Below are 144,179 nucleotides of genomic sequence, written 5' to 3'. Positions count from 1 at the left end.
ATTATTCCAATTCCTTATTTTTGATGCTTTCGCTCCTTTCTTATCACCCCACTTCTTGGCTATTTGTTAAACTGAATTGTGGGTGTGGTGAGGGGTGTATTTATAGGCATTTTGAGTTTTGGCAAACTTTGCCCCTCCTGGTAGGAATGTATATCCCATACGTCACTAGCTCATGGACTCTTGCTAATATGAAAGAAATGAATTTATCAGGTAAGTTCTTACATAAATTATGTTTTTTTAAATATAATTTTACGATTGTTGGGTATTTGGCCCATTAAATGTGAATGACTTGATATACAGATATACAACTTCAGTTCTTACATAAGCAAAAAACAGATGATCAGACACAAATTAGAATGTTTGTTTGCGGTGGCGTGAATGCAAGGGTACTTTTTTGCTGGATTTAATATAGAACAGAAATCTTTAGTTTCCACTGGAGTCAATACTGATGTTAAATGTTGTTATAATGTCATTATATGAAACTTGCAGGGAAGAGCTTGTGAATAGCTTGTAAATTTACTCACTGTTTCTTCGGCGTCCTCGCCTAAATGACTCGTTACCTCTGTGGGAACTGTCAGTGTGTGGGATCCAATCAATATCGGGTAGTTGCAGTGCGCGCACTTTTTGAAATAAAAAATTGTTAGTGGTACTCCTACCACTTTAGTATGTGCTGTTTCAGCACGTAGAAAGAATGGGTTATGGGAGTATATCTTTGGTAATGTCCTCTGGTCTGGAGCTGTATAAATGAACGCCCGTTGATACTCCTACCGCTTCAGTTTGTGCTGTTTCAGCACGTAGAAAGAATGGGTTATGGGAGTATATCTTTGATAATGTCCTCTGGTCTGGAGCTGTATGAATGATAAAGGCTTAACATCTTCATTTTTCAACCATCTCCAGCAGAGCCAAAGTAAAGACTTAGGGAAGTGTGAGGTGGTAGGAGATTTATAGAACTGTTGGGGTTTGGGAATCTTTGCCTCCTCCTAGCGGTAAGGATGTGTAATTCCCAGGAGTAAAGGATTGTGGACACTCACCACCTGTATGAAAGAAACAAAATGTATGCTTACCTGATAAAGCAATTTTTTTCATGGTGATGAGAGTCCACAAGACCCTGCCCTCTTATTTTTCTCGTAATGGTTTGTTTATATTTTTGTCCCCTATTCCTATTATTTTGCTCTTATTTCTTTTCCTACATTTCTTTCTTGGCTATATATCAGACTGGTTACCAGTAAGGTGGGAGGGGTTTATAGAGCTCTTGGGATTTGGGAATCTTTGCCTCCTCCTAGTGGCCAGGAAGAGTAATTACCAGGAGTAATAGAGAGAGATTAATTTATCAGGTAAGCATACATTTTTGTTTTTTCTTTGTACTCTTGGTATATTTTGTTGAACAGCAGGGCTGTAAGCTCACAAGGGTGCATGTGTCTGGAGCACTATATTGCAGCAGTTTTGCAACAATGTAATCCATTTACAAGAGCATAGTTCCTGCCATGTAAAGATCCAGACACCTACCTAGGTATCTCTTCTTCAAAGAATATTATGCGAACAAAGCAAATGTAATAATTGAAGTAAAATGTAAACTTTTTTTATAATTGTATGCTCTGTCTTAATCACAAAAGAAAATGTTTGGATTTCATATCCCTTTAAGAGGCAAATCACGTCTTTCACATGAAGGGCATGCCCTGTAAGATGCAGGTGATCCCCAAAAAAAGGTCTGTAGCCTGCAGCACAGTTTTGGTGTTTACCCTGAGGGGGCTCTAGCAGAGTCCCTGTATTCCTCCCTCTGTTTGTACAAGAGAGTGAAATTCCGATTATCCGATTATCCTAATTTTGTGAAGGAATAATCTAGATTTTATTAAAGACACAGAGACGAATATTTTGCTATCTCTTTCCTTCACTGTTCAATGCAGCCTTTAAAAGTTCATAACATATAACATCAATAAATAGAGAAAATTTTAAATAGCAGATAAAAAGTTAAATTTTTTGTAATTTAAACATTATGACCAGTAGAGCAAAGGAGAGACTGGCCAATAAAGATGCAAGTAATAATCACCAACTGACAAATACAAAATAATTGTCCTTTTTCTTGCCGATGCTGGTGAATGAGAGGAAAAAGGAACAAATTTTACAAATGCCCAAAAAACAAAAACAATAGAACAAAATCCAGAAGAAAAGTCTCAAAAACAGGAAACCAACTCTTGATGGAAGGAATTCATCCAGACAAAGCCAAGAAGAAACTTTCCTCATCCAATATGAAAAGGTTTTGAAAGATGACTGATGAGTGGACGGAAGAAAACCTCCATTTCGTAAAACATCTTCATTGATTTGGAGCTATAAGAAAAAAAATAAAGGTAAGTAATAACATATGGGAGGGTATAACAATAAGGGAGGGAACATATTCGTCTCTGTGTCTTTAAATAAAATCTAGATTATTCCTTCACAAAATTAGGATAATCGGAATTTTATTACAAGCACAGAGACTTCATATTTTGTTAGTTTAACGCTTATTAAGAAAATAAATTTAATGAGGCATGTTGAATGGGTTTGAAATAGAACTGTTTAAAAATAGAGTCAGATGACCAATCAGCAGCGTTCAAAATTTGTTGAAGAGAGGCAGATTTTAGAAATGCTTTAGAAGCCGATGAGCCTCTGACTGAATGTGCTGAAAAAGACATGTCAATACCAGCTTCTTTCATTACCCATTTAACCCACCTAGCAATAGTGGTAGAAGTAACAGGAGAAAAAGGGGAAACAAAAGAAATTAATAATTGAAAGGAAGAAGGACATCTAAAGGAAGAAGTTTGAATTCATATTCTTTTAAACTTTTAACTACACATAAAGTAGGTTCAGAAGGAAGATAAGGATAGAAAATAGAGGAAGTAAGGGTTTTTGTTCTGCGAGAAAGAATAAAGGTGACACCTTCAGGGGAAAAGCGTTTAGAGTTAAAATCTAAAGCTTTAACATCGGAAACTCTATGAAAAGAAATAATACATAGAAGGGTAGCGAGTTTAGCAGATAATTGTTTTAAGGATAATAAGTCATTAGAAGGCCATTTCTTGAATAGAGAAAAAATTAAATCAACGTCCCAAAAGAAATTATATTTAGGGGTTGGAGGACGTTGAAGTCTTATTGCTTTTAATAATTTGCAGATTAAAGGATGTTGACCTATAGGAGAATTGTTAACCAAAGAATGGGATACAGAGATTGCTGAACGAGAAACATTGATAGAACGGTAGGCTAAACCAGAATCGAAAAGTGAAGAGAGAAAGTTAATCACTTGGTTGACATTAGCTGAAAAGGGATCCAGGTTTCTTTGAACACACCAGCTAGACCATTTAGACCATGCTGCGCGGTAGCATTTTTTGGTACCTGGTGCAATGGAATTTTGAATGAGGAGTTTAGCTCCTTCCGAAAGTCCGTCGAGGGAATAGGGTTCCCTGATATCGTCCAGGCTACAAGAGTTAGGGTTTGAGACATAATGAGATCGTGAAAATTCCCGTCGGGATCTGTAAGAAGATCTTGAGAGTGAGGTAGAAGGAGAGGGGGAAAGTAAGACATTTCTAGAAGGGAAGGATAGCAGGGTTGAGTTGGCCAAAGGGGGGTGATTATCAGCAATGATAATTGATCCCTCCGAGTGATTGAGATGGTTCTCGCAATCATTGAAAAGGGGGGAAAAGCATAAGCGCCTAGAGGGGGCCAATTTTGAAGGAAGGCATCTGTCGCTTTGGCCTCTGGATCTGGACGCCAACTGAAAAATGGGAGCAATTGTAAGTTCAAACGAGAGGCAAATAAATCTATAGAAAAAGGACCTCTCAAATTTTGAAGAGAAAGAAAAATATTTCGATTCAGTTTCCAATCGCTCGCATCCCTCAGAAAACGAGATCCCCAATCTGCCGAAGTGTTGAAAAGACCTGGAATATATTCCGCTCTGATTGATATGTTCTTGTCTAGACAGAGGTGAATAAATTCCTTTGTGATGTTTGAAAGATCTCTGGATTTGGTACCTCCCAGATGATTTAGATAACGAACTGCTGACACGTTGTCCATACGGAGGAGAATGGATATTGGGGCAGAAATATTTGAAAAACTCTTGACTGCAAAGGAACCTGCCAAGAGTTCCAGACAATTTATATGTAGTTTCTTTTCCCCAAAAGGCCATTTCCCTCCGGTGATACAAGGTCCGCAACGAGCACCCCACTAGGAACCGCTCGCATCTGATTCTATCACTAGATCTGGGGAACTTCCGAAAATGGCTCTTCCATTCCAGGCTTCTATGTTTGCTAGTCACCATTGAAGTTCTTCTTTTGCTTCTGACGATAGGGGAATATAATGATTGTAAGAGAGACCCTTCTGTAAGTGAGAAATTTTTAGACGTTGGAGTTCTCGATAATGTAGAGGAGCAGGAAAAATAGCCTGAATAGAGGATTGATAGTAAACACCCCCAAATTTCTGGCTATTGATCTGATGGAAACTAATTGGTTTTTAATAATTTTGTAATTTCTTTTTTGATATTTTTCAATTTTTGAATTGGAAGACTGAGGGTTGAATTTAAAGTATTTATTTGGAAACCCAGAAAGATAAGGGAATTTGAGGGAAGAAGAATTTATTTTTCTTTGTTGATTAAGAATCCTAAGTTCTCTAAGAGTGAAATGGTTAAAGGGACACTGTACCCAATTTTTTTCTTTTGTAATTCAGAAAGAGCATGCAATTTTAAGCAACTTTCTAATTTACTCCTATTATCAATTGTTCTTCGTTCTCTTGCTATCATTATTTGAAAAAGAAGGCATCTAAGCTTTTTGGTTTCAGTACTCTGGACAGCACTTTTTTATTGGTGGATGAATTTATCCACCAATCAGCAAGGACAACCCAGGTTGTTCACCAAAAATGGTCAGGCATCTAAACTTACATTCTTGCATTTCAAATAAAGATACCAAGAGAATGAAGAAAATGTAATAATAGGAGTAAATTAGAAAGTTGCTTAAAATTTCATGCTCAATCTGAATCACGAAAGAAAAATTTTGGGTACAGTGTCCCTTTAAATTTAAATTTAGGATTCTGGTTCATGATGAGAATGTCGTCCAAATAAATAATGATTTGGACACCTCTCATTCTTAACCAGGAAACTACAGGTTTTAGGAGTTTGGTGAATATCCAAGGTGCAGAGGAAAGGCCAAAAGGAAGGCAGGTAAAACTCCAAAATTGGTCTTTCCAAATGAAAGTTAGATATTTCCAATGGGATTGGTTTATCGGAACGGTAAGGTAAGCATCTGAATGGTCTAATCTTATTAACCAATCGTTGTCTATTAAACATTCCCTGAGAAGATGGATTCCTTCCTTCCATTTTGAAATGATGATAGACAACGAAAGAGTTTAGATTTTTTAGATTTATTACAGGACGAAATTGACCGTTTTTCTTTTTCACCAGAAACAAATTGCTTATGAAAAGATCTGGGGAAAAAGGAACTTGAATTATAGCTTTTTTGTTTGCTAGATTTGTTATTTCTTTTTGGATAAGATTTTTGTCTTGAATTGAAACATGTATTGGATTTGGATAAACAATTTGAATTGGAATAGAATTGAATTCTATCAGAACCCCCCGAACCGACTGAATCACCCATTGATCTTGAGTGATGAGTCCAATTTTGGGAGAACCGAAGAAGTCTTCCACCAATTATATGAGGGAAAGAAGGAGAAGTTTGGGGTTTTGTAAGATTTGAAAAAATTACTTTGTGGAAAGCGGGATCTTCCTCTGGAATGGAAATCTCTCTGATTCCAAGGACGTGATCTTGAGGGAAAGAACTGGTTGGGAGTGTCTTGGAAAGATCTTTGATTTCCATAGTATGGTTGGAATTGTTGTGATTGAGTATAGGGAGGTCATGAGAATGAACTACGGCCGGGAAAACGACCTCTGCTTCTCCCGGCCCTGTCAGAGAAATTATTATTATTATGAAAAATTTTCTTAACAGAAGATTTAACTTTGCTAAGTATAGTAAAAGTACTGGCATATTTGTTTAGGTCTTTCAAAAAAGAATCTCCGAAAAGGAGACCATCTTCGTTAGAATTTAATTCATTAGTGGCCGAATCTATCATTTTAATATCTATTTTTCTAAGGATGTTTTTGCGCCTTTCAATAGTCATTGAGACATTTGCATTGCCAACTAAACATAGAATCCTGTATACCCATTCCCTAACTGTAACAGGGTCAACAAGTTCATTATCGGTAACTGCGTTATCTGAAAGTTTTGATAATTTAGTGATGGGGCCAATAGAATCCAACAATTTATCCTGGCAAGATTTCCAAGACTTATCCATGCCTTTTTTAAGTTTGTATCCAGGGGTACCTATAAATCTAAGAATTTTGGGGTCAATTTCTGGGGTTAAATGACTTCTTTTTGGCAATAAAGGTCGAGGGCACTCTGCCCTCATTTTGTTTCTTGATTTGGGTTTTAAAGGAACTCGAATATGATGTTCCACAAATTTTACCATGTCTAAGTCTGGACCCCATTCAGCTGATCTGGGGTGGTGTAATGAGTCAAACCTAATATTACCAAGGGTGTCCTTGAAAATAGGTTCATCCTCTTCTAAATGTTTTAATTTTTGTAAACATTTCTTAGGTTTCTTATTTATAGGTGAGTCATCAGAAGAAATAGACTTATAATAGTCATCTGAGTCATTAGAAGACATATCAGAATAAGAGGATGAACAATCTTTAACCATAAGTTGTTTAGGCTTTGCAATTCCCAATTTTTCCCTTTTGGGATTAAGGGTCTTTTTGGCACATATTTTTCTTCCCCTGTCCGCGGGAAGGTTAGATTCCTGTAATCTTTGTTTAGATTTTGAAATTAATTTTTTACTAGCTTGTATAGCAGAGGAATGCTTTCTTTTTGTTGCTCTTCTAGAGCTGCTAGTTTTTTCAGTTAAAATATCAGTTATTTTAGACATCCATTTTGACATAGATGAATCAATCATGGATTGAACTTCATTTTCATCCAGATCTTTATTATCTGGTTTTTGAAACATGTTTTTTAAATATATATCTTTTGGTAGGATTAGGAATAAAATAAACAATTAAACCAGAATTCTTTCTGGTAGAAAGAATATAAATATGTATATATATATAAATTAAAATATTATTAGACTAATATATCAATGAAATATATATCTCTCTCTTCACTAATTATTTTGACATGTTACAAAATAATCTATTCTGTGAAAAGGTAGTAAAAATTAATATGGGCACTAGATGGCAGGCAATGACTAGAATATTAAATAAGGAACAAATAGAACCTGAAAAGGAAACATTTAAGTATAAAAAATACAATGTAATTGAAGACAGTTGTTTAAATGATGTTTCTGTCAGGATGGGAGCGGATTGAAGGTGGAAAAATAGAGGTGCGTGACGTCGCGAGACACTCCCCCAAGATGGCGGTGGTCACGTGATCGGGTAAGATAGAGAAATTGGAGGACGCAGGGAATCACCCAGAGCAGGACCGCAATTAGGTATAAAGCGCAGCGAAGGGGAAATAAACGCAAGCGTAAGTTTAAATGAAATAAAGTGTGATCTTATAAAAGAGAAGAGGGGAAAAAACGGCTCAGAGGCCAGGCAAATAAGTCAATCACAAGACACTATATTAATCTCGAGTAAAACAAAAATACTCTGAAAATGTAAATAAAAAGACTTTTAGAGGAGGCGGGGCCAAGCCGTGCAGGAACATGGCTGCACAATAGAAAAGCTCTGAATCTGCCTACACTCTTAGCTTAAATAAACGATCAGGATATAACTATAATTGATCATGATATACGTGGGAAGATGACTTTATAACAACCCATCTACGCTATAATTCTGACTAGCCTCAGAGATCCAGAAGAAACTACTTCAATATTGATACCTGCTGAGCACATTTGAAAACGGCACTACCGGAGATTTACTGAACCGCATCTCAAGCAAATATAGAGGCCCCTTAAACACTAATGACCCTCCTCAGTTCACCGGAGGACAGGTTAGCCGCACTAACCCACCAAATACCTCAATACTAGAGGATAAGAACAACCTCCGGATTTACCGCACATACCAGTTGGGCGCCGCCATCTTGGATCGGCTGTCCCGCGGGTGATACGCTTCCTCTGCGATACTGTAAGGGGCATCTAGCAAACAGCTTGACAGAAACAGAGGATCTGTTCGTGACCCATCGCAAATCACACGGATCACAGAGAGGTACTATCTTCCGTACCCGCCAATCTTTCTCACTCTCCCTATTAACACGCGCCACACACGTGGTTCAGATCCATACCTTGCGCGCCTGACATCAGAAGGGGATTTTTTCCTTCAGCGGGCTAAGATACAACAGGCAGTTCTTACCTTAACCTCTCTGCCTAGCCTGTGTGCACTAAGTAAGGGGCCAAAGTAAATAACAAACACAGACTCTCAATACACATTCTAGAGCTGAGCACCCATAACAGGACCTGAATTGAGACTCACTTCTGCTCTACAGGCTTTATTAAACACAAGACTCATTACCTGGTCCTTTGGCTCTCCAAACAAATTGCCCTCACATTATAGTACTGTTGCAACTTAGACAGCAGTATATTAACCAGAACATCACTGACTGCAGATAAAAGGACTAAAATGACCCCCAAAAAGGGGCAAAAGCCAGATAAAACTACAAAAAACCCACCCCAGACCCCATCAGTGTCCTCCTTCTTCCACACTGCGGATACAGCTACCATGGCGGCAGGGGGTGCACGTGACTCTTCAGACCTCACAAGTTCAGCAGAACTAGTAAATCCACACCAGGACTCTCTACAAGCTATCCAAGTGAAGCTAGCTTCCCTCCCCTCCAAATCTGACTTAGAATCACTAAAGTCGTTCATTAAAGAAGAGATGAGGGACCTTAAAAGGGATCTTAATGAGATGGGGTCGCGGATGGATTACTTAGAGGAGGGCCAGGAAACCCTGAACACATTGGTCAGTGCCAATACTCAGCAAATTTCCATCCAGGACTCCATGGTCCAGTCTCTCCAAGACAAAGTGGAGGACCTGGACAACCGGGGCCGCAGAAATAACTTGAGGCTCCGCGGCATACCAGAAGAAATACCCCAGGATCAACTTAAAGCATATATAATAGACCTCTGCCAATTCCTATCCCCTACTTCACCACCGCTATTGAGCGAGGACATTGACAGAGCACACAGGGCACTACGCCCTCTTCCTAGACCTCCATTACCACCACGTGACGTCATTGTCAGGTTTTTACGTTATACTACTAAAGAAACCATCTGGCAGGTGGCTAGGTTAAGACAATCTATATCATTTAAAGGTCACACACTTCAGATGTACCAGGACCTCAGTCCACTAACAATTCAAAGGCGGAAGGAAGTAAAGTTTATTACAAGCACCCTCCAGGAACGTGGCATTAGATACCATTGGGGGTTCCCTTTCAGCCTCATCATTAGCCACAATGGCTCCCAAATTATCTACAAAGATTTTGGCGACCTCGAAAATCTTTCCAGAACGCTGAACATTCCGTTCCGTTCTCCAAGCGAAGACAACGTCCTATCTCCACCTACATCTGCAGAGCCAGGTCCTTCACGTCCAACAGAACAAAGACCACAGTGGCAAAGAGCTTTGCCGAAAAGGAGGAGAACAGATAAAGCACCAACCAGGGAGGAAACCGCTCCCCTCTGACTCAACAACTCCCTCCAGATTTGAAACCTCTTGTCATCCTACTAGACCCCTGATTTGGAGCCCCTTTGGCTCCGTTACATCCTATGGTCGACCACTCAATAAACCAGGACGCTGTTACACCTCTTTTTGCCTATCCTGAAGCTGCAGGATTAGAAGAGTGAAGAATAGACCAGCTCTGGTAAAGTACAGACTCAAATAACAATAACTTCATTTTGGCATGCTCTTTTGCAGCACTTAATAAAACACCTAACAGACCACAAATTGTTACAATGAACCACACTATATCTTTTCTTAATTGTATTGTGATGATTTAGTTAGAAAGTTACACTGTTCACAGGTATTTGTATGTTCTTACACAATATGTTATGTTACGACACCTCTATGTTAGCTTAAAAAGGTCTCTGGTCTAGAATATTCTTGACTAAATCTTAGGGACTAGACAGAGATAAACAACTCCATATGAAGCCAGCTACCCTAGACCCCCACAGCAGGGGTAAAAAGGGACGATAGTAAGTCGGAATTAAAGTTAAACTGTACCTAGTCAAGTTATGGTTCTTTATATTTATTGTGTTTATAGAAGGTTTCCCATAATAACATGTGTCAGGACTTAAGTTTTATGCTGAATTTCTTTTATTTCATTTAAGAATTACTCAGAACAAACCCCGCTCATAACCATTAATAATTATAGATTTTCCCTATATTAAGAAACACTTTGATTAAATACAAAGCTTAAAGATACTCTTAGCTACACAAAACAAAATTTTGGTGTTCAAGCCGTCCGGAGACCAGATTAACGACCTTATTGATGGTGGTCGCCCTGGGTTAAATATTGCTAACTAAGCTTCACCCACCACCCCCAGATAGTATGATTCCCAATATTTTATATCCCTAGATAATTAAAACAACATACATCCTTGATCAATGAGATAAACTTTGTATATTAAATTACCCAATCCTGATATTATATGCTCTCCTAAATACCCTAAGAGTATGGTAGGCGATATTCCTCCTCCCTTGTAAGGTGTACCACAATATGGTTAGTACACTTAAAGCAACAGTTTTTGGTATTACTATGTTTTTTCATGTAATTTTGAATCTATTATGTTTTCAATCTGTGATTAATGTTTTTTTTTATTATTCCTTACCCCTTTGTCCAGTCTCGGGAACCCCATCTCTATATTGGGGGAAAAACTCTAATAAAATTCATATACTAGCTGCTATCCCTAGCTCCCAAACTAATGAATAGCCCAATTACTGAGATAAAGTTCTTATCACACAATGCTAAAGGCCTCAATAGTCCCCAAAAAAGATCACTAGCACTACGGGATTATAAGAGACACAGGGGAGACATTCTCTTTCTCCAAGAGACCCATTTCAAAAGAGGTCATGAACCCAAGTCTAGTTTCCAAAAATTTGGGCAGAGCTATTTCTCGTCACATACTACTAAGCATAATGGAGTGGGTATATTGATCAAGAGAGGGTTACCTTTTAAACTTACCTCCTCCCATAAAGATGGTGAAGGGAGATATTTGATCCTTGTAGGATATCTATATCATAGACCTGTGACATTAGTGAGCTTATATGCCCCAAATGTGAACCCAGCCCCTTTTTTTAATCAGCTTACCAATAAAATACTAGAAATATCCAGAGGTGGCTTAATCTTAGGGGGCGACTTTAATCTAGCATTCGACCCAACATTAGATTGCTCAACGGGCTCATCCTCCACCCCTAATAAAACAGTAAGGCAAATAAAACACTCCCTCTCACAACTTGCAATACACGACACATGGCGTCTACAACATCCGAATAACAGAGATTTTACGTTTTATTCTAACCCTCACAAACTATATACAAGGATTGACTATCTTTTTGCGGATATATCCAGCTTGTCTTCCATAACACAAACTAAAATAAACCCCATAACGTGGTCAGACCATGCTATTATTAGTTGCCAATTTCAGTGGCGCCCCTCTGATCCCTCCACTACACAATGGAGACTTGATGAATCTCTCATCAGAGACCCCCAGTCATACATACAGATACAAAAGACTCTAATTGACTATTTTCAAAGGAACGACACCCCTGATATAGATATACAACATATATGGAACGCTCATAAATGCGTTATTCGGGGGGAACTAATAGCGCTTAAAGCCGCAAAGAGGAAACAACAGAGCATTTATCTCGACTCTTTATTAGCAGACATTACCAAACTTCAAGACTTACATAAAATATACCCTACAAATACATCCCTGACAGACAGTATAACTCATAAAAGGGATCAACTTCAAGTACTTCTGGGCTCGGAGGCAAAGAATAAAGCCTTATACCTCAGGAAAATCTATTATGAAGGAGCAAATAAGCAGGGCAGAATGCTAGCCCGCCAGCTTAAGAAACGTACCAATAAACATTATATAATGGAAATTCGAGACACAAATGGAGCTAGGAAGTCCACTTCTAAAGACATTATTCAGACTTTTAGGGACTACTACGATTCCTTATATAATATTAGACGAGACGCAAGTGACCCCCACCCTACTGACATAGCGAACTACCTTAATGACATTATTCTCCCTAAACTATCTGTAGAACAACAGGATGAACTAGACACTCCATTCTCAGAAGAGGAGATATTGGTTGCAATCTCATCTCTCCCTTCTGGTAAATCCCCTGGCCCAGATGGATTCGGGAACTCTTACTTCACAAAATTTAAAGAAATTCTGTCCCCATATCTACTTCGGTACTACCAAAGCATAGATGATGTTGGAGCTTTCCCTCCATCATCACTCCAGGCACATATAACGGCGATCCCCAAACCGAACAAATCCCCAGACCTAGTTACTAATTACCGTCCCATCTCACTTATCAATACAGACCTTAAGATCTATGCGAAAATAATCGCGACTCGTATTAATCGAATTCTTCCCACCCTCATTAACAACGACCAGGTCGGTTTCGTCCCGGGACGAGAAGCGAGAGACAACACGGTACGCAACATACATCTAATTTGGCACGTAACAAACAAAAATATCCCCACCACGTTTATATCTACAGACGCCGAGAAGGCATTCGACCGTGTTAACTGGTCTTACCTAAGAGCTTCCCTCGAGGCCTTTGGTTTTAGCTCTATTACCTTAAAACGGATATTTGCCCTATATGCTGCACCTAGTGCCCGTATACTTGTAAATAGCATACTTTCATCTCCGATTGAAATTAAAAACGGCACTCGTCAGGGCTGCCCCCTTTCTCCTGTACTGTTTGCCCTATTTATTGAAACCCTAGCAGCAAAGATTCGACAAATGTCGGCAATTCGAGGCGTTGAGGTGGGGGGGGATGAATACAAGGTGTCGCTATTTGCCGATGACATCCTGTTCACATTGACTGACCCTGTGACATCTATTCCCCCATTATTACTCGAACTCTCCATGTTTAATAAAATGACAGATTTTCTAATTAACCAGAACAAGTCTGAAATTCTTGCTCTTGGTCTCCCTGAAAACTCCATAAACCTAATTAAAAATTACTGTCCCCTTAGATGGTGTCCAAAAGCACTTAAGTATCTGGGGGTTTACCTCCCTAAATCTACCGACACATTATTCCAAGCTAACTATCTACCAATCAAAACAGCAATAATGCGAGATCTCTCATCCTGGGGCACAAAAACACTCTCTTGGTGGGGCAGAATTAATACCGTAAAAATGAACATCTTTCCGAGACTCCTCTATATTATGGTGACAGTGCCGGTGCCCTTGCCTCCCGGTTACCTCCTCCAAGTACAAAAATTAATTAATACTTTTGTATGGCAAAAGAAACCCCCAAGAATAAACAAAACTACCATGACACTACCGCGTGAGCATGGCGGTCTAGGATTGCCTGATTTAGAGAGATATAGAATTTCCATATTTCTACAAAGAATTTTGGATTGGAGGACGGCCGGGAGGCAGAGGAGATGGGTCCATCTGGAAGAGCAGATAAATGCAGAACTCCCGCTAGCATCAATATGCTGGAATCCTGGCTTCACTGAGAGAATTAAAACGCTCTCCAATCCAATCACAAAAGAGACCTTTAACCAATGGGACATAGCCCTTCGCCATCATCCTTGCTTGTCCTCAAACCCCAGCCCCTTAACTTCTCTTAGACATAACACAGAATTCTCACTAGATTCACTAACGAAACCAAACCCCAACATCCCGACTACTGAGGACACACTACTATATAATATCATCGCAAATGACGCTATATGCACTCAGGCCCAACTGATAGACAAGGGATATGACTGGGCAAACAATTGGTTTACTTACAGGAGACTACATAACTACGTATACACACACAAAAATAAGAATAATATGACTCGCACCCCTACCAACATTGAGAAACTATTTCTCCTAAAGTCACCAATGAACCACTCTCTTTCTGCCATTTACAAAATTCTAACACAACCTATGCCAGGAAATCTCCCACATTCGATAGAGATGTGGGAAAGAGAACTAGGCATAATTATTCTCCCACAAATAGCAGCTAACATGTTTCTAAATATAAAGAAATCTTCTGTTTCCGCATCTGTCCTAGAAACTAACTATAAAATTTTACACTGCTGGTACTTGACCCCAAGGAAGATGCATCGGTTATACCCTAGCACCGATAATAAATGCTGGAGATGCGGGCATGTGGGAAGCGGCATGGGCCATATGTGGTGGTGGTGCTCCCTATTAAATCAATTCTGGTACAAGATTATAGATGAAGCTAGAAAAATACTCCACACGACTGTACCACCAGATCCTCTAATTTGGCTGTTAAACAAATCTGTCAAACTCCCACTCAGATCCCTACTTCCTCTATTCCGCATACTTGCAAATAGTGTAAAAATGCTGATAGCTAGAAATTGGAGGACAAAAGAAATTCCCACAATAGATATGTGGAGAGCTAAGGTATCCGAGCTCTTAGAATTAGAAGAGTATTCCGCTTACAAAAAAGGAAACATAGACAGTTTCATAGCGATAAAAGCAACTTGGGAAGAATACAAAAGAACACAGAGACCTATCTGAGATGAAAGCCGAAATTTTATAATCCCCATGGCATAAAAATATAATTTTTGCACTATCCCGAGACTGGACAAACCCCCACCCCTCCCCCCCCCCTCCTTTCCTAATAATTTTTCTTTTATGATTATAACCAGTTTTATCAATATATGAAAAAAAGGTTTGGATCTTTATTGCCTCTTAGTCATTGTTAATATACTCAATACGTATGATGTACGTGTATGATATAATTTATATGCTGATTCAACATTAATAAAAGAATTTGCAAAAAAAAAAAAGACTTTTAGAAAAGCAATATTAATAAGGTTAATGAAACAAATTAAGATATACAGAAAATAAAATACATAAATAAATAATCGTTTATTGAAAAAGAAAAGAAAATCCAAATAAAATGAGGAGCATTGAATTTTTTTTACTTATCTGTTCAACAGCAGCAAAAGAAAGAGGATGTTATATTTTGTATTTGTCAGTTGGTGATTATTACTTGCATCCTTATTGGCCAGTCTCTTCTTTGCTCTACTGGTCATAATGTTTAAATTTCAAAAATTTTAACTTTTTATCTGCTATTTAAAATTTTCTGTTATAATTGATGTTATATGTTATGAACTTTTAAAGGCTGCATTGAACAGTAAAAGAAAGAGATAGCAAAATATGACGTCTCTGTGCTTGTAATAAAATTATCAGTTTAAATGACAAAAGTCTTCACTTGTTCCTCTAGCACAGAGGAAGACTGATGCATACACTTGCAAAGCGCTCCTTTCCAACTGCACACTCACCAGAATTTCAGTGCATATCACCAGCATGTCCCCAACCGGTTTAAAGGGACATTATACACTCGTTTTTTCATTGCATAAATGTTTTGTAGATTATCCATTTATATAGCCCATAAAGTTGTTGTTTTTTTAAATGCATAGTTTTTCTTATTTTTAACTAACATTGCTCTGATTTTCAGACTCCTAACCAAGCCCCAAAGTTTTAGGAGAATACCGACATATACCTACTTCAGCTTGCTGTTTGTATAAAGAGTATTTTCATATGCAATGGAGGGGGGGGGGGGTCTGATATTTCCCACTTGTAGTGGGTGTTCCAGTAACCTTTTAAACAGAGCTAAACTGGGAGCCTCTAAGTAAGTTTTTAAATGGTTTTATACTGGATTTTTAGATCAGTATCTGTGCATATTATTCTTTATATTAGTGTCTATTACATGCAGTTATATGAAAATTGGTGTATACTGTCCCTTTAAGTGTGTGAAGTACCCAGGAAGTTATCACTGTGTCATCCCACAGTGAGGGCTCAGTGCACAGGTTGACAACTTGTTATCTTATGCACTTTAGTGATTAAAATGTTATACTTCTTTAAAAGATGTTCTACAAGGTTTATTTATAGGTCTGACAATGATGGGAGCAGTAATGCTCACCATTTATTTAATTTAATTGCTATTTGTTCAGTTTGGTTGAAAAGAGTTAATTTTTGACAAATTAACTTTTACAGTCTTTTTGTTTCTAGCTTTTCTACACTGCTGTATTGTTACTCATGGTCAGAGATATTTTACTCTTTTTTTTTTTTTAAACCCTTAAGGACAAGACCATTTTTCAATTGTCTTACGCTTAAGGACCAGGGCTATTTTTACATTTCTGCGGTGTTTGTGTTTAGCTGTAATTTTCCTCTTACTCATTTACTGTACCCACACATATTATATACTGTTTTTCTCGCAATTAAATGGACTTTCTAAAGATACCATTATTTTCATCATATCTTATCATTTACTATAAAAAAATTTTATAAAATATGATGAAAAAATTAAAAAAAACACTTTTTCTAACTTTGACTCCCATTTTGGAATATTTCATGCCACCATTTCACCGCCAAATGCGACCAAATAAAAAAAATTGTTCACTTTTTCACAAACTTTTCACAAACTTTAGGTTTCTCACTGAAATTATTTACAAACAACTTGTGCAATTATGGTACAAATGGTTGTAAATGCTTCTCTGTGATCCCCTTTGTTCAGAAATAGCAGACATGTATGGCTCTAGCGTTACTTTTTGGTAATTAGAAAGCCGCTAAATGCTGCTGCACACCACACGTGTATTATGCCCAGCAGTGAAGGGGTTAATTAGGGAGCTTGTAGGGTTTATTTTAGCTTTAGTGTAGTAGACAACCCAAAGTATTGATCTAGGCCCATTTTGGTATATTTCATGCCACCATTTCACCGCCAAATGCGATTAAATAAAAACAATGCTCACTTTTTCACAAACTTTAGGTTTCACGCTGACATTATTTACAAACAGCTTGTGCAATTATTGCACAAATGGTTGTAAATGCTTCTCTGGGATCCCCTTGTTTCAGAAATAGCAGACGTATATGGCTTTGGCATTGCTTTTTGGTAATTAGAAGGCTGCTAAATGCTGTTGCGCACCACACTTGTATTATGCCCAGAAGTGAAGGGGTTAATTAGGTAGCTTGTAGGGTTAATTTTAGCTTTAGTGTAGAGATCAGCCTCCCACCTGACACATCCCACCCCCTGATCCCTCTCTGACCCACCCCACAATTGTCCCCGCCATCTTAAGTACTGGCAGAAAGTCTGCCAGTACTAAATTAAAAGGCTTTTTTTCTGCATTGCTGTTTAAAAAAAGGTATTGCAGTGATGCCTCAATATCGAGGCATCACGGCAATACCTTGAAATCAGCTGGAAGCAATCAGGATTGCTTCCAGCCACTTTAAACCCCTAACTACGTACAGGGTACGTTGTTGGTCTTTAACGACCAGTTTGTGTTTGATGTACCCTGTACGACGTGTGTCGTTAAGGGGTTAATGATCTTAAAGGGACAAAAACAAACTTTCATTATTCAGATAGTGCATGTAATTTTAAACAATTTTCCAATTTACTTCTATCACCAATTTTGCTTTGTTCTCTTGGTATTCTTAGTTAAAAGCTAAATATAGGAGGTTCATATGCTAATTTCTAAACCTTTGAAGGCTGCCTCTTAGCTCAGGGCATTTTGACAGTTTTTCACCACTAGAGGGTGTTAGTTCATGTGTTTCATATAGATAACACTGTGCTCACGCACGTGGAATTTCTAGGAGCCAGTAATAATTTACTTAAATTGCAAGTCTGTCAAAAGAACTGAAATAAGGGGCAGTTTGAAGAGGCTTAGATAGAAAATAATCACAGAGGTAAAAAAAAAAGTGTATTAATATAACTGTGTTGGTTATGCAAAACTAGGGAATGGGTAATAAAGGGATTATCTATCTTTTAAAACAATAAATATTCTAGTGTAGACTGTCCCTTTAAGCACTAGACTGCTGATCATGACTTCAGAAGTGTTTGTGAAATCCTTTGTACAGGTAATATAAATATATGTCAATTTTACCTCCTTAGAGACAAGAATATTTTAGGGGATTTCACTTGAAGATGCAAGAAATGTATTTATTGCTCCTTGAACGAAATAGGGGGGAAGTGATTGTTCTATTTTAATACTTAATGTGGAAATAAAATAAATGGTTAATTCCTCTTTTAATATGGTGGTACTTCTGTATTTACTCATTTAGAATGCCATATTAACTGTAGATTCAAACATATTCAATATGTAGAACATTAGACCAATGTTGATTATGATCCCTACTTTATGACCAGTAAAGACCCAATTGAGTGTGTTAAAATGTTTCTTGTGTTGTCAGTGAGATGCTGCTGCAGGTCTAAGTGTTCATTCTGTATTTAGACTGAGATAAATGTGTGCATAGGTAGCGCATGCTTATTATTATGTCCAACAACGTAATTACTGAAATGAGGGCGGGGCAGCAGAAATCTGAACGTCTTGGGTAGCTCATACCTTGAATATAATGTTTTCACTTTTTTAGAAGATTGAGGATAATTCGTTTTCTACAGTTTAGAACAAGTTGCTAGTTCCAGATTATGATAAACATTATACCAGAGTCTCTAATAACCTTACAGAGCAGGAACAACTTTCTTTGCCTGAATGTATTTTATTTTTTGCGCGTTGTCATGCTGTACTGACCCTCTTCTATGTATTTCTGTGCTCCTATCTACTGTTTGGCTTTACTATACCTTTTGCACTTTTATTGCCTCTTTTACATATGACTGGGTGCCTATCTGCTCGGTGTTACTTTGCTTATTCTTTGGAAACCCCCCTCCCGCCTTCAGTGTGTGTCAATGCGCTTTCCCAAGTACACCTTGACACAGTTTCCACCTCCAATTTATGATTTTTCACTGGGCTTTCTGCCAATATTTTGTGTGCAAGACTGAGTATCTGTGTGTTTTAAATTTGAGATATGTGTTTTAATGTGTTGTATGTGAAACTGTGTGTATATCTATGTCTGTGTAAAAAATTGTCTATGCATATGTGTGTGTCCCCTCCAATGTTCGGGACTGTGTGCCTTCCCTCAGTTAAGCATGTCTTACTAGGTTTCCCCACACCTGCTGTTTGTCTAAGGCCTCACGAATTCTAAAGCCGCCTTTGAAGGGGAGAATACCACATATGCAGTTGTGTTTTCAAAAGGAATCATAGGAGTACATTTTTTTTTCAAAATAGAGCCATATTGAGATATACCTCCAGCTTGTATAAAAGTATAATTGCTAGGAAATAAAAAAAATTCACATGTGGATGTAAAACAACAGAAAAAAAACTTTTAAATTAAAGGGGCACTGAACCCAAAATTTTTATTTTGTGATTCAGATAGAGCATGACATTTTAAGCAACTTTCTAATATACTCCTATTATCAAATTTTCTTCATTCTCTTGGTATCTTTATTTGAAATGCAAGAATGTAAGTTTAGATGCCGGCCCATTTTTGGTGAACAACCTGGGTTGTTCTTGCTGATTGGTGGATACATTCATCCACCAATAAAAAAGTGCTGTCCAGAGTACTGAACCTTCTTTTTCAAATAAAGATAGCAAGAGAACGACGAAAAAATGATAATAGGAGTAAATTAGAAAGTTGCTTAAAATTGCATGCTCTATCCGAATCACAAAAGAAAAAAATTGGGTTCAGTGTCCCTTAAAGAAATTTAGTTGTCAAATTTAAAAAAAAAAAAAGTTTATGAGAGTGATGAATATTTTTAAAGGGATAACTATAGCGCATACATAATAGGTATTGTTCTAATACTAGTCAGTATCAGTCACTACATAAATAGTTATATTATAAATATAATTCTTACCAGCTAACTAATCTGTTCTAACCAAATGAATCGTAAGTCAGATGATGATCCTGCATTGTGTGGTGTGTATGTAAGAGAAGTGTTTGTGTGGGTGGAGGATGTTCTGCGCATTTACTACCTACTATGGACTATCATTCATAATATAGTCATTGTGCAAATTTCTATAACGTGTACCTGTAACAGTAAAAAGCCTAAATCCTCTATAACCTAGCGCAGTGATTTAAAACTATTACAAACAAACCAGTTATAGAACTGTTCACTCTATAATAACACAAATAAAATGTAAGGGAAAAGGAGATAACTTTGTCCGTGTTGAGATACACAACGTAAGATGTTAGCAAATTGTATTGCATTGGAATTTTTTTTTATCATCTTATAGAATACAGCTATGTTAGCAAAATGTATTACTTTAAAGGGAATCATGATCAATATATAACATTGGTTTCTGAAAAAGCTATAAGCTAGCAAAATTTATTGCTTCAAAATGAATTATAATATGTTAACAGTTTATGAAATAAATTATAATATAGGAAAGTGTGTCGCTTAAAGGGAATTACAATCAAAACAGTGTTATTGGGGGGGAAAAAATACACATAAATAAAATCCTTGTATCTAGTTATCTTAGATCATGAGTATATCGAAATAAAAAAAATCTCTAGAAAACTTGTAGAGTAATACAAATAAACGTGATTCAAGCAAAACTTAGATTAATTGCTGTAACTTATTTGTTATTTTTCACTTTAACCTTTTAGCGCCGTTATGATGTTCTATTCTGTCCTAACCGCTCCGTGCTTTAGCGTTGTTAGGACGAAATAGAAAGTCTTAACCGTTTGGCTGTCCTAAAGCCAATTGCACTTCCAGGATGTAATCGCGGTCTGGAGAGCGTGCCTAGCATCATAGGGACTCTGACCCGATCCCATCATTGAAATCTCGCGATCACATGCACGATCTCAGTATTTCAATTTCAACGTTGTTCCGATGTAGACAAATTAACCCTGTCATCAAAGGGTTAAAAACAAAGTGCAGAGAGTCTGATACAGATCCCAACTTTTATAGTAAAGAAAACAACCTGTTTAGGGTGTGTCCCCTTACAGACTCATTAACAAACTAACTTGCAAAGCAGAAAGAGTGTAAAATGAAACCAAACTCCAACATTTATTCTGAAAAATGCTCTTAAAAAGCACTCATGTACAAAAAGTAAGTAAAAAACTCTAAGTATATACAAGAACAAAAACGGCAGAAAAAGTTTTGCTGAAAGGAAAAGTAACATGGACAAGACTTGCTCAGGTAACTGCACATAAATATACATTAGACAAACGTTGCTAAATTGTCAGATAGAAATGTAAATGAACACTGATAGGATGAATAAATAAGTTTGGAAATAAAGCTAGTAACTCCTTAGAGCAGATATGGGCCAAGATATATATTTTTTTAAATAAATATAGATTTGTTGTTTTAAAAAAAAAAAAAAAACACACTAAAGTCTAGATCGATAAATTACTGAGGGAATAAAAGGGCCACAGTTTACAGGCCGAGCCAGTTATAGACTCTAAAGAGATAAATCTTTACCAAATATACAAACACTGAAATAATGCAAATATAACACAAACATAAGTTTCTCAAGCAGATCAGTTTTGCAAACTTTTCTTAGGCCCAAACCTAAAACATGGCTGCAAAATATTAAACTACGTCTGTAAAATAGTCTTAGTAACTGACATTCCTTTTTCTGCTGGGAATCAACAGGCTGTACGTCCTGTGCACAAACCAGAGGATCAAAGCACTCCATCTGCAGCACAGGGGAGCCCTCAGCCATTGCACACTGGCAGTAGATGCACATAGGCATGGAGGATTTACAGATTCTCTTTAGACTCATTTCTGCAGCCTAACTGTGTTTAACTTAAAGGGACATGAAACCCAAAAATTGTCTTTCATGATTCAAATAGAGGACACAATTTTAAACAACTTTCCAATTTACTTATATTATTTCATTTGTTTCCTTCTCTTGTTATCCTTTGCTGAAAGTTTTATATAGGCAAACTCAGTGGCAGCAGATAACCTAGGTTCTAGCTGTTGATTGGTGGCTGTATATATATATCTCAATTGTCATTGGCTCACCCATGTGTTCAGTTAGAAACCATTAGCGCATTGCTGCTCCTTCAACAAATGATACCAAGAGAATGAAACAAATTAGATAATAGAAGTAAATTAGAAAGTTTTTTAAAATTGTATTCTCTATCTGAATAATGAAAGAAATACTTGGGGTTTCATGTCCCTTTAACTGCAAAACAGAGTCCTCCTGACTTAAAAAAAAAGGACACATGCTTTTTTTTTTTAAAACACTCTGAATGCAGCAAGCTATATTCAGGGAATAGAAGCATCTAATGGATTTCTCTTGGTAGTTACCAGGAATGCCCCCAAACCAGACTCAATCCAATATGGTATACAGCATGGCTCAAAGCATCAGGAGAGCTCAACACCAGGGAAATAAGCTTAGCAAAACCCCCGCCGCCACCATAATTGTAGCAGACGCAAAGGGAACCCTACCTCTGTCTACCCTAGGATGGACAGAACTAAGAATGGAGATGGAGGTTTATTTCCCCCTTAGATTTAGGTAAAACGGGTGCGGTTTGTTTCTGTCCCCCCCAGGAAGGGAAGCTCTCACTTGGTAAGTGACAGCTAGGTAAGATAAGATACTTCAGACAATTGCTCAATGTTATCTATATGACACACATGAACTAATGCCCTCTAGTGGTGAAAAACTGTCAAAATGCATTCAGATTAGTGGCGGCCTTCAAGGTCGAAGAAATTAGCACATGAATCTAACTAGGTTTAGCTTCCAACTAAGAATACCAAGAGAACAAAGCAAAATTGGTGATAAAAGTAAATTGGAAAGTTGTTTAAAATGAAATGCCCTATTTGAATCATGAAAGTTTATTTTGTACTTGACTGTCCCTTTAAATTATTATTTTTTTCTGCATTGCTAGAGGTTCTCCGTTGCTGTGTCAAGTTTTGGGCATTGAACACAACTGTATATGAAAAACAAAAAAACTTGACAGCGTTGGACTACACCATTAAAACAACACAGAAAAATATCATAACAAAAATTTAACACAATATAGAATATAAAAACAGTACAAACAGCTATTGTGTGCCGTTTTTAATATTGTTTACTGTTTTTATATTTAATACTGCGATACATTTTTCTTGCACACATTTTTATGTTGTATCAAAAGTGTATAAAATATAGTATTTGTATCTTTATCTAATCTGATGTAACAGCTAATCTATGTAACGTAATAGTTACACTATCTAAAGAGCTGTAAGGATATCCTTGTTTTCTTTTTCTCCTAATTTAGACAGACAAAAATCTTATGTACTTTAATTATATGAAACAACAAGCAAGAAGAGGCACCCGGTCTCCAGACGTATCACAGGACTAACTCCAGACTCTCAGTGGTAAAAGCAGAAAAGCATTTTATTCATCATAATAGCTCCATATCAGCTTCAAAACAACAGTATCCATAAAGAAGTATGCACTTGACAGAAGTGGCCAAACATGTTTCATATGTAGAAAATACTGAAGTTTCTCAATGACCAATCACTTTAATTATATGTAGCTTATAGAACACTTCCAATAAAGTATTTAATACCCAAATAGGTGTAGATGATCAGTAATTAGTTAAATTATCTTGATAATCTCTATGGGTGCATAGGCTGCTCTTTCTTATTCCTTGGCAAACAAAATGTAATCTAGCTTTAAGGGACAGTACACTAAAATTGTTTATCCATTAATGTATATTCAATGACTTGTTATACCAGCTGCAGAGTATAATATGTATGAGAAATTGCATTTTCAGGTTTATTTGTTTATATGAATTAGCTGGTTGTGTGCTTTGAAACCACAGCCTATTACAGTGGGTTGAGCTTGCAGGTAATATCAGATCTCATTATCTTATTTTATGTTATTTATATGAAACACATGAGCTAATGCCCTCTAGCTGTGAAAAACAGTCAAATGCATTCAGATAAGAGGCGGCCTTCAAGGGCTTAGGAATTAGCAAATGAGCCTACCTAGGTTTAGCTTTCAACTAAGAATACCAAGAGAACACAGCAAATTTGATAATAAAAGTAAATTAAAAAGTTGTTTAAAATTACATGCCCAATGATGAAAGTTTAATTTGGACTTTACTATCCCTTTAAAAAAAAAATCTGAAATTCAATTTCTATCTTAAACACGAATGTGCTATGGGTTTAATATAAGGTTTTATAGTTGTGAGATACTTTTTTCTTTAATATAAAAAAACAAACTAATTCATATATGTTGCCCTTTTAAGACTATGGGTTGCCCACCACTTGTTTAGATAGATAAACCATATTTACTGAGAATTGTTTAGGTCTCTATGCAGAGTTCTGGATGTGAAGAAGAGACACCTACATTGCAAAATAATGCACAAAAAAGCTCTTGAAGATTTGGTGAGATTTCTCTCCATGCCGGCGAGTTTTTTTATCATCAGGTCCTTAGTGAGCATGATACACACTCCTGTGTTTCTTGTCTGTTTCTCCACTTCTTAAACTTTTCCTAAAAATACTTTGTGAATCCCATACATATGCCTCAGTTGGCAAACTGACCAAATATAGTAACTTATGATCAGTTAACCTAAGTGACACATGTTTGGATAATTTAGAGACAATTCTGTTGTCCTTGAGATTGATAAATTGGACACCTTTAACAAGAGTTGTTTTGTTTTTTTTATCATTTTTAATAAAACAATATGAGGTTTGTGCCCTAGATACTTTGAGTCAGCTTGAGAGAAAGTGCTATATCATTACTTTATAGCTATGTGTATGTAGACTTGTGGCACATAGTTTGATAATTATCTTCAACTTGACGTTTCTTTATATCAATTCATTTATTTGTTTTTAATTTACAATAGTTAAATGTATTGAAGTTTTAGTCTTACATTTGAATAACAGAATCTTTGAACATTTTTATAAAGTTGGCTTGATCCTGCAGTTGTTTAGGTAAGAGATTGATATAGTGTATTTTTGTGTATGAAACAGCCATGTATCTGATAAAATCTAATCATTAGAATTTTGAACAGTATTCGCTTCCTCTTATAAATATATACTTATTTTTATCATAAATAATGTAAAATTATATTGTCAAATCATTCTGCTTGTGAAATTAACTTTGTTTTCTTCCTTGTTTCCCTCTATGTGGTCACCATTTTGGTTTCACTTTCCATTTAAGTATCCTATCTATCATTGATAAAGCAAGTGGTAGCAACATTCACTTTCAATTTACGAAGCATAAAATCAGTTCTGACAGCTTTTTTCCCCCTATAGTTGGGGACTTTTCAAAAGATTAACTTAAGGGAACAAGTCACTAGCTAACAACTAACTCTAGTATTTTAATATGGGAAGCGTGAACTAATACCCTCAGCACCAAAATCAAAGTAAATGTTTTTTAGGTAAAACAGTTAGTTAAAATCATACTTTCATTTCTACAACTCTATTTAAAAAACACAGCACATACTATGGATATATCTGCAACAGAAAATAAGAATCTTCCTGCTACTGAGAATGAGGTAAGAGCTTTCATGGGTAAAAAATAATGTAAGTTTTGCTTATATGCTAAATTGAATACTTACATAGCATTAGAATTGTGTAACACATATAAATGAGTTTTAAAATGCTTGCTATAAAATTGTATTAAATATCATATGTGGTGGGATTGACCACATGTAACAGATATCTGGAACCAGGCATCTAGATTACTAAGTGATATTTGAAAATTATATTCTTTTAACCAACACAAGCTTTACTTTGTGAACCAATTAAAGGATTGCACTTGAAAGCCAATAAGCTAATAGCATTAATCAGTACAATAGGTTGGTAATAGCTCGAGATTGGAAAACCATGGTCCCCTCGTATCATAAAAAATAAAATAATTTATTATCATCAAATGAGCAGTGCATCTGCAGACCTTTTAGATACGAAAGACCTCTCTAGCAATATGGGAACCTTGGATTCTATATATAGAAAATAGAGTTAGAAATGAAATGTAATTTTGGTAAGACTACATGTCATATTGTCTTTTCACTTTGATAACAAAAGATGTGTCATTTATTCTAGACACCTATGATAAATAAATGTACCGGTATAGACCTGACATATTCTATTATTGTATTCTTATACCTTGACCACATTTTGTAATTCATTTCTGTATCATGCATTCTCTTATGTATGTTTATAATTTATCATTTTTTCTTATTGGAAAATTTAATACAAATTATTGTTTTTAAAAATTGTATTAAATTTATTTTTATTTTACTCTGAATTATTTGCCTTTTGCATACCCCTGGCTCCAATTTCAATATGTACAAAGTTGCTGCAATTCCATCCTGTTGCAGATTTATAAAATGTATAGTTGTAGAAGTCATAAACAAACTTAAAATAGCACCAAAAGCCATTATTGATAATGAATGACAGGAAACTGAGAACATTCCTATTAAACTGAAAAAATGCAAATGTAGGGAACTTATAAAACGTTTTCACAATATAATAGAACAGCACTATAATGAAAAATATTTTTAATTCAAATTTATATACACATTGCACACATATAAATAAAAAAATAAAAACACAACTGATGAAGAGGCCATTCAAGTGTTGATGTTTCATCATTTTAGTTTATATTGTTTAAGTTGTTTTTTATTACTATTAATTGTGATGAGCTTTTGCTACTTTGTCTGCAGACTGCAACAGTTACTTAGACTAGATATAACTAAATAAAATGACAACAGTAGGTTACGCTTCTTTATATTTTTTAATAGCTATATTTTTAACAATTTTATAGCCATTTTTTTTAGTTTCTTGCATAATGCATAAACTCTACATATAGTGTCATTAACTATGTGTCTTTACTATTATTTTTAATAAAATATTTATATGGTTTATTTTAGTTTCAGTGAAGAGCACAGATGGTTTTTTTTTTATTTCAGTTTCGGTTCACAGCATCTCATGTTGTTTTGCAGGGAATACTGGAGATGCATTGCACACAATATGTTTAAATCCATAAATTATGTTAACTATATAGCATGAATGTGCTTGCATTACATATAATAAGATTGCGTAGCAGAGCTCTCATTTTGAAATTTCTGATTGTGAAATTTATAAAAAATGATATCATAGTTTTTTAAGGAAACGTTCACTTTTTAGATTGGAATTACATTATTTGTCACACAAACAATTCTGACTACAAACAGACTGTGAGTGACCTGTTATTCTGTTACATTGTTACAAGCTTAAAGGGACATGAAACCCATTTTTTTTTTTCATGATTTAGCAAGAGCATGCAAGCTTAAACAACTTTCTAATGTATTTCTATTATCTAATTTGCTTCATTCTCTTGGTATCCTTTGTTGAAAAGCATATGTATATGCTGATTGGTGGCTGCACATAGATGTCTCGTGTGATTAGATCACCCATGTGCATTGCTATATTTTCAACAAAGGATATCTGAAGAATGAAGCAAATTAAATAATAGAAGTAAATTGGAAAGTTGTTTAAAATTGTATTATCTGTCTGAATCATGAAATAAAAAATTGGGGTTTCATGTCCCTTTAGGTTGGCTTCTTTCTCATTTTAGTCATATGACAGCTGTCCCTTCAGTCTAAAACTATTCAATTTTTTAAAAAACATATCTATAACAGTAGTGCAGTTTTCCATTCCATATATAGAAATTGTTAAATCAAATACTATACTATATTATTATATTACTAAATTATGCATGCAAATAGGTGTCAAATAGCATGCCCCCTTTCCCTATTTTGTCCATTGTAATTTTTAAATAAAGTTGCGCAGTGACGTCATCATGTCATTGTGCGTGACGTCACCGCATGTAACGGAAAGTCCTGGCGATGCCTGTCACTATACAGGCCCGGTGGCCGAGGTGGGAGTTGATGGGAGGGCCCAGATTGTTCTCAAGGTAGGTGAATGCTAGCGACGGCTCGGAGCCGTCGTTAGCACTCAAGGGTTAAACATTGAAGGAAATTTAAGGATGAATACATTGTTGATGACTTCATTAGTAACGCTATACTGCACAGCTAAACTGTCCTGCTTCTAATGGGAAAATACATTGTAGTCATGATTTGTGTGATGTAGTTTGTATTTCTTTCTTTTTTTTAAATTTTTTGTTAATAAACAAGATCCAGGAAAGGATTTTGTTTATTAACGTGAAATAAGCATGCCCAGAGCCATAAACATTGAAGAAGGAAAAAAAAGCAGTGTGAGCAGCTAAAATAACATATTGAGCCTGAATCCCTTAAGGAGTGATGGAGCTACAACCATAAATGTCACTGCTTTTTCTATTATAATTTGAGTGAGCATTTAAAGGGACATGAAACCCAAAAACATTTATTTCATGATTAAGGTAGAACTTACAATTTTAAACATATTTCCAGTTTACTTCTATTATCAAATGTGCTTCCTTCTCTTGGTATCATTTGTTGAAGGAGCAGCAATGCACTACTGGTTTCTACCTGAACACATGGGTGAGCCAATGACAATCTGTATATATATGCAGCCACCAATCAGCAGCTAGAACCTAGGTTCTTTGCTGCTCCTGAGCCTTCCTAGATAAACCTATCAGCAAAGGATAACAAGAGAAGGAAGCAAATTAAATAATAGAAGTAAGTTGTAACGTTGTTAAAAACTGTATGCTATGTCTAATTATTACTTTACTGTACCTTTAAACTCTGGCAATAGCATACATTTTTGGACGTTGGATTTATTTATATATTTTATATAGATAGATATAATATTTCTCATTATTTTAATTTTAATTCAATTATTTTCAATTGGTGTGCCCCTGGACTGCAAAACAAAGCTAATTTGACTAAAGAAAAAAAAGAGTTGCAAAAGTTTTTAAAACATTTTTTTTTTTATTCCAATCTTTTGCGTTTCAGTTTTTATTTGCTTTAATATCTTTAATTAAATAATAATACAACCTCAAATATTATTAGGCACTAAATATATATTGTACAGATTATCGGATTTTAAAGCGAATGATAGCATTTAACACCTGTTTACTTACATCATGGGTTAGTTTAAATTGGCTTCTCTTTTTGTTAAAAGAGTTAATGTTGTTATTACCTTACGGCTAGATTTGGAGTTTGGCGGCCAAGGGGGTGCGTTAGCTACGCAGGCTTTTTTCTGGCCGCACCATAAAAATAACTCTGGTATTGAGAGTCCAAAAAAATGCTGCGTTAGGCTCCAAAAAAGGAGCGTAGAGCATTTTTACCGCAAATGCAACTCTCGATACCAGAGTTGCTTACGGACGCGGCCAGCCTCAAAAACGTGCTCGTGCACGATATCCCCATAGAAAACAATGGGGCATTTTGAGCTGAAAAAAAACCTAACACCTGCAAAAAAGCCGCGTTCAGCTCCTAACGCAGCCCCATTGTTTCCTATGGGGAAACACTTCCTACGTCTGCACCTAACACTCTAACATGTACCCCGAGTCTAAACACCCCTACCCTTACACTTATTAACCCCTAATCTGCCGCTCCCGCTATCCCCTGCATTATATTATTAACCCCCTAATCTGCCGCTCCGTAAACCGCCGCTACTTACATTATCCCTATGTACCCCTAATCTGCTGCCCCTAACACCGCCGACCCCTATATTATATTTATTAACCCCTAATCTGCCCCCCTCAACGTCGCCTCCACCTGCCTACACTTATTAACCCCTAATCTGCCGAGCGGACCGCACCGCTACTATAATAAAGTTATTAACCCCTAATCCGCCTCACTAACCCTATCATAAATAGTATTAACCCCTAATCTGCCCTCCCTAACATCGCCGACACCTAACTTCAAACATTAACCCCTAATCTGCCGACCGGAGCTCACCGCTACTATAATAAATGGATTAACCCCTAAAGCTAAGTCTAACCCTAACACTAACACCCCCCTAAGTTAAATATAATTTAAATCTAACGAAATTAATTAACTCTTATTAAATAAATTATTCCTATTTAAAGATAAATACTTACCTGTAAAATAAATCCTAATATAGCTACAATATAAATTAATTAATACTATTTATTATAGGGTTAGTGAGGCGGATTAGGGGTTAATACATTTATTATAGTAGCGGTGCGGTCCGCTCGACAGATTAGGGGTTAATCAGTGTAGGCAGGTGGAGGCGACGTTGAGGGGGCAGATTAGGGGTTAATAAATATAATATAGGGGTCGGCGGTGTTAGGGGCAGCAGATTAGGGGTACATACCTATAATGTAGGTGGCGGCGCTTTGCGGTCGGCAGATTAGGGGTTAATTATTGTAAGTAGCTGGCGGCGACGTTGTGGGGGGCAGGTTAGGGGTTAATAAATATAATACAGGGGTCGGCGGTGTTAGGGGCAGCAGATTAGGGGTACATAGCTATAATGTAGGTGGCGGCGCTTTGCGGTCGGCAGATTAGGGGTTAAAAAAAAATTCGAGTGGCGGCGATGTGAGGGGACCTCAGTTTAGGGGTACATAGGTAGTTTATGGGTGTTAGTGTACTTTAGGGTACAGTAGTTAAGAGCCTTATGAACCGGCGTTAGCCCAGAAAGCTCTTAACTCCTGCTTTTTTCCTGCGGCTGGAGTTTTGTCGTTAGAGCTCTAACGCTCACTTCAGAAACGACTCTAAATACCGGAGTTATAAAGATCCCATTGAAAAGATAGGATACGCAATTGACGTAAGGGGATCTGCGGTATGGAAAAGTCGCGGCTGAAAAGTGAGCGTTAGACCCTATTTTCAGTGACTCCAAATACTGGCGGTAGCCTAAAACCAGCGTTAGGAGCCTCTAACGCTGGTTTTCACGGCTAACGCCAAACTCCAAATCTAGCCGTTAGTTTGCCATCTAGTGGCCTAAGAGTATAAATTGTTGTTAATGTAGTTGCATTATAGCATGAATAAGGGTGTTTACCCGAAACATTGCTGCTGCATTTGTTTGTGCTGTAACTCCTAATAAAAGAAGATTTGCTACCACTTTTTTCTGGTTTTGTGTATCACTGTTTGGGGGTGTGAGTGCTCCCCCATAGTGGCTTGCAAATTCCTTGGAGTGCCGGACTATCTCTTTGAACTTGAAGTCCATGAGTAACCATAAAGGGAGGGATTGGAAAAAAAAACTTTTTTCACTGAGAAATTAAGTCCACAACCGAAAAAAAGAAAATCTCTTATAATAAACTAAAAGAAGAGGCAAACTGAGACAAATGCCTGAAGGATCTTTCTACCAAAAACTGCTTCAGTGGAAGCAAAAATGGTAAACTTTAGTAAAGGTATGCAAAGAAGACCAAGTGGCTGCCTTGCAAATTTGATCAACTGAAGCCTTATTCTTGAAAATCCAAGACGTGGCAACTGACCTAGTAGAATGAGCCAACTGCTATGGCGGAGGCTGACCCGCCTCCAAATAAGCCTTGTGAATCAAAAGTTTCAATCAAGAGGCTAAAGATTTAGAGGCTTTCTGACCTTTCCTAGGGTGAGAAAAAAGGAACAAACAGACTAGAAGTTTTTCTTTAACCTTAGTAGCATTAACAATGCTCTAAGAACATCCAAAAAAATGCAAATATCTTTCAAAAGCATTTTTAGGATTAGGACACAAAGAGGGATTACCCTTTCCAGTCCTATTAATCTTAACTTTATTGTGCCAGCAGGTCTTATTTAATTTTCTGGTAAAAAAAAGAATATGCAGTAGTGGTTCCAGTGGTATGTGTATGTATATATACTGTATATCTATATTTATATATATATATATAACACATAGAAAACCCGGCACTCGCCAGCAGATTCACAGCATTGTTTAAAAGCAAAACTGGGGGAAGTCAGTTACATTTGGCGCCAAAGGATCAAGCCCAGGACCACGACAAGGTCTCCCCCTTCCTGGGACCCTAAACCAGCACCCACACAAACAAACCAACTGGGAACCTCCCAGGGTGACACAGGCTTTTGTAACCTCCCCTATGTAAATACAAAACGCAGGAATGGACCACACTCACAGACTGGACTGGGTACACATCCTAAGCCACAGCAAACTCCACAGCCCTGAACACTGACAAACAGCTGACAGGGGGACACAGGCTTTTGTAACCTCCCCTATGTAATTTATTTATTTATTTGTAACTGCAACTGACTTCCCCCAGTTTTGCTTTTAAACATTGCTGTGAATCTGCTGGAGAGTGCCGGGTTTTCTGTGTGTTGTATTGATAATGTTTGTGGCAACATTTATAGTACCTTATGTGACAATAGATCATATGCATACAATGGGTATTTTTTGTGTTCATGGTGATAAACGTGAATATGCTACAGCTGATGCAAATTTTTAAACACATTTTGGTTCTTTAAAACATCCCGTAGGTGTAGTAACCAAATTAGCTCATGAGGTGGTGATAGGAAGAGATTTTCCTAAGTTTTAGAATTATGGGCTTTAATAGTAAATTCAGCTAAGGAGTCCAAAGGTAATGAAACAATTGAAGATTTTGCGTTTCCTTTTTTCTGAAATTGATTTGGAAGAAAACAGTAAAAGTAAATTTTATTGTCCTATGCCTGTATTGATAGGAGATCATCCTATCCAGAATATTGAGCCAGGTGTTAGTACAGAAAGCAACAATGATTTAATAGATTTGGAGGTTAATTGTGGTAATTTTAAAAGTGCCCAATGGGAGGATCCCACTTTGGCAGAAGCAAGAAATTATATCCGGGTTGTAAATGGTGTTATTTCCCAGCCAGAAAATTCATTACCTTATTCTCACTTTGAAGTAAATAATAACCTGCTATACAGAGTAGACAAAAAGGGAAGATATTGTTAAACAGTTGTTGGTACCTCAAGTTTTTCATAATACGGTGTTAAATCTTGCACATAGTCACATACTAGGGGGGCACCTGGGAATGGATAAGACTAAAGAAAGGGTCCTTAGAAGGTTTTACTGGCTAGGTGTGTTTAAGGCTGTTAATAATTATTGCTCTCCATGTCCCAAGTGCCAGCTAACTGCTCCCACTAAGGATTTTCATAGTCCATTAGTGCCTTTACCAATCATTGATGTGCCATTCGAAAGAATTGCTATGGACTTGATAGGTCCACTGGTGAAGTCAGCCAGAGGACACCAGTATATACTGGTTGTCCTGGATTATGCTATCCTGAGGCAGTACCCCCTATGTAATAGTTCTGCAAAATGTATAGCAAAGGAACTTATGCTTATGTTTAGTAGAGTGGGTATACCCAAGGAAATTTTGACAAATCATGGGACTCCTTTTATGTCTAAGGTTACAAAAGAATTGTGTAAACTGCTCGATATTAAGCATCTGAAAACTTCAGTATATCACCCTCAAACTGATGGGCTGGTAGAGAGGTTCAATAAGACCCTAAAGAGTATGTTATGGAAGGCAATTGATGTGAATGGAAAATGTTTTAGACCTTTTATTGCCTTATTTAATGTTTTCTATCAGGGAAGTTCCTCAGGCCTCAACAGTCTTTTCACCTTTTGAACTTTTATATGGTCGACATCCACAGGGGTTACTTGATATTGTTAAAGGGACATGGGAACAGGAAACTACACCCTATAGAAGTGTTATTGAGCATATATTTCAAATACCTGATTGAATGGAGTCTGTCATGCCCATAGTTAGGGAACATATGGGAAAAGCCCAAGAAGCATAAAAACACAGTTATAATCGTAATTCTAGGGTTAGAGTGTTTCAGCCTGGTGACAGGGTACTAGTTTTAGTCCCTACAGTAGAAAATACTTTTCTTTCATGTAATTAGCAAGAGTCCATGAGCTAGTGACGTATGGGATATACATTCCTACCAGGAGGGGCAAAGTTTCCCAAACCTTAAAATGCCTATAAATACACCCCTCACCACACCCACAATTCAGTTTTTACAAACTTTGCCTCCGATGGAGGTGGTGAAGTAAGTTTGTGCTAGATTCTACGTTGATATGCGCTCCGCAGCAAGTTGGAGCCCGGTTTTCCTCTCAGCGTGCAGTGAATGTCAGAGGGATGTGAGGAGAGTATTGCCTATTTGAATGCAGTGATCTCCTTCTAAGGGGTCTATTTCATAGGTTCTCTGTTATCGGTCGTAGAGATTCATCTCTTACCTCCCTTTTCAGATCGACGATATACTCTTATATATATATACCATTACCTCTGCTGATTCTCGTTTCAGTACTGGTTTGGCTATCTGCTATATGTAGATGAGTGTCCTGGGGTAAGTAAGTCTTATTTTCTGTGACACTCCTAGCTATGGTTGGGCACTTTGTTTATAAAGTTCTAAATATATGTATTCAAACATTTATTTGCCTTGACTCAGAATGTTCAACTTTCCTTATTTTTCAGACAGTCAGTTTCATATTTGGGATAATGCATTTTAATTTAACATTTTTTACCTTAAAATTTGACTTTTTCCCTGTGGGCTGTTAGGCTCGCGGGGGCTGAAAATGCTTCATTTTATTGCGTCATTCTTGGCGCTGACTTTTTTGGCGCAAAAATTCTATTCTGACGGAAGTTGCGTCATTCTTTGACGTTATTTTGCGCCAAAAATGTCGGCGTTCCGGATGTGGCGTCATTTTTGGCGCCAAAAAGCATTTAGGCGCCTAATAATGTGGGCGTCTTATTTGGCGCGAAAAAATATGGGCGTCACTTTTGTCTCCACATTATTTAAGTCTCATTTTTTATTGCTTCTGGTTGCTAGAAGCTTGTTCTTTGGCATTTTTTCCCATTCCTGAAACTGTCATTTAAGGAATTTGATCAATTTTGCTTTATATGTTGTTTTTTTCTTTTACATATTGCAAGATGTTCCACGTTGCAACTGAGTCAGAAGATACTTCAGGAAAATCACTGCACAGTGCTGGAGCTACCAAGCTAAGTGTATCTGCTATAAACTTTTGGTATCTGTTTCTCCAGCTGTTATTTGTATTGCATGTCATGTCAAACTTATTAATGCAGATAAAATTTCCTTTAGTACTGTTACATTACCTGTTGCTGTTCCGTCAACATCTAATTTTCAGAGTGTTCCTGATAACATAAGAGATTTTATTTTTTAAATCCATTAAGAAGGCTATGTCTGTTATTTCTCCTTCTAGTATACATAAAAGTCTTTTAAAACTTCTCTTTTTTCAGATGAATTTTTAAATGAACATCATCATTCTGATACTGATAATGGTTCTTCTGGTTCAGAGGTTTCTGTCTCAGAGGTTGATGCTAATAAATCTTTGTATTTGTTCAAGATGGAATTTATTCGTTCTTTACTTAAAGAAGTGTTATTTGCATTAGAAATAGAGGATTCTGGTCCTCTTGATACTAAATGTAAACGTTTAAATAAGGTTTTTAAATCTCCTGTAGTTATTCCAGAAGTGTTTTATCTCCCTGATGCTATTTCTGAAGTAATTTCCAGGGAATGGAATAATTTGGGTAATTTATTTACTCCTTCTAGACGTTTAAGCAAATTATATCCTGTGCCATCTGACAGATTAGAGTTTTTTGGGACAAAAATCCCTAAGGTTATGGGGCTGTCTCTACTCCTGCTAATGTACTACTATTCCTACGGCAGATAGTACTTCATTTAAGGATCCTTTAGATAGGAAAATTGAATCCTTTCTAAGAAAAGCTTACTTATGTTCAGGTAATCTTCTTAGACCTGCTATATTTTTAGCGGATGTTGCTGCAGCTTCAACTTTTTGGTTAGAAGCTTTAGCGCAACAAGTAACAGATCATAATTTTATAGCATTATTATTATTCTATAACATGCTAATAATTTTATTGGTGATACCATCTTTTGATATCATTAGAGTTGATGTCAGGTATATGTCTCTAGCTATTTTAGCTAGAAAAGCTTTTTGGATTAAACTTGGAATGCTGACATGTCTTCTAAGTCAACTTTGCTTTCCCTTTCTTTCCAGGGTAAATAATCATTTTCGTTCCTTTCCTCACAAGGAACAAAAGCCTGATCCTTCATCCTCAGGAGCGGTATCAGTTTGGAAACTATTTCCAGTTTGGAATATATCCAAGCCTTATAGAAACCTATAGCCAGCTCCTAAGTACCTATGAAGGTGCGGCCCTTATTCCAGCTCAGCTGGTATGGGGCAGATTACGTTTTCTTCAAAGAAATTTGGATCAATTCCGTTCTTAATCTCTGGTTTCAGAAACATTGTTTCAGAAAGGTACAGTATTGGCTTCAGTTAAGGCCTCCTGCTAAGAGATTCTTTTCTTTCCCGTGTCCCAGTTAACACAGCAAAGGCTCAGCATTTCTGAAATGTGTTTCAGATCTAGAGTTGGCTGGAGTATTTATGCCAGTTCCAGTTCTGGAACAGGGGCTGGGGTTTTTATTTTTTCTCTTCATTGTACCAAAGAAGGTCAATTCCTTCAGACCAGTTCCGGATCTATCATTATTGAATCGTTATGTTAGGATACCAACATTCAAGATGGTTACTGTAGGACTATCCTGCCTTTTGTTTAGCAAGGGCATTATATGTCTACAATAGATTTACAGGATGTGTATCTGCATATTCCGATTCATCCAGATCACTTTTTAGTGTCTGAGATTCTCTTTTTAGACAAGCATTACCAGTTTTGTGGCTCTACCGTTTGGCCTAGCCTCAGTTCCAAGAATTTTTTTCAAAGGTTCTCGGTGCCCTTCTTTCTGTATTCAGAGAATAGGGTTTTGGTATTTCCTTATTTGGACGATATCTTGGTACTTGCTCAGTCTTCTCATTTTCGAAGAATCTCATACGAATCAACTTGTGTTGTTTCTTCAAGTTCATGGTTGGAGGATCAATTTACCAATCAGTTCATTGATTCCTCAGACAAGGGTAACCTTTTTAGGTTTCTAGATAAATTCAGTGTCTATGACTCTGTCCTTGTCAGACAAGAGAAGTTTAACATTGATATCAGCTTGTCAAAACCTTCAGTCACAATCATTCCCTTTGGTAGCCTTATGCATGGAAATGTTGGGTCTTAGGACTGCCGCATCAGATGCGATCTCCTTTGCTCGTTTTCACATGCGACCTCTTCAGCTCTGTATGCTGAACCAATGGTGCAGGGATTACTCAAAAATATCTCAATTAATATCTTTAAACCGATTTTACAACACTCTCTGACATGGTGGTCAGATCACCATCGTTTAGTTCAGGGGGCTTCTTTGTTCTTCCGACCTGGACTATAGTCTCAACAGATGCAAGTCTTACAGGTTGGGGAGCTGTGTGGGGGTATCTGACGGCACAAGGGGTTTGGGAATCTCAGGAGGTGAGATTTCCGATCAATATTTTGGAACTCCGTGCAATTTTCAGAGCTCTTCAGTCTTGGCCTCTTCTGAAGAGAGAGTTGTTCATTTGTTTTCAGATAGACAATGTCACAACTGTGGCATACATCAATCATCAAGGAGGGACTCACAGTCCTCTGGCTATGAAAGAAGTATCTCGAATTTTGGTTTGGGCGGAATCCAGCTCCTGTCTAATCTCTGCGGTTCATATCCCAGGTATGGACAATTGGAAAGCGGATTATCTCAGTCGCCAAACGTTGCATCCGGGCGAATGGTCTCTTCACCCAGAGGTATTTCTTCAGATTGTTCAAATGTGGGAACTTCCAGAAATAGATCTGATGGCTTCTCATCTAAACAAGAAACTTCCCAGGTATCTGTCCAGATCCCGGGATCCTCAGGCGGAGGCAGTGGATGCATTATCACTTCCTTGGAAGTATCATCCTGCCTATATCTTTCCGCCTCTAGTTCTTCTTCCAAGAGTAATCTCCAAAATTCAGAAGGAATGCTCGTTTGTTCTGCTGGTAGCTCCGGCATGGCCTCTCAGGTTTTGGTATGCGGATTCCGTTAAGACCAGACCTTTTGTCCCAAGGTCCTTTTTTTCCATCAGGATCTGAAATCCTTAAATTTAAAGGTATGGAGATTGAACGCTTGATTCTTGGTCAAAGAGGTTTCTCTGACTCTGTGATTAATACTATGTTACAGGCTCGTAAATCTGTATCCAGAGAGATATATTATAGAGTCTGGAAGGCTTATATTTCTTGGTGTCTTTCTCATCATTTTTCTTGGCATTCTTTTAGAATACCGAGAATATTACAGTTTCTTCAGGATGGTTTAGATAAGGGTTTGTCCGCAAGTTCCTTGAAAGGTCAAATCTCTGCTCTTTCTGTTCTTTTTCACAGAAAGATTGCTATTCTTCCTGATATTCATTGTTTTGTACAAGCTTTGGTTCGTATAAAGCCTGTCATTAAGTCAATTTCTCCTCCTTGGAGTTTGAATTTGGTTCTGGGGGCTCTTCAAGCTCCTCCATTTGAACCTATGCATTCATTGGATATTAAATTACTTTCTTGTAAAGTTTTGTTCCTTTTGGCCATCTCTTCTGCCAGAAGAGTTTCTGAATTATCTGCTCTTTCTTGTGAGTCTCCTTTTCTGATTTTTCATCAGGATAAGGCGGTGTTGCGAACTTCTTTTGAATTTTTTCCTAAGTTGTGAATTCCAACAACATTAGTAGAGACATTGTGGTTCCTTCATTATGTCTTAATCCTAAGAATTCTAAGGAGAAATCGTTGCATTCTTTGGATGTTATTAGAGCTTTGAAATATTATGTTGAAGCTACTAAGTCTTTCTGAAAGACTTCTAGTTTATTTGTTATCTTTTCCGGTTTTAGAAAGGCCAGAAAACTTCTGCCATTTCTTTGGCATCTTGGTTGAAATCTTTAATTCATCTTGCCTATGTTGAGTCGGGTAAGACTCCGCCTCATAGGATTACAGCTCATTCTACTAGGTCAGTTTCTACTTCCTGGGCGTTTAGGAATGAAGCTTCGGTTGATCAGATTTGCAAAGCGGCAACTTGGTCCTCTTTGCATACTTTTACCAAATTCTACCATTTTGTTGTATTTTCTTCTTCTGAAGCAGTTTTTGGTAGAAAAGTACTTCAGGCAGCGGTTTCAGTTTGAATCTTCTGCTTATGTTTTTCATTAAACTTTATTTTGGGTGTGGATTATTTTCAGCAGGAATTGGCTGTCTTTATTTTATCCCTCCCTCTCTAGTGACTCTTGTGTGGAAAGATCCACATCTTGGGTAGTCATTATCCCATACGTCACTAGCTCATGGACTCTTGCTAATTACATGAAAGAAAACATAATTTATGTAAGAACTTACCTGATAAATTCATTTCTTTCATATTAGCAAGAGTCCATGAGGCCCGCCCTTTTTTTGTGGTGGTTATGATTTTTTTGTATAAAGCACAATTATTCCAATTCCTTATTTTATATGCTTTCGCACTTTTTTCTTATCACCCCACTTCTTGGCTATTCGTTAAACTGAATTGTGGGTGTGGTGAGGGGTGTATTTATAGGCATTTTAAGGTTTGGGAAACTTTGCCCCTCCTGGTAGGAATGTATATCCCATACGTCACTAGCTCATGGACTCTTGCTAATATGAAAGAAATGAATTTATCAGGTAAGTTCTTACATAAATTATGTTTTTTTTCATGTAATTGGTAAGAGTCCATGAGCTAGTGACGTATGGGATATACAATCCTACCAGGAGGGGCAAAGTTTCCCAAACCTCAAAATGCCTATAAATACAACCCTCACCACACCCACAATTCAGTTTTACAAACTTTGCCTCCTATGGAGGTGGTGAAGTAAGTTTGTGCTAAGATTTCTACGTTGATATGCGCTTCTCAGCATTGTTGAAGCCCGATTCCTCTCAGAGTACAGTGAATGTCAGAGGGACGTGAAGGGAGTATCACTTATTGAATACAATGATTTCCCTAACGGGGATTTATTTCATAGTTTCTCTCTTATCGGTCGTAGAGATTCATCTACTACCTCCCTTTTCAGATTGAGAATATACTCTCAATTTACCATTACCTCTACTGATAACTGTTTCAGTACTGGTTTGGCTATCTGCTATATGTGGATGGGTGTCTTTTGGTAAGTATGTTTTTTATTACTTAAGGCACCCCAGCTATGGTTTGGCACTTTATGCATTTATATAAAGTTCTAAATATATGCATTGTACATGAGTCAGGTTCATGTATTTCCTTCTGCAGACTGTCAGTTTCATATTTGGGGAAACATTTTTAAGAATTTTTTTTCTAACCTGGGGTTTAGTCTTTTTTTCAATTGACTACTTTCTTTCAAAATGCGGGCGGTATTAGGCCCGCGGGTCTCTAGAAAGATTTATTATAGAGTTTGGAAGACTTACATTTCATGGTGTTCTCATAAATTCTCTTGGCATTCTTTTAGAATTCCTAGAATTTTACAGTTTCTTCAGGATGGTTTGGATAAGGGTTTGTCTGCAAGTTCCTTGAAGGGACAAATCTCTGCTCTTTCTGTTTTATTTCACAGAAAGGTTGCTATACTTCCTGATATTCACTGTTTTGTACAGGCTTTAGTTCGTATTAAGCCTGTCATTAAATCAATTTCTCCTCCTTGGAGTCTGAATTTGGTTTTGAAGGCTTTACAGACTCCTCCATTTGAGCCTATGCATTCTTTGGACATTAAACTACTTTCTTGGAAAGTGTTGTTCCTTTTGGCTATCTCTTCTGCTAGAAGAGTTTCTGAGCTATCTGCTCTTTCTTGTGAGTCTCCTTTTCTGATTTTTCATCAGGATAAGGCAGTTTTGCAGACTTCTTTTCAATTTTTACCTAAGGTTGTGAATTCTAACAACATTAGTAGAAAAATTGTTGTCCCTTCCTTGTGTCCTAATCCTAAGAATTCTTTGGAAAGATCCTTACATTCTTTGGATGTGGTAAGAGCTTTGAAATATTATGTGGAAGCTACTAAAGATTTCAGGAAGACTTTCAGTCTATTTGTTTTATTTTCTGGTCCTAGGAAAGGTCAGAAGGCTTCTGCTATTTCCTTGGCTTCTTGGTTAAAACTTTTGATTCATCACGCTTATTTGCAGTCGGGTCAGGCCCCGCCTCAGAGAATTACAGCTCATTCTACTAGATCAGTCTCCACTTCGTGGGCCTTTAAGAATGAAGCTTCAGTTGATCAGATTTGCAAAGCGGCAACTTGGTCCTCTTTGCATACATTTACTAAATTCTACCGTTTTGATGTATTTGCTTCTTCTGAAGCAGTTTTTGGCAGAAAAGTTCTTCAGGCAGCTGTTTGTTGGATTCTTCTGCTTTTGATTTAAGTTTTTTTCTTTCATTTATGAGAATAAACTTATTTGTTTGGGTTGTGGATTAATTTTTTCAGCGGAAAATGGCTGTTTTTATTTTTATCCCTCCCTCTCTAGTGACTCTTGCGTGGAGTTCCACATCTTGGGTATTGCTATCCCATACATCACTAGCTCAGGGACTCTTGCCAATTACATGAAAGAAAACATAATTTATGTAAGAACTTACCTGATAAATTAATTTCTTTCATATTGGCAAGAGTCCATGAGGCCCACCCTTTTTATGGTGGTTATGATTTTTTGTATAAAGCACAATTATTTCCAAAAATTTTTTGTTGATGCTTTCTACTCCTTTCTTTATCACCCCACTGCTTGGCTATTCGTTAAACTGAATTGTGGGTGTGGTGAGGGGTGTATTTATAGGCATTTTGAGGTTTGGGAAACTTTGCCCCTCCTGGTAGGAATGTATATCCCATACGTCACTAGCTCATGGACTCTTGCCAATATGAAAGAAATGAATTTATCAGGTAAGTTCTTACATAAATTATGTTTTTGGCTACTTGGCACAGCCCAAATGAGATAATTGAAAAGGTGGGTGATGTAAACTATAAGGTGAGTCAGCCAGGGAGAAGAAAACCTGAGCAGATATATCACATTGATTTACTGAAGCCCTGGAAGGATAGGGAGGTTTTGTGTGCGGTAAATACAACAGAGATACCTGTTACTGAGCCAGAGGTAAATATTTCTGAAACCCTATCTCTGCATCAAAAGCAAAAAGTCAAGGAATTTATTAGAAGGAACAGAGATTTTTTTCCCATGATGCCTGGGAGAACTAACGTAATTAAACATGACCAGGAAAAAAAGTTTCCCTTAAACCCTATAGAGTTCCTGAAGCCCGTAGAGAGAGAGAGAGAGATAAAAGAAGGCACTCTCTGGTCTTTTAACAAGTGAAATTTAATATATTAAGCGTGACGTTGCGGGGAGACACTCCTCTTCCTCATACACATATATATCCCATAACCTTTAGAGCCAGTAGCAAGTGGGTTTGCTTGTTGAGGCTCTGTGTGCTAGCCTCACCTGGTTGCTGCTCCTTATCATCCCCGGCTGCTGTCTGCATTACTGAGCTGTCTATGCCCCCAACAGTGTTTTACCTTATTTCTTGAGGACAGTTACCACTCGATGGCCCGCGTGTCCTGCACCTCGGCTCTCTCCTTGTCACGGTGGTGTATGGGAGGGGCTTGTGGTGTGTGATCACGGCTAAGCTCTTGGAGAGAGTCTCTCCCTCCCGGGACACCGGCTACTTTTCTCTGGGCTTAATGCAGTCCTGCATAATGGAGGAACGGCGTTTGAGGCTGGTGGTGGGTGTGTAGAATCAGACTCCATTTGTCAGGTGGTGGGAAACTGAGGGAGGGAGGTGGAGCATAGTGGGTGCAGGGACTCCATAAGTACACGTGAGTGAGAGCTGGAGAGTGGAGTCAGTCAGACTCTTACAGAGACTGCAAAAAGTGCCACCCACTCCCAGGCTATCCGGAAGCATCCCTGTATGGGCTGTAGAGCTCTCGTGGGTGTGTACACACCTTCCATTCAGGATGCCAGATATCCCCAGTGGTAAAGTCATGTCGGAAAATATCCGACATTGGACTGTAAGCGGTAAAACCCATTGTCGGATATATTCCAACATAGGACCAGAAAGGGTTAACAATCTCCCTACTAATATTGTGTGAGGAAACAACTTAAGCAGAAAATTAAATGTAGTCCGCAAAACAATTTTATTCTAGAAGAGTATCAGGTAAGAAAACTGACAATACAAAAACTCTATTAGCAGAAGAGAAGGATAAGAGAGACTTTCCAAGAAAGCAGTCTAATGTCTAATACATGTATAGGCTCAAAAGGAAGAGCCTGCAAAATCCTTTAACTCCTAGGATAGGCTTGATAACAGGTTTAATTTGGACCAGGGCATGAACAAAACAAGAAATATCAGGAAGACTAACAATCTTTCGAGAAATAAAAAGAAAGAGCAAGAATATCTGTTCTGTCAGGTGGCAGATAAATCCTAATCTTAACCATCCTATAAAAACCGAATAATCTGAGGGGTTCTAAAAGAATGTCAGAAAAATTATGATCTAAACATCATTGTAAGTTTTCCAAACTTTGGGATAAATATTCCTAAAGACAATTTTCCTGAGAAACCTTTATATCTCAGAACTAAGCTTTCAATTTCCATGCCATGAAGCATCCATTTTGAATTTTTTTTTAAAAAAGACCCTAGAGACAAAACGTCTGACCGCAGAGGAAGAGGTCAACATGGATAACTGGACATCTGAACCAGATCTGTAACAACACACTGGGCAATCAGGATTACAAATTACTTTTCTAGTCCTATCTGAAATATCACTCTAAAAAATGAACCATAGGATAAAACTGATAAGCTGGTTGAAATGACTAAGAAACTACTAGAGCATCCACTGCCTCTGATTAAGAATCCCTGGACTTTGCAAAGTACCTGGGAAGTTTGATGTTCAAACGAGAGGCCTTCAGATACACAATCAGATAGAACACATTATAATGAAGAAAACACTCACCTGGAATTAAGAGACTAATGATTGAGAAAGTATGATTCCTATTGTTCACTCTTGAGATGTGAATCATAAGATTTAAACAAGGATGGGGAACTGTGAGTTCCCCATGATGGATGACAGAAGTTAGTATTATGGAGATGGAGATAAGACTTGCTTAATAACAGATTCCAAGCTTGAATGGTCCTGAAAATTGAATATAGTTACTCTGAGGATCCCAAACCCTTTGCTGTTAGAGAATCCCAAACAAAACTCAAACCTAAAAATTGGTATATGTAGTAAATATAGATCAGGTAGGACGAGTAAGAAGCATCCTGAATAATAAATTAAGGATTCAGCCACCAAGTCCGAGACTGGTTTGTATTGGAATCTAAAATATTTTATAGATAGCTGGTTATAAACCTTGCATCATTGACACAGCATATGCAGCTGAAGAGGTCTCATGAAATTTAATCTGAAACTGTAAGTATGAGACCTAGTACTTCTATTCACAGAGCCACTGAAGGGAGTGAAAGAGACTGAAGGTTCAGATAGGTAAATACCAGTGTTATCCGTCTCTACTCTGTAAGAGAAAAATTCATGGACACTGAATAAGTTTGAAGAAACAAAAACAGTGGATTTGTGTGGAATTCTGTTAAAGGAAAGTATTTAACTAGTACCAAGATATCATATAGGTAATGAATTTTTTTGGTGAAAGAACTGCAATACTCTGAGATCTGATATAGTCAAAAGGTTACCCAGAACCTTGATATTATTCTTTTTCAGGTAATGACCAGAGCTTTACTAAATTTTACCATTTTGGGGCGCGATCCGATATCGATCGCAGTTTGCGGCGCAAGCGAGGGAACCGGCGTCGCTCGCAGTTTCAGCTCGCAACTCGAGCCATCCCATATAGGTCGCCGTCAGATGCTAACGTGCCGTAAGTCTCACAAACCAGCGATGTCCAGAAATCTGCGTAAGTACAAATTTCTGGCGTCGCCAGTGACTTGCGGCACGTTAGAAACTGCCGGCGCCTATAAAACCTGACTAAAGTTTAAAACACCCGCACTGTCTAACACGCCTCCCTAACATAGCCCGCACTGTCTAACACGCCTCCCTAACATAGCCCGCACTGTCTAACACGCCTCCCTAACATAGCCCGCACTGTCTAACACGCCTCCCTAACATAGCCCGCACTGTCTAACCCTCTATCCGCTATCCCCCCTCACTAGCCTAACAATAAAAAAGCTATTAACCCCTAAACCGCCGCTCCTTTACCCCGCCGCAACCTAATAAAGTTATTAACCCCTAAACCGCCGCTCCCGTACCCCGCCGCCAGCTATATTATATCTATAACCCCCTAAAGTGAGCCCCTAACACCGCCGCCATCTATATTAAAATTATTAACCCCTAATGTAAGCCCCTTACACCCCCGCCATCTCTATTAAAATGATTAACCCCTAATTTAATCTACCTACCCCGCCGCCAGCTATATTATCTATATTAACCCTAAGTATATTATAGTTAATATAGGTATTACATTATATATATTAACTATATTAACCCTAATTATATTAGGGTTAATATAGTTAATATAGTTACTATAGTATTTATATTAACTATATTAACTCTATCTAACCCTAACTAAATTTATATTAAATTAATCTAATTCATTTATAAACTAAAATATTCCTATTTAAATCTAAACACTTACCTATAAAATAAACCCTAAGATAGCTACAATATAATTAATAATTACATTGTAGCTATGTTAGGGTTAATATTTATTTTACAGGTAAATTGTTAATTATTTTAACTAGGTATAATAGATATTAAATAGTTATTAACTATTTAATATCTACCTAGTTAAAATAATTACCCAATTACCTGTAAAATAAATCCTAACCTAAGTTACAAATACACCTACACTATCAATAAATTTAATAAACTACAAACATCTATCTAAAAATACAATTAAATTAACTAAACTAAATTACAAAAACAAACACTAAATTACAAAAAATAAAAAAAAGATTACAAGATATTTAAGCTAATTACACCTATTCTAAGCCCCCTAATAAAATAATAAACCCCCAAAATAAAAAAAATTCCCTGCCCTATTCTAAATTCAACAAATTTCAAAGCTCTTTACCTTACCAGCCCTTAAAAGGGCCTTTTGTGGGGCATGCCCCAAAGAATTCAGCTCTTTTGCATACAACAAATACAATACCCCCCCCATTACAACCCACCACCCACATACCCCTATTCTAAACCCACCCAAACCCCCCTTAAAAAAGCCTAACACTACCCCCCTGAAGATCTCCCTACCTTGTCTTCACCACACCGGGCCGAACTCCTGATCCGATCCGGGCGATGTCTTCCTCCAAGCGGCAAAGAAGAATTCTTCCTCCGGCGATGTCATCCTCCAAGCGGCAAAGAAGAATTCTTCCTCCGGCGACGTCTTCCTCCAAGCGGCAGCAAAGTCTTCATTCTTCCGGCGGTATCTTCAATCTTCTTTCTTCGCTCCGCCGCCGCGGAGCATCCATCCCGGCCGACTGCTGAACTTGGAATGAGGTACCTTTAAATGACGTCATCCAAGATGGCGTCCGCCGAATTCCGATTGGCTGATAATTTATGTAAGAACTTACCTGATATATTAATTTATTTAATAGTGGCAAGAGTCCACGAGGCCCACCCAATATTTTTGGGGTTATGATTTTTTTGTATAAAGCACATCTTTTTTTCCTGCTCCTCTTTTTTAATGTTTTTACTTCTTATACACTTCACCAACTATATGCTATATGTTAAACGGAGGTATGAGTGAGATGTGAGGGGTATTTATAGGCATTTGAGGTTTGGGAAACTTTGCCTCCTCCTGGTAGTAATGTGTATCCCATCAGTAACAAGCTCGTGGACTCTCACCACCATGAAATAAATTAATTTATCAGGTAAATTCTTACAAAAGTTATATTTTTGTTTTTAAGATTAAGGGGTATTAAACAGTATGAGATTGTAATATAAAACGTTTAATTATAAACATAGTAGATGAGGTTGAAAGAAGACAGAAGTTCATCGAGTTAAACCTAAACAGATCCTAGTTGATTTACAATAAAAAAAAGTCTAATTGAGCTTAAATTAAATCCATATATTAAATCCTCATAGATTAAATACTCCATTCCACTTATTAGTGTTGTTTTCTGACCTTTTTCTAACTCAGCAATGTCTTTTTTTGAGATTGGTCCTCAGAACTCCCCTCCATACTCCAGACGAGGTCTTACCAGGGATTTATATAGTGACATAATTATGCTTTTTTGCCTTGCATCAATGCCTCTTTTAATAGATAGTATTTTATTAGCTTTAGAAGCCGCTGCCCTGCATTGTGCGTCCATCTTTAGCTTGTTATCTATTATTACTCCCAAATCCCTTTCCTCCTCTGTTTTGCTTAGTGTAATCCCATTTAAATAATATATTTCCTGCTTATTTTTTATTTCCAAAATGTAAAACCTTATAATTTTTTAGTATTAAATCTCAATTTCCATTTACCAGCCCAATCTTCCGATTTTTGTAAATCCTCTTGCAAAGCAATTATCCGGCACTGCCATAAAATTGTGTACTTAAAGGGACAGTCTAGGCCAAAATAAACTTTCATGATTCAGATAGAGCATGTCATTTTAAACAATTTTCCAATTTACTTTTATCACCAATTTTGCTTTGTTCTTTTGGTATTCTTAGTTGAAAGCTTAACCTAGGAGGTTCATATGCTAATTTCTTAGACCTTGAAGGCCACCTCTTTTCAGAATGCATTTTAACAGTTTTTCACCACTAGAGGGTGTTAGTTCACGTATTTCATATAGATAACACTGTGCTCGTGCACGTGAAGTTATCTGGGAGCAGGCACTGATTGGCTAAACTGCAAGTCTGTCAAAAGAACTGAAATAAGGGGGCAGTTTGCAGAGGCTTAGATACAAGATAATCACAGAGGTTAAAAGTATATTATTATAACTGTGTTAGTTATGCAAAACTGGGGAATGGGTAATAAAGGGATTATCTATCTTTTAAAACAATAAAAATTCTAGTGTATACTGTCACTTTAATAATCTTTGCAATATACTTTATTTAATATATTACATTATTTATTTTGTCCTGTTTTCCTGTAATTTAACTTAAATATTGTAGGTTTTCCAAATTCCACTTTCTGCAAAGTAATGGGTGCCACAATGTTTAAAATTGTTTTCTCCTTAACTGTCTTGCCTGCTGAGGACAATTAGGGACAGATATAAAACAGGCAATAAAAACACTGTGTAAACAAGGCTGTGTGTAACATAGGATACTTAAAGGGATACTAAACCCACATTTTTTCTTTAACGATTCAGATAGAGCATGCAGTTTTAAGCAACTTTCAAATTTACTCCTATTATCAATGTTTCTTTGTTCTCTAGCTATCTTTATTGAAAAAGCAGAAATGTAAGCTTAGGAGCCAGCCCGTTTGGGTTATGCTTGCTTATTGGTTTGCTAAATGTAGCCACCAATAAGAAAGTGCTACCCAGGGTGCTGAACCTAATATGGGCCAGATCTTAAGCTTTCCAGTCCTGCTTTTTAAATAAAGATAGCAAGAGAACAAAGAAAGTTTGATAATAGGAGTAAATTAGAAAGTTGCTTAAAATTGCATGCTCTATCTGAATCATGAAAGAAAAAGTTTGGGTTTAGTGTCCCTTTAAAGTAATTTATCTAACAGGATTTCTTTCCACGCAGACTTGTTTGCCTGTTTAGTATATATCCCTAATTGCCCTTACATGAGAGATACATAAGGAGAAACAAGTTAAAACATGGCAATGCCAGAAAAAAACACGTTAAAGCAGCACTCTTTGGAAAAAATAAAAGTCACTTTATTGAGGTCCTTTAAAATAACACATTCCAACAATGGGGGTAAACACAAGACATCCTTACGCGTTTCGTGCCCAACTGGCACTTAGTCATAGGATAATCTGAGTGTCTACTGCTCCACACCTTTATACGCTATACGCCCAAAGCAAACAGCTGAGCACCATTAGCCATAATATATTCTTAAAGGGATGGAGCAGTGTCACTCATGTTACATATTAAAAACAGTGTTACAATTACATTACACTGAAGAAATCAAAATTACAATAATGTAAACCTAGGGTTTAAAAAATACACACAAATAAATGTATCACTTTATACAAAACCTGTCAAAATTAGACAAGAGAATAAACATACATTCACCCTAAGTACAATAATAAAGAAGAAATTACAAAATTGTAGAAAGTTGTGTATATCCATCTCATAATATATGAGAAGAATTTCTATCTTGCTGAATTCTGTGAATATGTCATATAAATATGTCATATTCCATGAACGTGTCATATTGTCATTTATATAAAATATATATATTTAATCCACTCAAAATATTCATATATATGACAATTCACCCAAAGCCACAAGATAGTTATTTTTAAAAAAACCAACATATATATTCTGCTGAATTCTGTGATTATGTCATATTGTCATTCATATAAAATATGTAATCAATCACGTCAATAAATTCATGTATATGACAATTCACCTAATGCAGCAGAACAATATTATATCCAAAAACAGGAAATGCTAGATCAAATAGTTCTTGATTATCCTTTAATATTTAAAGAAAGATATAGAGAAATACAAGAAAGAGGAAAGAAGGAAGAATGACAAGCAAGAACCCTGAAGTCCAAAATTCAACATAGATATATATAAATGCGAAGGTATGTGAGGGTGTGCATTAAAACACATACACATCTTCAATCCACATAATAACTCATATCCCATTCTTTATTCATGCTGAATGGCATTTTTGTTCTCAACATGAATATCCAATAAAGCTCTTTTTTCTGTAAGATCTTATTCCTATTTCCACCCCTAGGTGGCAATTTGGCTAAATCTATTATCTTCACTCCTATTTCAGGTTTGTTCAAAAAATGAAAACAATTAAAGTGTCTAGCCACTCCAGAGTCCTTATTATAGTTCTTAATATCTCTTTTATGCTCTCCAATTCTAGTCCTCAGACTACGAGTCGTTTGACCAAAATATTGTTCATGGCAAATTGTGCACTCCAAGAGATACACAACGTACTCTGTGCTACAATTTCCATAATGGTTAACCTTATATTCCTTCCCTGTTGTGGTACTTTTGAAGGATTCACCTTTCAAAATGTGTTCACACGTACCACAATTACTGACTCCACACTTGAAAGTGCCTTTTTTATTTAGCCAGTTAGTTCCAGTACGATTACCTTTCCGATATACCAAACTTGGAGACAATTTGCTTGCCAAGGTTGGTGGGTTTTTTGAGACAAATCTAATGTTTTCTATTAAAGGTGATAAAATATCATCACTCTTTAGAACCTCTAGATTCTTTTTAATAATATCACAGACTTGCCTAAATTGAATTGAATATTCAGTGGAGAAAACAACCGGTTGTTTAACTCCCCCCAAATTCCAATTTCTTTCTTTATTCCTTCTCTTGGTTCTGGAATCCATTGTTTTAATTTCCTGAAAATCCTGTAACATTTTGGTTTCTTCATAGCCCCTGTGTTTAAGTCTATTAATCAACTTGCCAGCTTGCACTTCAAAACATGATTCAGAATTAGTATTCCTCTTTAACCTCAGAAGTTGACTTCTCGGAATTGACTTGATCAGGTGCACTGGGTGACAAGAATTTGCGTGCAAGATTGTATTGCCCGCTGTGGACTTCCTAAAAGTGTCAGTTACAATTAAACCCTGTGCAGCTGAGCCTGTCAATTCCAAATCCAAGAAATTAATCTTATCTTTATTTTGCTCTCCTGTGAATCTTAACCCTAGCTCATCGTTATTCACATATTCCATAAAAGCTTCAAACTCAAAGGGATAATCCACAATAAAAATCAGATCATCTATAAACCTGTTATATTGTATAATATTAAGGCTGTAAGGGTTTGTTTCTCCATAAATGTGTGTAAGCTCCCACCACCCAACATATAAATTTGCAAATGAGGGGGCAAACTTGGCCCCCATCGCTGTACCACAAACTTGCAAATAATATGTGTTATCAAACAAGAAAAAATTATGCTGTAGTAGGAACTCCACTACATCACAGAGAAACAATTTAAATTCCACAGAAAAATTTGTGTCTCTGTCCAAAAAGAACTTTATAGCTATGATACCCAAAGCATGAGGAATGCTTGAGTAAAGTGCTGTTGCATCAATGACCACCCAGCTGTACCCATCCCTCCACCTAATGTTATTCAAGATAGACAATAGATGCCCCGAATCTCTGAGATAACTACTCAAATTCTTAACCAGAGGTTGTAATATGCTGTCTACCCATTCGGAGAGTGGCTCAAAAAGTGAGCCAATCCCCGAAATGATAGGCCTCCCAGGTGGTTTTATGGGGTCTTTATGTATCTTAGGTAAAAAATGGAAGATGGGCACAACTGGGTGCTCAGGAATCAGATTATCAACCTCATTCTCCGTCAAAATATTCAAAGCAACAGCCTGCTGAAGCAATCTCCTCATCTTGTGATCAAATTCATGGATAGGATTGTACATTAAACTCCTATATGTGACTGTATCCTGTAATTGTCTGGCTGCCTCTGTGAAATAGTCTTCTTTTCTCATAACAACGACATTGCCACCTTTGTCCGAAGACCTGATGACAATGTCGTTGCTATCCTGTAATTCATTTAGAGCTTTTCTCTCCTTGATAGAAAGATTATGTCGGAAACCCTTAATCTTGTTGTTTTCTCCCAATTCTATAATTTCCTGCTCTACTTTTCTATGAAATACATTCAAACACGGACCCCTAAAATTAGTGGGATAAAAGTCTGACTTTTTCTTTGTTGGTTTGGGACATTTTTTCATCACCCAGGTAACCATCTTTGTCATCCAAATCTCTGAGTTGTTCTAACATACAACTATCTTTGAAGTCAAAATAACCAATCGTTTCATCACATTCCACAGAAATCAAAGGTTTTCTCACATCCTCATCCACACTTTTGTTAAGATGAAAAAATCTTTTTAATGCCAATTTTCTAACTAATTTATTTATATCAATTAGTGTTTTGAAAGGTGAAAAAACATTTGTGGGTGCAAACCCAAGTCCTCTGGAAAGAACACTCAGATGGTCCTTATTAAGCTCAAAGTCTGACAAATTTATAACAGTCAGACCTAATCCTTCTTCTGCGCCCTCTTTGATTTTCTTGGTTTTTCTTCTCCCTGCTCTGCGAGTTTTTTTCCTCCTAAAGGGATAAAGGTGTTCTTATTCTTTGCTCGTGCTGCCGGTTGTTCTTCCCCTGAATCACTATCAGATGAATCCTGCAAAGAAAAAGAAGGAAGAGAGGAAAGAGAGACAGAAGATACACTTCCACCATCCGGATCTGACGTGTCGCCTTCTGTTGACGAAAAGCCCACATGCTTAGCCGTTTTACTCTTCAGAATAGATTTAGGAGCTACTTTGCTCATTTTTTCTTTTTTATTGCCCTTTTCTTTATCAGATTCATCTCCATTCTTCTTCCTGTTATAAAATCGCCTTGGTTTTCTGACGAACCGTGACCAATCATACACCTTATTATTCTGGTAATCCTCCAGATCTCTGTTAAATTTCTGGCTCTTCTGCGCTGCAAGCTCATTATCAGATTTCTTAATCCTTAGTTTCATACCAATTTTTGAACCATGGTAATTCTCATCATCTTTAAACATTTTCAGCTCCAGTTTGGTACTCATAATTTTTTCTTTCAGAGCATCCCTTTTATTGGATTTACTTCTCGCCAAAATGTTTAGCAATGTTAATGAACAAGTTGTTAACGCATTCTTCCATTCTTGCTCCAATTCCTCATCCTCCAAGTCATAAGATGGAAATTTCTTTATGCGTAAACCTCTGGGTATTCTCTCAACATCAATATAATGTTCAAAGGTCACTTGATCCCACATTAAACGCAGATCAGTCAAAAGAAATTTTTCCATCTGATTGAATAGGCTTTTCATATCTCTAGGAGCACTTTCTACATTTCCTGTTGTTGAAAATATTTTGTCAAAGTAACTCTTCCTATTTTCAATATTGAATATTGATTTCTTTAGACTTATGTTTTCACCCTCCATCTTGGATGTGTTTTTTTTCAACTTATTCCCAATTGACGTCTAATAATTCAAAAATCTTCACCCCAAAAAATGTTAAACAAACAGCAAGTAGATCTTGATCATTATAATTTCAATGAAAAAAGTATACACTTTATATTCTTTGTGTTTTTTTTAAAACTTTTAAATTCTCACATGGAATCACATGAAGGGAAACAAGGAGGGTATTGATTCTTCATATACCCCCACAGCCCTGAAGATAATAAGAGAGTTCCAAAAAAGCAGTGTATAGCTTTAAATTTCCAAGTCCTTAAATCTCCACAAGATTGAAACAGCACATAAATGAAGACAACATATGTGTGAAAGAAATATATATGTACACACACATCAATTCAATGCTGTTTTCAAAACCACAGACAGGAAAAGCAAGGGGGGTATTTGGAAACCTTTATGTTTTAAATATATACCCACACCACCCTGTCAGTGAGAGATAAGAGATGCTGTGAACAAAATGCTTGTGATGTTTCTAATATTGTAATCCACTTCTGCAGCAGCTCGGCCAATAGGTAATAGATGGTGAATGTATTCCCACTCCAAATCTTACATATATGTCAGGGAAACAAGGAGGGTCAAATTATATCATATACCCCCACAGCCCTGTTTTTAATATGTAACATGAGTGACACTGCTCCATCCCTTTAAGAATATATTATGGCTAATGGTGCTCAGCTGTTTGCTTTGGGCGTATAGCGTATAAAGGTGTGGAGCAGTAGACACTCAGATTATCCTATGACTAAGTGCCAGTTGGGCATGAAACGCGTAAGGATGTCTTGTGTTTACCCCCATTGTTGGAATGTGTTATTTTAAAGGACCTCAATAAAGTGACTTTTTTTTTTTCCAAAGAGTGCTGCTTTAACGTGGTTTTTTCTGGAGTTGGTATTACGGCTTGCTCAGCCGTCAAGCGTGCACCACGTCACAACATTCAGCTCACGCCCCAAACAATTGCAGCACGCTATCCCGTTAGTGGAGAAGACTGTCGGCTCTAGCCTTGGAGCAGCGTAGAGGATCTGTCTAAACATGGCAATGCCCTTTTACTTTATAGAAACTAAATCTTTAAACTTGAACTAAAAAATAAATATACATCATATTAATCCAAGGCTAATCTTTGCTTTGAGTTCATCAATATATCTAGCACACATTTACTGTCTAATATCCCTTTAAGGTTCAGCTATTCTTTTGAATGGTTTCAGACTGCTAATATATTAAAGGGCTTCACTCAGAGTTGGCACCAACTCTTGCACAGAAAAGAAAAGCTGACAAACTATGTAGGTTCCTGGCACTGCCATCAATTAGGAAATCTTTTTTTTTTTCTTTCTTGTTTTGAAACATTAAAGGGACATGAAACACAATTTTTTAAAATGTATTTTTTTATTTGACGATTTATTTAGAGAGTACAATTAAAAAAAAATAACTTTCCAATTTACTTCTATGATCAAATTTAGTTTGTTCTCTTGGTGTCCTTTCTTGGACAGCAGGTAGGTGAGCTTAAGAGCGTGGCTGTGTCTGGAGCATTGTATAGCAGCCAGGAGGGTGTTTTGGCCAATGCAGATAAGGCATTTGCACTTTTTGAGTTTCTGATGGTAGCAGCAGGTGACTTAACTAGCGCTAGCCATAATTATTATTATTATTATTATTAAATATATATATATGTAATATGGACAGCTAGTGCTAGTTAAGTCACTTGCTGCTCCTAACAGAGATTCAAAAAGTTCTGCACCCCCCCCCCCCAAATCTGCTGCCCTAGGCTAGTAAGGTGACTTTTTATTTTCATTGCATTTCCAAAGTAAATGTTCACCAGGGCTTGTAAAACACTTGCATATACTAAGGTGGGTTGAATTAGCACATGTGTACAATATATATATATATTTATTATCCATGGTGAACAATTACTAGTGCCATGAAAATAATACCTGACCAAAAAAAGTATTATGGCCAAAAATGGCCTAAAACCTGGAGTGGTGAGGGGGGGCATCAGAATTTTGAGTTCTTAGGGCAGAATAAAACCTGAATACACTGATCGAAGCAGTTTTGCAAGAATGCAGTGTTATACATTGTGCAAATACTGATACCAGTTAACACTCAAATTCTTGTAAAACTGCTGCCGTATAGTTCTCCAGAAGCATGCATAAATAATAACTTTATTCACTGTTTAGAGCAATTCACTCTACTTCCTGGCTTTTAGATATTTGCATGTTCACAGTGACATCTGTTCAAAGGTTTTAAGGTGCTGCTCTGACTCTCCTCTGTTCAAGATTCAGGTAGAGTGTAACATTTTCAAAAGCTTTCCAATTTACTTCTGTTATCAAATTCACTTTGTTCTTTTGGTATCCTTTGTTGAAATGAAATACAGATGCCCTCACTAACGTCTGGGGAGTAAGGGTTAGATACACACTACTCAATCCCTCCTCAGATAAACCCGTGTAGCTATAGAGGGCAGTGCCTAGTGCAGAAATTAGTATATACAAAATAAGAGTAGAAAGATGCACTATTGGGGCACACTTATGAGGTATAAAGGGGCGTATGTATCACAAAAGGAGAGGGAAAGGTGGACCAATTAATAAAATATAACTTTTAATTACTACTGTTAAAAAGTGAGGGACATATTAAAATTCCTAAAAAACATATACACATGCCTGCCCCCTGTTTGAAACAAATCCCATATATACAATATAAATGCACCAGATCTTCTATTGAATAACATAGATTAGCACAACCCGGGTGATTATCCCCATTGCACAGTATACTGCAACTGAAAAGATCCCTGTCTTACTCAAAGCCAAAATGGCTCTGTCTATACTGTCGCAGTACCCCGGGGCAATTATTTAACAAGACTGGGTATCCCCGTGCTATATCTACTAAAACATATCTATTAATCTGCAATCCGGTACAAAGTAACAGTAGTTACAAAAGGGCACTTAAGCAAACAAATTGATTTACAATCAGAGGGCAATGCACACTGTGCAATGGGCATAATCACCCTGGTTGTGCTAATCTATGTTATTCAATAGAAGATCTGGTGCATTTATATTGTATATATGGGATCTGTTTCAAACAGAGGGCAGGCATGTGTATGTTTTCTAGGAATTTTAATATGTCCCTCACTTTTTAACTGTAATAATTAAAAGTTATATTTTATTAATTGGTCCACCTTTCCCTCTCCTTTTGTGATACATACGCCCCTTTATGTTTCATAAGTGTACCCCAATAGGGCATCTTTCTGCTCTTATTTTTTTATATCCTTTGTTGAAAAGCAGTTAGAAAGGTGTAGTTATGTGAACGTGACTGGAGCAATATATGGCAGCATACATACTATACATTTGCAAGAACATTAGGTGGCAACAGTATTTCCTGTCATAAACTGTTCAAGAAATGTGAAATCTACCTATCTTAATATATCTTCAGCAAAGAATACCATGAGAACAAAATACATTTGATAATAGAAGTGAATAGAAAATGAAAAAAAAATGGGTTTCCTATCCATTTAATAAGTTAGTTTGAATGTTATCATCATATTATTTGTATACACTGCAATGCAGCTCTTGGTTAAAAACAAATACATATGTTACCTTATCACAATACATTAACCACTTTACTGTGGTGCACAAAAATACAAGCAATGGAGTGCAGCAGATGAGGGTGTGTGAAGTTAATATGTGTCATGTTGTCAAAAGTGCACAAAACAATGCCAACCTCCAACCTCTTCCCACACCCGGAGGTATAGAATATATTTTTGTAAGAATCATTTATTTTTTTCTTCTTTTCCTTGTATATTCTGAATACTTCAATATTATGTGTTTGCTGTTCATTTTTTTATTTTTTGTGTGATTACATTGTAAGAAATATATGAGAACATTAACATATTTTAATACAATAGATGATTCGTTTTGATTCTTCTACATTCCCAAAAAGATATCACAAAATTGTTCAATGCACAGCACAAAAATATTTGCAGAGCATACACTATGCATAATAACACATAATCACAAACTCAAAGACATTCATAACAATCATATATGTACTGAGCCCAATAATTAGTCCTGCTTCACATGCTTACAAAGAACTTACAAATGGTAATATTGTGTTATAGATCTGAAGACTTTACTGCTACCTTAAACAGAACATTACACACACAAGTACTATACCCACATGCAAACAAGCACTATACACACAAGCAAAATGCCCACACACACTAAGCTCTGCTCATACACACAAGCTGAGGTAAGGATCTACATTTGGAGGGTTAGACTATATATAGATGTGAGGTCCTACATTTTAGGTATATAGAGAGTTTAGCCTTTAAAGGTGACACTATTTACAGAGAGTATATATATAGGGGGCTCTGGGTGAGACAAGATGGCATTCGGAAGCTTGATAATTCGGCCCCTACATGTCATTCTGCCTGCACCCTATGTCATTCAGACTGCACCCTACATGTCATTCTGACTGCATCATGTGTGCCATTCTGCCTGCACCATACATGTCATTCTGACTGCACACTATGTCATTCTGACTGCACCCTACATGTCATTCTGTGTTATAAGCTTGTATAATGTGGCTATTCCCAAAGAACCTTAAGTGAAACTGGCTTATACAAAAGGTTATTACCAAGGGAGATAGCTGATTTACTTAGTATAAGTTCTTTTTATAACACTTTACAAAATCAAAATAAAGTGAATAAAACAGATGAAATGTAGCCTTTGTATGTTTTACACACTTGTAAAGAGTTGTGTTCATTAAAGATAGAAGGCAGCAAACAAGCAGCTTATTGGTACTTGTATGAGAAAGGCAGATTTGTATAGCAAAGTCTCTTTTTAGTTAAGCTTAGAAGTGAGAAACTGCTTTGCAGTCTGCAGTGTCCATATAGCAAGAGGTATCAGGTTACATCAAGTGTGTGATACAGAGAGAAGGGGAGAGCCAGATTTAACCAGGTGTAAGCACTTTAACAGTTTGTATGTCAGCAGAACTTTGGATATCAATATATACAGATTGAGACAATTGTATATAAAATTAATAATACTTGCGAGTGAGTTTAGATCTGCAGAGAGCGAAGTTGGCACTGAGTCAAAATGGATCACAGCAGGGAAGCTGTTCTTATTTCCTGGTTGATGTAAACACTCAGTAACGGAGCTAGCTGGAAAATCAGACTGCAGAGTTAACACAGAATTACAAGAGTTGCTGCCAAAGACTTTTTCTTGAAGAGTAAAGCGGCAGGAAATGCTTCTTAGGTTTAAAAGCTGGAGAGATGACAACAAGGATTTCTTTCAACAGGTACAAACGCAGGATCTGTAGATTTTAGCTTTAGAGCTTGAAGCAGAGTGGGAACTACAAACTTCAATTATCAAGCAAAGCACAGGTGTACTGAACACACCTTTAAAGGGAGGTGAAGGAGTGGGTTGGTCTTAGTTCTTAAAGCTACAGGAATATGACAGATCCCCCCTTTCAGGGGCGCCCCCTTCCCGGATCCAAACCTGGTTTGTCAGGATGTAGACCATGGAAGGATGTGAGCAATTGGGGAGCATGTAAATCCTTAAGGGGTATCCAAGAATCCTCCTCATGACCATACCCTTTCCAATGTACCAGATACTCAATTGTTCTACCCCGGCGGCTCGAATCCAGAAGCGATTCCACTTCGAATTCCGTTTGATCTTCTATCAGCTGAGGAGAGTCCTTGATGACTTGAGGAATATAAACATCAGATCCTTGATAGGGTTTAAATAGAGAAACATGGAAAGATGGGTGTATCCTGTAAGATGCGGGTAGATCAAGAATCGCTGCATTAGTGTTGATCATTCTTTTTATCTTGAACGGACCTATAAACTGGTTAGCCAGTTTTTTACTTGGTACCTTTAATTTGAGGTTTTTTGTTGAGAGCTAAACTCTATCGCCAACTGAGTATTGAGGTGGAGTTAGATGTTTTTTATCAGAATAACTCTTTTGGGTACATTTAGATTTCTCTAAGTGAATCTTTAGGGAAGTCATAGTTTGTTTCAAATTAGAGACATAATCCAGAGCATAAGGTGATTTTGAGGTGGAGATGAAGTTGGGTACAGTGGTTGGATGGTAACCATAAGTGGCAAAGAAGGGTGAAAATTTAGTAGAAGAGTTGATGGAATTGTTGTATGTGAACTCTGCAAGCGGTAACCATTCAACCCAGTCATCCTGGTTCTGTGAGATATAACACCTTAAGTATTGCTCCAAAGTCTGATTCAGTCTTTCAGTAAGGCCATTAGATTTGGGATGAAATGCTGTTGACATTCTAGAGGAGATCCTTAACAATTTACATAGTTCCTTCCAAAACCTGGATGTAAATTGGGTCAATCGGTCAGTGACTATAGAGGTGGGTAAACCATGGAGTTTCACGATGTGATCAAAGAATGTTTTAGCTGTTGTGAGAGCATTTGGAATTCTCTTGAGAGGTATGAAATGAGAGAGTTTAGTAAGATGATCTATAACCACTAATATGGTTGTGAATGAATTAGATGGTGGCAATTCGACTATGAAGTCCATTCCAATCATGGTCCAAGGGACTTCAGGTATAGGTAATGGTTTTAGTAAACCAAAAGGTCTGTGGTGTTCTTTTTTGCAAGCTGCACATACATGACAATCTGACACAAAGGTAACTACATCTTGTCTTAAACCAGGCCACCAGTAATTCCTTGTTAATAAATCTTGGGTTTTAGTGATTCCAGGATGACCGGACATAGGGTTCGTATGATGTAGATGTAGGATCTCCTTCCTTACAGAAGGAGGAACGTATAACAAATTGTTGTAGAAGTATAATCCTGAAGTGGCGTCCTTTACGCAGCATGATGGAATGGTAGAATCTTTTAGTAAAGCTAATAAAATGTCTTTTTGTAGGCTAGAAGTTACAGCTATAAACTTGGTCGACGGTATAACTGTTTGTTGTTCTTCCTTTTCATTATATTTAGTAAAAGAACGGGAAAGAGCATCAGCTTGGATGTTTCTTTGAACCTGGTCTATATGTGATCTGAAAGTTAAATCGGTCCAGGAATAAAGACCATCGGACTTGTCTTGATGACAAGGTCTTGTTTTTTTTAAGATATTGTAAATTTTTATGATCTGTAAGAACTGTAAATGGTTTGAGTGTCCCTTCCAGTAGGTGTCTCCAGTGTTCCAGGGCACATTTGATAGCTAGAAGTTCCAGGTCCCCCACGGAGTAATTCCTTTCAGCTATAGACAGGAGTCGAGAGTAAAAAGCTACAGGATGTAGGACTGAAGTATCGGTTTGTTGTTGGTAGAGAATAGCACCAATACCAACAGTAGAAGCATCAACCTCTAACACAAATTGGAATTCTGGATTAGGAAGCTGTAGGATAGGAGCTGAAGTAAAACATTATTTCTTTCATGTAATTAGCAAGAGTCCATGAGCTAGTGACGTATGGGATATACATTCCTACCAGGAGGGGCAAAGTTTCCCAAACCTCAAAATGCCTACAAATACACCCCTAACCACACCCACAAATCAGTTTTACAAACTTTGCCTCCTATGGAGGTGGTGAAGTAAGTTTGTGCTAGATTCTACGTTGATTTGCGCTCCGCAGCAGGTTGGAGCCCGGTTTTCCTCTCAGCGTGCAGTGAATGTCAGAGGGATGTGAGGAGAGTATTGCCTATTTGAATTCAATGATCTCCTTCTACGGGGTCTATTTCATAGGTTCTCTGTTATCGGTCGTAGAGATTCATCTCTTACCTCCCTTTTCAGATCGACGATATACTCTTATATATATACCATTACCTCTGCTGATTTTCGTTTCAGTACTGGTTTGGCTTTCTACAACATGTAGATGAGTGTCCTGGGGTAAGTAAGTCTTATTTTCTGTGACACTCTAAGCTATGTTTGGGCACTTTTTTTATAAAGTTCTAAATATATGTATTCAAACATTTATTTGCCTTGACTCAGGATGTTCAACATTCCTTATTTTCAGACAGTCAGTTTCATATTTGGGATAATGCATTTGAGTAAAACAATTTTTTTCTTACCTTAAAATTTGACTTTTCCCTGTGGGCTGTTAGGCTCGCGGGGGCTGAAAATGCTTCATTTTATTGCGTCATTCTTGGCGCAGACTTTTTTGGCGCAAATTTTTTTTTCTATTTCTGGCGTCATACGTGTCGCCGGAAGTTGCGTCATTTTTTACGTACTTTTGCGCCAAAAATGTCGGCGTTCCGGATGTGGCGTCATTTTTGGTGCCAAAAGTATTTAGGCGCCAAATAATGTGGGCGTCTTATTTGGCGCTAAAAAAATATGGGCGTAATATGGGCGTCACTTTTGTCTCCACATTATTTAAGTCTCATTTTTTATTGCTTCTGGTTGCTAGAAGCTTGTTCATTGGCATTTTTTCCCATTCCTGAAACTGTCATTTAAGGAATTTGATCAATTTTGCTTTATATGTTGTTTTTTCTATTACATATTGCAAGATGTCCCATGTTGAAGCTGAGTCAGAAGATACTTCTGGAAAATCGCTGCCTGGTGCTGGAGCTACCAAAGCTAAGTGTATCTGCTGTAAACTTTTGGTAGCTTTTCCTCCAGCTGTTGTTTGTATTGAATGTCATGACAAACTTGTTAATGCAGATAATATTTCCTTTAGTAAAGTTACATTACCTGTTGCTGTTCTATCAACATCTAATACTCAGAGTGTTCCTGATAACATAAGAGATTTTGTTTCTAAATCCATTAAGAAGGCTATGTCTGTTATTCCTCCTTCTAGTAAACGTAAAAAGTCTTTTAAAACTTCTCATTTTTCAGATGAATTTTTAAATGAACATCATCATTCTGATTCTGATAATGGTTCTTCTGGTTCAGAGGATTCTGTCTCAGAGGTTGATGCTGATAAATCTTCATATTTATTTAAAATGGAATTTATTCGTTCTTTACTTAAAGAAGTCCTAATTGCATTAGAAATTGAGGATTCTGGTCCTCTTGATACTAAATCTAAACATTTAGTTAAGGTTTTTAAATCTCCTGTAGTTATTCCAGAAGTTTTTCCTGTTCCTGGTGCTATTTCCGAAGTAATTTCCAGGGAATGGAATAATTTGGGTAATTCATTTACTCCTTCTAAACGTTTTAAGCAATTATATCCTGTGCCATCTGACAGATTAGAATTTTGGGACAAAATCCCTAAGGTTGATGGGGCTGTCTCTACTCTTGCTAAGCGTACTACCATTCCTACTGCAGATGGTACTTCCTTTAAGGATCCTTTAGATAGGAAAATTGAATCCTTTCTAAGAAAAGCTTACTTGTGTTCAGGTAATCTTCTTAGACCTGCTATATCTTTGGCGGATGTTGCTGCAGCTTCAACTTTTTGGTTGGAAGCTTTAGCGCAACAAGTAACAGATCATAATTCTCATAGCATTATTCTTCTTCTTCAACATGCTAATCATTTTATTTGTGATGCCATCTTTGATATCATTAGAGTTGATGTCAGGTATATGTCTCTAGCTATTTTAGCTAGAAGAGCTTTATGGCTTAAAACTTGGAATGCTGATATGTCTTCTAAGTCTACTCTGCTTTCCCTTTCTTTCCAGGGTAATAAATTATTTGGTTCTAAGTTGGATTCTATTATCTCAACTGTTACTGGAGGGAAAGGAACTTTTTTTCCACAGGATAAAAAATCTAAAGGTAAATTTAGGTCTAATAATCGTTTTCGTTCCTTTCGTCACAACAAGGAACAAAAGCCTGATCCTTCATCCTCAGGAGCGGTATCAGTTTGGAAACCATCTCCAGTCTGGAATAAATCCAAGCCTTTTAGAAAATCAAAGCCAGCTCCTAAGTCCACATGAAGGTGCGGCCCTCATTCCAGCTCAGCTGGTAGGGGGCAGATTACGTTTTTTCAAAGAAATTTGGATCAATTCCGTTCACAATCTTTAGATTCAGAATATTGTTTTAGAAGGGTACAGAATTGGCTTCAAGATAGGGCCTCCTGCAAAGAGATTTTTTCTTTCCCGTGTCCCAGTAAATCCAGCGAAGGCTCAAGCATTTCTGAAATGTGTTTCAGATCTAGAGTTCGCTGAAGTAATTATGCCAGTTCCAGTTCTGGAACAGGGGCTGGGGTTTTATTAAAATCTCTTCATTGTACCAAAGAAGGAGAATTCCTTCAGACCAGTTCTGGATCTAAAAATATTGAATCGTTATGTAAGGATACCAACATTCAAAATGGTAACTGTAAGGACTATCCTGCCTTTTGTTCAGCAAGGGCATTATATGTCTACAATAGATTTACAGGATGCATATCTGCATATTCCGATTCATCCAGATCACTATCAGTTTCTGAGATTCTCGTTCCTAGACAAGCATTACCAGTTTGTGGCTCTGCCGTTTGGCCTAGCAACAGCTCCAAGAATTTTTACAAAGGTTCTCGGTGCCCTTCTGTCTGTAATCAGAGAACAGGGTATTATGGTATTTCCTTATTTGGACGATATCTTGGTACTTGCTCAGTCTTCACATTTAGCAGAATCTCATACGAATCGACTTGTGTTGTTTCTTCAAGATCATGGTTGGAGGATCAATTTACTAAAAAGTTCATTGATTCCTCAGACAAGGGTAACCTTTTTGGGTTTCCAGATAAATTCAGTGTCCATGACTCTATCTTTGACAGACAAGAGACGTCTAAAATTGATATCAGCTTGTCGAAACCTTCAGTCATAATCATTCCCTTCGGTAGCCTTATGCATGGAAATTCTAGGTCTTATGACTGCTGCATCGGACGCGATCCCCTTTGCTCGTTTTCACATGCGACCTCTTCAGCTCTGTATGCTGAACCAATGGTGCAGGGATTACACAAAGATATCTCAATTAATATCTTTGAAACCGATTGTACGACACTCTCTGACATGGTGGACAGATCACCATCATTTAGTTCAGGGGGCTTCTTTTGTTCTCCCGACCTGGACTGTAATCTCAACAGATGCAAGTCTTACAGGTTGGGGAGCTGTGTGGGGGTCTCTGACGGCACAAGGGGTTTGGGAATCTCAGGAGGTGAGATTACCGATCAATATTTTGGAACTCCGTGCAATTTTCAGAGCTCTTCAGTCTTGGCCTCTTCTAAAGAGAGAGTCGTTCATTTGTTTTCAGACAGACAATGTCACAACTGTGGCATACATCAATCATCAAGGAGAGACTCACAGCCCTCTGGCTATGAAAGAAGTATCTCGAATTCTGGTTTGGGCAGAATCCAGCTCCTGTCTAGTTTCTGCGGTTCATATCCCAGGTATAGACAATTGGGAAGCGGATTATCTCAGTCGCCAAACGTTGCATCCGGGCGAATGGTCTCTTCACCCAGAGGTATTTCTTCAGATTGTCCAAATGTGGGGACTTCCAGAAATAGATCTGATGGCCTCTCATCTAAACAAGAAACTTCCCAGGTATCTGTCCAGATCCAGGGATCCTCAAGCGGAAGCAGTGGATGCATTGTCACTTCCTTGGAAGTATCATCCTGCTTATATCTTTCCGCCTCTAGTTCTTCTTCCAAGAGTGATCTCCAAGATTCTGAAGGAATGCTCGTTTGTTCTGCTGGTAGCTCCAGCATGGCCTCACAGGTTTTGGTATGCGGATCTTGTCCGGATGGCCTCTTGCCAACCGTGGACTCTTCCGTTAAGACCAGACCTTCTGTCGCAAGGTCCTTTTTTCCATCAGGATCTCAAATCCTTAAATTTAAAGGTATGGAGATTGAATGCTTGATTCTTAGTCAAAGAGGTTTCTCTGACTCTGTGATTAATACTATGTTACAGGCTCGTAAATCTGTATCTAGGGAGATATATTATAGAGTCTGGAAGACTTATATTTCTTGGTGTCTTTCTCATAATTTTTCCTGGCATTCTTTTAGAATTCCGAGAATTTTACAGTTTCTTCAGGATGGTTTGGAGAAAGGTTTGTCTACAAGTTCCTTGAAAGGACAAATCTCTGCTCTTTCTGTTCTTTTTCACAGAAAGATTGCTAATCCTACTGATATTCATTGTTTTGTACAAGCTTTGGTTCATATAAAACCTGTCATTAAGTCAATTTCTCCTCCTTGGAGTTTGAATTTGGTTCTGGGGGCTCTTCAAGCTCCTCCGTTTGAACCTATGCATTCGTTGGACATTAAATTACTTTCTTGGAAAGTTTTGTTCCTTTTAGCCATCTCTTCTGCCAGAAGAGTTTCTGAATTATCTGCTCTTTCTTGTGAGTCTCCTTTTCTGATTTTTCATCAGGATAAGGCGGTGTTGCGAACTTCTTTTGAATTTTTACCTAAGGTTGTGAATTCCAACAACATTAGTAGAGAAATTGTGGTTCCTTCATTATGTCCTACTCCTAAGAATTCTAAGGAGAAATCATTGCATTCTTTGGATGTAGTTAGAGCTTTGAAATATTATGTTGAAGCTACTAAGAATTTCCGAAAGACTTCTAGTCTATTTGTTATCTTTTCCGGTTCTAGGAAAGGTCAGAAGGCCTCTGCCATTTCTTTGGCATCTTGGTTGAAATCTTTAATTCATCATGCTTATGTCGAGTCGGGTAAAACTCCGCCTCAAAGGATTACAGCTCATTCTACTAGGTCAGTTTCTACTTCCTGGGCGTTTAGGAATGAAGCTTCGGTTGATCAGATTTGCAAAGCAGCAACTTGGTCTTCTTTGCATACTTTTACTAAATTCTACCATTTTGATGTGTTTTCTTCTTCTGAAGCTGTTTTTGGCAGAAAAGTACTTCAGGCAGCTGTTTCAGTTTGAATCTTCTGCTTATATTTTCAGTTTTTTTCATTATAAAATTTAAACTTTATTTTGGGTGTGGATTATTTTTCAGCGGAATTGGCTGTCTTTATTTTATCCCTCCCTCTCTAGTGACTCTTGCGTGGAAAGATCCACATCTTGGGTAGTCATTATCCCATACGTCACTAGCTCATGGACTCTTGCTAATTACATGAAAGAAAACATAATTTATGTAAGAACTTACCTGATAAATTCATTTCTTTCATATTAGCAAGAGTCCACGAGGCCCACCCTTTTTGTGGTGGTTATGATTTTTTTGTATAAAGCACAATTATTCCAATTCCTTATTTTTTATGCTTTCGCACTTTTTTCTTATCACCCCACTTCTTGGCTATTCGTTAAACTGATTTGTGGGTGTGGTGAGGGGTGTATTTGTAGGCATTTTGAGGTTTGGGAAACTTTGCCCATCCTGGTAGGAATGTATATCCCATACGTCACTAGCTCATGGACTCTTGCTAATATGAAAGAAATGAATTTATCAGGTAAGTTCTTACATAAATTATGTTTTTAAATGCTCAAAAGCTTGTTGGGCTTCTACAGTCCAAACGAGTCGATTCTTACCGGTTAACTTAGTTAGAGGTTGAACAATGGATGAAAATCCTTTGATGAATCTCCTATAAAAATTAGAGAAGCCTAGAAACCTCTGAAGAGATTTCACAGAGGTGGGTACAGGCCATTTGAGTATGGATGTAACCTTCTCTGGATCCATGTTTACACCGTTAGGGGAGATTATGTAACCCAAAAATTTTATTGTCGTTACATGGAATACATATTTCTCAGCCTTGGCGTATAGCTGATGTTCTCTTAATCTAGACAAAACCCATCTTACATGTTTTACATGATCAGTTAGATTTTTGGAGTATATCAAAATATCGTCTAGATATATTACAACACACACATCCATTAAGTCTTTGAAAATATTGTTTATGAAAAATTGAAATGTGGCCGGAGCATTAGTTAAGCCGAATGGCATAACATTATATTGAAAGAGACCATAACATATTCTGAATGCTGTTTTCCATTCGTCACCGCTTTTTATCCTGATTAAATTGTATGCTCCCTTCAAATCTAGTTTGGTAAAAATAGTTGCATCTGTTAACCGTTCAAGTAATTCAGGTATTAAAAGGAAGTGGATACCTATTTTTAATCGTAATTGAGTTTAATGCTCTGTAATCAATGATTGGGCGTAAGGTCCCATCTTTATTTGTGACAAAGAAAATGCCCGCTGCTGCAGGAGAGGTTGAGGTAGAAATAAAACCTTTCCTTAGATTATCGTCTAGGTACTCTCTGAGAAATTGTAATTCTTTTTGAGAGAGTGGAAAAATTCGGCCGAACGGTATGATAGACCCAGGTTTAGTATCAATGGGGCAATCATAAGGTCTGTGTGGAGGTAGATTTTCAGCTTCCTTAAGGTCAAATACATCTGAAAAGTCTGAATACTGCAATGGTATATGAGGGTGTAGAGTTTTGATTTCCACACAGGGAAAACAGGTAGCAGAACAGTATGGGGAAGAAAATGTTACTGTGTTACTGCTCCAGTCTATTTGAGGGTTGTGTTTTCTTAACCAAGGATAACCCAATATTAAGGGGTGTAGTGAGCTAGGAATGATATCAAACTTAATGTATTCTGTATGACCCATGTTACAAGAGACAAGTAAGGGAACAGTATGGTGTGTGATTGGGCCTTTTAAATAAGTAGAGCCATCAATAACCTTCACATAGATAGGGGTTTGCTTTTGCACACAAGGTATTTTATTAGTATATACAAGGGTTTTGTCAATGAAGCTTCCATAAGCTCCAGAATCAATCAGCGCCTCAGTCTTGAGATGATGCTGGTCCCACTGCAAAGACAATGTGAATGTTAATTGTGATTCATGAATGTTATCAGTATTTGGGTTAACTATAAGAATCTTACCCCTTTTTTGCCTGTTCAGAATAGGGCAGGAAGAGACACTGTGTTCTTTATTCCCACAGTACATACAGAGATTTGATATCCTCCTTCTCTGTTTCTCTTCTTGGGATAATGGTCCACGGATGGCCCCAATTTCCATGGGCACAGGGGCTGTGGGGGTCTTTTCAGCATGAGAAGGTGTAAACCTTTTGAGGTAAGTCTCTGGGTGTTGTTTTTCGGCTCTCCATTCTCTCTGTATCGTCTGTCCATTGCTATGCATATCTTTATGAGGGATTCCATGGTGTCTGGAGGTTCAATGCAAGAGATCTCATCCTAAAGGTGTTCAGAGAGACCTAAACGAAATTGGTTTTTTAAACTTACAGTATTCCACTGCGAATCTGTGGCCCAGAGCTGGAAATCTGCCACATAGTCCTCAACTGGACGTTTGCCTTGCTTCAGGGTGCGCAAATTTGTTTCTGCTGTTAACTGGGTGTTGCAATCCTCATGCAAGACAGCCATCTCCTTAAAAAATTCACTGATAGAATTCATAATAGGATCATCAGTTTCATAAAACTTATCAGCCCATGAACGGGGATCTCCAGTTAGATAAGAGATGGTAGTACAAACCTTGATCTTGTCAGTATAATATGTCCTGGGCTTCATGGAAAACATCAGCATGCATGCATTTCTGAATTCACGAAAGCGTGTTCTTTCACCAGAAAAAATACGTGGAGGGTTAACCTGTGGTTCAGGGTGATCAGCCTCTTTCCTTGAAAAGAAATCATTCATTAACCTCTTCAGGGTGTGGTTTTCATTTTTAACTTCAGTCAAACCTTGTGCTAAAATTTCAACTTTCTGGTTTAAGGAAGCTATTTCAATTGCCATTGTGGCAGGATCCATGATTTTCCTATATACAAGCTTTAAACTATAATGTATATATGTTATTACAGGGAGTGCAGAATTATTAGGCAAATTAGTATTTTGACCACATCATCCTCTTTATGCATGTTGTCTTACTCCAAGCTGTATAGGCTCGAAAGCCTACTACCAATTAAGCATATTAGGTGATGTGCATCTCTGTAATGAGAAGGGGTGTGGTCTAATGACATCAACACCCTATATCAGGTGTGCATAATTATTAGGCAACTTCCTTTCCTTTGGCAAAATGGGTCAAAAGAAGGACTTGACAGGCTCAGAAAAGTCAAAAATAGTGAGATATCTTGCAGAGGGATGCAGCACTCTTAAAATTGCAAAGCTTCTGAAGCATGATCATCGAACGATCAAGCGTTTCATTCAAAATAGTCAACAGGGTCACAAGAAGCGTGTGGAAAAACCAAAGCGCAAAATAACTGCTCATGAACTGAGAAAAGTCAAGCGTACAGCTGCCAAGATGCCACTTGCCACCAGTTTGGCCATATTTCAGAGCTGCAACATCACTGGAGTGCCCAAAATCACAAGGTGTGCAATACTCAGAGAAATGGCCAAGGTAAGAAAGGCTGAAAGACGAACACCACTGAACAAGACACACAAGCTGAAACGTCAAGACTGGGCCAAGAAATATCTCAAGACTGATTTTTCTAAGGTTTTATGGACTGATGAAATAAGAGTGAGTCTTGATGGGCCAGATGGATGGGCCCGTGGCTGGATTGGTAAAGGCAGAGAGCTCCAGTCCGACTCAGACGCCAGCAAGGTGGAGGTGGAGTACTGGTTTGGGCTGGTATCATCAAAGATGAGCTTGTGGGGCCTTTTCGGGTTGAGGATGGAGTCAAGCTCAACTCCCAGTCCTACTGCCAGTTTCTGGAAGACACCTTCTTCAAGCAGTGGTACAGGAAGAAGTCTGCATCCTTCAAGAAAAACATGATTTTCATGCAGGACAATGCTCCATCACACGCGTCCAAGTACTCCACAGCGTGGCTGGCAAGAAAGGGTATAAAAGAAGAAAATCTAATGACATGGCCTCCTTGTTCACCTGATCTGAACCCCATTGAGAACCTGTGGTCCATCATCAAATGTGAGATTTACAAGGAGGGAAAACAGTACACCTCTCTCAACAGTGTCTGGAAGGCTGTGGTTGCTGCTGCACGCAATGTTGATGGTGAACAGATCAAAACACTGACAGAATCCATGGATGGCAGGCTTTTAAGTGATCTTGCAAAGAAAGGTGGCTATATTGGTCACTGATTTGTTTTTGTTTTGTTTTTGAATGTCAGAAATGTATATTTGTGAATGTTGAGATGTTATATTGGTTTCACTGGTAAAAATAAATAATTGAAATGGGTATATATTTGTTTTTTGTTAAGTTGCCCAATAATTATGCACAGTAATAGTCACCTGCACACACAGATATCCCCCTAAAATAGCTATAACTAAAAACAAACTAAAAACTACTTCCCAAACTATTCAGCTTTGATATTAATGAGTTTTTTGGGTTCATTGAGAACATGGTTGTTGTTCAATAATAAAATTAATCCTCAAAAATACAACTTGCCTAATAATTCTGCACTCCCTGTATATTTCTTTATAGGCTTGATAATTCTGTTATAAGCTTGTATAATGTGGCTATTCCCAAAGAACCTTAAGTGAAACTGGCTTATACAAAATGTTATTACCAAGGGAGATTGCTGATTTACTTAGTATAAGTTCTTTTTATAACACTTTACAAAATCAAAATAAAGTGAATAAAACAGATGAAATGTAGCCTTTGTATGTTTTACACAATTGTAAAGAGTTGTGTTCATTAAAGATAGAAGGCAGCAAACAAGCAGCTTATTGGTACTTGTATGAGAAATGCAGATTTGTATAGCAAAGTCTCTTTTTAGTTAAGCTTAGAAGTGAGAAACTGCTTTGCAGTCTGCAGTGTCCATATAGCAAGAGGTATCAGGTTACAGCAGGCAAAGTGTGTGATACAGAGAGAAGGGGAGAGCCAGATTTAACCAGGTGTAAGCACTTTAACAGTTTGTATGTCAGCAGAACTTTGGATATCAATATATACAGCTTGAGACAATTGTATATAAAATTAATGATACTTGCGAGTGAGTTTAGATCTGCAGAGAGCGAAGTTGGCACTGAGTCAAAACGGATCACAACAGGGAAGCTGTTCTTATTTCCTGGTTGATGTAAACACTCAGTAACGGAGCTGGCTGGAAAATCAGACTGCAGAGTTAACACAGAATTACAAGAGTTGCTGCCAAAGACTTTTTCTTGAAGAGTAAAGCGGCAGGAAATGCTTCTTAGGTTTAGAAGCTGGAGAGATGACAACAAGGATTTCTTTCAACAGGTACAAACGCAGGATCTGTAGATTTTAGCTTTAGAGCTTGAAGCAGAGTGGGAACTACAAACTTCAATTATCAAGCAAAGCACAGGTGTACTGAACACACCTTTAAAGGGAGGTGAAGGAGTGGGTTGGTCGTAGTTCTTAAAGCTACAGGAATATGACATTCTGACTGCACCCTACATGTCATTCTGACTGCACCCTACATGTCATTCTGACTGCACCCTACATGTCATTCTGACTGCACCCTACATGTCATTCTGATGGCATCATGTGTGCCATTCTGCCTGCACTCTACATGTCATTCTGACTGCATCCTATGTCAGTTTGCCTGCACCCTAAATGTCCTTCTGACTGCACCCTAAATGTCCTTCTGACTGCACCCTACATGTCATTCTGAGTGCAACCTACATGTCATTCTGAGTGCACCCTAAATGTCTTTCTGCCTGCACCCTAAATATCATTTTGACTGCATCATGTGTGCTATTCTGACTGCACCCTATGTCATTCTGACTGCACCCTATGTCATTCTGACTGCACCCAATGTCATTCGGACTGCACCCTACATGCCATTCTGACTATTCCCCCACGTCATATATCATTTTGACATCATTCAGAGAAGTATGGCAATCTCTGTGAAAGACCATAAATATTGGTAACAGTGATAATCTAAGAATGTGTTAATATTTCAGTATATTTTAACTTAAATCCAATATGTGGGTTACACTTACAGCATGTGCTGCAATACAGAGGCAGGTGATAATATGTTTGGGACTGGAACACTTACAGCTACAATATGGACTGGTTTATAGAGGCAACATGTGTTTGGGGCTGGAGCATGGACTGGCATACAGAGGCAAATGACAACCAATGATGCCATTGAAAGGATATTTTCCCTCATAAATAGCATATAGGAACAGAATATAAAACTACAATAATATGTTTAATCATTAAGATAAAAAAAATTATAACAAGGATCATTAAGCTAGCAGTGCATTAAAAGAAGCATACTGTGATATACCAAAGGTTAAGGAAGATAATTGTGTATGTTTTATGGTGAAAAGATCATTTGAAAGCTCAACTTGTCTGTGTTTGTATTATTTACAGAAGCAACTAAATTCTGTATTTTCTTTAAAGACTGCAATATCTCCACAATTACAATCTATGTGTAACAGCAGACATACAGAGAGCTCCTTTACAGAAGAAGTGATTTGGAAGCTACCCGGGAAGCTCAGTGAGTATCACAGCTTTGAGGTTTTATTTTATTTATATAGATACTACCTACTGGAATAATTAACTCTTGTAATAAAAAAAGGTGTTAACTGTAGATCCGGTTGTCTTAATCATCTTATGGCCAAGCTATGAGACACAACAACGTGTTCTAAGGAAATGGACAAGGGCGCAAGTATATCTCACATAAAACTAGATTAAGAAATCATGGTTACTACCTAAAGATGATAGACAACAAAAATTCAGAACTACCAAGAAGAAGTACAAACCCACACTGGAAAATAATTTTATATACATTATTGTAACTAACAATCCACAGGTAAAGGGCCTAATAATTAAAGTTATAGACTACAACCAACTCTCCACAAAGGCTTTCATTTGACTTAACAGCAAAACAAAATATATTCGCACAGATTGTGGCCCCATTACATCTAAAACATTTCAAATAACCCTCAACTCCACATCCATTTGAATTATTTTTTGCATGAATTCCTGCTTCTTTCATTCAACAACTTCTGAATTTGAAAATAAAGAAAGAAAGAAAATATTAACTCCATTTTAAAACCTATCGGGACACCAAATAATTTGTCTCACATATCCTTTGTACTAATATACAAAAAACAAAAAATTATAACACAAAAAATATCACAGTTAAAGTCATACATTAGATAAATATAACATAATTTAAAATGGACACAAAACAATATGTGATTGTAATATAAAATGTATAATTATGCATAGTAACTCATCTTAACAATATACTTGCATTGCTTATTTTACCAACTATTTCTATCATTTAAACTGGAGTTTTTCAGTTCTGAGAATTGAGAGCGCACACTGCAGACTTCACAAGCCCTAGCCCTGCTACATTCCTGTCCCTAATTAGCCTCCACACATTTTTTGCTAGTGACATGGCCATGGCAAGCTTTGTCTACTTCAGTAAGTCCGGTGTGGTTCTTTCAAATAGGGCAACTGATAGATGGAGTTTGACCATTGAAAAACAATTGCAACAAACAAGGTGTTAATGCATTAAAAATTACATTCTTCTAGTTTATTTATTGCAATACTGCTAACAAATCTTGAAATTACAAGGTGTTTCATGTCCCTTTAAGCAAAACTCAGATAAACTGACACCACAAAACTTTACATTTGCATCACAAAATCCTCCATTTATTCCCTCCCACCAAGCCTGGATAAGGACCTCAGTAATTTATTTCAATCACATATTTTATGTTTGTATTCAAGTATGCTACTCAAATTGGCTAGGTTACAAGCATCTTCAGCGTCGCTAGCCTCACCAGTATTTAATAACATAAGGACTGGTCGAGAGAGCCTAAAGAAAAAACATATAGCGCGCGCGCTGCAGTCAGTGCGCAATTTGTAATCTCCGCGAATGGGAATTTTAAGTTTAAATAAATAAACAATAAAAACTTTCATCCAGTCAGAATTAGTTTAAAGTGATATGAAACCTAAAATGTTTCTTGATTAAGATACAGCATACGTTTTTTTAAACAACTTTCAAATTTTTTTCTAGTATCGCATTTTCTTCGTTCTCATGGTATCTTTTGTTGAAAAGCAGGGACGTAAGCTCAGGAGAGAGCATGTGTCTTGAGCACTATATGGCAGCAGTTTTTTTCCAGAATGTTATCCATTTGCAAGTGAACTAGATGGCAGCACTATTCCCTGCCATGTAGTATTCAAGGCTACCTAAGTATCTCTAACACAGAATACCATAGGAACTAAGCACATTTTATAATATAAGTAAATTAGTCTTTTTTTTTAAATTGTTTGCTCTGTCTGAATCACAAAAGAAGATTCTTTGGTTTCATGTCCCTTTAATTCCATATAGTCTCTCTCCATTGTAGCAGTGAAATCAGTTTATCAGTTTAGTTGATTTAAAGTGACAGCAAAGTCAAAATAAATGTTGATGATTCGGGTAGGGCATAAAATTTTAAACAACTTTCCAAATGTTCTGCTTTTATTAAAATTGCTTAGTTCTCTTCCTGATATCCTTTATTTAAGAGTAAATTTATGTTGGTATTTAAAAGCTCAGTAGCGTGCACGTGTCTTTGGTACTGACAGCAGTGTTTTGCAACATTGTTTATAGAAGTGTTATACATAGTTGTAAACAACCGCTGACATAGAGCAAAAAAGACGCGTGCACACTCCTATGTGCTTACCTGGATTTACTCTTCAACAAAGAATGCCCAAAGAATAAAGCAAATTTGATAATAGAAGTAAATTGAAAAGTTGTCTAACATTGCATGCTCTATTCAAATTATGAAAGTTTAATTTTGACTTTACTGTCCTTTTAAAGATGGGCAAGCAGAGATTGGATGATGTACAGATACTCGTCGACTTACAACCTATGCGACTTATGACCATCCATACTTACGACCATGTGTCGTACTGTAGACAGCAGTGCTTGTGTGCAGGCCATACGAGAGTGACTGTCATAAGCAGCAGCAGCAGCCTTCGCATGTGTCGCAGCCTCTCACCATGTTGCAGTCCAAAATACCTGTGATGTGTAGCAGCAGACCTATCTGCCTAAACCCTACATTAGACCATTTTATTTACATGCCGTAGATATATCGTCCGACTTACGTCCAAATCGTCTTACGACCGGACGGTCAGAACGTAATGCGGTCGTAAGTCGACGACTACCTGTACATAGAAAATAACACATACTACAAACATATACACATACATCTTCTATCACAGGTCACTCTACAATGCATAGGAACAAATATATCTGTAAGAAACATTGAACTGTGCGTGTGTTAGACTTTCATCCTTTATAAATGTTGGAGTTTTGTTTACAAGTTTTTCCTTCTGAATGGATCTAGGAATTCACCCATCACTGTGGAGTAAAGATGATGTAATTCATTGGCTTAGATGGGCTGAGGAAGAGTATTCTTTAAGGAGAACAGATGACAGGAAGTTTGTATTGAATGGTAGAGGTCTCTGCCTTCTTACCAAGGATGACTTCAAAAGCCGTTCTCAAAGCTCAGGTGGGAATTTCAATTCTAAACTCAATAGACCCTTTTATTAGAAGTTCATCATTCTGATTAATATAAGGTACAATTGGCCATCTATTTTAGGTTGTGGTATTTAAGTTTCTATATAAGTAGATACAAGAAAGCAGAAAGGTTTCTAATTGAACAGAGATTTACAGGTATTTATTTTAGCTGAAACTAACACCATTTTATGAAAATCTATTCCCCTCATTTTTACGTTTTCTTCATTTTAATTAATTGATAAAATATTTTATGGTCTATGATTAAGGCTTTTTTTTTTTAGTTGAAATGCGTAAGACTGGCAGATAGCTGTTGGTCATTCTCTTTATTTCTTATGTTTTAGTGCTCTTTTACCTTGTTTACCCAGTGTGTTCTTTGGAATAAAATGTGTTGCATTTGAGACTCGCTGGATTCTTTTGTCTGCCTATGAAAAATATTTTAAAGCACCTTACAAAATAAAAAGTCATTTATGTAAATTAGAGAGTTTATATACAGTAGGAGCAGTTTTAGTAAAAAAAGAAACACTACTGCAAAGTCACTTATATTTTTCTTTCATGGGATGAATAGGACCAATAATAAAGGGTTATCGAGTTAATATAAAAAACATATCTTATATCATCATCAGTTTCAGTAGTGCTAATTCTTTAAGGCTCTGGAAACCTTCTAGACTGTGATCTTTTTAAGAGGTCTACTCATTTTAGGGCATAATAATGATTTAAAGGGACATTAAATGGTTGCAAAAGCAGGCTGTGAACCTTCTGGATTTACTTGTGTTCCAGTCATATGTTGTCCTGACTGGGCCCTTTTTAGATGCATGTTCATAAGACCACTTGAAAAGTATAGCTTCAGGTGGCACTGGCATGTTATTAAGTTGCTAATACGACCCTTGTGCTCCTAAGGACATGGCATTACTCAAGTTTCAGGGAAGTGTCTGCTAAGTGCTTTAATGTTCTGTTTTTTTTTTTTTGGGGGGGGGGGCATTTCCCTTTTGTGTACCTGTTCTCCATATCAGCCAGTGTTCCTGCATCTCCACTACAGTTTCTGCATTTTTCTTGTTGCATAGCTCATGCTGTGTTTCTGTCTCCAAATCAGCCACTATGTCTGTCTCTGAAGCAGCCTGTGTTTCTGGCCAACCTAGCTTACCTATATGTCTCTCCTCTTGGGCTTGTCTGTGTTTCTGGCCTATGTAGCCTGCATATGTCATTGCCTCTCTGTAGTTAGCCTCTGTTGCCTGTCTCTCTGTAACAAGCTTTTGTTATCAGATTCTCTCAGCCTGTGATTTTGGGCCTCTGGTGCAGCTCAATCTCATCCTATGCTAATGTCTCCATAGTTATCTGTGATTTTGTCCCTGTACCAGTTTGATATGTCACATGGTCTAGTTAAGAGTAGTTCAGGAGTCTGGCAAGGCAGTCGAGAGCTCCCAAGATTGTATGTAACCTGCAAAAAGCACAAAAATATAATAAGACCAAAACAATAATAATGGTTTATTCTATTTTAGGTGATGTTTTGTATGAATTGCTTAAGTACATAAGGACACACAGAGAGGCGTTAATCACTCATCCTTTTTTCAGTCAGGCTAAACGAAATATGCAAAGTCTTCAAAACATTGTCTACAACAAAAAGGGTGAGAAATTAAGTTGTTTTTTCCACAGGAACAAAACTATACTTTTAAAGTCATAACACCTAGTATATACCTTATACAGAAAATATATATCTCTGTATTTTTTTGTGTGATTCCTTGTACATCTCTAAATAAGCAGTCATAATGCAATGCATTCTGAGCTTCAAATAGCTGATTTGGTTGCCCCCCTGTTTAAGCACATTGTAAAACTATTGTACAGCAGATCACATTTATTTATTTTTATTTCAAATCATTTCCAACCTAAAAGTGAGACTTGTCAAATAGTAAATAAGTCTGAAAATGATGGTATTTAAAATTTTTATTTAATCAAATTTAATCTAAAATTAAAAAATAAATAAAAAATGTATTAAGCAGTAAGAAGAAACATCCAAATGCATCACTCTCACTATTTAAAACCAATATAGATTAGAGATACCCCAATCTTAAAGGGACAGTCAAGTCCCCAAAAAACTTTCATGATTTAAATAAAGCATGTCATTTTAAACAACTTCCCAATTTACTTCTATCACTAATTTTGCTTTGTTCTCTTGGTATTCTTAGTTGAAAGCTAAACCTAGGAGGTTTATATGCTAATTTCTTAGACCTTGAAGACTGCCTCTAATCTGAATGAATTTTGACCACTAGAGGGCATTAGTTCATGTGTTTCATACAGATAACTTTGAGCTCATGCACGTGAAGTGACCTAGGAGTGAGCACTGATTGGCTAAAATGCAAGTCTGTCAAATGAACTAAAATAAGGGGGCCGTCTGCAGAGGCCTAGATACAAGGTAATTACAGAGGTAAAACATGTATTATAACTGTGTTGGTTATGCAAAACTGGGGAATGGGTAAAAAAAAGGGTTTATCTTTCTTTTTAAACAACAAAAATTCTGGTGTTGACTGTCCCTTTAAATAAAGTTTATCACAACGACAATTGTATATATTGTTTGTAATACAAAAAAGTGACTTAACTTGTCAAATAGCCAATTTCTTGGCAATTACTGTAAACAATTAAATATTTTTATAATCTGATTAGGTACTGATGTGTGCTGGGTTTGAATACTATAATTTCTTTCATGTAATTGGCAAGTGTCCATGAGCTAGTGACGTATGGGATATACAATCCTACCAGGATGGGCAAAGTTTCCCAAACCTCAAAATGCCTATAAATACACCCCTCACCACACCCACAATTCAGTTTTTACAAACTTTGCCTCCTATGAAGGTGATGAAGTAAGTTTGTGCTTAGATTCTACGTTGATATGCGCTTCTCAGCATTTTGAAGCCCGATTCCTCTCAGAGTACAGCGAATGTCAGAGGGTTTTGAAGGGAGTATCACCTATTGAATGCAATGGTTTTCCTCACGGGAGATCTATTTCATAGGTTCACTGTTATCGGTCGTAGAGATTCATCTCCTACCTCCCTTATTCAGATCGACAATATACTCTCATATTCCATTACCTCTACAGATAACTGTTTCAGTACTGGTCTGGCTCTCTGCTATATGTGGATGGGTGTCTTTTGGTAAGTATGTTTTCATTACTTAAGACACTCTCAGCTATGGTTTGGCACTTTATGTATCAATATAAAGTTCTAAATATATGTATTGTACTTATATTTGCCATGAGTCAGGTTTATGTATATTTCCTTTTGCAGACTGTCAGTTTCATATTTGGGAAAAGCATATTTAGGAAAATATTTTTTCTTACCTGGGATATAGTCTTTTTTCTATTGAATGTTTTTTCTTTAAATTTTGCGGGCAAAATTAGGCTTGCGAGGGCGCAAAATGCCGAAGTTTATTGCGTCATTCTTGGCGTGAGAATTTTTTTGCCGCAAAGTTATGTCCGATGAAGCAAATTCGTGATTTTCGGCGTCTTAGTTGACGCCGAGTTCCTTGCACAAGGTTGCGTCGTCAATGACGCGAGTGTGTCATTTCCGGATGTTAGCGGCAAAATTATTTCAGTTACGTTGTGCGTCATACTTGGCGCCAAATAATTTCATTATTTAAAACCCCATTCCTATGTGCCTCTTGCCTTTTTCTATGTTAGAGGGCTATGTTGTTTGGATTTTTTCCCCATTCCTGAAACTGCCAGATAAGGAAATTGATAATTTTGCTTTAAATGTTGTTTTTTTCTCTTACATTTGCAAGATGTCTCAATCTGATCCTGTCTCAGAAACCACTGTTGGAACCCTGCTGCCTGATAACAGTTCTACCAAAGCTAAGTGCATTTGTTGTAAATTTGTGGAGATTATATCTCCAGCTGTGGTATGTAATAGTTGTCATGATAAGCTTTTACATGCAGAGAATGTGTCCATCAGTAATAGTAATATGCCTGTTGTTCCTTCAACAGCTAATGTACTAGATATACCTGCGAATATAAAAGATTTTATTGCTGATGCGATACAGAAGGCTTTGTCTGCCATCCCGCCTTCTAATAAACGTAAAAGGTCTTTTAAAACTTCTCATAAAGTTGATGAAATTTCTGATGACTGACAACATACTGAATTATCCTCATCTGACGAGGATCTATCTGATTCAGAATATCCTTCCTCAGATATTGACACTGACAAATCCACTTATTTATTTAAAATGGAGTATATTTGTTCCTTGTTAAAAGAAGTTTTGATTTCATTGAATATTGAGGAAACTAGTCCTTTTGATATTAAAACTAGTAAACGTTTAAATTCTGTTTATAAACCTCCTGTGGTTACTCCAGAGGTTTTTTCAGTTGCTGATGCTATTTCTGATATGATTTCTAAGGAATGGAATAGGCCTGGTACTTCTTTTATTCCTTCTTCAAGGTTTAAAAAATCGTATCCTTTGCCAGCAGTTAGATTTGAGTTTGGGAAAAGATCCCCAAAGTTGATGGGGCTATTTCTACTCTTGCTAAACGTACTACTATTTCTATGGAAGATAGTACTTCTTTTAAAGACTCTTTAGATAGGAAACTTGAATCGTATCTAAGGAAAGCTTATTTATATTCTGGTCATCTCCTCAGTACTGCCATTTCTATGGCTGATGTTGCAGCTGCATCAACTTTTTGGTTGGAAAGTTTAGTGCAACAGGAAACGGATCCTGATTTGTCTAGCATTGTTCGCTAATCATTTTATTTGTGATGACATTTTTGATATCAAAAGCTTTTCTGAAGTGTGTTTCAGACCTGGAGCTTTCAGGGCTAATCATAACATTTCCGTTTCAGGAACATAGTGTAGGGTTTTATTCAAATATATTCATTGTCCCAAAGAAAGAAAATTCTTTCAGGCCAGTTCTGGATCTGAAAATTTTGAATCGTTATGTAAGAGTGCCAACTTTCAAAATGGTGACTATAAGGACTATTCTGCCTTTTGTTCAGCAAGGGCATTATATATCCACAATAGACTTACAGGATGCTTATCTTCATATTCCGATTCATCCAGACCATTATAAGTTTCTGAGATTCTCTTTTCTAGACAAGCATTACCAATTTGTCACTCTTCCGTTTGGCCTAGCGACAGCTCCATAAATCTTTTCGAAGGTTCTCAGTGCCCTACTCTCTGTAATCAGAGAACAGGGTTTTGCGGTATTTCCTTATTTGGATGATATCTTGGTACTAGCTCAGTCTTTACATTCTGCAGAATCTCAAACGAATCAACTAGTGTTGTTTCTTCAAAGACATGGTTGGAGGATCAATTTACCAAAAAGTTATTTGATTCCTCAGACACGGGTCACCTTTTTAGGTGTCCAGATAGATTCAGTGTCCATGACTCTGTCTCTAACAGACAAGAGATGATTAAAATTGGGTTCAGCTTGTCGGAACCTTCAGTCTCAGTCATTCCTTTCAGTGGCTATGTGCATGGAAGTTTTAGGTCTCATGACTGCAGCATCGGACGCAATCCCCTTTGCTCATTTTCATATGAGACCTCTCCAGTTTTGTATGCTGAACCAATGGTGCAGGGATTATACAAAGATATCACAATTAATATCCTTAAATCCCAATGTTCGACTCTCTCTGGCTTGGTGGTTAGATAAGCATCCTATAGTTCAAGGGGCCTCTTTTGTTCGTTCAACCTCGACTGTGCTCACAACAGATGCAAGTCTTTCAGGTTGGGGAGCTGTCTGGGGATCTCTGACAGCACAAGGGATTTGGAAATATCAAGAGACGAGGTTACCAATAAATATTTTAGAACTATCTTCTAAAGCTATCTTCAGGGCTCTTCAGGTGTGGCCTCTGTTGAAGAGAGAACCGTTCATTTGTTTTCAGACAGACTCGCAGTCCCCAAGCCATGAAAGAAGTATCTTGGATACTTGCTTGGGCGGAATCCAGCTCCTGTCTAATTTCTGCAGTTTATATCCCAGGTATAGACAATTGGGAAGTGGATTATCTCAGCCGTCAGACTTTACATCCTGGGGAATGGTCCCTTCATCCAGATGTGTTTTCTCAGATTGTTCAGATGTGGGGTCTTCCAGAAATAGATCTGATGGCTTCCCATCTGAACAATAAACTTCCCAGGTACCTGTCCAGGTCCAGGGATCCTCAGGCGGAAGCAGTGGATGCGTTAGCAGTTCCTTGGTGTTACTACCTGCTTATATCTTCCCGCCACTAGTTCTTCTTCCAAAAGTGATTTCCAAACTCATCATGGTACAATTGTTTGTGTTGCTGGTAGCTCCAGCATGGCCTCACAGGTTTTGGTATGTGGATCTTGTTCGGATGTCCAGCTGCCAACCTTGGCCACTTCCATTAAGGCTAGACTTTCTGTCGCAAGGTCTGTTTTTTCCATCACAATCTCAAATCATTAAATTTGAAGGTATGGAAATTGAACGCCTAGTGCTTAGTCATAGAGATTTCTCTGGCTCAGTGATTAATACTATGTTACAGGCTCGTAAATCTGTTTCTAGGAAGATTTATTATTGAGTTTGGAAGTCTTATATTTCATGGTGTTCTTCTCATAAATTCTCCTGGCATTCTTTTAGAATTCCTAGAATTTTACAGTTTCTTCAGGATGGTTTGGATAAAGGTTTGTCTGCAATTTCCTTAAAGGGACAAATCTCTGCTCTTTCTGTTTTATTTCACAGAAAGATTGCTAAGCTTCCTGATATTCACTGTTTTGTGCAGGCTTTGGTCCATATCAAGCCTCTCATTAAATCAATCTCTCCTCCTTGGAGTCTTAATTTGGTTTTGAAGGCCTTACAGGCTCCTCCTTTTGAGCCGATGCATTCTTTGGACATTAAACTACTTTCTTGGAAAGTGTTGTTCCTTTTGGCCATCTCTTCTGCTAGAAGATTATCTGAATTATCTGCTCTTTCTTCTGAATCTGCTTTTCTGGTTTTCCATCAGGATAAGGAAGTTTTGCGGACTTCATTTAAATTCTTACCTAAGGTTGTGAATTCTAATGACATTAATAGAGAAATTGTATTCCCTTCTTTGTGTCCTAATCCTAAGAATTTGTTGGAGAAATACTTGCCTTCTTTGGATGTGGTAAGAGCTTTGAAATATTATGTTGAAGCTACTAAAGATTTCAGGAAGACTTCTAGTCTATTTGTTATCTTTTGTGGTTCTAGGAAAGGTCAGAAGGCTTCTGCCATTTCCTTGGTATCTTGGTTAAAACTTTTGACTCATCAGGCTTATTTGGAGTCGGGTCAGGCACCGCCGAAGAGAATTACATCTCATTCTACTATATCAGTCTCCACGTCGTGGGCTTTTAAGAATGAAGCTTCAGTTGATCAGATTTGCAAAGCAGCAACTTGGTCTTCTTTGCATACATTTACTAAATTCTACCTTTTTGATGCATTTGCTTCTTCAGAAGCAGTTTTTGGTAGAAAAGTTCTTCAGGCAGCTATTTCAGTTTGATTCCTCTGCTTATGTTTTAAGTTTTTTTCTTTCATTTATGAGAAAAACTTATTTTTTTGGTTGTGGATTTAATTTTCTCAGCGGAAAGTGCCTGTTATTATTTTATCCCTCCCTCTCTAGTGACTCTTCTGTGGAGTTCCACATCTTGGGTATTACTATCCCATACATCACTAGCTCATGGACTCTTGCCCATTACATGAAAGAAAACATAATTTATGTAAGAACTTACCTGATAAATTCATTTCTTTCATGTAATTAGCAAGAGTCCATGAGCTAGTGATGTATGGGATATACATTCCTACCAGGAGGGGCAAAGTTTCCCAAACCTCAAAATGCCTATAAATACACCCCTCACCACACCCACAATTCAGTTTTACAAACTTTGCCTCCCATGGAGGTGGTGAAGTAAGTTTGTGCTAGATTCTTCGTTGATATGCGCTTTGCAGCAGGCTGAAGCCCGGTTTTCCTCTCAGAGTGCAGTGAATGTCAGAGGGATGTGAAGAGAGTATTGCCTATTTGAATACAATGGTCTTCCTTGAGGGAATCTATTTCATAGGTTCTCTGTTATCGGTCGTAGAGATTTCTTCTCCTACCTCCCTTTTCAGATCGACGATATACTCTTATATACCATTACCTCTACTGATTCTCGTTTCAGTACTGGTTTGGCTATCTACTATATGTAGATGAGTGTCTTAGGGTAAGTAAGTCTTTTTTTGTTTATGACACTCTAAGCTATGGTTGGGCACTTTATATGTAAAGTTCTAAATATATGTTTAAAAGCTAATATTTGCCATGATTCAGGATAATCAGTATTCCTTCTTTCAGACTGTCAGTTTCATTTTTTGGGAAAATGCATTTGAATAAATATTTTTTCTTACCTTAAAAAATTTAAATTTGACTTTTTTCTTGCGGGCTGTTAGGCTCGCGAGTGCAGAAAATGCTTCAATTTATTGCGTCATTTTTGGCGCGACCTTTTTTGGCGCAAAATTTTGTCATTTCCGGCATCATAGTTGACGCCGGAAGTTTTCACGTGATTGCGTCATTTTTTTGACACATGTGTGTTACAGACGTTTTTTGCGCCAAAAATGTGGGCGTCGTTTTTGGCGCAAAAAATTGTGGGCATCATACTTGGCGCCAAATAATGTGGGCGTCATACTTGGCACATTATTTCAGTCTCACTTTTTTGTTGCTTCTGGTTGCTAGAGGCTTTTTTCTTTTGCATTTTTTCCCATTCCTGAAACTGTCATTTAAGGAATTTGATAATTTTGCTTTATATGTTGTTTTTTCTATTACATATTGCAAGATGTCACAACCTGACCCTGGATCAGAATCTACTTCTACCTGATGTTGGTTCTACCAAAGCTAAGTGCATTTGTTGTAAACTTTTGGTAACTGTTCCTCCGGCTTTAGTTTGTGTTAGTTGTCATGATAAACTTTCTAACGCAGATAATGTCTCCATTAGTATTAATCCATTACCTGTTGTTTTTCCTTCAACATCTAATGTTCAGGATGTTCCTGTTAATGTAAGAGAATTTGTTTCTAATTCTATTCGGAAGGCTCTGTCTGTTATTCCTCCTTCCAGTAAACGTAAAAGGTCTTTTAAAACTTCTCATATATCAGATGAATTTTTAAATGACCGCCATCATTCTGACTTATCTATTTCTGATGAGGATCTATCTGGTTCAGAAGATTCTGCCTCAGATATTGACACTGATAAATCTTCATATTTGTTTAAGATGGAGTTTATTCGTTCTTTACTTAAAGAAGTGTTGATTGCATTAGATATGGAGGAGTCTAGTCCTCTTGATATTAAATCTAATAAGCGTTTAAATTCAGTTTTTAAACCTCATGTAGTTATTCCAGAAGTTTTTTCAGTTCCTGATGCTATTTCAGAAGTAATTTCTAGGGAATGGAATAGTCTGGGTACTTCATTTACTCCTTCTCCAAGGTTTAAGAAATTGTACCCTTTGCCATCTGATAGATTAGAGTTTTGGGAAAAAATCCCCAAAGTTGATGGGGCTATCTCTACTCTTGCTAAACGTACTACTATTCCTACGGCAGATAGTACTTCTTTTAAGGATCCTTTAGATAGGAAGCTTGAATCCTTTATAAGGAAGGCTTATTTATGTTCAGGTAATCTTCTTAGACCTGCTATTTCTTTGGCTGATGTTGCGGCAGCTTCCACTTTCTGGTTGGAGGCTTGAGCGCAACAAGTGTCAGACCATAATGCTTATAGCATTGTTAAACTTCTTCAACATGCTAATAACTTTGTTTGTGATGCCATTTTTGATATCATTAGAATTTATGTCAGGTATATGTCTTTAGCTATTTTAGCTAGAAGAGCTTTATGGCTTAAATCTTGGAATGCAGATATGACTTCTAAGTCAATATTGCTTTCTCTTTCTTTCCAAGGTAATAAATTATTTGGTTCACAGTTGGAATCAATAATTTCAACTGTTACTGGGGGGAAGGGAGCCTTTTTGCCTCAGGACAAAAAATCTAAAGGTAAATATAGGGCTGCTAATCATTTTCGTTCCTTTCGTCAGAATAAGGAACAGAAGCCTGACCCTTCCCCTAAAGGAACAGTTTCCGTTTGGAAACCTTCTCCAGTCTGGAATAAATCCAAGCCTTTTAGAAAGTCAAAACCAGCTCTAAATCCGCATGAAGGTGCGGCCCTCATTCCAGCACAGCTGGTAGGGGGCAGGTTACAATTTTTCAAAGATATTTGGATCAATTGGATTCACAGTCTTTGGATTCAGAACATTCACAAGGGTACAGAATAGGTTTCAAGTTAAGGCCGCCTGTAAGAAGATTTTTTCTCTCACGCATTCCAGTAAACCCAGTAAAGGCTCAGGCGTTTCTGAAATGTGTTTCAGACCTAGAGTCGGCTGGGGTAATTGTGCCAGTTCCAGTTCTGGAACAGGGTCTGGGGTTTTACTCAAATCTGTTCATTGTACCAAAGAAGGAGAATTCCTTCAGACCAGATCTGGATCTAAAAATATTGAATCGTTATGTAAGGATACCAACATTCAAAATGGTGACTATAAGGACTATTCTGCCTTTTGTTCAGCAAGGGCATTATATGTCTACAATAGACTTACAGGATGCATATCTTCATATTCCAATTCATCCAGATCACTATCAGTTCCTGAGATTCTCTTTTCTAGACAAGCATTACCAGTTTGTTGCTCTTCCGTTTGGCCTAGCAACAGCTCCAAGGATCTTTTCAAAGGTTCTCGGTGCCCTTCTCTCTGTAATCAGAGAACAGGGTATTGCGGTATTTCCTTATTTGGACAATATCTTGGTACTTGCTCAGTCTTTACATTCTGCAGAATCTCAAACCAATCAACTTGTGTTGTTTCTTCAAAGACATGGTTGGAGGATCAATTTACCAAAGAGTTCCTTGATTCCTCAGACAAGGGTAACCTTTTTGGGTTTCCAAATAGATTCAGTGTCCATGACTTTGTCTCTTACAGAAAAGAGACGTCTAAAATTGGTTTCAGCTTGTCGAAACCTTCAGTCTCAATCGTTCCCTTCGGTAGCTTTGTGCATGGAAATTCTAGGTCTCATGACTGCTGCATCAGACGCAACCCCTTTTGCTCGTTTTCACATGAGACCTCTCCAGCTTTGTATGCTGAACCAATGGTGCAGGGATTATACAAAGATATCACAATTAATATCCTTAAATCCCAATGTTCGATCTTCTCTGACTTGGTGGTTGGATCACCATCGTTTAATTCAAGGGGCCTCTTTTGTTCGTCCAACTTGGACTGTGATCTCAACAGATGCGAGTCTTTCAGGTTGGGGAGCTGTATGGGGATCTCTGACAGCACAGGGGGTTTGGGAATCTCAGGAGGCGAGATTACCAATCAACATTTTGGAACTCCTGTGCGATTTTCAGCGCTCTTCAGTTCTGGCCTCTTCTGTAGAGAGAATCGTTTATTTGTTTTCAGACAGACAATGTCACAACCGTGGTGTATGTCAATCATCAAGGAGGGACTCACAGTCCTCAGGCTATGAAAGAAGTATCTTGGATACTTGTATGGGCGGAATCCAGCTCCTGTCTAATTTCTGCGGTTCACATCCCAGGTATAGACAATTGGGAAGTGGATTATCTCAGTCGCCAGACGCTACATCCGAGCGAATGGTCTCTTCACTCAGAGGTATTTCTTCAGATTGTTCAAATCTGGGGACTTCCAGAAATAGATCTGATGGCCTCTCATCTAAACAAGAAACTTCCCAGGTATCTGTCCAGATCCAGGGATCCTCAGGCGGAAGCAGTGGACGCGTTGTCGCTTCCTTGGAATTATCAACCTGCTTATATCTTTCCGCCTCTAGTTCTTCTTCCAAAAGTGATTTCCAAAATCTTAATGGAGCGTTCGTTTGTACTGTTGGTGGCTCCAGCATGGCCTCACAGGTTTTGGTATGCAGATCTCGTTCGGATGGCCAGTTGCCAACCTTTGACACTTCTGTTAAGGCCAGACCTTCTATCTCAAGGCCCATTTTTCCATCAGGATCTCAAATCATTAAATTTGAAGGTATGGAGATTGAATGCTTGATACTTAGTCATATAGGTTTCTCTGACTCAGTGATTAATACTATGTTACAGGCTCGTAAATCTGTGTCTAGGAAGATTTATTACCGAGTCTGGAAGACTTACATTTCTTGGTGTTCTTTTCATAAATTCTCTTGGCATTCTTTTAGAATTCCTAGAATTTTACAGTTTCTTCAGGATGGTTTGGATAAGGGTTTATCTGCAAGTTCCTTGAAAGGACAAATCTGTGCTCTTTCTGTTCTTTTTCACAGAAAGATTGCTAATCATACTGATATTCATTGTTTTGTACAGGCTTTGGTTCGTATCAAGCCTGTTATTAAGTCAATCTCTCCTCCTTGGAGTCTTAATTTGGTTCTGAGGGCTTTACAGGCTCCTCCATTTGAACCTATGCATTCTCTGGATATTAAATTACTTCCTTGGAAAGTTTTGTTCCTTTTGGCCATCTCTTCTGCTAGAAGAGTTTCTGAGTTATCTGCTCTTTCTTGTGAATCTCCTTTTCTGATTTTTCATCAGGATAAGGCGGTATTGCGGACTTCATTTAAATTTTTACCTAAGGTTGTGAATTCTAACAACATTAGTAGAGAAATTCATTGTGTCCTAATCCTAAGAATTCTCTGGAGAGATCTTTACATTCTTTGGATTTAGTAAGAGCTTTGAAATATTATGTTGAAGCTACTAAAGGTTTCAGAAAGACTTCTAGTCTATTTGTTATCTTTTCTGGTTCTAGAAAAGATCAGAAGGCTTCTGCCATTTCTTTGGCTTCTTGGTTAAAGTCTTTGATTCATCTTGCTTATGTGGAGTCGGGTAGATCCCCACCTCAAAGGATTACGGCTCATTCTACTAGGTCAGTTTCTACTTCCTGGGCTTTTAGGAATGAAGCTTCTGTTGATCAGATTTGCAAAGCAGCAACTTGGTCTTCTTTGCATACTTTTACTAAATTCTACCATTTTGATGTTTTTTCTTCTTCAGAAGCAGTTTTTGGTAGAAAAGTACTTCAGGCAGCTGTTTCAGTTTGATTCTTCTGCTTATTATTTCAATTTTTTTGATTTGGGTTGTGGATTCGTTTTCAGCGGAATTGGCTGTCTTTATTTTATCCCTCCCTCTCTAGTGACTCTTGCGTGGAAGTTCCACATCTTGGGTATCTGCTATCCCATACGTCACTAGCTCATGGACTCTTGCTAATTACATGAAAGAAAACATAATTTATGTAAGAACTTACCTGATAAATTCATTTCTTTCATATTAGCAAGAGTCCATGAGGCCCACCCTTTTTTGTGGTGGTTATGATTTTTTTTGTATAAAGCACAATTATTCCAATTCCTTATTTTTGATGCTTTCGCTCCTTTCTTATCACCCCACTTCTTGGCTATTCGTTAAACTGAATTGTGGGTGTGGTGAGGGGTGTATTTATAGGCATTTTGAGGTTTGGGAAACTTTGCCCCTCCTGGTAGGAATGTATATCCCATACGTCACTAGCTCATGGACTCTTGCTAATATGAAAGAAATGAATTTATCAGGTAAGTTCTTACATAAATTATGTTTTCTTTCATATTGACAAGAGTCCATGAGACCCACCCTTTTTTTGGTGATTATGTTTTTTTGTTTGATGCTTTTTACTCATTTTCTATCACCCCACTACTTCATTAAACTGAATTGTGGGTGTGGTGAGGGGTGTATTTATAGGCATTTTGAGGTTTGGGAAACTTTGCCCCTCCTGGTAGGATTGTATATCCCATACATCACTAGCTCATGGACACTTGCCAATTACATGAAAGAAATTATAGTATTCAAACCCAGCACACATCAGTACCTAATCAGATTATAAAAATATTTAATTGTTTACAGTAATTGCCAAGAAATTGGCTATTTGACAAGTTAAGTCACTTTTTTATATAACAAACAATATATATAATTGTCGTTGTGATAAACTTTATTTAAAGGGACAGTCAACACCAGAATTTTTGTTGTTTAAAAAGAAAGATAAACCCTTTTTTTTACCCATTCCCCAGTTTTGCATAACCAACACAGTTATAATACATGTTTTACCTCTGTAATTACCTTGTATCTAGGCCTCTGCAGACTGCCCCCTTATTTTAGTTCATTTGACAGACTTGCATTTTAGCCAATCAGTGCTCACTCCTAGGTCACTTCACGTGCATGAGCTCAAAGTTATCTGTATGAAACACATGAACTAATGCCCTCTAGTGGTCAAAATGCATTCAGATTAGAGGCAGTCTTCAAGGTCTAAGAAATTAGCATATAAACCTCCTAGGTTTAGCTTTCAACTAAGAATACCAAGAGAACAAAGCAAAATTGGTGATAGAAGTAAATTGGGAAGTTGTTTAAAATTACATGCCCTATTTAAATCATAGCTCATGGACTCTTGCCAATATGAAAGAAATGAATTTATCAGGTAAGTTCTTACATAAATTATGTTTATACATATTTTTTGGTCCCTTGGTAGGTTTTTCAGTTGTCCGCTACAGTAATACTGGACAGCTGGTATTTGAGTGGGCTCCGATGGTAGGTTAGAACACACAGTGGCCTCTCCCCAAGTTTTAACTCTGGTCCTATCCTTGACCCCAATCTATATATTTTTCTCAAAGAACAATTTTATACCTCTTGGGTTGCCAGTAGCACACACATAGCTCCTCTTGATTTCCAGTAGCAAACACAAAGCACTCTAATCATTACTAGTAACAACAGAAAGCAGTGATTTTACCAACAAGGCTATGTGTTACATACATAGAGCAGTGTTTTAAGACTTCTCCATGATTTTCTGTAACACATAAAACAGTGGTTTTCCCCCTTGGCTGTCATTAACACATGAAGGTGTTTATTTATATTTGCCCCTTCTTTCTAGGCAATATTTATAAACCATAGAGACTTAAGATGAATTTGAAATTTAGCTGCAAATCAGGGGAACTTTAAAAAAAATGGACAATGGACATTTAAGTGTTCAGTATTCTTGTACAGATTTTAGGGGCAGCTTGCTGAAATACTGGACTGTCCAATTAAATCCTGGACACCTGGCAACCCTATCCCTTGGCGAAGGATTTTAACCCTTGCACCATTTCACATACATGCATATTATTCATGTGTCCTTGGGAGGTGCCACTCAAACTTTACATTGAATTGTAAATACATCTCAATTTGCATGTGGCAATCACATAAAAAAAAACATCCTAAAAGTTATACTATAAAGGTTTACATGACTTTTCAAGCAGGTGTTCACAAGGATATTTGAGACACTGATAAATTCCAAATAATACATAAATAACACTTAAAGTAGTATTGAGAATAACTGCATAATACGTTTGAATGTATACTTAACCAATAATATTAAGCTATGGCATGTCAACCTAATACATTTCATAGTAAAAAATGTTAAACCTTCAAATACTTCAATTACAATCATAAACATTTAGATGATCGGTTTTATTTATGTTACAATTTTATAGATTGAAGGCATGATATGAACTTTATTTTATAACCTTTTATCAACCAGGAAAGGGGAGCAAACTGTCACTCAAACTGGTAGAAAAATGTGTTTTAGGTCCAAGGTGTATAATGTGAGAAGAAATATGGTAAGAAAGACTACTCAATAAATAATTAAGGGGGTACTTAAAGTAATGGCAAATCCTAGTATTTCAAAAACGCTAGGATTTACCATCACTAAAAATAAAGGCCACCTCACTGTGAAGCTTAGCGGCTCTCCCAGCCCATGGCACTGTTCATTTTCTCAATGATGTGAGGTTTCCAGCTCTTAGCCAATAGTCGTGTGTGTCTACAGCATAATGGTGATCCGCTGCACAGCTATTGGCTAAGAGGTGGAAACGTCACCTCATTGAAAAAATGAGCAGTGTCATGGGCAGTCAAAGCCCCTTCCCTAAGTAGTGAAGTCATGGCAAATTAAAGGCTGCTTTTCAACTGTTTGTTTGTTTTTTAAACTGATAAACAAAGGTGGCCTTTATTTTTAGTGATGTAAATCCTATCGTTTTTGAAATGTTAGGATTTACCATTACTTTAACATTACATTGACAATGAATTTTAGATAGAATTGTTGCTTCTTAGAGCTATTAGGAGTGAAAAAACTGTTTTTAGATTTAAGGGCAGATCTTTTTAAAAATTCTGATCTTGTGCAGTGGTAACCAACATACCAAGTATGTTCCTTGCTAGCTTAATAACTTAGAGGTCTATTTTTTCAACTATATTCTGATCAAATTAGGTTTGCTTCTTATATAAAGAATACTTGCTCTCTGTCCCCCTAATGTCTTAATCACCTTTGTCATCTATCTTACACTCTCCATATTCTAGTTTCCTATTTTAATTCTCTCTTCTATTTCCTCTCTTTTCATTTCTCCCTTCTTCCTTCTATATCCATTGTATTCGTTACCCACTTAGGGCCAGATTACAAGGGGTGTGCTAATGATAGCGGACGCAATGCTCGATATCGCTTGACCGTATTTCTCCAACGTTGGTGTGTCCGGTCCACGGCGTCATCCTTACTTGTGGGATATTCTCTTCCCCAACAGGAAATGGCAAAGAGTCCCAGCAAAGCTGGCCATATAGTCCCTCCTAGGCTCCGCCCACCCCAGTCATTCTCTTTGCCGTTGCACAGGCAACATCTCCACGGAGATGGTTAAGAGTTTTTTTGGCGCAATTTCAGGAACGGACCGGCCTCTAATTCTGCATCCTCTAAGCAAGAGGGTAATGCCTCACAACCCAAACCAGCCTGGAAACCGATGCAAGGCTGGAACAAGGGTAAGCAGGCCAAGAAGCCTGCCGCTGCTAACAAAACAGCATGAAGGAGTAGCCCCCGATCCGGGACTGGATCTAGTGGGGGGCAGACTCTCTCTCTTTGCTCAGGCTTGGGCAAGAGATGTTCAGGATCCCTGGGCGCTAGAAATAGTTTCTCAAGGTTATCTCCTGGAATTCAAGGAACTACCCCCAAGGGGAAGGTTCCACATGTCTCACTTATCCTCAAACCAAATAAAGAGACAGGCATTCTTACATTGTGTAGAAGACCTGTTAAAGATGGGAGTGATACACCCAGTTCCAATAAAGGAACAAGGAATGGGATTTTATTCCAATCTGTTCGTAGTTCCCAAAAAAGAGGGAACTTTCAGACCAATTTTGGATTTGAAGATCCTAAACAAATTTCTCAGGGTACCATCGTTCAAGATGGAAACCATTCGAACGATTCTACCCACTATCCAGGAAAGTCAATTTATGACTACCGTGGATCTAAAGGATGCGTACCTACATATTCCTATCCACAAGGAACATCATCAGTTCCTAAGGTTCGCTTTTCTGGACAAGCATTACCAGTTTGTGGCCCTCCCATTTGGGTTAGCCACTGCTCCAAGGATTTTCACAAAGGTGCTAGGGTCCCTTCTAGCGGTTCTAAGACCGAGGGGCATTGCAGTAGTACCTTACTTGGACGACATTCTAATACAAGCGTCGTCCCTGTCAAAAGCAAAGGCTCATAAAGACATCGTTCTAGCCTTTCTCAGATCACACGGATGGAAGGTGAACATAGAAAAAAGTTCTCTGTCTCCGTCGACAAGTGTTCCCTTCTTGGGAACAATAATAGATTCCTTAGAAATGAGGATTTTTCTGACAGAGGTCAGAAAATCAAAACTTCTAAGCTCTTGTCAAGTGCTTCATTCTGTTCCTCGTCCTTCCATAGCGCAGTGCATGGAAGTAGTAGGGTTGATGGTTGCAGCAATGGACATAGTTCCTTTTGCACGAATTCATCTAAGACCATTACAACTGTGCATGCTCAAACAGTGGAATGGGGATTATACAGACTTGTCTCCAATGATTCAAGTAGATCAGAAGACCAGAGATTCACTCCTTTGGTGGCTGACCCTGGACCATCTGTCCCAGGGAATGAGCTTCCGCAGACCAGAGTGGGTCATTGTCACGACCTACGCCAGTCTAGTGGGCTGGGGCGCGGTCTGGGAATCCCTGAAAGCTCAGGGTCTATGGTCTCGGGAAGAGTCTCTTCTCCCGATAAACATTCTGGAACTGAGAGCGATATTCAATGCTCTCAGGGCTTGGCCTCAGCTAGCAAAGGCCAGATTCATAAGGTTCCAATCAGACAACATGACGACAGTTGCGTATATCAATCATCAGGGGGGAACAAGGAGTTCCCTGGCGATGAAAGAAGTGACCAAAATATTTCAATGGGCGGAGGATCACTCCTGCCACCTGTCTGCGATCCACATCCCAGGTGTGGAAAACTGGGAGGCGGATTTTCTGAGTCGTCAGACATTCCATCCGGGGGAGTGGGAACTCCATCCGGAGATCTTTGCCCAAATAACTCAATTATGGGGCATTCCAGACATGGATCTGATGGCGTCTCGTCAGAACTTCAAGGTTCCTTGCTACGGGTCCAGATCCAGGGATCCCAAGGCGACTCTAGTAGATGCACTAGTAGCACCTTGGACCTTCAACCTAGCTTATGTATTTCCACCGTTTCCTCTCATTCCCAGGCTGGTAGCCAGGATCAATCAGGAGAGGGCCTCGGTGATCTTGATAGCTCCTGCGTGGCCACGCAGGACTTGGTATGCAGACCTGGTGAATATGTCATCGGCTCCACCATGGAAGCTACCTTTGAGACAGGACCTTCTTGTTCAGGGTCCATTCGAACATCCAAATCTGGTCTCCCTCCAGCTGACGGCTTGGAGATTGAACGCTTGATTCTATCGAAGCGTGGGTTTTCAGATTCTGTGATAGATACTCTGGTTCAGGCCAGAAAACCGGTAACTAGAAAGATTTACCATAAAATATGGAAAAGATATATCTGTTGGTGTGAATCCAAAGGATTCCCATGGAATAAGATAAAAATTCCTAAGATTCTCTCCTTTCTACAAGAAGGTTTGGAGAAAGGATTATCTGCAAGTTCTCTAAAGGGACAGATCTCTGCTTTATCTGTCTTACTACACAAAAGACTGGCAGCTGTGCCAGATGTTCAAGCATTTGTTCAGGCTCTGGTTAGGATCAAGCCTGTTTACAGACCTTTGACTCCCCCCTGGAGTCTAAATCTAGTTCTTTCAGTTCTTCAAGGGGTTCCGTTTGAACCTTTACATTCCATAGATATTAAGTTACTATCTTGGAAAGTTTTGTTTCTGGTTGCAATTTCTTCTGCTAGAAGAGTTTCAGAGTTATCTGCTCTGCAGTGTTCTCCGCCCTATCTGGTGTTCCATGCAGATAAGGTGGTTTTGCGTACTAAGCCTGGTTTTCTTCCTAAGGTTGTTTCTAACAAAAATATTAACCAGGAGATAGTTGTACCTTCTTTGTGTCCGAATCCAGTTTCAAAGAAGGAACGTTTGTTACACAATTTGGACGTAGTCCGTGCTCTAAAATTCTATTTAGAGGCTACAAAAGATTTCAGACAAACATCTTCCTTGTTTGTTTTTTATTCTGGTAAAAGGAGAGGTCAAAAGGCAACTTCTACCTCTCTTTCCTTTTGGCTTAAAAGCATCATCCGATTGGCTTATGAGACTGCCGGACGGCAGTCTCCTGAAAGAATCACAGCTCACTCCACTAGGGCTGTGGCTTCCACATGGGCCTTCAAGAACGAGGCTTCTGTTGACCAGATATGTAAGGCAGCGACTTGGTCTTCACTGCACACTTTTGCCAAATTTTACAAATTTGATACTTTTGCTTCTTCGGAGGCTATTTTTGGGAGAAAGGTTTTGCAAGCTGTGGTGCCTTCCGTTTAGGTAACCTGATTTGCTCCCTCCCTTCATCCGTGTCCTAAAGCTTTGGTATTGGTTCCCACAAGTAAGGATGACGCCGTGGACCGGACACACCAACGTTGGAGAAAACAGAATTTATGCTTACCTGATAAATTACATTCTCCAACGGTGTGTCCGGTCCACGGCCCGCCCTGGTTTTTTAATCAGGTCTGATGAATTATTTTCTCTAACTACAGTCACCACGGTACCATATGGTTTCTCCTATATATATTTCCTCCTGTCCGTCGGTCGAATGACTAGGGTGGGCGGAGCCTAGGAGGGACTATATGGCCAGCTTTGCTGGGACTCTTTGCCATTTCCTGTTGGGGAAGAGAATATCCCACAAGTAAGGATGACGCCGTGGACCGGACACACCGTTGGAGAAAGTAATTTATCAGGTAAGCATAAATTCTGTTTTTTATTGGTGTATGACAAGTCCTTGGTAAAGTGCATTAACCAGAGAAGGGTTAGCTCAGCAAAATTCACACAAGCGCAACATATACTTTCAATGGATATGGCAGGCGCATTAACTTGCACTTAAATTGTAAGTTGAAAGTTATAATTTGCGTGTGTATATATATATATATATATATATATATATATATACATACATGCAGGAAAAGGTGCACTCTCACAAACGGTTTCCACTTGCCAGGGTGCTGGATGAATGATAAGATTCAGTTGATAGAAAGCAGCACTCTATGGACTTACAAATAGGTGCAACAAGTGCCTTTTATTAAGTGTTGTTTCGGGAAATGCACCCCTTCATCAGACAAATGGAAACAAAGTGAGCAGCAAACATTTATACCCTATTAGACCCTCCTCCTGTGTAAGAAACCCCCCACCAAATGGCAACCAGTCCATGTTACAGTGAATAAATAATACATACATGAAAAGTGTAACATCTATATATATAATACAAACAAAGTGTTAACCAATGTTGTTCATGGAAACCATATACCTCCAAATAGCCACAGATAATATCAGATATGTGCCAGAAAACCTTAAAGAAGAAACAGACAGAGTGAACCCCATCCCATAATAATCATAGCAATGTGTAAACAGATAAATGGTAAACTGATCTCATATTGATCGTTATCAATAGCAATATGTTACCATGTAGTGTGATGGTTATGTACAAAATAACAATAAAGCCTCCTCATCTATGTGAATCGTATATATTTTGTACTAGTTGATAAGCCTGCCCAGAGGGCAGTCTGTGTGTTAAAAATGAACCCCTCCAAGTTACAAAAAATAAAAAAGTAAAAATACAGAAAAAAATAAACAAAGCTATCCAAAATAATAAGATTAAACCTAAACTAATACCCCTATAAAAATAAAAAAATCCCCCCCAAAATAAAAACACCCCCTAATTTAATACTGGACTAAAATAGCCCTTAAAAGGGCTTTTTGTAGGACATTGCCCTAAAGAAATCAGCTCTTTTACGTTAAAAATAAACAAAGTCCCCCCCCCCCCAACAGTAACCCCCCCCACCAAACCTCCCAAAATAAACAAAAAACGAACACTAAAAAAACCTAAACTACCCATTGTCCCTAAAGAGGCATTTGTATGGGCATTCAGCTCTTTTTCACTGCCCTTAAAAGGGCATTAATCTCTTTTGCAATTTGCCCCCAAAAAACCCTAATCTAAAAAAACAAAACCACCTGAAAAATTTTAGAAAAAAACTAACCCAGGCGGGTCCATCATCTTCATCCACAATAAATATGGGGTACCTTGAATTCAATCTTCAGTGTGCGGCGGATGATCGCATGAAGAGGAACCTCCACGCCTTTGCCGAGGACCGCCGCCGATGACTGCCGCTTCTGAGAAGACAGCTCCGGACCTCCGATCCTCGCCGCCTTCGCTGTGAATGAAGATGATGGACCTGCCTGGAAGAGGACCTTCTCCACCGGACTTCTGAAACCGTGAATACGTATTTGGGGCTTTAGTGTTAGGTTTTTTTTTACTTTTTTTTTTTTTGTTTTTTTGGGCAAATTGCATAAGAGCTGAATGCCCTATTAAGGACAATGCCCATACAAATGCCCCTTTAGTGGCAATGGGTAGTTTAGGTTTTTTTTTATTTTGGGGGGTTTGGTGGGTGGGGGTTTTACTGCTAGGGGGGACTTGGTTTATTTCTAATGTAAGCAAGCTGATTTCTTTAGGGCAATGCCCTACAAAAAGCCCTTTTAAGGGCTATTGGTAGTTTAGCATTAGATTAGTTTTTTTTTAATTTTGGGGGGCTTTTTTATTTTCATAGGGATTAGGCTTAATTTTTTTATTTTGGACAGTGTTGTTTATTATTTTTTGTAATGTTTTTATTTTCTGTAATTGGATTAATATAATGTATTTTTTTTAATTTTCTATTGTAATGTACTATTTTTTTAATTGTAATTAAGGGGTTAATTTAGGGGGTGTTAGGTTAGGGGGCTTAGTCATTAAATTTATTTTTTTGCTTTGTGGGGGTTGTCGGTGTAGGAGTTAATAGGTAAATTTGGTTTAATGCGTTGTGGGGGAGTTGGCGGATTAGGGGTTAATAGGTGTATTAGGTAGTTTGCGATGTTGGGGTTTGTGGATTTAGGGGTTTATCATTTTATTAGGTAGTTGTTTTTTTCTTAATATTTTGTGCGGGCGGTTAGTTTATTTTTTTCTTAATACTTTGTGCGGGCGGTTATTATTATTTTTTTTTAAATACTTATTGCGGGCGCTTAGGTTTTTTTAATACTTATTGTGGGCGTTTTTTTTGTAATGCTCCGTTTGCCTTTGCTGCATCCCGGTGGATTCCAAAAATTGCAGGGTGGTGAAAGAATCCACCTGCTTCGCAGCATCTAGGTGTTTGCTGCCTCGCGCTGCCAACATTCCTTTGAGGATGCATGCGCAACTGGCGACACAGACGTATGTGTTACAAATGTGATTATAGTATATATATATATATATATATATATATATACTTTATAATAAAAACATAACATATTAGTATTAATAAAATGGTTTTAAAAAGGATAGTGTGTATGGCAAAGTGATTAAGTGCTCGTGTGTGTGTGTATATATAAATATATATATATATATATATATATATATATACATACAGTATATAGATATATGTATACACATATAAATACATAAATGCACATATATTCACATAAATACACATATACTTTTGAGCCCTTTCTACTCATATATCTGGAAAACTTCAATATCAGTTTTATTCCTTTTTAACAGTGCTAACTGTCCCATTAACTGATCTGTTTAATCAGTCACTATTAACAGGAGCTGTCCCAGATGATTGGAGAATAGCAAATGTAATACCTCTTCATAAAAAGGGCAGTAGAGAAGAATCTGGCAACTACAGGCCAGTTAGTTTAACTTCAGTAGTAGGGAAATTAATGGAAAGCCTCTTAAAAGAAAGAATTATGACTTACATAAAGACAAACAATTTAGAGGACCAAAATCAGCATGGTTTTACTTCAGGGAGATCATGTCAGACTAATCTAATTGACTTCTTTGATTATGTAACAAAAGTATTAGACAAGGGTGGAGCAGTTGATGTAGCATATCTAGATTTCAGCAAAGCATTTGACACCGTCCCACACAGTAAACTAATTCACAAACTATATCTCCTTGGTCTAGATTCAAAAATTGTGAACTGGGTGGAATGCTGGCTTAAGGACAGAAAACAAAGTGTCTTAGTAAATGGAGTTCATTCAGCACAGGGGCCTGTTACTAGTGGTGTTCCTCAGGGGTCAGTTCTGGGGCCTGTTTTGTTTAACATATTTATCTGCGATATCAGCAAAGGGCTACAGGGTAAAGTATGTCTCTTTGCAGATGATACAAAAATTTGTAACAGAGTGGATGTTCCAGGGGGGGTAGACAAAATGAGAAGTGATATACAACAATTGGAGGATTGGACAAACGACTGGGATCTAAAGTTTAACACAGCAAAGTGCAAAATAATGCATTTAGGGAAGAAAAATCCAAATGTTAATTACAGACTCAATGACACTTTACTGACTGTTACAGATGAGGAACAGGACTTGGGAATTATTATTTCAGATGATTTAAAACTTAGTAAACAATGTAGTAATGCAGCGAGCAAGGCTAGCAGAATGCTTGGATGTATTGGTAGAGGTATTTGCAGCAGAAATAGTAAGGTTCTTATGCCACTTTATAGATCATTAGTTAGGCCTCATCTTGAGTATTGTGTGCAGTTCTGGAGGCCATATCTTCAGAAGGATATTAACAAACTTGTATCTGTGCAAAGGAGGGCTACCAAAATGGTACATGGTCTAAAAAATAAAACTTACCAGGATAGGCTCAATGACCTAAATATGTATAGCTTAGAGGAGAGAAGGGAAATAGGTGATATGATAGCAACTTTCAAGTACATTAAAGGGTTTAGTAAAACTGAGGCTGTGGGTATTTTACATAAAATGGAAAATTCAAGAACAAGGGGTCATGAGCTCAAGCTAAAGGGTAGTAGATTCAGGAGTAATTTGAGGAAGCACTTCTTTACAGAAAGAGTGATTGATTTATGGAATAAACTTCCTCAAGAGGTAGTAGCAACAAACACTGTGGGGGACTTTAAAAATGAATGGGACAAGCATAAGGCTATCCTACGAACTAGATAAGTTTATACTGTTAGGTAAGGTCGGGCAGACTTGCTGGGCCTATGGCTCTTATCTGCCGTCAATATCTATGTTTCTATGTTTCTATGTTTTTAATAGAAATACTTGAAATTCCTGTGTTCTTCATTTAGAAGAAAATGTTCTTTTTATTTTTAAATAAATATATATATATATATATATATATATATATATATATATATATATATATATATATATATATATATATATATATATATATATATATATATATTTCGGGTAAAGTAAGAAATTGGGTAATCCTAGCATTACCCGGTTAAACCTGACATTACCCAAGCAGCTGTGGGTAAAGCCCGATGTAACATGATAAATCTTCTCAGAGGGCATTGAGTTACCACATCAAACATATATACAATGCACTGTAATTCACACATCTTCACTATCTTTTTTGCCTCCACCTGTGGGGTTCAAGGGGACGAAGCCCACCTTTGTAAACCTCATACCCCAAGGTTCACTTGGGGTGGATGCCAGAGGATCGGTGGGGCACCTTCCTTGAAACCCCCAGGCAGAGGCAAAAAAAATAGTGTAGATGGGGGGAATTACATTACATTGGGTTTTACCCACAGCCACTTGGGTAATATCAGGTTTACCCGAGCAATCCTAGGATTATATATACATATACATATATATAGTGAAGATTGGATTAGCCGTGTTAGTCCAGTAGATAAGATGCTCAAATAACAAAGTATTGCAGTATGCAGTGATAACTTTTTTATTGGTCTAACATAATATTTCAAAGACAAGCTTTCGAGAGTTTTCCTCCCTTCCTCAGGTCAGAAGCAATACTGGATAAAAAAAATAAAAAGTTATCACTGCATACTGCAATACTTTGTTATTTGAGCATCTTTTATATATATATATATATATATATATATATATATATATTGGTTCAGCCAATCGGATTGAACTTGAATCTGATTGGCTGATTCAATCAGCCAATCAGATTTTTCTAACTTAATTCCGATTGGCTGATAGAATCCTATCAGCCAATCGGGATTCGGCGGACGCCATCTTGGATGACGTCATTTAAAGGTACCTCATTCGTCGTTCAGTCGTCGGCCGGGATGGATGCTCCGCGGTGGCGGAGCGAAGAAAGAAGATTGAAGATGCCGCTTCATGGAAGATGTTGCCGGAAGGAAGAAGACTTTGCTGCCGCTTGGAGGAAGACGTCGCCGGGAGGAAGAATTCTTCTTTGCCGCTTGGAGGAAGACATCGCCGGAGGAAGAATTCTTCTTTGCCGCTTGGAGCAAGACATCGCCCGGATCGGATTAGGAGTTCGGCCCGGTGTGGTGAAGACAAGGTAGGGAGATCTTCAGGGGGGTAGTGTTAGGCTTTTTTAAGGGGGGTTTGGGTGGGTTTAGAATAGGGGTATGTGGGTGGTGGGTTGTAATGGGGGGGGGGTATTGTATTTGTATGCAAAAGAGCTGAATTCTTTGGGGCATGCCCCACAAAAGGCCCTTTTAAGGGCTGGTAAGGTAAAGAGCTTTGAACTTTTTTTAATTTAGAATAGGGCAGGGAATTTTTTTTATTTTGGGGGTTTATTATTTTATTAGGGGGCTTAGAATAGGTGTAATTAGCTTAAAAATCTTGTAATCTTTTTTTTATTTTTTGTAATTTAGTGTTTGTTTTTTTTTGTAATTTAGTTTAGTTAATTTAATTGTATTTTTAGATAGATGTTTGTAGTTTATTTAATTTATTGATAGTGTAGGTGTATTTGTAACTTAGGTTAGGATTTATTTTACAGGTAATTGGGTAATTATTTTAACTAGGTAGATATTAAATAGTTAATAACTATTTAATAGCTATTATACCCAGTTAAAATAATTAACAATTTACCTGTAAAATAAATATTAACCCTAACATAGCTACAATGTAATTATTAATTATATTGTAGCTATCTTAGGGTTTATTTTATAGGTAAGTATTTAGATTTAAATAGGAATATTTTAGTTTATAAAGGAATTAGATTAATTTAATATAAATTTAGTTAGGGGTGTTAGGGTTAGATAGAGTTAATATAGTTAATATAAATACTATAGTAACTATATTAACTATATTAACCCTAATATAATTAGGGTTAATATAGTTAATATATATAATGTAATACCTATATTAACTATAATATACTTAGGGTTAATATAGATAATATAGCTGGCGGCGGGTAGGTAGATTAAATTAGGGGTTAATCATTTTAATAGAGATGGCGGCGGTGTAAGGGGCTTACATTAGGGGTTAATAATATTAATATAGCTGGCGGCGGTATAGGGGGATTAGATTAGGGGTTAATAATTTTTATATAGGTGGCGGCGGTGTAAGGGGTCAGATTAGGGGATAGATAAGGTAGATGACAGCGGTGTAAGGGGTTCTAATTAGGGGATAGATAAGGTAGATGGCGGCGGTTTTAGGGTCTCACAGTAGAGGGTTAGTTTATGTAGATGGCGGCGGGGTCCGGGAGCGGCGGTTTAGCGGTTAATAACTTTATTAGGGATTTCGGGGGGGGGGGATCGCGGTTGACAGGTAGATAGACTGCGCATGCGTTAGGTGTTAGGTTTATTTTAGAAGATCGCGGTTGACAGGTAGATAGACATTGCGCATGCGTTAGGTGTTAGGTTTATTTTAGCAGCCAGTTTAGGGAGTTACGGGGCTCCAATAGTCAGCGTAAGGCTTCTTACGGCTGCTTTTTGTGGCGAGGTGAAAATGGAGTAAGTTTTCTCCATTTTCGCCACGTAAGTCCTTACGCTGCATATTGGATACCAAACTGCGCTGGTTTGGTATACCTGCCTATAGCCCAAAAAACTACGGGCGACGGCAGAAATATACGCGCATAACTTCTAGGTTACGCCGTATATGTGATACCAAACCAGCGTAAATATTGGCATCGCCGGCTTTTGCGGGCGACGATTTATATCGGATCGACCCCCCTGTATCCATGAAACTACACCGATGGTTGGATATAGGCGGTGTACTAACCTCAGGGACCTTTTGGTTAACCCCTTAATGACCAAGGCCATACAGGGTACGTCCTACAAAAACTGTCAGTTAATGACCAAGGACATACCCTGTACATCCTCAGCGGTTTCAAGCGGTGGAAGTGATCGTGATCGCTTCCAGCCCTTTTCAAGGTATTGCAGTGATGCCTCGATATTGAGGCATCACTGCAATACCTTTTTTAACACACTGATGCAGAGAGAGTCACTCTCTGGCCCTCGCTGCATCGGCCAGCGATGGTGCCGATCGTTGGTGGGTGGGAGCCATAGCAGGGAGGCGGGTAGGCGGGATCATGTGGGATCGCGCGTGCTAGTACTTTAAATGAAATTACATTGAAGGTGATGGGATGGAGGAAGAGGGAGAGGGGGGGTTAAAAAATGTTAAGAAAGGGATATGGGAGGGGGGTAGGCTATTGAGGGGGGCAGCTACTACAGAAAATTGGCTTATTTGCCAAAAAATTTAAATAAAAAAAAAAAAAACACTTATTTTTTTTTTAGCAAACTGGGTACTGGCAGACAGCTGCCAGTACCCAAGATGGCGGCAAATAGGTAGAGAGGGAGGGTTAGAGAGCTGTTTGTGGGGGGATTTGGGAGGTTGGTGGCTAAGGGGGGATCCAACACTGCAGAATAAATAAAAAAAGAAAATATAAAAAAAACTTTTTTTTTAGTACTGGCAGACTTTTTGCCAGTACTTAAGATGGTGGTGACAATTGTGATTTGGGGGAGGGAAGAGAGCTGTTTGAGGGGGGTCAAGGAGGTATCAGGGGGTGGGAGGCTGATCTCTTATTAACCCCTTAACTGCTGGGCATAATACAAGTGTGGTGCGCAGCGGCATTTAGCGGCCTTCTAATTACCAAAAAGCAACTCCAAAGCCATATATGTCTACTATTAATGAACAAAGGGGATCCCAGAGAAGCATTTAGAACCATTTGTGTTATAATTGTACAAGCTGTTTGTAAATAATTTCAGTGAGAAACCTAAAGTTAGTGAACAGTAATAAAATATCTCTGCAATATTTAGATGTATAATGTTAGCGTTAAAGGGACACTGAACCCAAATTTTTTCTTTTTTGATTCAGATAGAGCATGCAATTTTAAGCAACTTTCTAATTTACTCCTATTATCAATTTTTAAAAAAGAATAAAAAACAGAGGCGCCACCATGGCCTAATATCGCCAGTACAGGTAAAATGAGCAGCAATATGAGAATGTGAATACTCACAAACATAAAGCACCCCACTGGTGCTAGTAGAGCAGACTGACACTTCTCAGTGGTTCAGCACACTGTATCCAAAGCGCAGAGACAGTCAGGAATCCTCTGACACTCCAATGTATATGTGCAAGATGGTGGGCACCTGCAGGTGCAATCTCATCAAACTGGAGCCAAAACGTCGCCCAGTAGACTTAAAACAGCAATCCTCAACAGGAACCAGGATCAACGATATATTATCAATTTTTCTTCGTTCTCTTGCTATCTTTATTTGAAAAAGAATGCATCTAAGCTCTTTTTGGTTTCAGTACCCTGGACAGCACTTTTTATTGGTGGATGAATTTATCCACCAATCAGCAAGAACAACCCAGGTTGTTCACCAAAAATGGGCCGGCATCTAAACTTACATTCTTACATTTCAAATAAAGATACCAAGAGAATGAAGAAAATTTGATAATAGGAGTAAATTAGAAAGTTGCTTAAAATTTCATGCTCTATCTGAATCACGTAAGAAATTTTTTTAGGTTCAGTGTCCCTTTAAGATAATGTTATATAATTCTGCACTATGTGCAGAATTATATAACATTATTTTTTAGGCTTACTGCCCCTTTAAGACGGATCCCAAGCTATGTTACTAGCCCCAACAGAATGTGAACGTGAAGGGATGTTACAAATGCTTAGGGTGTGTGACATGCAATAGCTTAATTGCAACAAAATCTTTCCATCACCCACACATGAACAGGAACTTTAAGATCAGATTTTTATTGTCTTATAACACCACGCATGTCATCTTTCTCCTTATTTGCCCGTGTGCCCTATATTACGTAGGAAAGACGAGGGATACTATGAGAGAGCGGATGGCAAACCATAGATTGGCTATCAGACAAGCTTTGGACAAAGGCTATTCAGACCAACCGGTGGCACGTCATTGTACTGAGAAGTCCCATCCAGTGTCCTCGATTAGATCTATTCTAATTAATCATGTCCCGAAGCTGGACAGAGGCAGTGATCGGGATAAAATCTTGTTGAAACGAGAAGCACAATGGATGTATAGGCTGGGAACGATCTACCCTGGTGGACTTAATTCCTCACCGGACATTAAGGCAATTATTTAGGTGATAACATCAGACACATACCAGGGGTGCTGGATCTTTGTGTAACCATACACAGGGGCGTCTAGGTCTGTGTGAGACCATTGGGTGCTACACACTTTCCTTGGTTGCTACCTATATACTGGTGATGGATCAGGGATCATTATTGATCTTGTATTCATCCCAGTGGTGCAGGTTCACATATGATTAATGGTCACACTATTAGATCAATGTTCCCAGATTATGCTGTCCCTTTACTGTAAAACCTAATATAAATGTTACATTATTTTCTATGTACGCGATTCATATGATGCATGTATCCAATATTAGAGGTCCTGACGTGTTTGTATATATTATAAATATTTGGGCTGTGGGAGTCCTACCACAATCACTAATTATGTGTATCTAAATAGCATAAAGAGAAAGATTTTGAATGAATACTATACACTATGGGGCCAATTTAACAAACTGTCAACCGGCCCCAAGGCATCTGTTTCTGTGCGAGCCTTCAGGCCCGCCGGAAACAGGAGTTAAGAAGCAGCGGTCTTAAGAATGCTGCTTCTTAACTCATACACCTCCTATGAGGCGTCAGACATCAATCCGCCCAATCGTGTACGAATTATTGTGCAATATTACATGCCGACAGCGTATACTGTCAACATTCAGCGATGTCTGGCGGACATGATCTGCTACTGCGGATCATGTCCGCCAGACATTGATAAATCGGCCCCTATATATTGAGAGTGATTGTTACGGAGCATGTGTGTTTAACACTCTATTATAATTTTGTGCTTATCTGTCTCTTGATGGAGCCCATTTGTTGTATTTAAATCAATATTTACTGTATTGAATATACACTAAGCACAGTCTGGAAATGAGACATTACAATGTTGCAAATCATTGATACGGCACTCGCATCTGATAACATGCGTGGTTTCCATGGCAACGACGGATCCTCAAGATCTCTCCGATCATTGCACATATTTGAAGCACACACTTGGAATATAGAGTGAGATGAATTGTTTTGAAATTTGTTTGTTTTATGTATATAGATCTTATGATGTTAAGTTTTTGCTATTATTAATTCATTGTTGTTATCCGGGCCGGATATTATGTCACTTCCGGTTCTGTAGAACGCATGGCTTGCGTTCCACTCACGATGTGAAGTGTCACAAGAGGGATGGGTATGTTTGATTATGTACACACTATTTAAGAGTGATGTTTGGCACTGTTTATTTATTCTGATGAAGGGGATATTGTAGTCCCCGAAATGTCAAATAAAAAAAAAAAAAGCAGTCGGCACCCTCTTCAACTGTTAAAAAGTCAAACTTTAATGGATACATTAAAACAACAGCCAGGTATCATCTGACATGTTTTGGCTAGAATAGCCTTAAAGGGACAGTTAAGTCAAAAATAAACTTTCATGATTCAGATAGGGCATGTAATTTTAAACAACTTTCCAACTGACTTTTATCATTACATTTGCTTTGTACCCTTGGGGGTATTTTTGAAAAGCTAAACCTATGTAGGCTCAAACTGATTTCTAAACCGTTTAAAACCGCCCCTTAGCTCAGAGCATTTTGAAAGTTTTTCACAGACAGTACTAGTTTATGTGTCATATAGATAACATTGTGCACACTCCCATGTAGTTATTTAGACGTCTGCACTGATAGGCTAAACTGCATGTCTGTCAAAAGCACTGAGATAAGGGAGCAGTCTGCAGAGGCTTAGATACAAGGTAATCACAGAGGTAAAACATATTTTAATATAACTGCTGGTTATGCAAAACTGGGGAATGGGTAATAAAGGGATTATCTATCTTTTTAAACAATAAAAATTCTGGTGTAGACTGTCCCTTTAATATTAGACGTCTATGATTAAGGCTATTCTAGCCGAGAAAATGTCAGACAATACCTGGCTGTTGATTTAATGTAACCATTAAAGTTTGACTTTTTAACAGTTGAAGAGGGTGCCGGCTGCTTTTTCTTTTTGTACCATTGAACATTCTCCCTTTGCCAGGCACCTCGTTTGCATTCTGCTTGTACTACTAGTACAGTCACTGTGATTGGCGTTCAGTGGTCACATGGGGCGTTGGGTTCTATGACGAGCAGGCACTAGCAGTAAGCAGGAAGTACTGAATGTAGCGAGTGTCCTGTGTGATGTGCAAGGGTGATAACAGCTACGGAGAACGGATCACCAGGTGTGAACAACCAGTTACCTCAGGGGGAGGTTATATTTAAACACATACATACAAATATAAACACATAAATACACATGTATTCACAAAAATACACATACACTTTTGAGCCCTTTCAAGTCAAATAATGTGTTTTTAATAGAAATACTTGAAATTCCTATATTCTTCACTTAGATTAAAAAGGTTCTTTTTATTTTTAAATAGATAAACTAAATATATTTATATACACATATGTATATACTATATCTATTTATCTCTGCTTATATTCATTTATATATCTAGGTATAGATATATATTTTACAAAAAAATATTTTTCTATCTATATATATATATATATATATATATATATTATTATTATTTTTTTCTTCTATGGCAAGAACACGCGTCACGTTAATGCCCAAGAAATAACTCTTTTCTTTTTTTTTAACAGCACGACCATTGAAGTCTATGTGGAGAAGAAGTTAACACATTAGTGGTATCTGAAGTTAGTTCGCCTCAGTCTTTTGCTTGCGATTTTTACTTTTAACTTGTTATACCAGCGCTAATGCGACAGCAATACATTTTTACTTTGAGTACAGTTAGCAGGCAAGCAAAAAATGCATTTAGCGGGCCACTTGTAATCTGGCCCTTGATGTCATGACTTTTCCCACATAGTCTCATTATTGTTCTCTATAACATTTTTATGGTTTCCTGTGCCTCACCCCGCATTCTCTACTAAATTTCTGTCTTTCTTAATTTTTAATCTCCTCTGTTATAGCTTCTTTTCTCCCATATAGTGACTGTCAGTTGCTCATCAAACATTTTAAATGTTATTATGCTTCTAAATGTAGAATTGAAGGATACACATGTAATACATTATTTCCTCTAAAATCATACTTGTTAATTATTTGTTTCTTTTCTGGACAGCAAAGCTAAAAGCTGCAAATTGCACACAGAGTTTGCTTCCTATAGCCATGGACTCTCAAGAAGAAATACCTCTTAATCTGTCTTTTAATCTTCAAAATGCACCAAAAGGAGATATTTTTAACAGAACATTTAACATAAATAAAGCTTATATGGTTGAAGATATCACAGGTAAACAAAATATTATACTTCTTATATTATATTAGAAAATATTACTAAAGTTTATTAAATTATTTATCTAGAAAAAGTCCCAAAGACTTTGCTTGATAAACTTTTACAACCTGTTGTTACTTGTGTAAAATCTGGGTAATTTCCAATTAGGCAGCTATTTATTTAATATCTAAAACATATAGGGCCAGATTACAAATGGAGCAGTATTTAACATTCCCGCTTGCACGCTAACTCCACTAGAAGTAAGGTTTTTGCGCGTGTCAGGTAGCGCTCGTATTATAAGTTGAACCCGATGCACGCAAAAAGCCTTTAATCTATTCTCCCATGGAAGTCAATGGAGCAAAAAAAGTGGGGAAAAAAAACTTAACACCCTACTCGCGCACAAACCCGAACTCATAGTCTCAAATGTGCTAACCCAACATGAAAATATGAAAATTTCACATTCCAATTTTTTGCACATAACAGAATATGTTCTATTTATTCATAAATACAATAAATACATATTTCTACATGTATCTGATGGTAAATTGGTACAATATATAGCTATATATCTATATCTATCTATATATCTATATCTATTTATCTATTTATATCTATATATATATATATATATATATATATATATATAGGCACAGTATATATATATATATATATATATATATATATATATATATATATATATATATATATATATATATGTATAAAAGTGTGTAAAGAATAAAGCACTCTCTGGACTTCAGACTTCAATCGTGATGAAATTTAATAAATGTGACGTGCCGGGACACACACGTCCCTTCCTCTGACGAGGACGTGTGTGTCCCTAAAACGTCACATTTATTAAATTTCATCACGATTGAAGTCTGAAGTCCAGAGAGTGCTTTATTCTTTACACACTTTTATTGATCCCTTGAGAGCACCCTGGCAGTTGAACTGTTGGTGAGATGCATATACCTATGAACTTTATATATATATACTGTATATATATATATATATATATATATATATATATATATATATATATATATAAATGATTATATATAGGCATAAATATATACAGATATATGTAGGAATATCTATTTATAAATGCATAGAACATATTCCGCTATATGCAGAACATTGTAATGTGAAATATTTACAGTAAATACACAGTATGACACGTTATTAAAAAGGAAAATTGCATAAAAATGCTTTTTCATTTTTTAATCTACTTGACTGCAAAGGACTCCAATACAAACACACACACACACGCATATATACATACATATATATATATATATATATATATATATATACATACTGTATCTCTAGAGATGTATATGATGTATGTATCTCTATGTTAAAGCCCTTTGCCTGCCTTTTTTTCCCAACACCTAAGACCACATATTCATTTTTCTTAGTGTTATTATAAGTGTAACTGTACTTTTAGATGTATTTTTGAAGTGTTTTGTTTTGCAAACAGTTAAACAGAGCACCGAGGACGCAGTTATCATTCTAGTGTAAATCGCGATTGCGTTCAGACATTCATGTTTACTTTCTACTTGTAATGTGAGCTCTAAACCTGGCACGTACAAAAACCGGCAATAAACTTGTGCATAACTGTTAGCACACCACTCGCAATCTGGCCCATAATATTTAAAATGTTTAAAGGTACACTGAACCCAAATTTTTTTCTTTTGTGATTCAGATAGAGCAGGCGATTTTAAGCAACTTTCTAATTTACTCCTATTATCAATTTTTCTTCGTTGTCTTGCTATCTTTATTTGAAAAAGAAAGTCCAGAACCTTGAACTGCACTTGTTTATTGGTGGATGAATTTATCCACCAATCAGCAAGAACAACCCCGGTTGTTCACCAAAATGGGCCGGCTTTTAAACTTACATTCTTGTTTTTCAAATAAAGATACCAAGAGAATGAAGAACATTTGCTAATAGGAGTAAATTAGAAAGTTGCTTAAAATTGCATGCTATATCTGAATCACAAAAGAAAAAAATTGGGTTCAGTGTCCCTTTAAATTAAGTTTGATTGTTTTTTCTCAAAAACAATATGTAGTTTTGATAAGAAATGTTGTATGTATGATACTATACTGGTGTATTGATTTATTCTCTTTGTCTATTGAATTTCTGTCAATATTGTATCAATTATATAGATATAATTGTGGTTCACTCCGAATAAATAATTGATTAAAACAAGTGAAAAAATAAACAGTACGTAGATTGCATAAATTAAATAAAATATAGATTAGCTACCAAAATATGAAGTTAAAAATGGTCCAGAATTCCCCCCCAAAATTTAAATTCTTTATATTTGTCCAGCGTGAATTGCTGAAGTAAAAATTGTCAACTTTGTGCAACTAGTTCTTTTGGTATGGTGTCCATTCCGTTGGCAATTTTAGCTTGTTTAGCCTTGCACCTATGCAAAGAATAATCCTGAAGTTCATCCATATTCACAATTACTCTGAATGAATGAATAAAATAGCTACCCAGTCTTTTTTAACCTGTTGGAACCCATTTTTGATATGTAGCCAAATCCCATAATGAGCAGCCATTCACAGACTAGATAATCCTATCACACTTGGCCAGGTGCACCAAATTTTTTTTAGATGCACTGAATTCTACTTCTACATAATTATGTAAATATTCTGCTGTCATTTTTGTTATTTTAAATTGTTTAACAGATTGTAGATTACTCTTGGATTATCTCTACCAACTGCTTTCTGAGAAAAGCTATGAATCTTATATTAAGTGGGAAGACAAAGAAGCTAAGATCTTTCGTGTAGTAGATCCTGATAAACTTGCTGTGTTATGGGGAATTCATAAGGTAAATGCTATATATTTTCCTCACAATTTAAAAAAATATATACTAAAGGTTTCTCCATCCTATTATTGGTCACATTGTGGCTCTCCAAAACATGTTTTCTTACCCTCCACACCTAGAAACCAATTTTCTTCATATATAGGAATCAGTATTGTTCATGAAGTATCAAGATCATACAGGGGATGAAAGAGAAAGAAAATCTTAAATGTATGGCTTTATGTCTTTCTGTATCTTTACAATAACAAAGGCACATCATCATATCTTGTTGACAGACATATCTTTGCACTTGTGCTATCAAAAACAATTAGTGCTGTTTTTATGGTTAAGTGAAGAATATAAATTATGCTCTATGGCTAAAAATTCCAATATGACCCCTTGTGAAAATGTAGGATACCCCTGATAAAGAACTATTTACAAAAAAACGTTCATAAAAAGTTTTTAGAATATTCAACAGTTTGAACCAAGCCCTTAACTATAGGTAATCTTTCTGTAATCATGCTGGTGTTAATCCTAACTGTGGTCTGTCCCTCTTTGCTTTTAACGCTAACTACAATTTGGGCCTATAAACCTGGATCAATCCCAGCATGCCATGCCCCCACCAGATTCATCCCTAAAACCAAAAGTGCTCACCCTTCTTGTAAACCTCTGTCAACCAAGATATACCCCCACGAGTAAACCACCATTTCAACATCCTTAAATTTAAACCACATTTAACCCCTCCAACATCTAAATACCCCTAATATATAGGGGGATTTCGTATTAGCTATTTGCAATGAGTGGGATATTGTATCTCAGTTTCTGTTTCAGTGTGCCATTGTCATGAGGGAGATGGTTAGGGTGAATTGAAAGTTAAGGGATTACATTGGATAGATCACTTGTAATTTATGAAGGATTTGGCTTGGAGTGCCCTGGCTAATGGTTAGTGATAGTTGCAGTTTAGGGGGGACTGAGCCACAGACTTTATTGCGGTGGAGCTGGGTCTTGGATAGGATTTTTTGAGGGTGGGGATAGAGGATAATTTATTTTTTGTTTTGGCTTGCAGCTTGAGTGTGGACTTTACTCCAGATCAAGGCAGCTTTTAGCAAAAGCAGAAAGTAATAAACAATGTTACCAGAATGAACTTCTGTGCATAGCAGTAGGAGCCCATACTATGTACTAGCAATTATTCAAAAGAAATTATATGTATTTGTACGACACTGCGTACGATTAAGTAGTTAATTCATTAATCTCATTTAATATAAACTATGCTTATATAATGTTGATAAAAATGTAATGACAACCTAATTTGATGTTGAACCTTTATTTTTAGCATGTGTGATTCTAACATAATGTGGCACCTGGTCAACCCCGTCATTTTTGACAGACCCTCCTGATAATTCAAAGATTTTAGCACAATAATATACTTCATATGGTATATATACTGTATATATATATATATATATATATATATATATATATATATATATATATATATATATAAATATATATATATATTCTTTCATGTAATTGGCAAGAGTCCATGAGCTAGTGACGAATGGGATATACAATCCTACCAGGAGGGGCAAAGTTTCCCAAACCTCAAAATGCCTATAAATACACCCCTCACCACACCCACAATTCAGTTTTACAAACTTTGCCTCCTATGGAGGTGGTGAAGTAAGTTTGTGCTAAGATTTCTACGTTGATATGCGCTTCTTGGCATTGTTGAAGCCCGATTCCTCTCAGAGTACAGCGAATGTCAGAGGGACGTGAAGGGAGTATCACTTATTGAATACAATGATTTCCCTAACGGGGGTCTATTTCATAGGTTCTCTGTTATCGGTCGTAGAGATTCATCTCCTACCTCCCTTTTCAGATCGACAATATACTCTCAATTTACCATTACCTCAACTAATAACTGTTTTAGTACTGGTTTGGCTATCTGCTGTATGTGGATGGGTGTCTTTTGGTAAGTATGTTTTTTATTACTTAAGACACCTCAGCTATGGTTTGGCACTTTATGCATTTATATAAAGTTCTAAATATATGTATTGTACTTATATTTGCCATGAGTCAGGTTCATGTATTTCCTTCTGCAGACTGTCAGTTTGATATTTGGGGAATATAAACATTTTTTAAAGAAATTTATTTTTTACCTGGGGTTTAATCTTTTTTTCAATTGACTACTTCTTGCAAATTGCGGGCGGTATTAGGCCCGCGGGTGCGTCAAATGCTAAACTTTATTGCGTTATTTTTGGCGCGAAAATATTTTTGGCGTGAAAAAATACGTCTATGACGCAACTTCGTCATTTCCGGCATCATACTTGACGCAGAGACCTTTCACACAGTTGCGTCATTAGTGACGTGAGTGTGTCATTTCCGGTTATTTTTGGCGCCAAAAAAGATTGTTACGTTGTGCGTCATACTTGGCGTCAAACTTTTTCATTATTTCAATACCCCGTTGATGTTTGCCTCTTGCCTTTTTCTCTATCAGAAGGCTATGCTATTTGCATTTTTTCCCATTCCTGAAACTGTCATATAAGGAAATAGATCATTTTGCTTTATATGTTGTTTTTTCTCTTACATTTTGCAAGATGTCTCAATCTGATCCTGCCTCAGAAGTTTCTGCTGGAACATTGCTGCCTGACATCGGTTCTACCAAAGCTAAGTGCATTTGTTGTAAAATTGTAGAAATTATTTCGCTGAATGTAATTTGTAATAGTTGTCATGATAGACTTTTACATGCAGATAGTGTATCCATCAGTAATACTACATTGCCAGTTGCAGTTCCTTCAACTTCTAATGTGCATGATATACCTGTAAATTTTAAAGAATTTGTTTCTGATTCTATCCTGAAGGCTTTGTCTGCATTTCCACCTTCTAATAAACGTAAAAGGTCTTTTAAAACTTCTCATTTAGTTGATGAAATTTCAAATGACCAACAACATAATAATTTATCCTCTTTTGATGAGGATCTATCTGATACAGAAGATCCTTCCTCAGACATTGACACTGACAAATCTACTTATTTATTTAAAATAGAGTATATGCGTTCTTTATTAAAAGAAGTGTTAATTACTTTGGATATTGAGGTAACCAGTCCTCTTGACGTTCAGCCTAATAAACGTTTAAATGCTGTTTTTAAACCTCCTGTGGTTTCTCCAGGGGGTTTTCCTATTCCTGAGGCTATTTCTGGTATGATTTCTAAGGAATGGAATAAGCCAGGTACTTCTTTTATTCCTTCTTCAAGGTTTAAAAAATTGTATCCTTTACCAGCAAAATCTATAGAGTTTTGGGAAAAAATCCCCAAAGTTGATGGGGCTATTTCTACTCTCGCTAAACGTACCACTATTCCTATGGAAGATAGTACTTCCTTTAAGGATCCTTTAGATAGGAAGCTTGAATCTTATCTAAGGAAGGCCTATTTATATTCAGGTCATCTTCTCAGACCTGCAATTTCTTTGGCTGATGTTGCGGCTGCATCAACTTTCTGGTTGGAGAATTTAGCGCAATAGGAATTGGATTCTGACTTATCTAGCATTATTCGCTTACTGCAATATGCTAATCATTTTATTTGTGATGCCATTTTTGAGATTATCAAAATTGATGTTAGATCCATGTCTTTAGCTATATTAGCTAGAAGAGCTTTGTGGCTTAAATCTTGGAATGCTGATATGACATCTAAATCTAGATTACTATCTCTTTCTTTGATCTGATGAAACGGCCAGGAGCTAGCGGCCGAGAAACACGTTATTAGCTCTATTAAATTGTTTTTAATTTTGTCTATTTTGGACTGTTCTCAATTCTTTCCCGTACTCATAAACTTTGATACGTCACTGGGGCATTGTTTGTCAACTTTTACCAGCCTTACAGCACGGATCAATTTACACTGGTTCACCAAGATCCAGTTCCAGCAGCACTATCTCCTTCAGCAGTCCAAACCATCAAACCATTTGCCACCTCTGGAGTTATAACTGGCTTTTTAGTTGTCTGGATTAGGACACACTCTGTGGAGCATGGCTCCAAGCATCACCGGGGTTCTGTTTGAGGACTTCCTGACAGCGAGACACATCACTAGATTCCACTGCAGCACTTGCCAGCGTACTGACTGCTGTAAACGTCAGCCTGCCTGTTTGCACTTTTTTAACGAAAAGTGCCACCTCACTTGTGAGTACCTTTCCACTGGACACCACCACACTTTATCACCTTTTGGCACAAAGATATCTACACTATGAGGTGCTCTCTTTTTTCTTTTGTTTTATAGATACCTGATTCACCGCCAGCACCAAGAGAAGCAGCCTCAAACACTGAACTCTTTCCCTATTTGCAGATTCACTTGAAACCACGAATCACATGTTATATCTTATGAACTTTGTTCGGTTCCTTTTTTTTATCCATATTTGCAATTGACTAGCAATTTACACATTTTTTTCTGATTTGAAGGGATACTAATGTTTTTTTGTATCTATATGCACATCAAATTGAACAGTTATAATTTGGATTTTTTTCTTACATATAGAAAGTATACACTTTTTGGGCATTTTTCACGCTGATGTTGAATAATAACAATTTTTCACTCATTTTATAGAATCACTCTGCTATTTCCATTTGGCTTTTTACATAACACCACCTGGTTTCTCATATTTTATAACACCATATCTGTCCCCCCCCCCTTCTCTCTACATACATTTATTATAGGCGTCTCCTATTATATCTTTTATGCTTTCAGTATAAAATATATTCTTGTAAATCTAGATTACTATCTTTTTCTTTCCAAGGTAATAATTTATTTGGTTCTCAGTTGGATTCTATTATTTCAACTGTCACTGGGGGAAAGGGAGTTTTTCTGCCTCAGGATAAAAAACCTAAGGGTAAATCTAAGGCTTCTAACCGTTTTCATTCCTTTCGTCAGAATAAGGAACAAAAACTCAATCCTCCCCCCAAGGAATCTGCTTTTAATTGGAAGCCTTCCTCAAATTGGAATAAATCCAAGCCATTTAGGAAACCAAAGTCAGCCCCTAAGTCCGCATTAAGGTGCGGCTCTCATTCCAGCTCAGCTGGTAGGCGGCGGATTAAGGTTTTTTTAAGGATATTTGGATAAAATCTGTCCAAAATCAATGTATTCAGAGCATTATCTCTCAAGGGTATCGAATAGGATTCAGAGTAAGACCTCCTGTGAGAAGATTTTTTCTCTCACGTATCCCAGTAAATCCAGTAAAAGCTCAGGCTTTCCTGAAGTGTGTTTCAGACCTGGAGTCTTCAGGGGTAATCATGCCAGTTCCTCTTCAGGAACAAGGTTTGGGGTTTTATTCAAATCTATTCATTGTCCCAAAAAAGGAAAATTTATTCAGACCAGTTCTGGATCTGAAAATTTTGAATCATTATGTAAGAGTACAAACTTTCAAGATGGTGACTATAAGAACTATTCTGCCTTTTGTTCAGCGAGGACATTATATGTCCACAATAGACTTGCAGGATGCATACCTTCATATTCCGATTCATCCAGAACATTATCAGTTTCTGAGATTCTCTTTTCTAAACAAGCATTATCAATTTTTTGCTCTTCCATTTGGCCTAGCAACAGCTCCAAGAATCTTTTCAAAGGTTCTGGGTGCCCTACTCTCTGTAATCAGAGAACAGGGTATTGCAGTGTTTCCTTATTTGGACGATATCTTGGTACTAGCTCAGTCTTTACGTACTGCAGAATCTCACACGAATCAACTAGTGTTGTTTCTTCGGAAACATGGTTGGAGGATCAATTTACAAAAAAGTTTCTTGATTCCTCAGACAAGGGTCACCTTTTTAGGCTACCAGATAGATTCAGTGCTCAGAGCTCTTCAGTTTTGGCCTCTGTTAAAGAGAGAACCGTTCATTTGTTTTCAGACAGACAATATCACAACAGTGGCATATGTCAATCATCAGGGTGGGACTCACAGTCCCCAAGCTATGAAAGAAGTATCTTGGATACTTGCTTGGGTGGAATCACGCTCCTGTCTAATCTCTGCGGTACATATCCCAGGTGTAGACAATTGGGAGGCGGATTATCTCAGCCACCAGACTTTACATCCAGGGGAGTGGTCTCTCCATCCAGATGTATTTTTTCAGATTGTTCAGATGTGGGGTCTTCCAGAGATAGCTCTCATGGCCTCTCATCTAAACAACAAACTTCCCAGATACCTGTCCAGGTCCAGGGATGTTCAGACAGAAGCAGTGGATGCGCTGACACTTCCTTGGTGTTATCATCCTGCTTAAATTTTCCCGCCTCTAGTTCTCCTTCCAAAATCATCATGGAACAATCATTTGTGTTGCTGGTGGCTCCAGCATGGCCACACAGGTTTTGGTATGCGGATCAGGTTCGGATGTCCAGTTGCCCGACTTGGCCACTTCCATTACGGCCAGACCTACTATCTCAAGGTCCGTTTTTCCATCAGGATCTCAAATCATTAAATTTGAAGGTATGGAAATTGAACGCTTAGTACTAAGTCATAGAGGTTTCTCTGACTCAGTGATTAATACTATGTTACAAGCTCGTAAATCTGTCTCTATAAAGAATTATTATAGAATTTGGAAGATTTACATTTCATGGTGTTCTTCTCATAAATTCTCCTGGCATTCTTTTAGAATTCCTAGAATTTTACAGTTTCTTCTGGATGGTTTGGATAAGGGTTTGTCTGCAAGTTCCTTGAAAGGACAAATCTCCGCTCTTTCTGTTTTATTTCACAGAAAGATTGCTATACTTCCTGATATACAGGCTTTAGTTTGTACAGGCTTTCGTTCGTATTAAGCCTGTTATTAAATCAATTTCTCCTCCTTGGAGTCTTAATTTGGTTCTGAAGGCTTTACAGGCTCCTCCATTTGAACCTATGCATTCTTTGTACATTAAACTACTTTCTTGGAAAGTATTGTTCCTTTTGGCCATCTCTTCTGCTAGAAGAGTTTCTGAGCTATCTGCTCTTTCTTGTGAGTCTCCTTTTCTGATTTTTCATCAGGATAAGGCAGTTTTGCGGACTTCTTTTCAATTTTTACCTAAGGTTGTGAATTCTAACAACATTAATAGAGAAATTGTTGTCCCTTCCTTATGTCCTAATCCTAAGAATTCTTTGGAAAGATCCTTACATTCTTAGGATGTGGTAAGAGCTTTGAAATATTATGTAGAAGCTACTAAAGATTTCAGGAAGACTCCCAGTCTATTTGTTTTATTTTCTGGTCCTAGGAAAAGGTCAGAAGGCTTCTGCTATTTCCTTGGCTTCTTGGTTGAAACTTTTGATTCATCAAGCTTATTTGGAGTCGGGTCAGGCCCCGCCTCAGAGAATTACAGCTCATTCTACTAGATCAGTCTCCACTTTGTGTGCTTTTAAGAATGAAGCTTTAGTTGATCAGATTTGCAAAGCAGCAACTTGGTCTTCTTTGCATACATTTACTAAATTCTACCATTTTGATGTATTTGCTTCTTCAGAAGCAGTTTTTGGTAGAAAAGTTCTTCAGGCAGCTGTTTCAGTTTGATTCTTCTGCTTTTGATTTAAGTTTTCTTCTTTCAATTATGAAAATAAACTTATTTTTTTGGGTTGTGGATTAATTTTTTCAGCGGAAAATTGCTGTTTTTATTTTATTCCCTCCCTCTCTAGTGACTCTTGAGTGGAGATCCACATCTTGGGTATTGATATCCCATACGTCACTAGCTCATGGACTCTTGCCAATTACATGAAAGAAAACATAATTTATGTAAGAACTTACCTGATAAATTCTTTTCTTTCATATTGGCAAGAGTCCATGATGCCCACCCTTTTTATGGTGGTTTTGATTTTTTGTATAAAGCACAATTATTTTCAAATTTCTTTTGTTGATGCTTTCTACTCCTTTCTTTATCACCCCATTGCTTGGCTATTCATTAAACTGAATTGTGGGTGGGGTGAGGGGTGTATTTATAGGCATTTTGAAGTTTGGGAAACTTTGCCCCTCCTGGTAGGATTGTATATCCCATACGTCACTAGCTCATGGACTCTTGCCAATATGAAAGAAATGAATTTATCAGGTAAGTTCTTACATAAATTATGATATATATATATATATATATATATATATATATATATATATATATATATATATATATATATATATATATATATATATATATATATGTTTGTGTGTATTCTAGCCCTTTGCGTTCAAATACATGGACATATACCATATACCTTTATTATGAATATTTATATGACACGTTTTTATCACATAGTGTAGCAGTTTATTTTAGTGTATTTATGTTGTGTTTGGTGCAACATTTTTTTTAATTTACTACCCTTTACACAAGGTTTTCAGTCATGCTAACCTGAATGTCGTTAATTGTGATTGCGTGATTTCCAAAAAAAAATCAGTGACCAATATAGCCACCCTTCTTTTCAATAACAGTCATACGCCTTCCATCCATGTAGTCTGTCAGTTTCTTGAACTGTTGATGATCAACTTTTTGTGCAGCAGCAACCACAGCCTCCCAGACACTGTTGAGAGAGGTGTTCTATTTTACTTCACTGTAAAGCTCCTGTTTAAGAAGGGCCCACAAGTTCTGAAAAGGGTTTAGATCAGATAAGGAAGAGGCCATGTCATTATTCTTTCATCTTTAAAGCCATGCAGTGGAGTATTTCGATGCATGTGATGGAGCATTGTCCTGCATACATATCATGGCCTTCTTGAAAGATGCAGACTTTTTCCTGTACCACTGCTTGAAGAAAGTGTCTTCTAAAAATACAGTGGGTTTGGGAGTTGATTTTGAGTCCATCTTTAACCCGAGAAGGTTCAACTAGCTCATCTTTAATAATACTAGCCCATACCAGTACCCCGAAGTGGAGCTCGGTGCTCATTACTGATCCAGTCACGGGCCCATCCATCTGGTCCGTCAAGAGTCATTCTAATCTCATCAATCCATAAAACCTTTGAATAATCTGTCTTTGGATATTTCCTGGCCCAGTCTTGATGTTTTAACTTATGTGTCTTGTTTAGTGATGGTTGGGTTTCAGCCTCCCTTACCTTGGCCATGTCTCTGAACACTGGACATCTTGGTACTTCTGGGCACTCCAGGTAGGTTGCAGCTCTGAGACAAAGAGAAATAAAAAAAAGGCGCCTCTTGGTGCAATAAAATTTCACAATGTATAATTATTTCCTCTATGTGGCAAATAATATACTCACAAGTGGAGCAGCACCAAATGTGCTGATTGAAGCAGACTGAGATCTCATAGTGGGGGGTAGTTATCAAGCCGTCAACCTCAAATACGCTGGAATTCCGCAGCGTATTTGTGGCGAGGCTGATTCGCCTTAGTTATCAAAGGCTAGAGACCGGCAAAAGTAGACGTAAGCTTTTGTGACGTAAGCTTCGATCCGCCGGACTCAGTCCGACACAGATCGATTCTTACGTCACTCCAGATGTTCCGCACACAAGTGCAGCACAATCTGACTACTTTTGCTAGTTATCAAAAAACTAGCAGGTACGCTCGGCACTTTTCTGGCCCAGTGTACCTGGTTTTCAATCCGCCGCCCTGGAGGTGGCGGATCCCATAGGAATCAATGGGAGTCTGACAATAGCGAAAGTACAAGTTCGCTGCTGCCCGACATCCCATTGATTCCTATGGGAGCTGTCTGCACCTAACACCCTAACATGTACCCCGAGTCTAAACACCCCTAATCTGTCCCCCCCTACACCGCCGCAACTAAATAAAGTTATTACCCCCTAAACCGCCGCTCCTGGAGCCCACCACAAGCTACTCTATACATATTAACCCCTAAACCGCCGCTCCCTGACCCCGCCGCAACTATAATAAATGTATTAACCCCTAAACCGCCGCTCCCAGACCCCGCCGCAACCTACATTATACCTAGTAACCCCTATCCTGCCCCCCCTATACCGCCGCCCTCTATAATAAAGTTATTAACCCCTATCCTGCTGATCCCGCACCTCGCCGCAACTAAATAAATAGTTTAACCCCTAAACCGCCGCTCCCGGACCCCGCCACAACCTATATTAAATTTATTAACCCCTAATCTGCCCCCCCTACACCGTCGCCACCTATAATAAATTTATTAACCCCTATCCTGCCCCCCACTACACCGCCGCCACTGTAATACATTTATTAACCCCTAAACCTAAGTCTAACACTAACCCTAACACCCCCTAACTTAAATATTAATTAAATAAATCTAAATAATATTTCTATTATTAACTAAATTAATCCTATTTAAAACTAAATATTTACCTTTAAAATAAACCCTAATATAGCTACAATATAAATAATAATTATATTGTAGCTATCTTAGGATTTATTTTTATTTTATAGGCAACTTTCAATTTATTTTAACTAGGTACAATAGCGATTAAATAGTTAATAACTATTTAATAGCTACCTAGCTAAAATAAAGAGAAATTTTCCTGTAAAATAAAAACTAACCTAAGTTACAATTACACCTAACACTACACTATACTTAAATAAATTATTCCTATTTAAAACTAAATACTTACCTGTAAAATAAACCATAAGATAGCTACAATGTAATTAATAATTACATTGTAGCTATTTTAGGATTTATATTTATTTTACAGGTAACTTTGTATTTATTTTAGCTAGTTAGAATAGTTATTAAATAGCTAGCTAAAAGAAATACAAAATTACCTGTAAAATAAATCCTAACCTAAGTTACAATTAAACCTAACACTACACTATCATTAAATTAATTAAATAAATTAAATACAAATAACTACAATTAAATACAATTACATAAACTAACTAAAGTACAAAAAATAAAAAAAGCTAAGTTACAAAAAAAAATAGGTTACAAACATTTAAAAAATATTACAACAATTTTAAGCTAATTACACCTAATCTAAGCCCCCTAGTAAAATAACAAAGCCCCCCAAAATAAAAAAATTCCCTACCCTATTCTACATTAAAAAAGTTCAAAGCTCTTTTACCTTACCAGCCCTTAAAAGGGCCTTTTGCGGGGGCATGCCCCAAAGAAAACTGCTCTTTTGCCTGTAAAAGAAAAATACAACCCCCCCCAACATTAAAACCCACCACCCACATACCCCTAATCTAACCCAAACCCCCCTTAAAATAACCTAACACTAATCCCCTGAAGATCATCCTACCTTGAGTCATCTTCATTCAGCCGAGCGAGCCACCGATGGAACTGAAGAGGAGATCCGGAGCGGCAGAAGTGATCCTCCATGGGGCGCTGAAGAAATCTTCCATCCGATGAAGTGATCCTCCAGTCGGCGCTGAAGAAGTCTTCCATCCGGGCGATGTCATCTTCCAAGCGGCGCTGAAGAAGTCTTCTATCCGGGCGATGTCATCTTCCAAGCGGGGTCTTCAATCTTCATCCCACTGACGCGGAACATCCTTCTTTCCCGACGGACTACCGATGAATGAAGGCTCCTTTAAGGGACGTCATACAAGATGGCGTCCCTTCAATTCCGATTGGCTGAGAGGATTCTATCAGCCAATCGGAATTAAGGTAGGAAAAATCTGATTGGCTGATTGAATCAGCCAATCAGATTGAAGTTCAATCCGATTGGCTGATCCAATCAGCCAATCAAATTGAGCTTGCATTCTATTGGCTGATCCGATCAGCCAATAGAATGCGAGCTCAATCTGATTGGCTGATTCAATCAGCCAATCAGATTTTTCCTACCTTAATTCCGATTGGCTGATAGAATCCTATCAGCCAATCGGAATTGAAGGGACGCCATCTTGGGTGACGTCCCTTAAAGGAGCCTTCATTCGTCGGTAGTCCGTCGGGAAAGAAGGATGTTCCGCATCGGCGGGATGAAGATTGAAGACCCCGCTTGGAAGATGACATCGCCCGGATAGAAGACTTCTTGAGCGCCGCTTGGAAGATGACATCGCCCGGATGGAAGACTTCTTCAGCGCCGACTGGAGGATCACTTCATCGGTGGCTCGCTCGGCTGAGTGAAGACGACTCAAGGTAGGATGATCTTCAGGGGATTAGTGTTAGGTTATTTTAAGGGGGGTTTGGGTTAGATTAGGGGTATGTGGGCGGTGGGTTTTAATGTTGGGGGGGTTGTATTTTTCTTTTACAGGCAAAAGAGCAGTTTTCTTTGGGGCATGCCCCACAAAAGGCCTTTTTAAGGGCTAGTAAGGTAAAAGAGCTTTGAACTTTTTTAATGTAGAATAGGGTAGGGAATTTTTTTATTTTGGGGGCTTTGTTATTTTATTAGGGGGCTTAGATTAGGTGTAATTAGCTTAAAATTGTTGTAATATTTTTTTAAATGTTTGTAACCTATTTTTTTATTTTTTGTAACTTAGCTTTTTTTATTTTTTGTACTTTAGTTAGTTTATGTAATTGTATTTAATTGTAGTTATTTGTATTTAATTTATTTAATTAATTTAATGATAGTGTAGTGTTAGGTTTAATTGTAACTTAGGTTAGGATTTATTTTACAGGTAATTTTGTATTTCTTTTAGCTAGGTAGTTATTAAATAGTTAATAACTATTTAATAACTATTCTAACTAGCTAAAATAAATACAAAGTTACCTGTAAAATAAATATAAATCCTAAAATAGCTACAATGTAATTATTAAGTACATTGTAGCTATCTTAGGGTTTATTTTACAGGTAAGTATTTAGTTTTAAATAGGAATAATTTATTTAAGTATAGTGTAGTGTTAGGTGTAATTGTAATTTAGGTTAGTTTTTATTTTACAGGAAAATTTCTCTTTATTTTAGCTAGGTAGCTATTAAATAGTTATTAACTATTTAATAGCTATTGCACCTAGTTAAAATAAATTGAAAGTTGCCTATAAAATAAAAATAAATCCTAAGATAGCTACAATATAATTATTATTTATATTGTAGCTATATTAGGGTTTATTTTAAAGGTAAGTATTTGTTTTAAATAGGATTAATTTAGTTAATAATAGAAATATTATTTAGATTTATTTAATTAATATTTAAGTTAGGGGGGTGTTAGGGTTAGTGTTAGACTTAGGTTTAGGGGTTAATAAATTTATTACAGTGGCGGCGGTGTAGTGGGGGGGGGCAGGATAGGGGTTAATAAATGTATTATAGGTGGCGACGGTGTAGGGGGGGCAGATTAGGGGTTAATAAATTTAATATAGGTTGCGGCAGGGTCCGGGAGCGGCAGTTTAGGGGTTAAACTATTTATTTAGTTGCGGCGAGGTGCGGGATCAGTAGGATATTGGTTAATAACTTTATTATAGAGGGCGGCGGTATAGGGGGGGCAGGATAGGGGTTACTAGGTATAATGTAGGTTGCGGCGGTGTCCGGGAGCGGCGGTTTAGGGGTTAATACATTTATAAGAGTTGCGGCGGGGTCTAGGAGCAGCGGTTTAGGGGTTAGTAACTTTATTGAGTTGCGGGGGGCTCCGGGGGCGCCGGTATAGGGGGTAGAACAGTGTAGTTAGTGTGGGTGCTTAGTGACAGGCTAGCAATAAAGCTGTAAAAAAGCAGAAGAGCAGCGAGATCGGATGAGTGATAACTATCACAGTCCGCTGCTCATCGACCCGTACTTGGTGCGTGGCTTTTTGACAGATTTATTGATAACTTAGGCAAATTTTTTCAGGTCCGCGGCGGCGATGGTAGGCGAGCTTAGGCGGGCGTATTGAACCGGCGAAGGCAGGAAAGTTGACACGTTGATAACTACCCCCCAGTGTCTCAGCTCCTTTTCCTCTTTCTGACCACTATCTCCTCACTTGCAACATCTCATCCCTCCCTACAACTCTCCCTCCTTCTACTCCTCACACCAAACTTCACAGAAGCATTATATCATTAGATTAGCAACAGCTTGCCAATTCCCTCGAACTTCTCCTTTCATCCATCTCCTCCTTTTCTTGCTCTGACCAATCTTTCTGACACTATAATTTCTCGCTTACATCGGTCCTTGACAATCTGGCCCCTCTTACCATATCTCAGAAATCACAAACTCATCCTCAGCCCTGGCATACTCCTCTGACACGGTACCTATGCAGATGTTCCCTTACTGCTGAGTGGCACTGGAGAAAATCTCGGAGTTCAGCTGATTTCCTTCGTTACAAGTTAATTTTGAACTCCTACTATTCTACCCTTAATCTCTATAAGAAACATTACTTCTCTACTCTTATCTCTACTCTTTCTTCAAACCCAAAACGTCTGTTCTCCACTTTCAATACTCTTCTCCGCCCACCCCCTAATACAACTTCTCTGTCAGCTCAAGACTTCGCCAGCCACTTCAATAACAAAATCTACTCCATCAGAAATGAAATCAGCTCACAACATAACTTCCAATTCTCTCACCCCCTCAAACGCTCGCAATTAACCACCACCCACATAGCCATAAATTTAGCTCTTTCTCCCCTGTTACTGAGGAAGAAGTTTCTGCACTTATACTGCGCTCTCAACTCACTACCTGTCTCCTTGAACCTATCCCCTCACAGCTATTCCCCTCCCTCTCTCTACCCTTACCCCTATACTCACACACATTTTCAACCTCTCCCTCAGCACCGGTATATTTCCCTTATCTCTGAAACATGCACTGGTCACACCTCTCCTCAAAAAACCTTCTCTTGATCCAACCTCTTCATCCAACTACCGCTTAATTTCCCTACTCCCTCTTGCCTTAAATCTTCTCGAAAAGCACGCCTATCCCATTTCCTTACATTAAATTCCCTCCTTGACCCACCAATCTGGATTTCATCCTCTGTCACTCCACAGAGTCAGCAATCTTTAAGGTTACCAATGACCTACTTACAGCAAAATCAAAAAGGACACTTCTCTCTGCTTATCCTCCTTTAACTGTCCAAACCCTCCAATCCTTCAGCATTTGTGACATTGCTCTCTTGGTTCTCTTCCTACCTGTCAAACCGTACCTTTAGAGTAGCCTTCTCTGGGGCCTCCTCTGCCCCGTCATCACTTTCTGTTGGGGTACCGCAAGGCTCTGTCCTCGGTCCCCTTCTCTTCTCAATCTATACATCATTATTAGGTTCCCTAATAAAGTCCCACGAGTTCCAATATCATTTGTATGCCACCGATACCCAAATCTACTTCTCTGCACCAGACCTATTTTCTTCCTTGCTAACCCATGTCACTAACTGTCTTTCTCACATCTCTTCCTGGTTGTCCTCTCACTACCTCAAGCTAAATCTCTCCAAAACTGAGCTCCTTATTTCCCACCCTTCTTCCAAAATCTCCACCCCCAATCTCTCTATAACTGTCAACAACTTAATCAACTCCCCACATGCCTGATGTCTCGGGGTCACATTTGACTCAGATCTTTCTTTCACTCCTCACATTCAGTCCTTGGCTAAATCCTGCCGCTTCCACCTTAAAAACATCTCTAAAATTAGACATTTCCTTACACAAGACACAACTAAGATTTTAATCCACTCTCTCATCCTTTTCCGCCTTGATTATTGCAACTCTGTCCTCTCTGGTCTCCCTAGCTGCTCCTTTACAATCCATAATGAATGCCTCTGCCAGGCTCATCTTCCTTGCACGTCACTCTTCATCTGCTGCACGTCTCTGCCAATCACTTCACTGGCTTCCTCTTGCCTCCAGGATTAAACACAAAATTCTCACTCTGACATAGAAAGCCCTCAACTGCACTGCTCCCCCTATATCTCAGACTTTGTCTCCAGATACTCTCCCTCCCGTCCCCTTCGCTCAGCTCATGACCTCCTACTCTCCTCCTCTCTTGTTACCTCCTCACACTCCCGTTCACAGGACTTCTCCAGACTGGCTCCCATCTTGTTGAAATTTCTGCCTTGCTCCACAAGAATCTCCCCTAGTTTTGTAAGCTTCAAGCGCTCCCTAAAGACTCTACTGTTCAGGGATGCATACAACCTACACTAAACTTTCTTTATACCAGTTCCTCTCCTCCATTGCTATCCCCTTGAACCCCCTTAGCATGTAAGCCTTAGAGCCATGCTGTTTGTAGATCACCTTATTTAGAGCTGACTACAACAGTGCGACTCTTGGCAGAGCCCTCTACCCGTCTGATGCCTATAGATGTTTCCTTGTATTCCGCCTATATTTATAGCGCTGCGGAATCTGTTGGTGCTCTACAAATAACCGATAATAATAATAATAAAATAAATAACCATTATCGCTTGTGCGCCAATGTTAGCACGCCACTTGTAATTTAGCCCTAAATTAGGCACTACAATGAATTGGTCAAAGAAATTATACCACACTCTATACCAAAAATAAATATAAATGAATAACAAAGCAACATAAAGTTAATACCTCACATTATAATTAGAATAGCATATTTGATTTAAACGCTAGGTCACATGGCCCGCTACATATCATACTGAGGATGTATACAAATTATTATATATTTTTTTATCACACTAGGTGCTTGCTTTGAATTAAAATAAAATGTATGTGTGGTAAATCTAACACCTAGATCACAAGTGTTGCGTTCGTGTTTTAACGCTGGTCATTTCAGCGTTAAAACAGCACCGCAGCAAGTATAGCTGTGCCGCAAGCCTTTTAGCCTGTAACGCAACGTCAGTCCCGCACACGTAAAAATGATGTTTTTTCATGGGACTTCCATAGCGCAGCCATTACGAGTTTTGCGGTGAGGCTAAAAAGCTTGAATTCCAGCCTGCCTATACCGACAAGCTCAGTTTCGCAAATACTATATTAAAGTTATTAACCCCTAATCTGCCGCTCCTGACATTGCCGCCACTAATAAAATTTATTAACCCCCTATTCTGCTGCTCCCCGACATCGTCACCGCTATAATAAAGTTATTAACCTCATAAACCGCCGCCCTCCCGCATCGCAAACACTATTTAAATATTATTAACCCCTAAACTGCCTTCCGCCCACATTGTCCCCACTATACTAAAGTTATTAAGCCCTACACCGCCACCACTATATTAAACCTATTAACCCCTAAACCGCAAGCACTCCACAATGAAATATACTAAATTAAATTATTAACCCCTAAACCGAAAGCCCCCACATCGCAATTAAGTCATTTAAACTAGTAACCCCTAAACCTAACGCCCCCCTAACTTTATATTAAAATTACAATTTTCCTATCTTAAATTAAATTAAAACTTACCTGTCAAATTAAAAAAACTAAGTTTAAACTAACAATTAAAATAATATAAGTATTAAAGTAAAATTAAACTAACTACCAATTAAATTAAACTAAAATACACATTAAAAAATTCTAACACTACTCTAAAAATTACAAACTATCTAATTACAAAAAATAAAAAATACTAAATTACAAAAAATAACAAACACTAAATTACGAAAAAATAATAAACTAAATTATCCAAAATAAAAAAGAATTACACCTTCTCTCCAGCAGTAGTCCAGTGTCATCTCTGAGTACAATAGGTGAAACTTTTGAAGATTACTATTACAATCTGTATAACCTAGAATCTTCTGAATCTACTAAACTACTTTCTACAGATCATATTCGCTGTTACTTACAAGCCCTGAACCTCCCACAATTGGACCAATCAAATTTTTCTGCCCTTACTTCTCCGATCACACTTGAAGAAGTCCGATCAGGCATCAGAGATCTCAAAACAGCAAAATTACCAGGCCCAGGCGGCTTTACTGGTCAATTTTATAAGGCATACATAACTCTGATTTCCCCCATTCTCTGTAGAGTCTTTAATGAAGTCCAAAACAAAGGATGTTTTCGAAGCGAGTACTTAGAGGCTACAATCACTACTATTCTCAAGCCCGGTAAGGATCCTTTGGAGTGGGGGAGTTATCGCCTGATCTCCTTACTCAATATAGACACCAAACTTTACGCCAAGACCATTGCAAATCGCTTAGCTAAAATTATTTCTACTTTGGTTCATCCTGACCAAGTGGGCTTCATCCCTCAAAGGGAGGGTCCAGATGCAACAAGACGTGTCCTTGATATTATGATTGAAGGTGCAGGGGGCAACGCTCCCATGCTTGCCCTGTTGCTGGACACTGAAAAGGCCTTCGACAGGGTGAGATGGGAGTACCTTTGGGAAACATTGCGTGCCTTTAAACTTCCAGAGAGATTTATACTCTCGATTCAGGCCCTTTACACCTACCCGGCAGCCAGGGTTAAGGGTGTTGGATTCCAGTCTAGCCATTTCAATATTACCAATGGGACGAGACAGGGGTGTCCTCTGTCTCTGCTCCTGTTTGCTTTAGCTATCGAGCCCTTGGCTCAAGCTATTAGATTGGACCCAGATATCTCTGGGTTACCCGTCCGGTTGTCTCAACACAAAATTTCCTTGTATGCGGATGATGTCACGCTTTTACTCACTAACCCGTCCAGGTCCCTCCCTGCTGTTTTCAGGATACTCTCTCAGTTCAGTGCCATGAGTCACTATAAACTCAATCTGGCCAAGACAGAAGCTTTACATATTAATGTCTCACCACATGATTTACTATCTCTACAGAGAAAATTCCAGTTCCAATGGTCACCTAGCTCCAATAAGCTGTTAGGTATCCACCTTTGTTCAACCACATCCATGGTTATATCTAAGAATTACATGGACAGACTCCCGGAATGGAGAAAACTTTTAGATTCATGGGACTATCATGAAATTTCATGGACAGGTAGAATCGCTGCCATTAAAATGTCCTTAATTCCCAAGAAAACCTATCTGTTTCGATCGCTTCCGATTAATGTTCCCAGGCCCATCCTTAACAAGTTACAGAGTTTAATCACTAATTATGTCTGGAGGGGTAGAAAACCCAGAACCTCCAGACAAACCTTACAGAGGCCTTGTGATAGGGGAGGGCTAAGCCTACCAAATATCATTCTATACTACCAGGCTGCACTGATGACCCATTTGATGAGCTGGGGTCATTATGAGAACCTGGCTTCTTGGAGAGAGGTTGAACATTCCCTCCTACCACCAGGACTGCATTTGATAGACTTGCCCTGGGTACCGTCACACTGTAGGAAAAACCTTCGCATTACGCACCCAGTGATTCTAGAGACCTTACATTCTTGGGAGCAAACAAGATACTTAACAACAATATCCCCTCATCCTTCTCCAAGACAAACTATAGCTAGTGCCCTCTTTTGTCTCCCCGATTCCCACATCTTAAGCTGGAGAGATCTGGATGCAACCTACATTGCGGATTTATATGACCAGACTAACGAACCATCCCATAATGCATTATGTGACAAACTACGCACTCCAGTGTCTTTGAGATTCGAGACCTTCCGACTTTGCTCAATAGTTAGATCTTGGGGATTCCCTAGGAAAAACCTTAGATCGGTCACGGTGTGGGAGCAGAGATGGTCACAACCCCAGAAACTTAAAGGCACACTCTCCTTCCATTACGAAATTTTACTCAATCCCTCTTCTTAACATAAAATTTCTCAATATATAGCTTGGGAGAAGGAATTGAACTTCACGGCTGATGCTGACTCCTGGTATAGAGAACTAATCTTTACTAAGAAGTTACTACATTGCACGACCCTATGGGAGTTACACTATAAACTGACGGGCCGCTGGCATTTAGTTCCAGCCGCACTACATAAGATATACAGCTCCCACCTTCCCACCTGCTGGAGAGGTTGTGGGCAATTTGGGACCCAGGCCCATATTTGGTGGTTTTGTTCTAAGATTGCTCCAGTCTGGACCCAGATCTTTGATATTCTGCACTCATTAGGTATCACCTCTACGCTAAAACCACAAACTTGTTTACTTCATCTAGACTTTCCGAATTTATCCCCTGCACAAAAATCACTGGCCATTTACACACTTATGGCCACTAAGCTAGAAATTGCGAAAGCCTGGAAGCTCCCTACTCCCCCCTCCATCGCACAGATTTTAGCAACCGTTAACTTTCTCCTAAAAATGGAAGCATACTCTTACTCTATGCAGGATAAATTAGACTTATATTATGAGATTTGGATGCCCTGGTGTGAAAAATACCCCCATTGAAATTTATTGAAATATATCGAAAAGTACTGAAATATTTAGATAGCCACAGCAACTCTGCTCCTCACTTGTTCCTTCCACACTACCCCTCCCCACCACTCCCTCTAACGCCTTCCTAACTCTATACTTTGTCTTTTTTTCTTTTTTTGGTCTTTTTCTTTTCGCTCTAAATAAACTATGAGAGATATTGTCTACAACGTCATAATATGGAAAAAGAGAAAAGCAACATTTTTGTGAAGTTCAGTTGAAGATAAATGAGATTATTATCTATTTATTTCATTCAACTTTTTTTTTTTTATATAGACTACAATAGTGGAAGTCCTTATTTTGAATATTTTGAATACTTTGAATAATCTGAATGGTTTGAATATTTTGAACTTGATGAAAATTACATGAAATCTTCCTCTGTAACATATTTATTATTTTTGTTTGTATCTGGGGAATTAACCTCTCAAAGAATTGTTGCATACTCTTGTTATTTTTGAATTTTCTCAATAAAAAACTTAAAAAAAAAAAAAAAAAAAGAATTACACCTAATCTAATAGCCCTATAAAAATACAAAAGCCCACCCAAAAAAAAAAAAAAACCTAGCCTACAATAAACTACCAATAGCCCTTAAAAGGGCCTTTTGTAAAAAAATACAAAGACCCCCCCAACAGTAAAACCCACCACCCAACCAACTCCCAAAATAAAAAAACCTAACTCTAACAAAAACCTAAGCTACCCATTGCCATAGGATGAGAGCTACTGAAATTCTATTGGCTATATAAATCAGCCAATAGAATTTCAGTAGCTCTCATCCTATTGGCTGATTTGAACAGCCAATAGGATTTCAGTAGCTCTCATCCTATTGACTGATTTGAATTTCGAAAATCAAATCAGCCAATAGGAATGCAAGGGACGCCATTTTGAATCGCGTACCTTGCATTGAAGATTCAGTATACGGTGGCGACCGTATGAAGAGGATGCTCTGTGCCGGATGTTTTCTGGATGGACCTGCTTCACGCTGCTGGGATGAAGATAGAATATGCCGTCTGGATGAAGATGGAGCCGCCGGGATGAAGATCCTTCAATTGGGACTTCAGCAACTGTGAGTGGATCTTAGGGGGTTAGTTTTTTAAACTTTTTTGGGTGTTTTTTCTTTTTCGTTTAGGGTTTGGGCTTTTCGTAAAAGAGCTAAATGCCCTTTTCAGGACAATGCAAAAGAGCTAAATGCCCTTACAAATGCCCTTTTTTTAGATATTTTTTTTTTATTTTGTGGGCTGGAGGGGGTGGGGGGGTTTTTTCAGGTAAAAGAGCTGTTTAACTTAGGGCAATGCCCGACAAAAGACCCTTTTTTAGGGCTTTTGGTAGTTTATTCTAGATTAGTTTTTTTTATTTTGGGGTGTTTTTTTTTTAAATGGGTATAATTATAGGAATAATTTTTATTATTTTTGATAATTCATTTTTTATTTTTTGTAATGTTTTTATTTCGTATTGGGGTGGGTTTTTGTTTTTAGATTAGGGGTTGGGCATTTCATAAAAGAGCTGAATGCCCTTTTAAGGGCAATGCCCATATAAATGCCCTTTTCAGAGCAATGGGTAGATTAGGTTTTACTTTATTTTTATTTTGTGGGTTTGGGGGGGTAGGGGTTTGTATACTGTTAGGGGTATTTGTTTTGTTTTGTAGTAAAAGAGCTGTTAACTTCAGGGCTATGCCCTACAAAAGGCCCTTTTAAGGGCCCTTGGTAGTTTATTATAGATAAGGCTTTTTTATTTTGGGGTGTTTTTTTTTTTTAAACAGGGTATTAGAAAAGGAATAATTTTTTTTGTTTCGGATAATTTCGTTTCGGCTAGATTACAAATTTTGCGGTAAAAGATGCTCGGTACTAACTTGCAAGTTATTGTCACCGTTCACCTCCCTACAGCGCTGGTATTACAGGTTTGCAAAAACCCGGCGTTAGCAGGCAATATTGCAGCGTAAAGCAAAATTGAGCTCCATACCGCACTCCAATACCAGCACTGCGGTGAGCTGGTTTTACATGTTCATGCAAGATTTCCCCATAGACATCAATGGGGAAAGCCGGCTGAAAAAAAGCCTAACACCTGCAATAAAGCAGCGTAAAGCTCCGTAACGCAGCCCCATTGATTCCTTTGGGAAAACTAAATTTATGTGTACACCTAACACCCTAACATGAACCCCGAGTCTAAACACCCTTAATCTGCTGCCCCCGACATCGCCGACACCTATATTACACGTATTAACCCCTAATCTGCCGCCACCGGCATTGCCGTCACTATACTAAAGTTATTAACCCCTAACCGTAACCCTAAGTCTAACCCTAATACCCACTAACTTTAATGTAATTAAAATAAATCTAAATAAAACCTACTATTAATAACTAAATAATTCCTATTTAAAACTAAATACTTACCTGTAAAATAAACCCTAAGCTAGCTACAATATAACTAATAGTTACATTGTATCTAGCTTAGGTTTTATTTTTATTTCACAGGTAAGTTTGTATTTATTTTAACTAGGTAGACTAGTTAGTAAATACTTATTAACTATTTACTAACTACCTAGCTAAAATAAATACAAATTTACCTGTAAAATAAAACCTAACCTGAGTTAAACTAAAACCTAACCTTACACTACAATTAAATAAATTACATTAATTAAATACAATTAACTACATTACAAACCCTAAATTACACAAAATAAAAAATAAATTATCAATTATTTAAACTAATTACACCTAATCTAATAGCCCTATCAAAATAAAAAGCCCCCCCAAAAAAAAAAAAAAAAACCCTAGCCTAAACTAAACTGCCAATAGCCCTTAAAAGGGCCTTTTGTAGGGCATTGCCCCAAAGAAATCAGCTCTTTTACATGTAAACAAAATACAAACAACCCCCCAACAGTAAAACCGACCACCTACATAACCAAACCCCTAAAATAAAATCCTAACTAAAAAAACCTAAGCTCCCCATTGCCCTGAAAAGGGCATTTATATGGGCATTGCCCTTAAAAGGACATTTAGCTCTTTTTCTGAACAAACCCTAAGCTAAAAATAAAACCCACCCAATAAACCCTTAAAAAAACACTAACCCCCGAAGATCCACTTACAGATTTTGAAGACCCGACATCCATCCTCAATGAAGCCAGGAGAAGTCTTCATCCAAGTGGCAAGAAGTCCTCAACGAAGCCGGGAGAAGTCTTCATCCAAGCGGTAAGAAGTGGTCCTCCAGACAGGCAGAAGTCTTCATCCAGATGGCATCTTCTATCTTCATCCATCCAGCGAGGAGCGGCTCCATCTTCAAGACATCCGGTGCGGAGCATCCTCTTCTTTCCACGGCTCTTCTCGAATGAAGGTTCCTTTAAGTGATGTCATCCAAGATGGCGTCCCTTGAATTCCGATTGGCTGATAGAATTCTAACAGCCAATCGGAATTAAAGGTGAAACAATCCTATTGGCTGATGCAATCAGCCAATAGGATTGAGCTTCAATCCTATTGGCTGATCCAATCAGCCAATAGGATTGAGCTCGCATTCTATTGGCTGTTCCAATTAGCCAATAGAATGCAAGCTCATCAGCCAATAGGATATTTTCCCCTTTAATTCCGATTGGCTGATAGAATTAAATCAGCGAATCAGAATTCAAGGGACACCATCTTGGATGACGTCTCTTAAAGGAACCTTCATTTGAGAAGAGCTGTCGTAAGAAGAGGATGCTCCATGCCGGATGTCTTGAAGATGGACCCGCTCCGCGCCAGATGGATGAAGATAGATGATGCCGTCTGGATGAAGACTAAGGCCCGCTTGGATGAAGACTTCTGCCGCTTCGTAGAGGATGGATGTTGGGTCTTCAAAAACTGTAAGTGGATCTTTGGGGGTTAGAGTTAGGTTTTTTAATAAGGGTTTATTGGGTGGGTTTTATTTTTATATTAGGGTTTGGGCGGAAAAAGAGCTAAATGCCCTTTTAAGGGCAATGCCCATACAAATGCCCTTTTCAGGACAATGGGGAGCTTAGGTTTTTTAGTTAGGATTTTATTTGGGGGGTTGGTTGTGTGGGTGGTGGGTTTTACTGTTGGGGGTTGTTTGTATTTTTTTTACAGGTAAAAGAGCTGATTTCTTTGGGGCAATGCCCCGCAAAAGGCCCTTTTAAGGGCCATTGGTAGTTTATTGTAGGCTAGGTTTTTTTTATTTTGGGGGGCTTTTTTATTTTGATAGGGTTATTAGAATAGGTGTAATTAGTTTAAATATCTGATCATTTATTTTTTATTTTGTGTAATTTAGTGTTTGTTTTTTTGTAATTTAGTTAATTGGATTTAATTAATGTAATTTAGTTAATTGTAGTATAAGGTTAGATGTTAGTGTAACTCAGGTTAGGTTTTATTTTACAGGTAAATTTGTATTTATTTTAGCTAGGTAGCTAGTAAATAGTTAATAACTATTTACTAACTAGTCTACCTAGTTAGAAATAAAAAAAAACCTAAGATAGATACATTGTAACTATTAGTTATATTGTAGCTAGCGTAGGGTTTATTTTACAGGTAAGTATTTAGTTTTAAATAGGAATTATTTAGTTAATGATAGGAATTTTTTATTAGATTTATTTTAATTATATTAAATTTAGTTGGTGTTATGGTTAGACTTAAGGTTAGGTTTAGGGGTTTATAACTTTAGTATAGTGGCGGCGAAGTTGGGGGCGGCAGACTAGGGGTTAATAACAGTAATGTAGGTTGCGGCAATGTTAGGGACAGCAGATTAGGAGGTTAATAATATTTAACTAGTGTTTATGATGCGAGAGGGTGGTAGTTTAGGGGTTAATATGTTTATTATAGTGGCGGCGATGTCCGGAGAGGCAGATTAGGGGTTAATAATTTTATTTAAGTGTTTGTGATGTGGGAGGGCCTCGGTTTAGGGGTTAATAGGGAGTTTATGGGTGTTAGTGTACTTTTTAGCACTTTAGTTATGAGTTTTATGCTACAGCTTTGTAGCGCAAAACACATAACTACTGACTTTTAAGTTTACGGTATGGATCTTAACGGTATAGGCTGTACCGCTCACTTTTGGCCGGACAGTCAAACTCGTAATACCGGCCCTATGGAAGTCCCATTGAAAAATAACTTTTTGAAAGCTGCGGTAGTTACGCTGCATTACGGCCAAAAAAGTGTGCGGTACAGAAATACCTGCAAGACTCGTAATACCAGCGGTAGTGAAAAAGAGCCTAAACACTGCTTTTTCACCCATACCGCAAAACTCGTAATCTAGCCATTTGTTATTTTTTGTAATGGTAGGTTTTTTTATTTTTTGAAATTTTAGTGTTTTTTATTTGTTGTAATGTTAGGTTGTAGAGTAAGGCAGCTTAGGTTTTATTTCACAGGTAAGTTTGTATTTATTTTAACTAGGTAGTTAGTAAATAGTTAATAACTATTTACTAACTAGTCTACCTAGTTAAAATAAATACAAACTTACCTGTGAAATAAAAATAAAACCTAAAATAGCTACAATATAACTATTAGTTATATTGTAGCTAGCTTAGGTTTTATTTCACAGGTAAGTATGTATTTAGTTTTAAATAGGTTTTATTTAGTTAATAATTGTAACTTTATTTAGCTCTCTTTTAATTATGTTAAAGTTAGGGGTTGTTAGGTTGAGGGTGAGGGTTAGGGGTTAATATAGTTTAATTTAGGTTGTTGCGATTTGGGGGTCTGGCGGTTTAGGGGGTAATAGGTTTATTTAGTGGTAGTGATGTGGGAGGCCAGAGGTTTAGGGGTTAATAACTTTATTTAGTGGCGGCGATGTCGGGGAGCAGCGGAATAGGGGTTAATAGATTTATTTAGGTGGCGGCGATGTGGGGAGCGGCAGATTAGGGGTTAATAACATTAAGGAGGTGCCAGCAATGTCGGGGGCAGCAGATTAGGGGTGTTTAGACTCAGGGTTTATGTTAGGGTGTTAGGTTTAAACGTATCTTTTCCCCCCCTTAGAAATCAATGGGGCTGCGTTACGGAGCTTTTCATTCCGCAAACGCAGGTGTTAGGTTTTTTTCTAACCCGCTCTTTCCATTGATGTCTATGGGGAAAGCGTGCACAAGCACGTCAAAACAGCGCTTGTATTTTGTGTGGTATGGAGCTCAACACAGCCATATCGCACGCACGCACAAGCCGGCTGTTTCAAAACTTGTAATGGCTGCACTATAGAGGGTTAAATAACGTAACTTTTGTTGCATTCGTTAAATTCCCTATAGCGCGCATAACTCGTAATCTACCTGTATATGAATATTGTATTATGGAAATATTTTTTGGCACTCCCATGATGGACATTTGTAAATGTAATACTAAAATGGATGGAGTGAAGTGTATTACATTAACTAGAAACTTTACCTCAGTTGACAGTTCTTAGTCATAATTTAAATCATCATTTTAAGGGGTCTTTTTTTTATTACAGAACTGTCCTAAAATGAATTACGAGAAAATGTCAAGAGTCTTACAACAGTACTCCAACATAAATCTTCTAAAGAAAGAACCTGGGCAGAAGGTATTATTTAGGTAATCTTAAAGCTTTATCCCACATTATTTCAAAAACATTTAAGAAATCTGTGTTCTTTGATATCAGAAGGGATTGAGATTTCTCTATCTAAATTATAAAAAGTGCAATCCCACTCTTTAAACATGTTGTCACTTTTGGTATACAGAGGGCTTAAAGGGACAGTCTACACCTTAGTCATCTTAAAGTCTTACTTTAGATTAAGCTACAAATAGCCTCATGCATCCCTTTCTATATAATGCAGCAGGAACATAAAAAAAAGTTATTTTAAAATGAATATTGTTTCTGGCCACTTTAAAATGTCTACCAAGCTCCGCCCACTGCTGACATCTAAATCTGGGCTGCATTAAAGGCTCACACATTACAAAAGACTCACTAGTTGGATTCAACAGACTGTCAATGCTATTCAGCAGAGAGCCTAGATGCAGCCCAGATTGGGATGTCATCAGTGGGGGGAGTTTGGCAGTCATTTCAAAGTAGCCAGAAACAATATTAATTTGGAAATAACTTTTTACTGTTCCTGCTACATAATATAGAAAGGGGTGAAGGAGGCCGTTTGCAGCATAATATAAGGTAAGACTTTAAGATGATTAAAGTGTAGACTGTCCCTTTAATTTTGACTCACATGTTTACCAAAGAGCTGTCATGGAATGTTATGGAAAAGATTTTAGACCTACACAAGGCTGGAATTGGCTACAAGACCATCGCCAAGCAGCTTGGTGAGAAGGGGACAACAGTTAGTGCAATTATTCGCTAAAGGAAGAAACACAAACTAACTGTCAATCTCCCTTGGTCTGGGGCCCCATGCAAGATCTCACCTTGTGGAGTTTCAATGATCATGAGAATGGTGAGGAATCAGCCCAAAACTAACTACATAGGAGGATCTTGTCAATGATCTCAAGGCAGCTGGGAACATAGTCACCAAGAAAACAATTGGTAACACACAACGCCATGAAGGACTGAAATCCCGCAAGGTCCCCCTGCTCAAGAAAGCACATGTACAGGCCCGTCTGAAGTTTGCCAATGAGCATCTGAATGATTCAGAGGAGAATTGGGGGAAAGTTCTGTGGTCAGATCAGACAAAAACCGAGCTCTTTGGCATCAACTCAACTCGCCGTGTTTGGAGGAGGAGGAATGCTGCCTATGACCCCAAGAATACCATCCCCACCGTCAAACATGAAGGTGGAAACATTATGCTTTGGGGGTGTTTTTCTGCTAAGGTGACAGGACAACTTCACTGTATTAAAGGGACGATGGGCAGGGCCATGTACCGTCAAATCTTGGGTGAGAACCTCCTTCCCTCAACCAGGGCATTCAAAATGGGTCGTGGATGGGTATTCCAGCATGACAATGACCCAAAACACACGGCCAAGGCAACAAAGGAGTGGCTCAAGAAGAAGCACATTAAGGTCCTGGAGTGGCCTAGCCAGTCTCCAAACCTTAATCCCATAGAAAATCTGTGGAGGGAGCTTAAGGTTCGAGTTGCCAAACGTCAGACTCGAAACCTCAATGAGTTGGAGAGGATCTGCAAAGAGGAATAGGATAAAATCCCTCCTGAGATGTGTGCAAACCTGGTAGCAAACTAGAAGAAACGTCTGACCTCTCTGTGATTGCCAACAAGGGTTTTGCCACCAAGTACTAAGTCATGTTTTGCAAAGGGGTCAAATACTTATTTCACTCATTAAAATGCAAATCAATTGATAACTTTTTTTGAAATGTGTTTTCTGGATTTTTGTTGTTATTCTGTCTCTCACTGTTAAAATAAACCTACCATTAAAATTAGACTGATCATTTCTATGTCAGTGGGCAAACATACAAAATCAGCAGGGGATCAAATATTTTTTCCCCTCACTGTATAATGATCTCTTCCACCTTACATGCAGATGCTGCAAAGAAGACAGGATTTTATAACCTCTTCACACTAGTATCTAGTATTGCAAGAATTCAGGGCACCTACTTTTTGCCTAGGAAGCATTTTTGTAAATATACATGAGAGTTTTCTCTAAATGGACCCTTGTATAGTTCTAGGAGCATGCTAAGCCCTCCAAAAGCCATAATTATGCTTTACTCATTATAACGAGAAATTTAATAGCGGGAAAAGTATAAATACGTTTCTGGAGGTTATGATGATCCCAGCCCACAAAACAGTACAACCTTCCTACCATAATATTTGCAGTGTGGCAACTTTTATGAACTCTGGCAAATATTGAGCCTTCTATATACCAAAAGTGACTCACATCAACATAACTATATCACTTCCAGTTTTGTGCAGACTCATTTTTATTTCATATTTAATTTGTTCTCTTGTTTTTCACACCTCTGTTCATCTGAAGTATAAAACTGTGTTGCACAAGAAACCTTGCTCTTTTCATAAGCACATGTAACATTGGGGATCTGGCCTCTTAAATCCTAGTAAAGCTTTTTGTACTCAAGCCATCAAAGCTGTGATGTATAATTTCAAATAAATTTAAGTCCAAAAATCATAAGAAAAGTGATTTCTAAAGAATCTGACAACAAATGTACTTTATAATTGTCCCAAAGTGTGATTTGGTTGGGGATATAGTGACACAAATGTATTAACTTACAATAAGCAGGTTATAGTTGGGCTTTTAAATGTATTACAATTGCTTTGAATTTGAAATGTAAGCAAAAAAATATATTAAAAAAATAACAAAAGCTAGAGATGAGATGAACTTGACAATTTTGATGGATTGAAATGGGCTTTTTAAGAAATAACAAAATGACTTTCTGTGTATTATTTGAATTCTTTGTTTAGATGTAGCATAAAAGACATAATATTAAATTAAATAATATAATTATACATTGTATGCAAAATATAATAGCCAGTATATATGATCAAACATTTTTGTTTTTAATGTTTCTCCATATAACTTTGTTTAGTTATTTATGAGTTTGCCTATCTGAGCTTCATAAATTATTAGATTTTGGGAAACTGTATTAGATTTTGATTGAAAAGTGATAGAAAATTATATGGGCAAATATTCCAAATCCCTAATAAATTCCTTATGCTCTTATTTTAGGTTTCTCAAAGCACCAGAAGAATTTCTAAAATCAAAATCAGAAAATCTTTCACAAACCAAATGTGGACACCTTGATTCTAATTTAAAAAAGTTTGAGCAGCCACATATACTTCTCAATTAAGAAGCTCTCTTTCTATGAATAACATTATCAAAGTAAAAAGAAATTTTGTGTTGATAAAACTATTGGACGTGTGACCTATGTTCTATTTCAAAAGAACATTTTTTTTAAGAGATAAAGCGTTTTTTCCCTATGTGTTTAATTCCTGAAAAGAGGTTAAAAATTAAAAGATGGATTTTGGCGCCACTCCTAATTAGGATACAGCTACAAATTAAAAGAAGACATACACATCTACTCATCTGGAGTAGAATGGGGGTATGGCAGGGATACAACCATGACAATCTTTTTAGTCCTTTTGAATGAGTTAAACACATAATAAAAGAAGTTTAGTTGAAAACAAATTAAGGGCCAGATTACAAGTGTAGCGTTAATTAAAGCTCCTGCTCAAGCGTTAACTGCGCTAGAGGTTCGGCTTTTTACACTTGATGGGTTCTGTTCGTATTATGAGTTGAAAGTAAACTGTTTTCCCTCATGCGCTAACGCAACGAGCACAAAAAGCCGAACTTAAAATATTGCGTGCACTCTCACGCATTCCACTATAGAAGTCAATGAAGAAAAAAAGTGGGGGGAAAAACACCCATCTCGCGCGCAAACCCCGATTGCATATTCTCATGTGTGCTAATGACATGAAAATATGAATATTTCACATTCCTATGTTCTGCACATAGAACAATATGTTCTATTTATTTATAAATAAATATTTCTATACATATTTGATGTTTTTTTGGTACAATATTCATCTATACATATTATTTATTTATATATATATATATATATATATATATATATATATATATATATATATATATATATATATATATATAATTAAAGGTAAAGGTATATATATGTATATATATATATATTGAAATATCTATTTATAAATACATAGAACATATTCTGCTATGTGCAGAACGTTGGAATATTAAATATTTTCAGTAAATATACACTATAACACTTTATTAAAGATGAATATTGCATAAATATGATTTATATGTTTTTATCTACTTAATTGCAAAACGCTCCAATGCACTATCTATCTATCTATCTATCTATCTATCTATCTATCTATCTATCTATCTATATATGTATATATGTATATATTTATATATATATATATATATATATATATATATATATATATATATATATATATATATATATATATATATATATATATATATATATATATAACAATAGCAATTGATCCCACTGGGGGAAAAAATACGCTGCACTCACCGGTCTTCAAAACAGGTTAAAGTTTTTAATATTTCCTCACATCAAATATCAGCAAAGGAAGGTCATCCCAAATGTTTCGGCCCCAACAGGTACCTTTTTCAATGGGTAGAAACAAATCCTGTGTCCTAATAGCCTCTATTGAACCCACACACCCACTCACCTATTTAAGTCCCTCAGTGCAAACGAGACTTCCGGTGCTAGCGAGGTGCCACCCACAACACGCGTCATCGTTTCTCCATCAGAGTACAAGAGCATGGCTAATTTACATAGCCGCACCTACCAGTGACGATAGTAACTATACGTCACACTCACAACAAAGCGATCATGTTCGGCTTCACCCCGGCAGCACCAAGAAGTCCCTTTTAACTACTTATCTTCTATATCATGTTTTAAATGTAAGTAGTTAAAAGGGACTTCCTGGTGCTGCCGGGGTGAAGCCGAACACGATCGCTGTGTTGTGAGTGTGATGTATATTTACTATCGTCACTGGTAGGCGCGGCTATGTAAATTAGCCACTGATGGAGAAACGATGACGCGTGTTGTGGGTAGGGATGGGCGAATGTTTCTAAAAATTCGAAATTTAAAACGAATTTTTATACATTCGTTCATTCGAATTGAATTTCGAATGTTTATATAACATTATAACATTCTATTTTTGAAATTTCGTTTTCAAATTTTTCAATAAAATTCAAAAATATTTGTTCGAATAATAGAATGTTTAGCTATGTATTCATTCAATTTCGAAATGTAATATTCGAATGTGACATTCGAATTCGAATGTGACATTCAAATTTGAAATAGTATTTCTAGTCTACAACTGTGTTTAATAAATGTAATATTCGAATTCGAATGCTACATTCGAATTCGAATGTCACATTCGAATTTGAAATAGTATTTCTAGTCTAATACTGTGTTTTAAATGTGATATTCGATTCGAATGTGATATTTGATTCGAATGTGACATTAGAAATAGTGTTTCTAGTCTACAATTGTGTTTTATAAATGTAATATTCGAATTCGAATGTGATATTCGAATGTAACATTCGAATTCGAATGTGACATTCGAAAACTGTAAATGACATTCGAAAATCGAATTTTTAAGAATATTCGTTCTTATCAACATTCTATTATGTAAATCGAATTTCTACAATAACATTTGTTCTAACATTCGAATTCGGATATAAACACATTCGCCCATCCCTAGTTGTGAGTGGCACCTTGCTAGCACCGGAAGTCTCGTTTGCACCGAGGGACTTAAATAGGTGAGTGGGTGTGTGGGTTCAATAGAGGCTATTAGGACACAGGATTTATTTCTACCCATTGAAAAAGGTACCTTTTGGTACCGAAACGTTTGGGATGACCTTCCTTTGCTGATATTTGATGTGAGGAAATATTAAAAACTTGAACCTGTTTTGAAGACTGGTGAGTGCAGCGTATTTTTCCCCCAGTGGGATCAATTGCTACTGCTGTATACATTTCATGCAGCACCCCGGCGGATGTGGCTTGAGTAACAGTGAGTGCACCTAACCTGGATGTTTGTTATATGTATATATATATATGTGTGTGTATTTATGTGTTTAGATATGTATATATGCCTGTAAATACATATATATACAAATAAATACATATGTACACATATAAATATATATATATGTTACGGGTAAAGTAAGAAATCTGGGTAATCCTAGGATTACCCGGGTAAAACGGACATAACCCAAGCAGCTGTGGGTTAAGACCAATGTACTATAATTCCCCCATTTACACTATTTTTATTGCCTCCGCCTGGGGGTTCAAGGAAGTTGCTCCACCGACCCTCTGGCATCCACCCCAAAAGAACCTTGGGGAATGAGGTTTACAAGGGGGGCCCCCTGGTGGAGAAAAAAATGATAGTGAAGATGGGGGAATTACAGTGAACGATATATTCAGTATCTTTGATGCGATGACTCTGCACTCTGAGGCGATTTATGATCATACATCAGGCGTTACCCACAGCCGCTTGGGTAATATCTGTTTTACCCAGGTACATATACATTTTTAAACATGTATATGTATGTATATCAATGTTAAAGCCCTTTGCAGTCCTTTTTTTCTGAGATCTCATATCTTTGAGCCTTTAAAACTTTTATGTGTAATATTTTTTGTGAATAATTTTTATTAGATTGTGTTATTAAGAGTGTAAGTGTACTTTCTAATGTATTTTTTATGTTTTGTGACACTTTTGTGACAGTTAACCAAAGCTCTGAGTACATGATAATCATTCTAAATTGTGATTGCACTCAAGCGATTGCATTTACTTTCAAATCGTAATACCAGTGGTAAACCCAGCGGGTGCAAACACCCACCATAACTAGATTATGAGTGGAGCATTATTTATCACTCCAGAGCATTTTATTTCTTTCCTAAGATATGGTGAGTCCACGTAATCATCAATTACTGTTGGGAATATCACTCCTGGCCAGCAGGAGGAGGCAAAGAGCACCACAGCAAAACTGTTATATGTCACTTCCCTTCCCTCAATCCCCAGTCATTCTCTTTGCCTCTGTTCATGGAGGAGGTGAAGTTTTTGGTGTCTGAAGAACAACTGAATTTTCTACAAGCAAGTGTTTGGGTCTAGCTGTATTCCATGTCAATCTCTTCAGTAAGGGTTGTGGTA

General features: G+C 37.6%; 1 protein-coding gene across 1 annotated transcript; it reads left to right on the top strand.

The window, feature by feature from the left end:
- The first annotated feature begins 25,120 nt into the window (after window positions 1-25,120).
- Window positions 25,121-140,423, top strand: LOC128651640 (transcription factor ETV7). Its single transcript, XM_053704642.1, has 8 exons — window positions 25,121-25,485; window positions 71,821-71,917; window positions 74,760-74,924; window positions 76,429-76,554; window positions 107,731-107,898; window positions 110,572-110,714; window positions 137,033-137,133; window positions 140,173-140,423. The coding sequence occupies exons 1-8, from the start codon at window positions 25,435-25,437 to the stop codon at window positions 140,291-140,293; spliced, it is 972 nt and encodes a 323-aa protein (XP_053560617.1). The 5' UTR covers window positions 25,121-25,434; the 3' UTR covers window positions 140,294-140,423.
- Window positions 140,424-144,179: the final 3,756 nt, after the last annotated feature.

Source organism: Bombina bombina, chromosome 3, assembly GCF_027579735.1.
Source record: "Bombina bombina isolate aBomBom1 chromosome 3, aBomBom1.pri, whole genome shotgun sequence".
Lineage (NCBI taxonomy): Eukaryota > Metazoa > Chordata > Amphibia > Anura > Bombinatoridae > Bombina > Bombina bombina.
Note: the sequence above shows the minus strand (reverse complement) of the source record. Positions and strands in the feature narration are given on the sequence as shown.

Coding starts and splice junctions, on each gene's coding strand:
- LOC128651640 (XM_053704642.1), top strand. CDS start 25,435: ATGGATATATCTGCAACAGAAAATAAGAATCTTCCTGCTACTGAGAAT. Junction 110,715..137,032: donor TGTTATGGGGAATTCATAAG/GTAAATGCTATA, acceptor TTTTTATTACAG/AACTGTCCTAAAATGAATTA. Junction 137,134..140,172: donor GGGCAGAAGGTATTATTTAG/GTAATCTTAAAG, acceptor CTCTTATTTTAG/GTTTCTCAAAGCACCAGAAG.